This window comes from Piliocolobus tephrosceles, chromosome 9 (assembly GCF_002776525.5).
Source record: "Piliocolobus tephrosceles isolate RC106 chromosome 9, ASM277652v3, whole genome shotgun sequence".
Taxonomy (NCBI): Eukaryota; Metazoa; Chordata; class Mammalia; order Primates; family Cercopithecidae; genus Piliocolobus; species Piliocolobus tephrosceles.
The window spans coordinates 42,377,179-42,500,721 of NC_045442.1; the positions used below are offsets into that span (position 1 = coordinate 42,377,179).

At 38.1% G+C, this 123,543-nt stretch overlaps 1 protein-coding gene and 1 pseudogene across 4 annotated transcripts; one reads left to right on the top strand and one right to left on the bottom strand.

The window, feature by feature from the left end:
• Positions 1–4,949: 4,949 nt before the first annotated feature.
• Positions 4,950–67,983, bottom strand: PCGF5 (polycomb group ring finger 5). Of its 4 annotated transcripts, none has more exons than XM_023226250.2 (10): positions 67,807–67,983; positions 65,182–65,476; positions 47,627–47,723; positions 39,669–39,724; positions 39,511–39,570; positions 36,848–36,996; positions 28,080–28,178; positions 24,977–25,066; positions 17,776–17,835; positions 4,950–10,937 (listed from the first exon to the last, which is right to left on the bottom strand). In XM_023226250.2, exons 2-10 carry the CDS (start codon positions 65,291–65,293, stop codon positions 10,890–10,892), a joined length of 771 nt encoding a protein of 256 aa, XP_023082018.1. In that variant the 5' UTR covers positions 65,294–65,476; positions 67,807–67,983; the 3' UTR covers positions 4,950–10,889. The 4 variants fall into 4 exon arrangements, with proteins under 4 accessions (XP_023082018.1, XP_023082017.1, XP_023082019.1 ...); XM_023226249.3 differs by lacking the exon at positions 67,807–67,983 and adding an exon at positions 67,301–67,563 and having other exon boundaries at positions 4,952–10,937; XM_023226251.2 differs by lacking the exons at positions 17,776–17,835; positions 67,807–67,983 and adding an exon at positions 67,301–67,563 and having other exon boundaries at positions 4,952–10,937.
• Positions 67,984–122,881: 54,898 nt separating this feature from the next.
• LOC111552217 overlaps positions 122,882–123,543 on the top strand; it is an 11,570-nt pseudogene continuing 10,908 nt past the window's right edge.

Below are 123,543 nucleotides of genomic sequence, written 5' to 3' on the forward strand. Positions count from 1 at the left end.
CAAACCTATGGGATACATTATAATGATTTCTGCTTCATAAATGAGGAAACTGAAGCTCAGTGAGATTGGGTAGATATCCCAGTTACATGACAGAATGACCCTGCATTTGGAGCCAGGTCTGTAGGCCACTGCATAGCTCTGTTTTGGATTGAACTGGTGTCTTCCCCAAATTTGTATGTTGAAGCTGTAACTCCAGAGCCTTAGAATGTGACTATATTTGGACATAAGGCCTTTAAAAATGTGGTTTAGATTGAATGAGGTTATAAGGGAGGGCCTCAGTGCAATATGACTTGTGGCCTTAAAAGAAGAAGAGACATCGGGGTGCCTGTGAACACAGGAAAGGCCATGCGAGGACACAGGGAGAAAGCAGCCATCTGCAAGCCCAGGGGAGAGGCCTTAGGAAGAACCAAACCTGACAACACCTTGACTTTGGACTTCCAGTCTGTAGAACTCTGACAAAAATAATTTTCTGTTGTTTAAGCTACCTAGCCTGTGCTATTTTATTATGTCAGTCCTAACAAACTGATCTTACCTTCTGAGAAAGGCTATTATCTTGCTGGCTCTTGGGTCTTATTAGAGAGGACTGGCTGGAGGTTGGCAGCATCTACCGAAGGATCTAAGCTCAAGTTCTCCTCCAAGATGCTCTCTGCTGTTTCCATTTCCCACTGTATGTGTGTGTGAAGTGAGTGGAAATTTGGTTTGCAAAGGAGACTGACTCCTGGAGTGGGGCAGAAGACCAAAAGGAAAGAAGACTTGGATCTGGAAGAGGAGGGAGAAGAGAAAGAAAAAGGATAAAGAGAATGAAATGAAGCTATAAACAGGAGTACATGAAATGACAGAAAGGAACTGGAAACAGACAAGGAGAAGGGAGAGGCAAGGAAGAAACACGTGGGAAAAGGAAGGGAGATTGTTGGAAGTGGCTGAGGATGGAGAAGAGACCAATAGAGGAGGGAAACAGGTAAAACAAAAGTGCAAGGTAGAGAGGGAAGAAGAGGGAAAACAGAAGAAGAGAGGTAGTGAGGATGAAAAAATGCAGAAAGGAGGGGAGAGAAAAGAAGACAGAAATAACGGGCTCTACTTTCCCTGAGAGCCGGCTGGCGTGCACTGCTGTATCTCTTCTGCTCAGCCTCTCCGTCCTCCCACTGAAGTCAGTGCCATGCAGTTGTGGGCCAGTTGCCTGGAGTTAAGAACACAGAGCTGGACCTGGGGAAGGGGAGGAAGCCACAGGCTACCGGACAGCAGCCCTTGCCTGGGCCCCTGCTCTTCAGGCCTTTGTGGTCTAGCGTGAATGCCCAACTTTGGTCCCAGTAGGTCCCACGTGCTGAGAACTTCATTCAGTAAGATAATTTCAGAGAAGAGGAAAAGGAAGGGAGAGAAAAAGACAGGGAAGAGGAGAGGCTGGCTGGGGACTGGCTGACACCATGATGTGAGCAAGATCCCTGGGGACCACAGCTCCATGCCAGAGCCCAAGGGATGGGAATTTGTTTCTTCAGCCATTCATTCCAGTATTGTCTGGCATATGAATCTGGGAATATGGTGAGAAAAGGAGGACAGTTCCTGCCTTCCTAGTACTTAATAAGCCAGTGGTGAAGAGGGAAGCATGTTTGCAAGGGGAGGAGGTACACAGTATGTCTAAAAGCACCCTCTAACAGGTGACTGCTGAGATCCTGTTTTCCTTGGCAGATAACGCTTCACGGAATTGGCTTCCTTTCTAGGGCGCTATTCCTGCTCGCCCAGGGGTTCCACTAGGGCCATTGGTTTCATGCATGTCTACTGACTAATGATCACTTAAGCCAACTTTAGCTTGTCACCTCATTTGAGGCTCACCAAAGAAGGTGGGACAAATGATCTGATGCCACACAGCCTTCCTCTAGAAACTTTTATTATAAGAGGAGACACTGTCCACCCAAAGGAACAAATCTTAATACTGGGATCTTACACAAGAGGGTCAGGGTGTCTATTTTTAAAGTGAAGAGATGGCCACCTGAAACCTTGCCATCTTTCATATACTTACTAAAGTTCTGAAGTCGGAGATGGAGCCAGTGGGGGCACAGGAGACTGTCTGGCAAAGTGCTGAAATCTGTATCAGCAATGCTTGTCTTTCTGAAATTCAGTTTCTTTCCCCACTGTATACTGGTGCCAGTAACTGTGCAAATGTGCGTGTCTGTGAGGGTGGGGATATACCACAGTAACTAAGTCAGCATTCTTTCAAAGCTCACACTCTAATGGGAGGGCAAACAAACATTAATGACTATGGTTGTGGTAAGAGAGCTAAGTGTTACAGAAGGGGGAAGAAGTCTGGATAAGCTTGAGATGATGGACTATAAATTGGTCTATGTAGGACGAACAGGGTTTTGTCAAGAGAAACAGGCCTTGGTAGGAAGAACAAGCTTTTGGAAGGTGGAACAGGCTTGGTAGGAGGAGCACAATTTCTAATGAGAAGGGGTGTTATGGTGCTGAGATTTGTAAGAGGAGTTGCACTTTGTAATGAGGCATGCGGGCTTTGCAGGAGGCACAAGGACTTAGGAGGAGCACGGCTCTTCTAGAAGGAATAGGTCTTGGTAAGGGGCGGGCTTTGTAAGAGGCACAGGGATTTAGGAGGAGCACAGGTCTTCTAGAAGGAATAGGTCTTTGTAAGGGGTGGGCTTTGTAGGAGGAGCAGGGCTGTGTAAGTAGGAGCAGGTCTTTGTGAAGAGGAGCACGTATTTGTAAGGAGAAACAGTGCTTGTAACAGCATCAGGACTTTGTAAGGAGGAGCAGGGATCTGTAGGAAGGGCAAGGCTCTATAGGGAGAAGCAGGGCTCTGTAAAGGAGCAGGGTTTGTAGGGGGATTGGGGCTTTGAAGGAAGAGCAGGGCTTTGTAAAGAGGTGCTGGACTTTGAAGAAGCAGGGATTTCTAGGAGCAACAGGACATTGGAAAAAGGAGAAGCTCTCTTTAAAAAGGAGAGTTTTGTAAGTAAGAGCAGGGTTTGCATGAGGAGCGGGGCTTTGTAAGGATAACGTGGAATTTGAGGAGGAGCAGTGCTTTGTAGGAGAAACGGGGCATTGTTAGGAGGAGCAGGGCTTCCTAAGGATAAGCTGGGATTGTTGAAGAAGTAGGACTTCATAAGGATGAGCAGGGCTCTGTCAGAGGAGAAGTGATTTGTAGTAGGAGGAATGCTTTGTATGAAGAACATTGCTTTGCAGGAGAAGCAGAGCTTTGTAGGTAGAGTGAGGTTTTGTAGGGGAAGCAAAGCTTTTTAAGGAAGATCAGGGCTTTGCAGGAGGAGCAGGACTTCGCAGGAAGAGTAGGGTTTGCTGAAGGAGCAGGACTTTGTATGACAGCAAAGCTGCGAAGGAGGAAAAGGCCTCTGTAAGGAGAAAGAGGCCTTTGTGAGGAAGAAGAAGTATCTGTAGAAACAAGGTTTTGTAAGATGGAGTAGGGCTTTGTAGGAGCAGTGGGATCTGTAGAGAAGAGCAGGGCGCTGTAAGAAGGAGCAGGACTTTGCAGGAGGAGCAAGACTTCCAAAATTTCCTTGGGAGGACTAGAGATTCTTTGGAGGAGCTGGGATTCCTACAAACCCTAACAGCAGGGTTTGTAGGAGGAGCAGGATATGGATAAGCAGAGCTTTTGAGGAGGAGCAAGGCATACATGCAGAAACAGGGCTTGTAGGAGGAGCAGGGCTTCCTACGAGGACCAAAAGTTCTTTGCAGGAACAGGTCTTTTTAGGGAGGAGAGGCTTTTGTAGTGGAGGTGCTTCCTGAGGAGCAGCTGGGCTTTGAAGAGGGAGCAGGCTCTGTAGGGATGAGTGGGGCTTTGTAAGGAGGAGCAGGGCTTCCTAGAAGGACGGCTGTGTGAGAAAGGCTGGGCTTTGCTGGTTTCTACTGGTAGTGATCGCTGCATATTTGTCCTCTCCAGGCATTATTCTCTATTTGATTGCTAGGGGCAAATCCTGGCACTGCAAAGTCCACGGCAAGGGTTGGAATGCCAAGTGGGGTGGTATATGGCTTCCAGCAAAATACTACCTGCACGTTCCCCAGCCACATGAAGAGCAGAGTGACTCCCAAGCTTCTCACGCCTGGCCTGGGTGCAAGACCCCTCTTTCTCTTTCCAAACTAGTGAAACGATAAGTGCTGAGCCTGTGTGGACAACACCCTTCTAAGACCTAAGGCAACTGTGGCCTCTTTTTGCAAATGTAGGGTGTGGCAGACATTAGGAGGTCACAAAATTTTCCTCTTTCTCCTTGGGATGTGGCTTCACTAGGTCCTCCGACCTTGCTTGCAGTTAGGTGAGGCCATGCTCTGGCCAGTGACATGTGATGAAAGCAATGTGTGCTATATGTTCCAGCACTTCCCATGTGCAGTCCTCCACACTCTTTCCCATTCTGCAGCAGCCTTGAAGAGAGTGGAGCTCAAAGACAGAAGAAAGCCAAATGCTCAGAGGAAAGCTGCTTTCCCCGTCTCTCTGAAGGACGGGTGTCTAGCTACCTCCGTGGTTTCACTAACGTAAGACAAAGCTTCAGGCATCAAAATCACAATGGGGCCGAGCTAGAAACCATCGCAGTGTTCCTGACATAAATGTCTTGCTTTGGCCTAATGAATTCCTGAGGCAAGTGTACATGGAAAGTATTAATAAACAACACTTAGCTATCTAACTGGCTGAATGAAACAGTCTTTCTTTCAAGTCACTTGGGCCTGCCTTTGATTCCTTTCAAAAGGTTTTGTTTTGGATTTGATTAATCTAACAAAACAAAAAATTCTTCAAGGGTGTGTGTGTATACACTTTAAGTAGTATTTGAGGAAGAGTGTGCCATTTTAAAATAAATAGCTGAAGAATCCTTAAAAATATTTATGATCTCAAACACTCAATAAATTTCAATAAAATTTGCTACAGGACTAGTACTTAAAGGAGATATTTTTAATGAAGGCTGCAAGCTACAGCGACTAATATTAAAGATGACAAACAACAATAAATTATGCAATTTAATTTTTAATAACAAAGATACTATATTTTAACATGGTGAAATATACTTGGCTAAGTCCAGATTAAAAAAAAAAAGTATCTAGCCCAACAGTACAATCATACAGCTTTGTACAGAACATTCCATAGATCAACAGAAAATACATTTGAGCACAAAAATAAAAAATATTTAAAGAGAATCTCTAAGCAGCATTTTATTTCTGCAAAAGACATATCTTGTACTGATTAAATATCTACAAGTGCTTTTCCTTTACAAAAATACATATATTCTTAATAGACTAAGTCATTAACAATGACCTGGTAATTCTTTCACTTCAATTTGAATGATTTATAAGCTAAATCTTACAACCACAAAAAGGTTTTTATTTGTATTAAGATGTTACCACTTTTGACAAAAAGCTTAAAATATTTTATATTTCAAAGGAAAATTAGCAACATAACTTTACAATATATCCTATGATATTCTGATTGTGAGGGCTACTCTATTTAAAACTGATGATCTCTGTTGTGTTGCTCAGATGCAGGAAAGCAGCAGAACCCTGGTACTCCCCCAACAAGCTCCTGTCGCGGACCACAGCTTCATAAGGACACTTAGGCCCCCACCCCCATTCTAAAAAATACAACAAAAGAAAACCGACCCCAAACAATGCTAGGCTGATCCCATTACATTTTTAATGTGTAGAACTCCTGCTCCAGTGGACTGATGTGCAGAGGATGGATAAATAAATTTGTTGACTATCTCTCCATCACCCAGAAATATTTAATCTTCATTTGCACTAGATTAGTTTCTTATTCCATGAAGCTCCATAGATGGAAGAAAACTAGACTCAATATTTAACATATCTGTTTCACTTGATTCTAGATTTAAAATTATCAAAATTAAAAATCTCTGAAAAATCAGTCTCAGTTTGGAACTATAGAAAAAGGGGCATAATGAGTATACAGACACATTTGAATGAGCATTTAAAATAATTATTTTTAATTTTATAACTTTCTGAAAGGAATTGCTCAAGCATTTTAATTCTATTCCAAAATATAAGGAAAGCAAGTAAACATTATTTATGAAAACTGTATTACACTAGGAAGAGAATTACTTAAATTATTGGAAAAACATCACTGCAGTAAAAACTATTGAAAATTGTATTGTACATTTAAGTATATCTGAATTAACTTTCAGTCTGATGTTCTCCATCAAAATGCTACTCAACTAGGTTTGTCAAGTAAATCCAGAAACAGTTATTGTGTGCCTTGAAAGGGTTTGAGTCTCTGGTGTATTTAATATTTTTCACTTTTTCATAAACTAGATCTAGCAGACATGTTCCTTATTTTTACCCAAACTCTAGGAATATATATTACAAAATATTGATAATTGCATTTCAAGTTTTCACGTTTCTAATCCAGAAAATTAAAGTTATGGCAAACTCATTCATTTTTGAAGTTCCTACTACCAACCAATACCTTACTAGTATAAAGCTTAGCTTTCTGGAAAATTCCTTATGATAAACCAGAATATGTAATAGAGTGTGCATCCATTTTTACCCTATCCAAGGAGATTTACCTAGTGACCTATCAGAAAGACTTCATAAGATGACTTTTACCTTTAAGGTAGCCCATAGCATGAATTCCCAAGGAAAATGGTACAAGGGGGATATGGAACTTTCTCTTGATGTACATGCTTGTTCTGTGACCCATTTTGTCAAAGTTGTCTATATGGCTAAATTCTAATAATAATAAACTAAGTGCTGAGAAATAAGACAAAGAGTTGCATTTTTTTGGAGATGGAGACTCGCTCTGTCACCCAGGCTGGAGTGCAGTGGTGTAATCTCGGCTCACTGCAACCTCCACCTCCTGAGTTCAAGAGATTCTCCTGCCTCAGCCTCCCATGTAGCTGGGATTACAGGTGTGTGCCACCACACCTGGCTAATTTTTGTATTTTTAGTAGAGAGGAGGTTTCACCATGTTGACCAGGCTGGTCTCGAACTCCTGACCTCAAGTGATCCACCTGCCGCGGCCTCCCAAAGTGCTGGGATTATAGGTGTGAGCCACTGTGCCCGGTCTAGAGTTGCTTTTTAAGGGGGAAAAACCATAGGCTCTTATGAAATATTTTGAATACAGAGAAAGCCCTTACTTATATAAATTCCATAGAAGGAACTCTTTTCTATATAAGTAAGGGTGTTGGCACTTTTACCAAAGTCTGCCTTTAATAAAATTTCTCATATTATGAAGAATACAGGAGCTAAATCTAAGCTTAATTTTAGTTTACACTGCCTCCATGAAATAAAAAGCCTCTCAAATTAAAAATCTCAACTTTCTTTTCAAAGTATGTATTTCTCTCACTTTTCATGCAGAGGAAGGCTATTTGTTGTGTTTATTTCTTTCTCACCTTTGAGGATTTCCTAAGATCTGTTAGATGACGCTGAAAAACAATAAACATATTTGAAAGGAAGTGTGTCCTGATTATTGCAAGAAAAGCCTGCATTTGACTGATCTCACCAAGAAAATTCAGTTTAAAGCCTTTCTTTGGTGATATTTTAGCAATTAATCAAGGTTATTGCCTAACTATATAAAATTAAATTGCAATCTAAAAATTTCCAACCTCCAAACTGTTAAAACCGTCTCTCCAACATGGTTATTAATTTACTGTAAAATGTCTTTGGTGATATCTATATTCTTATGAAAATCTTCCAAAAAATTAACTTACAAGAGCCTATTTAGATATGAAACCATTCATAAGAGACAGGTACAGATAACTCAAACTTTATGCAGTAAATTTAAAACAGAAATGCACTTTAGCAATGAGGCACTTTCTCTTAAATATTTCAGTAAAGCTAAACAGTTCACAATATTATATAACACACTTTTTTTTTCTTAAAGAATCAGTTTAAATTTAGATTACATTTGAGTGTGTAATGTAGTTGAGCAAAATCATTACATTTATAAAATGTGGCACATTAGTATGGGATAGATGTTTAATGTATAAAGAAATAATATACTTCTCTAAGAGTAGTTAAAAGGCATTACCCAAGTTACCTGTACTCCAGACTGAGTATTACCTCATCAATGAGCATTTTAGTTTATTTTTTCAAACGTTGTAAAGGTGTTTTGCTAATCTAGAGAAAAGGCCATACATATTTTGATTTCTCTATTAACTGATGTGATTACTTCAATTAAAGTAATGTTTATAAACCACAGTCATTCTTTATATTTAAGTTCCCTTGACCCTTTTATATTTATAATTTCTAAGGCAGATAAAAGAGATAACAAAATCTTTTATGGAAGTAAAGGTCTTTCAGTTTATTGCTTAAGAAACAACAGATTAAAGAAAACTTTTAGTTTTAGTCTCTGATTTTACAGATTCAGATGATTCCTATAGGTTATTTATATAAAGAATTCATTTTATCAGCACCCTAAATTTATAAAGCTAACCACAAAAGTTGCCTGTACATTTTTTTCTATACCTAGTTTCTTGCAAATTCTACAACCTGACTTAAGGGGTAATTAACGGGGAATACAGTGTATTACTAGACATGAAAGTAGTCCTATCCTTAGAAAGCTGTAGTTGAATATACCAAACTAAGTCAGTTGAAGAAATCTGTGATTCTAGTAGTAATACTATATAACTTAGGACCATCAAAAAAATGTGTACCTTTCTCCAAACGACAATTGATGCCTTTCTTTTTGTAAGCTTTTCACATGTTTTGGCACATATTCCATTGCATTTCAATAAAAATGTTAATGCATTATCAGTAAATAAAAGAATTCTATATAAAACTATCCTGTTTCATAATTGTTTCCTATATATTTCCTTGGAAAATAGTGAAATTAATATGACAAGGCAACTGGCCAAATTTAAAGAGATTTTGTAAATAAAATTCATTTATGGCCATTAAGTTTTGGCTGGAGGGCCAAAACATCAAAGTCTCACTTGTGATTTTTAAAAATGCAGTCAATTCGTTTTGAGTTAATTAAAATTCTATTTGCAAAACACTATTTTAATCACTGACAGAGGTGTGACAAATTTATAATAATTTGTAAAAGTTCTTAGGGATGTCTGGGAACTGACTTTCACAGCACAGAAAAATAATTTCTGTAGCTAGATAGTAAATTCAGTTTTTTCAGCCATTTGTAGTTAACGAAAATCTGCCTTTTAAATTCTTTTAAGTGCTTGTGAGCCATTGCAAGAACAAAAACAATCTAACAAAACAAAGAAAGTATTGCCTTAACCTTTTTCACCAAAGTTAGAACAACAGAAAAATTTAATAGACTTTTTGACTCAAAAAAAGATACAAGGAAAAGATAATTATGAAGTTTCAGCCTTTTACATAGTGAAACATACTAAGATTTAGCTGTATTTTGTATGTTTGCTAGAGTTGTACAATATCGTATTTCTAAGAATCATTTTGAAATTCAGAAGGCATTGATTTCTGATACATTTTACTGGAAAAGGTGGCACATTTACCACATATGCAGTATAAAAACTAAATGTGTGTAACACACAGGTTGTGCTCATGTCATATTTCTCAAACAAATATTTTCCCTAACTTTAAAGATTTTTTCCTAAGTTTCAAAGGTTAGCTTGTTTGTTTCAAAGCAATTTCCAAATAAGTTTTTTGAAAATTGTAAATTTTAAAAGATTTAAAATGACAGTTTTCGTATAATTTAAGGTAACAAGACTTTCTTTGACTTGCAGACTAATCCTAAAATGAATGGAAGACTTAACAAAACTGCAAAATACAAGACATTTTGTATTTCTGATCTTAATGAACTCATGTATAAAATAATCTCATCTCCCCAATTACTACAGGATTTAAAATAAAATACCCTTAACCTATTAATTTTGGTTAGCATAGTTCTATACTGCATTTATTCTATTTTATGCACATAGTTTGGAAATGTGAAAGGTAACTAACAGTTTTAATCTACAACTGTTTCGAGACTTTTGAAATCCATAAAATAGCTAATGTTGTGTGCTCTAAACATCCTAATATTTAAAATCATCATAACCCTCTGCATGCCACAATGACATATACCTAAGGCCAACTTAAAAAGAGAAATAATGCACTCATTAAATGACAGCAACAATGTAATGATACATGAAATGGGCTATACAATGACATTTCCATGAAGCAGCACCTGCTTGTCATAAGGCATTATGAAAGAAGATTAACCTTACTTACACATTAATTTTATCAAAAGTAAATGTGATCAGCTGCCAACATTTTGAATGGTTGGGAATCTAACTTCAGTTCAAGAGGTCACATACATTTTCAGTCTGGAGGGCTAACATGCCTTCCTTGTGCAATTGGTAGACTACACGGACAGATGCTTAGAATGTCTACAATTATGTTGTGCTCTAATGTTACAGAATAACTGGAATTCTTGGCAAAAGGACTTGCACACTCAATGAACTTTTTCACACAAAAAGCTTACCAAGGACAAGACAGTGGCTCAAAAACCACTTTTCTAAATATATTTCCATACAAAATAATTTCAAGATATAATTATTAGTTTCTTGTACAGTACGCTACTTAAACAAGAATAAAATAGTAAGTATGTGAAAACTGCAACACCACAAAAATTGAGCCATTTTACTAGTGTAATTAAACATTAGAACAATCTTGGAACAGGCAAGCAAAATATTCAGAAGGTTGAATCATGGCGGCACACCTAACTGATTTTAACCATGATTTGCACACTTTGAGACAACACAAATACCTTATGCAGATGGTTCAGTAGCAGAATGGCACTTGGTTTGCTCCTAATAGAAACAACATGAATGCAACTGACAATTGAGAGATAGACAATGGCCTTATTTGCATGCTGAAAATCTGGTTGTGTTCCTCTAGTCCACACACCGTTAACTGTGCAATCTGTTGACGAGTAAACAAATAGTGCAGGATTCATCTCAGTGAGGTCTGGGCCCCTTCGTCTAACCAAAATCAATTCTTGGTCGATACTGCAATACCATAGGGTACGACTACAAAATAAAGACAGATAATGAATAAGACTGTACTTGGATAAAAACAATACAGTTTATATACAAAGATTTTAAGAATTTGGGGTTATAATTTACAATATTTCCTGGTACTAGAGATTACAACAGTTAAAATTTGAGTTATCATTAAAACTCTATTTCTTTTGATTGCCATTATTTTTCTGTAATCAGTCGAGTTTTCAATAATATGCAGCAGAGGTCAAGTTTAAAGGTCTACAGACATGATGCAGGTTGTATATATGACTAGTAGTAGCACAACACTTAGGAGAGGCAAGACCTGGGGAGGACTGAAAGTTACATACCCTGCTTATAGGCATTCAGTTAGTAACCCTATGAGGCGAACAAGACAAGTCAGCAGCCTGGATTCCACTACAGCTTAGGCTGGTGAGAGCCTACTAAATCACAAATCAATGAAGAGACCCCCTTTGCTAGGAACCTGTAAAACTGGAGTAGTGTTCACAAGTCACATTTCTTACAAGTTTGACACATTTTTCTTTAATTTAAAATTTATTTTAATGATCCTTTAAAAATATTGAAAAAGTAGCTAATTGTTACGTGAAACATTTAGGTCACTGCCTCCTTTCAACAGTTGACACTAATAAACATTTGGATTTGACTATAACATAAAATAACCGAATGGTTCATGTTGTTCTTCATGTCACTATGTAGAAAAGGTATCATACATCTGGCTATCATACAGAACTAGAGAGAAAACAGCTTCTTTGGGATAAAGGCATATGGCATATGCCACGCTACCTCTGTGTTTGTTTTTACCTTGTACCATATCTTATAGAACCAAAACATCAGTGGTTTTTCCTTTCCTTAAATCTGCAGATACTCCCTCTTAAAATGAAATTTGAGGAGCTAATTTTATGGAATCAAGAAGGGGCTGAGATGGCCACTGAATGATATTTCTCCATCTTATGAATACATGAATACAAAAATACATGAATACAAAAATACGGTATAGAGAACTTTGTATTCTTTCATATAGATAAAAGGGCTAGACTGAGACATAACAATCCTGAAAAATGACCATTTCAGTGCTTACTATAGCTATGCTACACATTGGGACGACTCAGTGTTGGAATCTGTAACCATTCAGCTCAGGATGGAACTAGAGGGTAGGAATACAAATGCCCTAGGTCTTGCTCTCCCAGCTGAAGTACAGCAGATGCTACTACAGCTGTCTAAGGGCTGAAGTAAAGGTCTTAGACAGTCTCTCAGGGTTTCCAGGATCTAAAACTTCTAAATCTGTTTTGGTTTTACTTGTTTTTCTTTTAAACTTTATTTAGTTCCCCCTGAATCAGAATACCTGGGAAGGAGTAAGACACAGATATCTCCATTTTACTAAACTCTGGATGTTTCTGAAGCCCAGAGAGATTCTGAGATGACCAACATCCTTTCCATTCTACGTCACCCAACCCACAGCTTGCCCTTCACTATAACTGCTCTAGTTTTGCGTTTGATTCCCAATTCTATTGAATCTGCACACTCTCTGCAAATACATAAGCCACTCATTTTAGAATGCATTCATCACATATAGAAGTATCCATCATCAATTCTACTAGGGATAAGGGTACAGAGGGAAGTAAAATGGCTTGACTGGTAATGCTTGGGATTTTCTCAGTTTCGGGCTGAAAATAATTTTCTTTTCTCCGCCAAGTAGCCATTTGTGTGTGTTCTATAAGAACATATGAAGTTTAATAATTTTATTGAAATGTGTCACAACACTGAAAATTGTAAAGGTATATTTTAAGTTCTATTTGTGTTTCGGTTTGTTTTCTGAAATAAAATGGCACCACACTAACAATAATGAAATGTGGCATATAATTACCTCTTAGTGTTAAGTGACTGCACTAAATAGACCTACATTTCAGTTTCTAGTCCTCAAGTCTCATTACGTAATAAAAATAAAGAACAGATACTTTCAGAGAATACATTTCAAATAATTTTAGAAAATGATAAAACTGTCTTTGATATACTTTTTTCCTTAAAGAATGAATTATTTTTGTCAAAACTTGTTTTTATTGTAGATTTGGAAAATACAGAATGGTATCAAGAAAAAAAGGAAAAATATTTAAATCCTACCATCCAAAGGTAACTACCAAAATAATTTCAGTGTATACTCCTCTACTCATTTTATCTACATTCGTTTTTTTTTTTTCCAAAACTGGAATCATGCTAAACATATTGTTTAGTATCATTTACATTTTTTATCCATTTAGCAATTCCACAAACCTATTTCCATACCATTTGATATGGTCCTACATAATTTTTAACAGCTGTATATTATGCTGTTATAGAAATGAACTGTGAGTTATTAGTGAGTCTCCCTTTGCTGTACATTTCAGTTTAGTCCTTTTCTCCTTTGCTATTATAACTTAATCTTAACCCACCAATCTATTTCTTTTGCCCCAGGATAGATTCCTAAAAGTGGAACTGCTAGTTCAAACAGCATACACATTTTAAAGAGCTTTTTGATAAATACTCTTACACTGGTCTTCAAGAAGGTAGTTCTGGATGGGCATGGTGGCTCACGCCTGTAATCCCAGCACTTTGGGAGGCCGAGGCGGGTGGATCACGAGGTCAAGAGATCAAGAACATCCTGGCCAAAATGGTGAAACCCCGTCTCTACTAAAAATATAAAAACAAAACAAAACAAAAAAACCTAGCAGGGCATGGTGGCAACATGCCTGTAATCCCAGCTACTTAGGAGGCTGAGGCAGGAGAATCACTTGAACTTGGGAGACAGAGGTTGCAGTGAGCCAAGATCGTACCACTGCATTCCAGCCTGGCGACAGAGCAAGACTCTATCTCAAAAAAAAAACCAAAAAACCAAAAAAAAGTAGTTTCATTTTTCTACATTTTTAAAAGAAATTTGAATGCCCATTCCTCTATAGCCTCATCAATAATGATCACTATTTTTTCCCACCTCTTAATTTGGCAATCTAATAAGCATAAAATAGTATTTTTTTTCATTTCTTGACTTCTAAGAAAGTTATGCATTTTTATATGTTTATTAGCCCACTATGTTTCCTTCTTATGTATCTTGCCTGATCATGTCCTTTGCTCATTTTTATGAAAAGTTGGGATTTTTCTTACATATTTGTATGAATTCTTTATGTATTAAAAACATTAAACCTTTCTCATACATTGCAAATATATTTTATGATATTTTTGCCATGTGCTTTTAATATTAATAGTCAATTCAATTTTTTTAGGTATACTGTGAAAGGCCATCCCCACTCTGAGATCAGTTCTTCAACTATATTTTCTTCTTGATCTTTTATAGTATCATTTAAAATATTTACCATCTTGAGCCATCATAAACCTATACTGATGTAAAATATGAGGTGGAATTGAATTCCCCACCCACAGTCTCAGTATAATTAATTGAAAACAAATCTTACTAGATCTGCACCCTACATTACATTCCTGAGTGCACTATTATCAATCAGCCCCTTATGCACTGTCATGTTCCAGCCCCACTGTCTTCCTTGCTACTCTCAAACAACCAGATATAATCAATTCTTAGGGCCTTTGCAGTGTGTTCCCTCAGCCTTCAGTGCTCTACCTCAGATATTCACATGGCAACATCTCTCAATTTCTTTTGATCAACAATCACCACCTCAAAGAGGTCTTCTCTTGGCTATCTTATCAAAACTATTCTATTTATCTATTTTACTTTTTCTTCTAACACTATAAATTTTAACCTGTTTATATTTTTTGTCTGTTACCATCATTAGTGTAAGTTCCATGAAAGAAAATTTCATGTTCATTTTTACTTCTGTACCCTCAAAGGCCTAGAAGAGTGCCCAATGCATAATACTCAATAGATATTTGTTAATCATTTTACTGCATTAATTTGAAATACCCTCTTTAGAGACTCATACATACTAGGGTCTGTTGCTGAGCTATTCTTTTTATTCATGTGTCTATATTTAAGGCAAGACCCTATTTTAATTACTTCAACTTTAAAATATGCTTTAGTATGTGGTAGTACACATTCCCTCTCATTACTCTTTGTAAAAACATGACTGATCAGAAGCACCTGTTGGTATTTCCTTATGAGCTTTAGAATGACTGACTTTGTCATCTTAAACAAAGATCTGGTAAAAGTGTGTTTGGAATTACATTTAACTTGATAATTTAATTGAGGGGTGAACTGGCATCTCTATAAAATGTAATGTACTATTTAAATTTCTTAGGTATAAAATGGAATTCTGGATATATATGAGAAGGTCTCTGTTCTTAAGAAATATATGCTGAAGTGTTTAGTGGTCAATTTTCCTGATACCTGCAATTTACTTTTAAATGATTAAACTATATGTATACACACACACACACACACACACACACACACACACAGATTGATTAATTAATAAGGAGATGAGACGAGAAAGAGAGGGGAAGAGGAGGCAAAAAATGTGGTAAAATGTTAACTGATGAATCTAGGTAATCGTAAAGAATATTCCTTTGTATAATCATTGCAATTTTCTGTTGTTTTGAAAAACTTTTCAATAGGAAAACATCAGGACTTCACATTGAATTTTATCAAACACCTTTTCAGTATCTACTGATGATTTTTAACCTAGAGCATATATGTATAAAATATATGTATATTATATATATATATATATATATATATTTAATCCCCTTCTCCCAATATTAAGTCATTCCTTCATTTCTGATAAAAATGATATTAGGCCTTGGTTTACTATTATCTTACTATATTAGTGTATTATTTATCATTTATTTATATTCAAAATAAGATTTGGTACCAGTTTTCTAATTGTGGATTCTCTGTCAGTTTTTGCTATTAAGAATGGCAAATTGGAAGGTTTCCACCTTTTCTAATGATTAACAATAGATACAGCATAGGAATGATTTATTCCTTGAAAATTAGAGAGAATTCTGACCATAAAACCATTTAGGTATCCTTTCAGGAAGTTAAGAGTGCATCCTATTAGCTACAAGTTCAATTTTCTTACAGGACTATAAGCCATTAATGAGGTGTTGAAGGAAGAAAAGGAAATTTGTATGGATTTAGAAATTTGGTCTCACTCCAGTTTTTCCCTAATACTTTGGATCATGGTTTAAGGACATCTTCATTTCTAAGGAAATACATAGACATCAACACCAAGAGTAAAAGCAGAAAGCCACGTATTGCACATGTTATAGCTACAGGCAGTGTTATCGTTACATTTCAGCATCCCCAAATCAGCCATGAAGCTAAAGCAGCTGAAACATCTATACACCTCGGATATACACAAATCTCAGCAGCTCAGTTAAATTATATACCCCAGACCCTTATCTTCATAAAGAGAAGAATGATCTTTCTCCCTCAATGACTTGGCCTTCAGAGATGTTAAATTTACTTACTTACATTGCTGAAAAGCTAGGACTTAAAGAGTATGTATCAAAAAGCATACATTTTAATGAAGGCATGAGAATTCCCATGTCATAGCACTGACAAAAGGCTGAAGAAAATTCTAGATAACTGCTAATTAAATATTTTCAATTAGCAATTTCAAGTGATTCTTTTAATGCTTAACATACATTCATTTGTCCCAACTCCAAAACTGTAACACTGGAGGTAAGTATGCCAGTTAAGTTTGTTATATAATTACAATTATCCTTTCTCCCTGGCTCCAAGGAAATAAAGATGAAGACTACTTTAATTACTGAAATAAAAGAATGTTGGATTTTATTATTTTATTATTTATTTGTTTGAGACAGAGTCTTGCTCTGTCACCCAGGCTGGAGTGCAGTGGCACAATCTCAGTTCACTGCAACCTCCACCTCCTGGGCTCAAGTGGCTCTCCTGCCTCAACCTCCTTAGTAGCTGGGACTACAGGGGTGTGCCACCACACCCAGCTAATTTTTGTTTTTTTTGTAGGAACAGGGTTTCACCATGTTGTCAAGGCTGGTCTCAAACTCCTGGACACAAGAGATCTGCCTGCCTCAGCCTCCCAAAGTGCTGAGATTACAGAGGTGAGCCACCATGTCTGGCCTAAAGTTTATTAAAAAATATTTTTTTATCTTGCTATATTGCCCAGACTGTTCTCGAACCCCTGGCCTCAAGCAATCCTACACATCCTCAGCCTCACAAAGTGCTGGGATTACAGGCATGAGCCACCATGCCTGGCCCAACAACGGATATTTTAAAGAAATAGTATGATTAATTCACAGGATTAAGGTTGATCTTCAATCATGTCTGTACCCAACAATAATCTTTACTATACCCTTGTCTGTTTCCCAAATTTTTAAAATGTATTTATCAGATAAACTTTCCTCAGACACATGTTCAAGTTTTCTTAATGCATTATTAAATCAGCTCACTATCATTTTTAAAGAGGTAACCCAAGTAAAGTACTAGGGAAGGGCTAATAAGCAAGCTCATAATTAGAATCAGCTGTTGCTGTTATTTAGCTTCACCTAATTTGGCATTTTATATTTCACTTGTGGTTGAATGATTCACTAAAAAATAACATTCATACAAAGAAAGTAACATCTCAAAATCCAATATGGAGCAGAGATTTCTCAAGGACTGAAAGTAGTAATTATTAAAAACTCTTGATTCATAAATGATAGCCTTAACATTTCCAATTTTTTAGTTCAGTAAAATTAAATAGACAACCCAGGAGAACTAAAATAATAGGAAATCTTGGGTTTATAAGTTGAAAAGATAACTTTTTGTAGCTCCAGTAACAATTAGTTTTACAAAGTTAAATGTCTTAGGAATTGAGTTTGGGATGAATGTGCTCACCGCCATGGTGTCATGATGGTCATATGTACAGTCGTGAGTGCCTCTTACCTGATACAAAGGGCCATCCTGAGAGCAGACTTGCGAAGCTGAGCAGTTCAGACACCGAAACTGCGGAGGAGATGAACTCATCAGATAAGAGGCATCCACAACTGGACACATATTTAAAATTGATTATTTAAAATAGTTTAACGTCAAACACAAGAGTCAACATGATTAATGGTAAATAAACACTTTCCAAAAAAATGGTGGTTGTTTTTGAAAAAAAGATTTTAATAACTTAGTAACTGGTAAAATTTAGCTTGAAATAATTTTAGCATCTAGATATGAGTTTTAATATTCTGCAAATGCAAAAATGGTGGCCTCTCCTTTCTATATCCTTTACAAATACTATTTCCTGGGAAAACCTCACTTCTTGCATACACGAGAGGGACATCCTCATTCTTCCATCCCTTCCTCTGATCAGTCTCTCCCAGATCTCTTTTTCAGCTTCCCCTGAAAGTAATACTGTTCAAGGAAATCAGAGCTCTGAGAGGGACACGGAACTCCGCTCAACCTATAAGGCATCTACTTTCTGTTATATAGTAGGTTCTTTACATTGCTTTATATTGCTGATTATATTAGCATTAGATTGTGAGCTCCTTGAATCTATATTTTAGTCACATTTGTGGTCTTAATAGCTAAGACCCAGAACTGGCATATATCAGCCATCAGATTTATGAGTAAAGCAATGAGTGAACACACTTTACTGAGTAGATTCATTTGTTAAACTACTACTTTAAAACAGTTTATTCACATTAAAAAACTCATTCCCAAATCCTAATTCTTCAATATTATGCTAAACTTATTAAATATAATTTTAATTGTAATTGGACTATAAAATAAAATGTATACTTTAAAATTATGCATATATGAATTCAACATTGCATACTTTTCAAAATGGAAAAATTAAATACATAAAAAATAAGGTACAAATTAACCAGGATATTTCTAACATAGCAAAGCAGGTTTTTAAAAGATATACTTTGAAAGATTTAAATAAGCATTGATTAAAATAAATTTATTTCTAGGCTTTTAAATAAAAATTAAGGAATTTTCTATTTTCCCAAAATGCTTTAGTAATTTTTTTCTCTAACAGTCAGTCCTTGATTTTGGGTACAGTGTGCATCACCATGCTGTAAGGCGGGCACAGCTCGGCTCTCCTTTAGCAACCTTCTCCTTTTGCTCCGAAGAGTCCCCAAGCTCTGGTCTATCAGACTTTGCGTAACATTGAAAATCCTTTGCGTAACATTGAAAATCCTAAACAGGGTTCAACAAGAGTAAGCTGGAAAGTGGCAATTTCACTAAGTGATTCTTTTTTTTTTTTTCTATTGATCTCTTTGGTATCAGTCAAGATGTATATACTTGCTTTTCTTACAATTGCCTGCTAATGCAAATAAAGCAAAGGAAGACAAGCATGGTGTAGTAACTTTAGGTGCTGGACTGGCAGAGGTTGCTGGAAGAGATAAAACTAAATCAGGATGAGCTGGGAAAAGGGGGCTGTACTGAGAACTACCCAAGAAAAGGGGAGCAGGAAGAATGTGAGTCCATGATGAAAGCTAAGGCTAGATCGAGATATTGACAATAAACTCTCAGGGATGAAACTAAGTGAAGGAAGAGGGAATTATAATCATAATAAAGGTTAATATGCATAAGCTATTAATAAAATAATATTTATCATGTCAGACACTCTGCTAACACTTTAGTATGTAATATTTCATTAATTCTTAGTTTTACCCAAATTTTAAAGAATCAAAAAATTGAGGCAAAACTAGGAAGCAGGACACAATTGGAAGAAGATAGCTGTAACACATAACAGCAAAAGATTCACATTCAGAACACATAAAGAGATCCTAGAAGTCAATAAGAAAAAGACAAACATGATGAAAAAGAACCAAGGCAATGAATATGATAGGTAAGTTCACAGAAGAAATACAAAATAGATGATATGCAGTGTTGGTGAGGATGTCAGAAAATGGATGCTCTCATACATTATTGATATGTTTGTAAATTTCAAATAATATCCACTAAAACCTTTTCAGAGGACAATTTGTATCTACCAAAATTTAAAACATGCATACTCTGTTGAAAATCCACTTCTAAGAATCTAGCCAATGGATATGCTTGCATATGTGTAGTAGGTACTGGAACACCTTGCTTGTAATGTCAAAATATTTGAAAAAAATCTACATGTCCACCAAACGAGTGTTAATCAAATTATGCTACAGCCACAAAAAAGGAACACTATTAATGTACTAAAAAATTGTTTCAAAGTTTACTGATTCTGCACAAGACATTATCAAATTTTAAAAAAGTTGTAAAACAATACATATGATTCCACTTATGTTTCAAAAAATGTGATGACCCCTGGGTAAGAATATGGTGAAGAAAGTCCAAGTATTAGATGGATGACAGATCAGATGACATAAGTCCCTTCTAAACTGAGATCTGATTCTGTAATTCTGCATTCTCAATTTATAGATGTGGAAACCACAGGGAAAGTCAGTAGTCACAGATCACATCTCTTGAAACACTATTACTCAAAGGATGGTTCAAAGATCAGATGCATTAGCATCCCCTGGGAGTTTGCTAGAAATACAGTAACCTGAGTCTCATTCCCAGACCTACTGAGTCAGAATCTGCATTTTACCAAGATCCTTAGATGATTTAAATTTGCATTAAAGATCAAGAAGCGTATTTTTTTTTCTTTTTTCTCCCACTAATAAGAAAAAGATTAATGCCAAGCTTGAGTATAGAATCGTGAGGTGGCAATACTGATATGAACTGAAAAAATTTTAAGAGCTAAGTCTGACCAGCTGTTTGTTTTGATTCCTAAAGATAAAAATCTTTCAAAAATGCATAACAACGGAGACAAGGGTCTAGAGAGGGCAGGGACTATAGAAGACAGGCTTAGCCTGAGTGGAATTGCCCCAAGATAAGGAGAGCAGTGGCACAGAATCCGTGTGGTGCAGGGAAACACCCCACTATACTTGAGAAATTGAGGCAAAACCAATTATCCTGAGATTCTTCCTAAGAGGCTAGAAGTAGAGCAAGGTAGAGGGGTAATCTGAATATGGAGTACCCTTGTCGGAGATGAAAGACTCCAGGGGTCCGAGAGTGGTATCCAATATGAGGAGGAAAGAAAATGACAGATCTATTCAAAGTGTGTAGAATAGATGAGGAGACATCCCACAGTACCAAATAGAATAAAAAACCCGCAAAGATGCCAATTCCAGCCAAATCAATCTAGAAATATAACCCAGTGCCAGTTGCAATCCTATTCTAAAGCTCATCTGGAAGAATAAATGGGTAAAGTTAGTCAACACAATTTTCAAAAGAATTGGGGATTTTGCCCTAATAGGTACTAATACACATCATAAAGCAACCTAGAAGGCCCAACTATTTGCCTTATAAAACATGTTTAAACTTCATCCAAATTTATCCCAAAGAAAGTAGACAACTGGAGGGTTTCAGAGAGGGGCGTTATGTGATCAGATCTTCATAAAAGGTAGATGATGTGTAATGCTGGTACAGAGTAAGACCTGCTCACAAGAACAAAACAATGTCTAGGAACACACACACACACACACACACATATGCGCACACACATATATACACAAATATGCACAGACATGGTGACATCTCAAAACAATAAGGTTAAATATGGATTATTCAACATTCAATATACTGTATTTCCGACGTAAAAACAATTTGAAATAAATTAGAATCTTAACCTTGTGCTTTTGTATAAATAAATTAATCTCGGGTAGCTTTAAATGTTTAATACAAAAAAGCAATAAAAACAAGTAAAAGAACCACATAGTGGTCATTAGTTTAGGAAATAAGCTGACTCCAGCCCAAGGCAGAGCTAGTTAGCCAATAGGTAGACTAATAAGAGCTCTTCAGACATCCTGGCATCCTGCTGGCAGTGGATGATGAAATAAGAAGGGATGTGATCACAACAATATGCTTCAGGAGTTTAATCAGGAAATGATTGTTTTAGTGATACGGCTGCATTCGTCCATGTCCCTCAACTGTCAGAATTCATCTATTAATATTATAATAATTTGTAATTGGAAGCTGAACAAAAATTGAAAATTTAACAGAAAGAAAGGAAGCTGAGATTCAGATAAATAAAAATTATCTTTAGGATATATTTCACATAATCATTACCTTATAAAAGATAACATTTTCATTCAATTTACTCTTTGAACAAGTATTGAGTATATATGCTGGGCACTGCCCTAGGTGCTGGAGATTTAGCAGTGAACAAACAAAAATCCCTGTCCTCAGCTTATATTTTACTTGGGGACAAACAATAAACATATAAGTAAGAGGCATAATATGTCAGAGGTGAAATATTGTGGAAAACAATAAGGCATGAAAAGGGAATAAGAATGCCATAGGGAGAGGGGGTTGTAGTTTTAGAGGAGGTCAGAGGCCTCATTGAGAAGGTGACATAGAAGCAAACTTATTTAGGTGAAGCGGGTAAAGGAAATGAGTTAGCTGGATACCGGGGGAGGTGAGGGTAAGTGGGGTGTGGTTGAGAAAACAGGCCACTGTGGCTGGAGTGCTGTGGGGCCAGGGAGACAGAATAAATGAGGAGAGAGAGCATCTGGGGAAGGCTGTATGGGGGCCATATATGTAGGTCTCTAGAAAGATTCTGGATTTTACATAAATTAAACATCATTTAATCATCTGAGGAATCAGAGAACGGGGTGGGCATGTTCTAACCTGTTTTAAGAGGATCGTGCTGGCGGCTGTGTGAGATGAAGATGGAGGTGGGGCAAGGGTGGTGGCACGGAGCCTTGCTAGGAGAATGGTGAATGGTGGGCTGGACCAGTAGTAAAGTGGACGAAGTGAGACACAGCTGGATTCTGAATGTATATTTTGATGGTGAAGGTTACAGAATTTGCTAAGAAAGGATGGATGAAAGAAAAAGGCAGCAATCAGTGCTGACATCAGGCATTTTGGTCTGAGTAACTGGAAAAACGGAGCTACCAATCTTAGAACTACTGAGGTTGTGATGACTGAGGGTGAAACAGGTTTGGAGAAGGAGAGCAACTAAAAAACAGGTTTGTCACACCAAGAAATGAAATGGGCTAATATATTATTTTACTGTTGCACTAAATGTAAAAGGTAGTAATTTTTCTGTTTATTGGTTTAGTTTCTACCTGAATGATAAACCATAGCTTCTGAAGCACTTTTTGAACTTTTATTAAAATATGCCTTAAACAACCAAAAAATTTAAACTATTCACAAATATGTAATCAGAAATGTAATTACAATAAGGACTGATTTAAATCGCAGTCTCTTACTAAAAATGTCTATAAATTAGCTCTTTCATATTTTGACATTAAAATAATGGCAGTTGGGGCAACTTTGGGAGGAGATCTTGTAAAGAACAAGTGAGCCACTTGTAGAGGTCATGCAGTGGATGACCACTTACATCTCTTTAACCTTAAGGCAAGTCTATTCATCATGGTGATTTCAATCACTAAAACACACTGCAATGCCTGCTAAACTATCAAAGAAAGCTGAAGTTACATTCAATACAATATTATGTGTAATATCATAATATCCATTCCTCAACAGTGTTGGGTAAGAAAGAATTTACTACCTGTGCAATCTGTACCTGGTACCTGGAACATTTTGATTGTAAGGATTAACTGAGGGTGACTGATATATGTACAGTCATTTAAAACATAAAATGTTACAGAAAGGCAGGTTGTAATGTACCAAATACAAAGGTAGTTAGATCTTTAAAACTATGAGCCACAAAGATGTTTGATGAGTTCTTCAAGGGCACACACTATTTGGTGGCTGGTATTAGAATGTAATTTTTTCTTCCTGCTTTCCGCTGTTAGCAAAAGTGTTCAGTCTCACAAGGAAGGCTTTAACCAGGGCTTTTACTACATCTCAAGCAGGAAAAAAACTGCTGATTTACAAATGTAGGTGCTTCATTTATTATTATATAATATCAAGACATTTCTTCTGCAAAAGAACCAAATATCTTACCCATAAGGCAATAGGCAATGAGTTTTTGAGGCTTGTTTTGTAATAATTCCACAAATGTTTACATTTAATATAAATATGTTTTGGAAATACTGTAACATGACAACCCGCATTATATCTGGATTCTATATTGCTTATTACTGTGTGAGGTCAAATTTCTTAATTTTGTGTTTTTTTTTATAATTTACATTTTCATAAGAAAGTGTAACAACCCTAGTTTACAGAATAAATTACACAGAGTATGGCATATTATATCATAAACACCACAGAATCTTAATGTCCAAAAGATAATCTTAGACATTATCTACTCCAAGCTTCTAGTCAATCTTAATTTATGTTTATTTATGCACTCAGATTATGAAGATAATTTCTGATAGCATTACTGCCATATTCCTTAGTTTCATATATTAGTCCTATAATCCCTAGTACCTCAAATTTGCCTAATACCCCATGCTTGAACCTAAGTTATAGTTACTACTATAGAACATAGTAGAACCTAAGTTACTATTGTATTCCTTAGTCTCATATCTCAGTCTCACATATCAGTCCTACAAAATTAACCAGAATCAAAGACACAGTTCAAAATACAAAGTTCGCCTTTTGGGTTTTTTGGGTTTTCTTTGGTTTTCTCCTTTGAATCATTTCTCCCATATGTTTAGGGCCTAAGGCACAATAATCTAATTCTGGCATCAGAAAGCACTGCAAACTCACTTACCCTTAAGTCCGAGTTTATATTTTCAATGAAAAGGAGGTACCTGAAAGAAGTTTATTTAGATTCCACCCTATCTGTCCCCTCTACCACAACCAAAAATATACACCCTTATCAACTATTAATCATATTAGTCAGGAGAGAACTTAGTTTCCCCCACTCCCATTCCATATACATAAATGTTCCAACAATTTTTGGGTTTAAAAAATATGTCATCTTCTCTGTCTTGGTTAGTAGAGTCCTGAACATATTTAAGACAGGGTTTTAATCTCACTTTAAATCTAATACAATCACAATCACATTTACTACAGACCTTGATTTATACATAGGACCAATTTTCAGAGTGCTAGGAGAAACAGTAGCAAGAAGAACCAGTTTCTTCTCCTTCTCAAGCTAGTTTGTCTTTTTTAGTTTCTAATATTGTTAAATTTGAGTAACATAATGGTATATAACTAAATAAACACATAGGTAAACATAAAAGCAATTTACGTTTTCGCCTCTTAGTCGCCATCTTGTCATGTAGATGAATTCCATAGTATGATCCTTCCCCATAATTTCACCATTGCACAGCACATCCAACTTTAAAAAGAATAATTGTAGATCTATTAACATAATGTTGAATTCAAAAGTATTTTGCATATTTTTTGAAATTTCAAAAAATATTCAAATAGTTGGAACAAAAGTATTATCATTATTTTCAATAGGAAGCATTTATTCTTCTCCTAAAGCATTAACAATTTGGATGTGTTACTTATATAGTGTTACTATGCTGTATACTATATACAAGATACTGTTTATCTTGTGCCATATACCTGTATCTCAAGTTCATACACATAATTTACAAATGCAATGTAACCTTTCTTAGTCCAAATCTGTCATGTCTCTTAGCGGTTTAAGGCATAGTTCTGTGACTGCCCCTTTCTGAACAAGAACCTGCAGAAACCTCACAGTTCCTCTCAGCTCCTTTGGCTTCTCAATTTCTCTCTCAGAATTCTTTTACCTTCCCAAGATTTGAAGGGGTTACTTTTTTCTTATCAGTTTGGGGTTGAAGAGGGAAATGAATGAATGTAAATACAGTGATTTATGGGGCCTTAAAGTATATGAAAATTTTCAGTAATTACCAAAAGTTATTAATTTGATACAAAGGTTAGGACTATGGCACAGGTCTGTGTCTCTTAGGGCTGTCTGGCTTCTCTGGTTTGCCTGGTTGGTAATTTGCACAATACTTACAGGATCCTCTTCCCACTTTGCACAAAGCTTCGAAAAAGCATACTTATCAGCGTTAACTTTTGCTCCAAGTTGCAGGAACCGAACAACCCCTAAATCTTTAGGAAGGCTACAGGAACTGTGGCTATAATTCACTAATTCAAGAAAGCATAATTAAGCAAATGTTTATCATCGATCCCTATAAATAAAATAATATTTTAGTTCTCTAGCTATTAAAAACAAACTGGAAAGATTTCATTTGAAGTGTGGGAGGGGAAGAAGAATGAGTTTTAAATAATTCTGCATCTGGCTAGACAGAGACTACAGTTCTGAACTTTAAGATGAGTATAGTTTCAGTTAATTGTATTAGACATGTAAAGCAAAATTATTAATTTTTTGATTTATGACTCATATGGACCTCAAAATGTTTTTCAGGCATTATTTTATTAACTTTTGAAAGAATAAAGGAGATAATTTCATTTTTTAAATCTTTTTTGTAAATTAATTCATAAGCAAAGTAAAGGGTCTTACTTAGGACACATTTTGCTTATCAGGTATACTGCATCTGTTAGTGCCATTTAACAACTAAACTATCTTGCCCCAGTTAGCAATGCTGTTACAAAAGCTTCAGCTGTCAGGTATTTCATTAAACTATCCCCCTGCATGCTAGGCAGCAAAGTAAGTGGGGAACTGAAAAAGATTCCCAAAAGTCATAGGAAAAGTCCTTTGAATTGGGATACATAAGGAGGAGTCAGTGTACTGAATCTCTCCCCCTTCCATCTTTGTTTAAAGGGAAATATATACATGCCAGAAGTAAGACTATGTAAGAGTAATAGTTCTCTTAGTAATAACAGCTTCCTAAAAATTAGAAAATGTTAACTCAATGAAACAGACTTAAAAGGAAATAAAACCACACATGGTATTTTGCGTGAAGAAAATAAAGTGCAAACCAAATCATAAAAACAATTTATTGTCTATTTTTCACTGTAGTTGTATCCATACATTGTTACTATCATTTATTTTTACCAAGTACATTGGGCTTTGATACTTAACTTCCATAATATTTTCCTAAAAGTTGATGTCTCCAGAATTTTAAAAAATATTTGTAGAACCATGCCATAATAACAATTTTCAACCCATAGACTAGTCATCTGAAAGACATTTTCAAATAAGCTCAGGATCAGAGGCTTCCTCAAAACATGGACATAATACCTGTTAATGTCTATCACATTTTATTTCTCCTCTGATGACTCTTCATGATATTCATATTACTGCAGATAAGCCAGAAAAACTATGCTGTCTTTCCTTTGATGTCTTTGTTTATACAGGAAACTAGTCCTGGTCTTTAATTTTCTTTTCTTTTCTTATTTTTCTTTTTGAGATGGAGTCTCACTCTGTTGCCCAGGTCGAAGTGCAGTGGCATGATCTCGGGTCACTGCAAACTCTGCCTCCCAGGTTCAAGTAAGTGATTATTGCCTTGTCCTCCTGAGTAGCTGAGATTACAGGCGTCCACCACCACACCTGGCTAATTTTTATATTTTTAGTAGACACGGGGTTTTACCATGTTGGCCAGGTTGGTCTCAAACTCTTGACCTGATGTGACCCACCAGCCTCAGCCTCCCCAAGTGCTGGGATTACAGGCATGAGCCACCATGCCCGGCCAGGTCTTGAGTTTTCTAGCTGCTACTATCAGAACTCAAAAGGGAAGAAGGGGAAATTAATGAGTTGTAAGATCATCATTTAGGCAGGTTAGAAATGATAGCCATATTTCCTTACTATGTTGTAGTCATAACTCTAGGATTAAAAACATTCTCTAAACATGGAACACATGACAAGCTATGCTGTGATCAATATCATAGCAGTTTACCTCTTCTGTAAATAAACTGGCAAATTACAATTATGCAGCTATAATATGTTAGTTTTATCTAGTGCTAAACAAAACCACTTCTGCATTTCATGGAACTGTGATTACTTATGAAATTCCTTGTGATAAAAAGACAATGTTTTACATTCTGAAGAAGTCTATAAAGAATTGGTAATAATGGATCTCAAAGATCTCACATAAAAAATGACATACCCTAAAGCATGAATACATTTAGCTGGTATATTTATTTTGGGAGTACTTAATGTTAAGTTCTTTAAATATCTCTTCCAATTATAAAATACTAAATGTATTAGTATCATAGTTTATTCAGGATATGTTCAATTAGAAAATACATATTATCTAAGTAGAATAATACATTCTGAAAATTAAATTTTTAACATGAAAATAACCAAAGTTTCCACAAAAATTAATTTGAATATATTCTCAGTTTTCACTTTTGTTAGAATTTTACTTCAAATCAGAATTATCACAATGATCAAGCTTAGATATTATTTAACTTACCTCATAAGAACTTGGAAGTTTTAGTTTTAAACTTAGAAATTTTTTAATAGTTCCCACAGTTACACGTGTAGAACATCGAATGAATTTCTTCATTAAACCCTAAAGGAAATAAAGATTACCAGTTAAAATGTTCTATCTTGCTTCTGGTGAAATCATAGCTACCATTTCCACTATCATTTTGAGTTTTTTTTTTTTTTTGAGACGGAGTCTCGCTCTGCCACCCAGGCTGAAGTGCAGTGGCCAGATCTCAGCTCACTGCAAGCTCCGCCTTCCGGGTTCACGCCATTCTCCTGCCTCAGCCTCCAGAGTAGCTGGGACTACAGGTGCCTGCCACCTCGCCCGGGCTAGTTTTTTGTATTTTTTTAGTAGAGACAGGGTTTCACCGTGTTAGCCAGGATGGTCTCGATCTCCTGACCTCGTGATCCGCCCGCCTCGGCCTCCCAAAGTGCTGGGATTACAGGCTTGAGCCACCGCACCCGGCCCATTTTGAGTATTTTTAAAATGTATTGCGAAAACATTTCCATTTATAGCCTTTTAGTACTTGCGAGCAAAAATATTCCTAATTATTGGATACTTACATGGCATTCTTCAAGAATGTATTATCATGTGTACTAGGAATATCCTGGCAAATAGGCAATCTGCTTACCTCTAGACATTTTAGTAAAGAAAACATAAGTTTAAACTAAAATGAAAAAAAGGTCACAAAAAGCATAAAATGTTTTATTATAAAGTATAACTTCTGAAACATGAGGGATATTTTCTAAAATATGGTATCACAGCTTTTAAATAATTTTAGAAAGAGCAGTGATTTCAAATGGTACTCTGGAGAGCCATAGGGTTCAACAGAGAGAGGCTGGTTAGGCCACAGCATGCCCCAGAAATTAGAAGTTGCATAGTGTGGACCTCATGTTGGGAAGAATCACATCTGGTCAGTGTCTGATAGGCTGTGCCAGTACTTTACTGGAAGAACAAACTTCTATGTGCCCTGATGTGTCTCATTTGTAAAATGTGCAGAGCAGTACTAATTCACTCTTAAAGCCTGAATATCACTAAAATATAAGAACCAATCCAGAAGGGACACCCAAGCTGAAAATGAAGCAAAATGAGGTTGTAGACATAATAAATACAAACCAATATGTGAAACAAAATTACATTCCACAACCTCAAAAGTTATCAGAATACTAAAACACAGAAAACAATAGAATCTTTTAAAGATATTACTCCTATTTGTATGTATAGGAAATGAGGTCAGCATCTGGAACAACATCTCAGTGTTCTTAAATTCACTAAGTCATAACTATTCAGTCAATGTTTATTTCCTAGCAGATGTTTTCCTAGCAAAACATATTCCCTGGCAAAGACCAACAGAAATAAATTAACAAATAATAACCTGGTCACAATACAGATGATAAAGTATCCATTAAAAGAAAACAGAAAAGTTATATTTAAATCAACACATATTCTACCCATTTCAAATGTGAAGACGGATATTCTAGACAGCATGAAAACAAAGGGATAAATGTACAAGTCTATCTTCCCTGTTAGCTGTTCCCTTCTCAACTATCCCAAGGTTTCCTGTCAATTTTCTTCTTGCCCCAAACAGCTTATAAAGAATCATTAGCACATTTTTACAAGCCTAAGTCAGAAAAGATTATAGGGGTGTAGGTTGATCATCCCAGTCTGAAATCTGAAATGTCCCAAAATCTGAAACTGAGGGCTGACATGACACTAACTCATTTCAGATTTGGAAGCTTCAGCTGTTAAGTATATACAATGCAAATATTCCAAAATCCAAAAAACTTTTGGTCCCAACCATTTTGGATAAGGGATACTCAACCTGTACTGGAAGACTCTTAATTTGTGTATTTTTCATCTGCCAAGAAATCAGGAAGAATCTTCAGAAATGATGTTTGTATCACTACTCATAATCTTTCAGAGATTAATAATAGTTTTTATATTATTCACAAAGTTGTACAACCATTACTATGATCTAATTCGAAAACATTTTCATCATCCTTAAAAGTAATCCAAATCCATTCACAGTCACTCCCCAACTTTCCCTCTTCCCAGTCCCTGACAACCCTAATCTACTTTCTGTCTTTATCCTTGTCTGGACATTTTGTATAAATGGAATCACATAATATGTGACCTTTTGTATCTGGCTTCTTTCACTTAGCATGAAGTTGTCAAGGTTCATCCATTTTGTAGCATGTATCAGTCTATGACTGAATAGTATCACATTTTCTTTCATTTTGCTTTTCCATTCACCAGTTCATAGACATTTTGGTTGTTTTTCACTTTCTGACTATTATGAATAATGCTATTATGAATATACATATACAAGATTTTGTGTGAACATGTTTTCAATTCTTTTATACAGTAGTCCCTCCTTATCTGCAGTTTTACTTTCCTTGATTTCAGTTACCCAATGTATCACTGTCCAAAAATACAAAACGGAAAATTCTAGAAATAAACAATTCATAAGTTTTAAGCTGCATACAATTCTGAGTAACATGTTAAAATCTTGCAGCATCGTACTCTGTCCTGCCCAGGTTGTGAATCCTCCTTTTGCCCAGCATATTCATGCTGTATAGGCTACCTGTCCATTAGTGACTTAGCTATCTCAGTTATCAAATAAAAAAACCAGTATATACAGGATTATTTGGTACTATCTGTGGTTGCAGCATCCATTGGGGGTCTTGGAACATATGCTCCACAGATAAGGGGGGACTACTGGATATGATCACATACTTAGAAGTGGAATTACCACGTCAACTCTTTGAGGAACGGCTAAACTGTTTTCTGCAGTAGCTGCACTTTCACCTTCCCACTAGCAATGTATCAGGTTTCAATTGTCCACATTCTCTAACATTTATTATTTTCCTTAAAAAAAATTTCTGGCCATCCTAGTAGGTATAAAATGATATCTCATTGTGGTTTTGATTTGCAGAGCCCCAGTGACTAGTGATGTTTAGCAACTTTTCCTGTGCTTATTGGTCATTTTTATAACTTCTTTAGAGGAATGTCTATTCAAGCCTTTAGCCTACTTTTTTCCAAATTGGGCCATCTTTTCATTGTTGATTTATAAGAGTTCTTCATATACTTGTATATTAAAGGTTTATCAGATATGATTTGTAAATATTTTTCCCATTCTATAACCTTTTTCACTTTCTTAAGTGTCCTTTGATACACAAGAGTTTTACATTTTAATGAAGTCCAATTTATCTATTACTTTTCTTTTGTTGCTTGTGCTTTTGGTGTCATTTCTAAGAATCCACTGCCAAATCCAAGGTCATGGGAATATCTTAATTTCCTTCCTTTTGGAAAGTTATAGATTTTTGATGAATATAGATTTACTAGTTGACAGTTTTCTGTCTTTGAGCACTCTGCATATATTATCCTATTGCCTTCTATCCTCCACAGCTCTCTGTGAGAAATCCACTACTAACCCTACTGGGGGTCCTTTGTGCATGAGTCACCTTTATATTGTTGCTTTCAAGATTTTCTCTTTGTCTTTCAATGGTTTGATTATGATGTGCCCAGGTATGAATTTCTTTGAATTTATCATACCTGAAGTTTGTAAGCTTCTCAGATGCTTAATGATTTTCATCAAATTTAGTTGGTTTTTGGGGGCCATTATTTCTTCAGATACACTTTCTGTCCTTTTTTCTCCATTTCCTCTCCTTCTGGAACTTCCATTATGCATATGCTGGTAAGCCTGATCATGTCTACAGGTCTCTGAGGACCTAGTCATTTTTCTTTATTCTATTTTCTGTTTCTCAGACTGAATAATTTCAATTCATTTAACTTCAATTTTATAGGGTTTTTTTTTCTTTGGCTCAAGTCTGCTGTTGAGACTCACCAGTAAAATTTTCATTTCAGTTGCTATACTTTTCAACTCCAGAATATTTAAAAATATTTAATATGCTGTATTTGGTGAGATCATTCTTGTATTTTCATATAGGTGCTCAGACCATGGTTTTGGTTCTTTGTACATATTTAAACAGATAATTTCAAATCTATGCCTAATAAGTACATGTCTAGGCTTCCTCAGGGACAGTTTCTATTGACTGCTTATTTTCCTGTGTATGGGTCATACAATCAACTCTCTGTAACTGCAGTCCTGCAATTGGAAATTAATCAATCACAGATCAAAAATATTTTTAAAAACAATAAAAATAACAATATAATAAAAATAACATAGTATTAACAACTATTTACATAGTATTTACATTATATTAGGTATTACAAGTAATCTAGAGATGACTTAAAGTATATAGCAGGTTGTGCACAGGTTATGTACAAATACTACACCATTTTATATAAGGAACATGGGATCTACAGATTTTGTTATCCATGAAGGGTCCTGGAATTAATCCCCAACATATACTGAGGGACCACCATATTTGTTAGTATCTCTCATCTTTTGTTGCTGTTGTTGAAACTAGACATTTTAAATGATATAACGTTGCAATACTAGAAATCAGATTCCTGCCTGCTCTTCAGTCCTAAACTAATTCCATAAAGTCTGTATTCTTTACCATATGTAGTCATGAAAGTTTCTGCCTAGAGGTCAGCTAATAATTGAACAGAGATTTCTTTACACATCTGGAGCTGTTAAGTTGCTCAGTCTTTGCCAACGGTCTGGGTATGTGTTTGGTGGCATACCACCAATATTCAACCAAGGTGTTGACAACTCTGCCTTAGTCTTCACTTCCTACTCGTGCAGAGCACTTCAAGGTCAGGCAGAGGTCAGAGCTTAGGGCCTTCTCAGATCTTTCCTGAACATACATACAACTCTACATATGCACGTGGCCCTCTAGATTTCAAGCAATATGTCACAGCTTTTTGAAGCTCCTGGGGACATCTCGCTCTCCAGCTTTTCCATTTAAGCTTTTTGGTTAGCCTCTTGTTTGCTCCAAATGCTATCTATACCTCAGGCAGCTGTAAAGTTGAAACATTTGTCTGTAATTGTTTTTGACAAATGCCCCTTTCCCCCACCCACAGAGAAGGCTTTTTCCATGGGGGCAAGCTCCAAGTCAAGTTGAATACTGACAATCCTGTCAGTGGGGTCTCCTAGGAAACAACCAGACAGGCCAAATAATGACCATTCTTTGGCAATGCGGCTTTGAAAGAGCTCTACCTCTGTTCTTTTCCTTTGGTCCCAGAGAGACTGCAATGGGAAAGCAGGCTGTTATTTTCAAGGCTACTGCAGAATTTGAGCAGGGGCTGGAACTAAAGCAAGTTAAAATGCCACAAAGCTCACCTTTTATACTGAGAGTTAGTCATCTTTTTGATAAAATGCTCTATAGGCATCTATAAGCCTTTGTTTAATATCAGATCTCTGAAAAAGCTGATACTGAACATTTTTGCCAGTAGTTTTATACTTTTATGGAAAAGTGAATTTTCAGAGATACTTACTCTACTCTTTTTATTGACATCCCACTGTTAACTTTGACTTCTGTATTACAAAAGCAGTAGGTATTCTGTATAAACGATACATGCAACTACTGCCCCACCACACTTGTGAATCACACCCTACTGCAGAGGAATGAGATGGCTGAAAAGGCTATAAAGCAATACAGACATTGTGTCTCTGCCACTAAGGGATTTACAGTCTAGTATCAAGGACAACACACACACACAAAAAGACAGTATCAGTGCCTAGAACTCTTAGGCACATCCTTAATAGATAACAAACTAATCCCTAATTGAGGGATAAATGTAAGTACTACAGAATTTCAGAAAAGGGATTCACTAGGTTGGGAAAAGCATCACAAAGAATAAAAATCTCTGGGTCTTGACAGAAGCATAGGATGGTGGAAGAGGAAAGAACACGCCAAACAGGAAGGGTTGTTCAAAGTTTTAGAGATCTTAAATATTCGTAACACAAACTTTTATATATTCTAGATACAGATCTTTTGTCAGATATATGGTCTCCAACACACATACACACACACATACACACACACACACACACACGAGGTGGGGGGGGAAGACAGAGAGAGAGAGAGAGAGAATGAACACATACATAAAGGAATAAAGGAATAATCACTTGTTTTGAAAGGAGGATTTACTAATGGGTTTAATGGGAGATAAACTTATTAAAAGAGGTGCTTGTTAATGAAGGGCCTTGAATGCTAATGTAAGGAGTTATGACTTAATTGTACAGGCCAAAAGGTGGCAAACTTTTGGCCTGTACAATGGCCATGTCCTCAGGCCAAATCTGGCTGGCCATCAATTTCTATAAGTAATGTTTTATTGAAACACAACCATGCCCATTCATTTACTATTGTCTGTGCTGCTTTAGTGCTATAATGAATAAGTTGAGTAAATTGCAACAGAGACCATATGGCCTACAGAGTCTAAAACATTTACCATCTGACCCTGAGATTGGTCACGGCCCTTACTCTGGGCCTTACACACACTCAGGCAAGTGGTCCTAGCCCTGGATAACAAAATAAAAATTAAGGGTACAGAAAACACTTAATAACTACTTTAAAAAATGTAGATATAAGGGTGAGCAGCACTAAACTGGGGGGAATTTTGCAGGACTTGGTGACTGGCTGAAAGAAAACAGTAACAGGTCAAAGATGACGCCAAGCTTCGGAACTTATTTGATTGGCTGAAAGACAGTAGTCATAACTGAAACTACATGTCTGGACCAAAATTAGATGAAAGTGTAATGAATTAGACAACTTAGACGAGTCAAGTTTCTGGTGTTAGTGAAACTCTCAACTGGTCTATTTAAAAATAGAGATATAATATTTGAGCTTGGGAAAAAAAGCAGGGTTGGAAATGAGGCCTTAAAAGTCCTTTGCATCAAGAAGAGAACAACAGACACGAGGCTCTACTTGAAGGTGGAATGGTAGGCAGAGAGACAGGACTGAAAAACTACCTACTGAGTATTATACTTATTACCTGGGTGACAAAATAGCCTTATACCACACCTGTGACATGCAATTTACCTATGTAAGAAACCTGCACATGTACCCCTGAACCTAAAATAAAAGTTAAAAAATCCTTTGTGTAGTTGAAGCCACATAGAAAATGGAGAAGACTTTCTAAAATAGATATACGGAAAGTATTAGGACATACTCATATATACCAAGTAGTAGGCAAGAAGTAAAGCCAGTGGAGACAAAGCAGGAATGGCCCAGGAAAAAAAGGAAGAACCAGGGTAGCTTAGTAAAAGTAATTTATAAACTAAGAATGAAGGTACAAGGATGAAGAAAAGTCCATAAAGGAAAGACTGAATGGATAAAATGTCGACTAGAACAGCAAAGTGTCAAAGATGTCAAAATGGAAAACAACAAGCAGGGGTGGTTAATTTTTCAAATAAATTTCTAAAGTTCAATATTTTGTACTTTCATATGAGAAATGATGCAGAGAAGTGGACTTTACATTTGTTTATGAGAAGATATTCAGCCTTTCCATTGATTTAACTTTCACTATGAGCTAACTCATGTATTAGAGAGCTAAAGGATGACCATGAACTCTATGAAAAAGAACTTTCCAAAAAGGGAGATGACTTTTGGGAAAGACCACAAGAAACAACTGAAAATATTATAAGGATAAACAGGTACAGTGGTCATTTCTGTAAATACAGATGCACTTTATTACATGCCCTGTCAAATAAATTCCCCTTAACAAAATGAATTACCTTATTTTAACTATTTGTATGTATAAGACCTAACCAAGTTCCTTGAGTGAAAGATGTTTTTTTCTTACTACTTACATCTTCACTGCCTACTATTCACATAGTGGATAAATATTCATTGAATTACGATGCTCAGTAATGTTGCTATAAGATGCTAGGAAAACTTAATCTGAAGTGAAAAATTGTTTTTCACTTCCTAATAGGAAAATGCCATTAAACATATTAGTAAAAAATTCAACCTACTAGCTTATAGATTTACACAGAAGAAGTAAAAGAAAATTAGAGACAATGAATATAGGCATTTGAATAAAACACAGAATACAGAGAGATAAACAATATTCTCAGTGGCTGACATTTGCTAGGATAAAGTGGCAAAAATCTAACAGCTAAAGTAGTGAAGATGTGTAATAAAAATAAAAGCTGCTTGCAATAAAAAGGTAGAAAACATTATTAAAGTAACACCATTTAAAGACCAAAGAAAATCAATAAAAGCAGAGTGTTTTAAACTTTCTATAAAGATCCTCTAAGGAAAGATTCAATTAGCAGAGGCAGAGGAGAACAGTACCAGAAATGGAGATTCTATAGGAAATAACTGAAGGCCTTCAAGGAATTTAAAAGTTCAGAGGCATTTTACAACATCTAATTTTACTTCAAAACTAATTGATTAAATTATTCACAAAATATGTTAGCTCTGACATGGAAATCTTGTTGAGTTTCAAATAAAAATAGAGAAATAAAGGATAAAATTAGAAGAGAATGAATAAAATGGCTAGAACTACTAGTGACATGAAATTCTCTAAGTTGGTCACCACTCTAAAAAACAGAAACCATGCATATGAATTCCCAACAAAGGTATAAAAGGAGGTGGAGAAAAAGAGGTGTAATTCTGGGCATTAGCCACTAGATGGTGGCATTGGCCCAGGACGGTTCAGTTATGGGACTTGTAACCATTTGTAAGCACAGGATTGTCAAAGAATGGTATTTTATTTAATTATGTTAATTAAAACTTTGAAAACAAACATTTTGAAGCGTTAGAAAATTTGTCAACAAATTATCAAGGGTTTACTATAAACTGATCATAAAAATACCACAGTACTTGTTCACTCACCTTTACTACATTGTCTCCTGATTGCCCATTATTTCGTAAACAATCTAGACAGATAGCAATTTGTGGGTCACTTCTGTGATAATCTTTATCATCTTCATTTTCATCACCTTCTTCATCTACTTTCGGTTTGTCAGCTTTTGAAGTATCATCTGTATAATTTAAACAAACCTAAGTTAGCTATAAATCAAAGTTGATTTTAAAGTTAAACAATCATACATTGATCATCGAAACAAAAACCAACTTAAAAAAATTTCCTAGCAGTTTTTGAAGAATGTAGTATCTTTAAAATGTTCCAACCAACTCAACCATGGAAATATTTAAAAAAAAAAAAAAAAAATTGGAAACTTACTAACATAGCTTAAGATTTCTAGGCTCATTGAGACATCCAAATGAAAGATTCAGGACTAGCTGAATTTAGCCAAAAGATTACAATTAGTAATTAGACTATGTTAGAAAGTGGACAGGATATATAAAAATACTTCCAAATTATTTATATGTGTATATATAAATTATACTCAAGTGTATATATAAGTATACATTCAAATTAAAACCAAATACTTTTCAAATGTTAAAAGTTCTCAAAATTTCCAGCCAGTGAAAAAAACGAGTATAATGAATTAGTTTTTTAACATGTATATAGCTATTAATATGCAATGTTACAACTCCATTGAAGAAATCTGAATGGTATACTTCATATTATATACAAATGTATTTCACCTATTACATACCTGTAACCTATAAATAATGCAGCTATATTTACTATTCATCTGTGGAGTAGCTTTAACTGTGTGTTGGATACACATCGTACAAGGCCTGAGGGAACAATACTGAAACTAGAGCTATCATCCTCTCTCTCACAGTGGTCAGGGTATGGAATGAAATAAAAGCAAGTTTAAAAAAAAAAAAAAAGGAAAAAAAACAGACAAATATACGATGGGAAAGGTAAAATGGACTATGCATGCACATATAAAAGAGACAATAAACCCAAACTTTGGGAGTGAAGCAGAGCTTCAGGGACGATTTCCAGATGAGATATCTCTAAGCTAAAACTTGAAAAAATTAGCCAGCCAAACATTACACTGTAGAAAAGCCCCCCTGCAAAGTGACAGGCCCGATCCTCTTCGATGACTGTAGTAAAAGCACTACAGGTGTATCATAGAGCGGGGAGGTGGGTTCTCTTTTTTCTACATGTTTTCTTCTCCCTATTTATAGAGAATGTATATAGATAGGAGTTTGCCTTCTATGAACCAAACTCCCAGCTCCAACAAAAAATCCAAATTCTCCACCCAAGCTAAAGACCAAATACCATAAATACTTTTAAAAGGGAGAAACAACAGAAAAAGGGAGTTAAATTCACAAAGTAGGCTACAGCCCTTCACAAGTCAAGCTGTGATACATATAATCATAGGGTAAACCTACCACATAACTTCTGATGGCCTCTTGAACAGGTAGTCAAAAACTGGAATATTTAATTAGCCTTATCTATATTTTTACTATACCACGACTATAATTGGTTGTTATTGTTTAATTGCAGTATACACGTGGGTAAAACAAGCCCTAGTTAAGTCATTTTTTTGGTCAGGCTTAGCTTCTTTGCAATTTTTTTTTTTTTTTTTTTTTTTGTTACAGGTAAAAAATAGTCTCTTGTTACCTTATTCTAGTCATCAAAACTATTCTCAAACTTCCCCGGCTCTAACAGCCTTGCACAGTTAAGTTGAACTAGTAAAACGATAATCTCCATTTTACAGATTAAAAAAGAGAGATCTCATCCACCTTAACCATGTAAAATTGACAATCCTATGATCTTATGGGAAAACCAAGATTGGGAGGCTGAACTCACAATTGACCCTATAAGAACCCACACGCATTCCTGAATAACTTTAAATTATATTTAGGACATCCTAAATTAAATCTCATATTTAAAAAACAATGGGAATGATACTTTCTTATACTTTTAGATATCCCTTTGTGTGGATTATATATATATATGTATGTATGTATACTAAAAGCCTTTTATCTGCTCAGTAATATTTGCCCCTTTGCTGAAATTATTATTAAAAATTACTAATTGCTGAGTCTCTTGGGACCCAGAGGAGAAATATGGACATGCAGCATAGGTGATGGGGAAAATTCCCATAAACACCCAGAAATACTTTCTAAATTTCCATGACATATAAGTTTGTATCACCTGAGCTCTACTTATAAAAACTTCATTCCAGAGTATCAGAGCATAGTAAAATCTCCTGATCTGGCTCTCAGCCACATCTTAGCTCCCTCTCCTATAGAGACAAACATACAAAATAAACAGAACAAAAAAGTCTTCACTGTTTAGTTGCAAGCTGTGGCTATTTCTTACTTCAGCTTCCTTTAGCTCCCTAGAAATTACTACTATAAATATCTAGTCAATTTTCTCTTTTATCTCCCTTTTCTCTTCCCAAAGTTCAATTTCCTCTATTTCCAATTACCTTCAATTAAAGTGGCTTCAGATTTACATTCATTTATATAAAATCTCATATAGAAAAACGTTCATAATGTAAATAAAAGGGTGCATGAATTTTGTGCAGGAAAAATGTGAGCCTGAAGAGAGATAATAGTTCACCTAAACTATGAAAAGCTGACCAATTTAAGAGATGCTATCAGAAACAGACATAAGAAAAAGTCACCTTGTCCATTTTCTTGAGGCTTATTTTTCTTCCAAAATTCAGATTCGCGCTCAAGTTCTTCTAATTTAAGAGAAAGAGTATAAAAGTCAAGAAATCTTTAATAGAAATGTTGATTTCATAAAACACAAACATCTGCAAGAACCTAAAGAGCCACTTACGTTCTCGTAGTCCAGGGACCAGCTTAAATATAATTTCCTCTAATGTATTGTCCAACCTTCGAAAGTAAGGAGAAAGAAAATACTAATAATGAAGACACCAAAATCTGACATGTAAATAGTCTGAGATGTGTATCTTACATATATATGTATTATGAAATACATACACAATTTTAGCACATCTACTATACCACACTCTTCCATCCACGGAACACACCTATTTACAGCCTTCCCCAGTAGTAGACTGATAACAAAAATGGTCCCAGTCCCCAGCTCTGTCTATATCCACACTCTTGAGCATGACTTTGAAATTCCTCCCTTGACTAAGGATGGAGTCTATTTCCCTGCCTTGGAAATATGGTCTGGCTTTAAAACTTGTTGAGGCCAGCAGAATGTGGTACAAGTGACTGCTTGGTTCTAAGCCTAAGCCTTAAGAGGCATCAAATGCTTTTGTTTCTACTTCTCTCTCTCACAGAATCCTGCTGCCATGAGAACAAGGCTGGAGGAAGAGAGACCACATAGAAGAGAGCGAAGCTGCCCTGATGAGGCCATTTTAGACTAGTCCACAGACAGCCTATTCCCCAAGATCAGCACAGCAGACTACCCAATGCGCAGCTAACTGCATAAGTGAGCCCAGTCAAAACCAGAAGAACCACGCAGCTAACCCAGGGAACCAGGAGGAATAATAAATGCTTGCTTTTTCAAGTGTCAGTTTAGGGGTTGTCTGTTATGCAGCAACAGCTGATACGCCCATTCTCAAAATCTCTACCACAGTTCTGGCTCTTTCCCCTAAAGGAAATAATCTCCATTCCTCTCTTCTGAGAAATTTAGACCACTTTATTGTTCTACCTTCTGAAATGAAAACTTTAAATATTTATCTTGACATTTTTCTTATTTTCTTTCCTGCCATATAACTCATCTTTTTCATGGCTTTTTGTCTTCAATCCCATTCTCTTGCCCCCACAACACCCGCTTCCCGCCTCATCTCCTTCATCCTGCTCAACATCATTACTCTTCTACAAGAGTACAAACACACAAGAGGTTTCTCACATCTTAAAAAAAAAAAAAACAAAAAAAACCTTTCTTAACTCATTAACTCTTTTCAAATTATTATTCTGTTTCTCAATCTTTTCTTCTAACTGGAAAAAAATGTGAAAATAAAACCTACATTATTTCTGTCACATACTCTGTTTTGCTTCTTTTACTCTACTGAACTCTCCAAATCATTCAAAATTTCCATACTGAATAGGTTTAAATTTTTTAGAATTAAAATTTAAACTTAAAAATTCTTTTTTAAGTTTATATTTCTTCTATATTGCTCTGCAGCAGTTTGACAGTGTTGTCCAACACTGCCTGCCTCCCTGAAAATTTCCTTTTTTTTTTTAATTTTCAAGTCTGTTCTTTATTACTGAGTATTTTTCTTTTTCCCAGCTACTTTTAAATCTGATATTCTCCCTTGCTTTATACTCTGCACTCTTTGACCTTTTCTAAGTTCTGTCTTCCTTAGGGATTTCGTCTGCTTTTGTGGCTTCAAAACTAACATATAGGCAGATTATCTATCGATCGATCTATCTATCTATCTATCTATCTATCTATCTATCTCTGCCTATATATCACATCTCTCTGCTGAGTTCAAGTTCCATATTTCTAACAGATGCTGAACATTTCAAGTACCTCCTTTTATTAATCTATGTCAAGATTGTCTCATCTATCCTCCTCCAAGAAAATACTAACTATCCCAGTCATTGTCTCGCTTTTTTTAAATTAAATTTTTAAGTGATACCATAATTCTCCCAAATCAGCTCAAAATACGACAATGATCTTAACTTCTCTCCTTCCCTTCATTTACACATTTAGAGCTCCCTCTCAGTATCTGTCCCACCTATTCCCCCATCAATTCTTCCATTCCTTCAATTAATTACCATTCTACTTTGAGCAGAGATGTGCTCATAATGAATCTTCCTAAAGTACTAATCTGATTGTGTTAGTTCCCTGCTCAAGGACTAATTTCTCCCTATTACCTGGCTTCATGTGTTTATATAACTTGAGTTCAACCTACAAACCATAACTGGTACTATTTGCTCACTGTCTCTCTTCTCTAGCCAACTGGCTTATTCAATTATCCCAAGAATTCCTTGTCTTTTCCAATTCATTTTTCTCCCTCATGTTTTACATCCTGGCTCAAATACTCTCTGTACCCTCCAATCAAACCAAATGCTACCTTATTCTCAAGACAAGGGCATTCGTAAAGTTTTCCCAGACTATTTAATAGTAGGAGTGCATAAAAAATAGCACTTCTTACTACGTACAAACAGATCAGGAACCAACTTAGTTTCATTTCATTTCCTCTGAAACATTACTTACGACTTTGATGTCCTTTCTGTCCTTCCAGCCCAATTTAGGACTAATCTGTTCTATAGTCAGTCATTAAATCACTTCCTTACATGTACCCTTGATTTGTCTCTCTTACTTGCTCAAAATTATTTAGTAAAACTCAGGTTAAATCCAACTTTCCATCAACTCTGCACTGGCACCCATGGCTGGATAAAAACACAACCACACCCCTTCAAATTCCTAACTACAACCCAAACATGCCTTTAAGTTTGCCAGGAATCATACTACACTCACAAGTGCACTGATTCTCTCACTCCCCTGGACAATATGCTTTTTTTCTCTCCCCAACTCTCCAAATCCCTTTCCTCTATCCTTAATTTTGGCCGACAAACACTTTCTTCTCAATGAAAAATATCAAAGCAATGAAAAACAAACTTCCACAGGCCCCGGCCACCATACCTACCTACAGCATCTGCACCATGTACTTGCTGTCTGCCTGCCTGTTGCTACAATTTTTTTGTCAATGCTCCCATTGAAAACCAGTGTCTCCTCTTATGCTGTGAGATTCCATTTCCTACTCTCCAACATGATTAACTCTCTGCTTTCTCCTGGATCATTCCCTTCAAATATGCCATTATTTCTCCCATATCAAAACAAAATAAAGAACCTTCCTGGCCGCACTTGACAGCAACCACCCCTCACCCCATTTCTTTTCTCCCATTTGTCGCAAAACTCCTTGAAAGAGTTGTCAATACTATACTCACTGTTGCTAATTCCTCTCCCTCCTTTCCTCTCTTAAAACAATCCAGTTAGGTTTTTGGCCGCACAGCTCTAAAGAAAGTGCTCTTTTCAAGGCTGATGACCTCCATTGTGCTAAATCCAACCATCAATTCTCAGTCTTCACCTTACTTGTAGCCATGAACAACAAATGACACAGGTGGATCACTGTCTCCTTTGACATACACACTATCTTCACTTAACTTCTAGGGCACCACACACTCCTGGATTTGACTCTACCTCACTGGTTGTGCCTTCTCAGTTTCTTGTGCTGGCTCCGCCTCTTCTCTCTGAACACTTAATGCTGGAGTTCTCCAGGGCTCAATCCTTGGTCCTTGACTCATGTCTCTCTGTACTCACTCCCTGAAGTGATCTCATCTTGCCTCACAACTTGAAAGATCTTCTATATGTTGAAGACTACTAAATGTTTTTCTCCAGCCCAGACCTCTCCCTTTGAGTTCCAGACCCCATATATCCGCTTACCAACTTTCTCTCTTCTCTGAAATAACTCAACATGTCCACAATCGAAGTCCTCATCTACCCCTTCCTTGCTCTATTATTAATCTTCCCAACTCAGTTAACGGCAACTCCATTCTTCCAATTGCTCAGGTCAGAAATCTTAAAGTCATGTTCAACTCTTCTTTATCTCATATCCTATATCCAATCCATCAGCAAACCTTGCTGGATCTACTTTTGAAATATATTCAGAACATGAGCATTTCTTGTCCCCTCTACTGCTACCTCCTCTCACCAGGGTCATTGCAATTACTTTCTAACTGTTCTCCCTGCTTCTACCCTTGCCTTGTTATCTGCAGGGTGTTCTCAATACAGTCATCAAAATGTTCACATCAGATCAATCCTCCAACCAAAATCCTGCAGAGGCTCCTCATTTCATTCAGAGTGAAAGATAAAATGTTTACAGTGGCCTAGATGGCTCTTTACAATCTGGAATCTCATGATCTCTCTGCTCTTGTTGCCCAGTATTCTGTCCCTCACTCACTGTTCCCCAGCTGCCCGGGTCTCCTTGCTGGTCGTCCAACAAGGTGTAGATACACTCCTGACTTAGGCACTCTGCACTGGCTGCTTCCTTTACCTGGAATAGGCATGCTTTCCCAGACCTACCCATGGTTAACCTCTCACAGTCTCCAAGTCTTTGATTAAATCTCACCTTCTCACAGAAGCCTATCATCACCATCTTATTTAAAATTGCCATCTGCCCTCTCCCTTCACACTCTTGACCTCCTCACCCCACAACACTTTCCCCTTTCTTGCCTTTGCAATTTTCACTTTCTAACATACCATGTAAGTTACTTATTATATGGTTTATTGAATGTCTCTCACTACAAAACTATTAAATCTACAAAGGCAAAGACCTTTATTTTGTCTGTGAATGGACCTCAAGCACCTAGAATAGTGCCCAGACATAGCAGGCATCCAGTAAATATTTGCTGATGAATGATTCCCCTCATGGAGCTCTCCATATTCCTTCTATTAGAGTCTATATCAGTGATGTCCAATAGAAATATAATGTGAGTCAAATATGTAATTTTAAATTTTTAGTAGGCACATTAACACCAGTACTTTATACTTTTTATGTAAAACTAACTTTAATGTTTTGCTATATATTAAAATATATTTAATAATACATTTGGTAATTTTTATTTATTGAACATTAAAGTTATACTTAGTGGAAAAATATTTACACTGCTTCAGGTTTTAATTGAAATTAAATTAGAAATTCCATTCCTCAGTTGCACTAGCAACATCGAAAGTGCTTAACAGCCACATGTGGCTAATTGCTACCATACTAGACAGTACAAATACAGACTGCTTGTTCCCCAGGTCTGCTGCACAACTGTCATATCCCTTCACCTCTCTACTATGTTAGAGTCATTTATTCTTTCTTGGTTTATGCTCCAGCACATCTCCCAATAACTTACTGTGAACAAGTACATAGAAGGTAAATTTTTTCCTACATGTGTCACAGGCAATTTAGGCTTCTAATGAAGGAGCCTAAATTCCCCTTATTTCTGGCTAACAAAATCCAATTATGTTCTGGCTGCAATGTGGCCACCTTCAGGGATAATTCATGATTTGTTAAAGCATTTCAAAATTCACCATATCACTTTACCTAGAAACTGTCATGTAATATAGTTTTGGCTAAAAAGAAGCAGCCGGCTGTAGGAAACTTTGGTAAAGATCTTCTGCTCCCTACGACCTCCTTACTCTCCTGGTATACTCAGGCCTCTGAGGTTTGCTCAACTATCACCACCACCGGTCTGCTTTCTAGCTTTCAGTTTCTGCTGACATCTCTTCTGCTACCATTTCTTCTTATACTTTAAAAAGTGTTTACTGAGAACCTATCATGTTTCCGGAGCTATCCTAGGTGTCAAAGATATAGGATATCTTGTTTTTATTATAGCTGAGTTTATGTCTTTTAAAAAATTCCTTTGTGGTAATTTTGGTGGAATTTTAGGAAGAAAAGATCTCTATAAAGGACATCGTTAGATAAATTAAGAAAACTGGAATATGGAAGTTAGGTTAAAGTGTTATACCAACGCAATCATACTGTGGTTACATAATATAATATCCTTATTCTTAGGAAATATACAGTGAAGCATTTAAAAGTAAGGGGCCATGATACATGTAACTTACCCTCAAATAGTTCAGAAAAAATAAAGCATGCAATGCACATATGCACATGATAAAGCAAATGAGAGAAAATGTTAATAAGAGGCTAATCTGGGTGAACAGAATGCACGTGGCTCTTGTACTACTTTTATTTGGGGGATTCTAAGTTTGAAATTATTTCCAAATAAAAAGTTTAAAAATGTATGATGTTATACTTTAGCCCAGGGAGCAGGTTTCATTAAACAGCGACTGGATTCCTTCAGGTATCTAATGGTCAGAATCAAAAGATTAAGATAAATTGCCTTATGATGTGGCCCTTTAAGAACAGAGAAGGTAATAATTATTAACTGTTTGTTTTTATTAACCTTTTTTAATTTTAATAAAAATAAGTTATTATAGTTTTTATTAACAGTTGGTAATAATTTTTCATTACAACTGGATATTAACAGTTTTTCATTTTAAAATTAAGAAAAACATTATTCGAGAGAAAATGTTTGCTTTATTCAGTTTCCTTACTCCAGTACTACTAACATTTTAGGCTGGATAAATTTTGCTGTGTGGGGCCTATCCTGTGCATTGTAGGATGCTTAGTAGCATCCCTGGCCCCTGCCTACTAGATGCCAGGAGCACTCACCCAGATCTGACAATCAAAAATGTCTCCAGATATTGCTAAATGTATCCCGGGGGCAAAATCGCCCCTGGCTGAGAGGCACTGATATAAATCCAAGCAGAACAAGCCTTGCTCAGAATTACAGACCGGAGTTGACCAGTGGTTCCCACATGTCAGCAGATATTAGCATCACCTAGAGAGCTTGCTAAACTAAGTGATCTCCAATCCCAAAGTTTCTGAGTTAGCATATCTGATGTGTGGTCTGATAACTGTCACTTCTAACATGATACTAATGGTTTGGGGACCACACTTTGAAAACTACAGGGCTAGACATTTACCTGTAGACAAATTATCCCAAACAGGCATTAAAATTGAAAAACAAAAGGCTGAAATGTAAGATTTGCAAATCCAGATTTATAGAATGATGGCAAATATCACACAGATAAGAGAGTTATGAAAGGTTCCAGAGACTATCTAGCTTTATCTTTACACGAGTAGCTTTTTTTTTTTTTTTTTAAGTTCAAAAGTACTAAAAAGCTAACTCTGGAATTGACCCCTTCTGTGCTTTTCACTGGATTTGAGACGAGTAGCTTCTTAAAGATCACACAGGTGATCCACCTTAGAGCTATGGTGGGAACAATGAAATGAAAATGGGTCTAGTGGTGAGGACACATGGACTGTAGCTGGGAAGTGACATTTCAGGTATTCTGTGAAACCTTAAGTCAAGTCATATCACTTCTCTAGATTTCAATTTCCTAATTGGGAAAAAAGGGATTTGGATTAGAATCTCATAGACTACTTCTAGTTTTAAAAATATATGATTAGGCCAGGCGTGGTGGCTCATGCCTTTATCCCAGCACTTTGGGAGGCTGAGGCAGGCAGATCACCTGAGGTCGGGAGTTCGAGACCAGCCTGACCAATATGGAGAAACCCCGTCTCTACTAAAAATACAAAATTAGCACGATGGTGCATGCCTGTAATCCCAGCTACTCAGGAGGCTGAGGCAGGAGAATCACCTGACCCTGGGAGGCGGAGGTTGTGGTGAGCTGAGATCGCACCATTGCACTCCAGCCTGGGCAACAAGCGTAAAACTCTGTCTCAAAATAAATAAATAAATACATATTTTATATATATGTATATATATATGGTTATACTGCTAAAGTTGAGGGATAAGTAAATGATAGTCTTAAAAAAATCTTTTAAGTTTTACATAAACGTTTATGTACTTTTTTGAATATACGGTAAATTAAAAAGTTAATAGTCCTAATATTAGTCTTTCTGTGAGTTCTCCCTCTTTCTACTACCATGTAGCTCAACATAATTTAGACTATTAAAATACTAAAAATACCTGTAACCTAAAGTCACTCTTACAGCCTAAGAGAAAGTTATACTTTTAGTTTGGAAATGTATTTCTTAAATATTTAAGATGTAAAACCTTATTTTTAATACTCCTTAATAAAATACTTTAAAATAAAATGCTTTAAAATAAAAATCATAAGACCTATATTAACTGAGTCAAGACAACATGAAATATTATGACATATAATAAAAATTAAGAGCCTATTCAATTTATGTAAATTAGATGAACTGTAAAATATAACATCCTTACCTCAACATTTCTAATGGATTTGTCTCATGAACTTGGTTGCCACACCTTGGGCAATCATTGCTATCTTCAAAGTGCTGAACAATACAAGTCTTACAGACTAAGAAGAAAGAAGATGTTAGGTTAAAATGCATCATATGAACACTCATTTAATGTTAAACTAAGTGTAATTAGAAACAGACCTTAAAATTACCTACTACAAGTAGAATATCATTATTTAATTAAACTTCAAAAACCTTACAACTGTTAATACTGTAATAAAACCCAACTGAAATAAAAGTCAACTGCCACAAATAAAAAGTATACACTATTTTGCTTATTGTTTTTCTTAAATACATTCACACACCAAATACTACTCTACCCATCATCATATTAAACTAAAAAAGCAAGTGTATTTACACAAAATAGGTTTTTCTCATTTAAGGAAGGACAGAAAAAGGTAAAAACTAAGTCTGCATTCATTTCCTTTGCTAAACATTTATTTAAATGCAACATAAATAACTCTTAATACAACTTGAGAGTTTTCAACCTGTTTGCATTACTTTTATTGGCAGGGTACACCAGGGACAAACCGGGAGTTACAATGGACTTTGCTGGCCTTGGCAGAGTGTAATGAGTTTCTGCTCATAGGTACTATAATTCCATGGAGCACAAAGTATGAATAATGGTATCAAGTTTGGACAAAGGCATGAGGTAAATTGGAAGAATGACTGAAAAACTGACAGGGATAAATAAAATTTCAAATAAAGATTCTAAACAAAGACAATGGAAATATGACTTGTGGATTTGGGGCCACAAGGCTATATAGCCCACATTTCCTACAAATACTACTAATCTCTCTGGCTATAAATCCTCTCATCTTTCAGCTAAGCTTCTACTACATATTATGCCAATGTTTTGCCCCAAAATTTTAGACAATTTTTACCGTACCTGAGCTATAAAATATTAATTCAATTCCTCATCCCAATACTCCTTCTCCATTCTATTACCCTGTATAACCTGAAATTTTCACATGGCATAGATTGGCTCTCCTACTCCCCATTCACAGCTGCATTTCAAGCTACTTCTTTCTCACTCCTCATGATTGACACTATCTAAAAGTTTACCAAAATGATTGGTCAAAACTAAACACTAGGATTCTTACAAGTGAGATTAGGTTTGAAAATCTGAACGTATCACATATACTGGCCAAAACAACAATGGCCATGGAAGAACTCTACCAGGTATCTAATTTTAAAATCATTTAGTACATACAGAGATTAGCAGAATTTCCTTTTGTTTATTTATTCATTGATTCAATAGGAATTTATTGAATGCTAGGCATTATATTAGGAGTTGGGGATACAGGGGCCAACAAAACAAAGCCCAAATTCTTATGGAGCCTATACTTTATTTAGGAAGGCAAACAAATAATTTTAGTTAGTGATAAGTGATATTTTTACCTGCCTGTCCCTCCACCTCCAAAAAAGATGGTAGAGATTGGGTGCTGGGAGGTGGCAGCTATTTTAAATAAAGTGATCAGGATAGGACCTTGTAGCAACCCCTAAGTTGGTGACATTTGAGCAGTGTTTTGTTGGATGAATGTACTTGAATCCCGTACTCTCTACCTCTTTTCACCATTACACACAGCTATTAGGATAACATTGCCTTCAGGACAGTTCTCACAAAATGTGGGTAAAAGACAGTATCAAAATAAATAAATACCTTAAAAACCTTAAAAAAATAAAAAGCTTAGATATAAAAAGCTTAGCCTAGACCTATTATGTACAATTGAATACTTCGCCTTCTTCCCAAATTTCTTGTCCCCAAAAGAGTTTCTAAATGTCTTCTCAAGTCAAAACAATCTTTGGGAAGAAAGGACTGCCTTATTATGCCATGTTGAAGTAGAAAACAGAGAAGCTGAATTCCTTCAGAAGATTGCTGGTATTTGCTCTTTTCCCAGGGATGCTAGAGAAGTCTCTGAAATTTGGGAAAGAGGCAAATGAAAGAAAGAAAGAAAAAAAGAAAGAGAGAGAGGGAGAGGGAGAGGGAGAGGGAAACAAGAGTGGAGGGATTTTAAAAGCCTCCATCCTGACATGGAGCTCTGATCCTTGTGGTTCAAAAGGTTTATCATACTCAATGGGTTGGCAATCCTTGGTTGTCTACCAGGCTTGACCAAATAGAGAGGTATGTGACATGCCCAGAACAAGTCCTTACCTAGATCAGCCAAAAGGCTAAGGGTAGGACCCTAGCATCCTCTCAGAAGCTATACTAAGCTAGGCTGCTCATGAAAGAGTTGTAGGGCTCAAGCATCCAAAGGTGCACACATTAAAGAGTAGTTATGCTAATTGCTTAAGGTCAAAGCAGCCCCAGTACCCAAGAACAGTGATGGGGAATACTAATCTATATTCTAGATCTGGACTGCCCAATACAAGCCACAAGCCACATGCGGCTACTAAGCATATGAAATGTGGCTAGTTTAAGTTCAGATGTAATGTAAGTATAAGATACACACTAGATTTCAGACATAACAAGAAAAGGTAATCTCAATAATTTTTATATTAATTGCATGTTGAAATGACAATATTTTAGACATTGGATTAAATATATTATTAAAATTAATTTTACTTGTTTCTTTTTTAGTGTGGCTACTAGAAAATTTTAAATTATACACATGGCTCACATTTTATCTCTACTGAAGGGTGCCATTCTAGATGGAGATAGAATCCCTCCTATCAAGAGGTGAATTTATTTTCACACCAACAACTGAGATAGGGTATCTTATTCCACTTTTGCTGGTGAAAAAGAGGTTTCAATAGGCCCAGTCACCTGCCTATTCTGGTGAATGGCAGCACAAAGACCTAAATCCAGGTTTTCTGATGTGAATTTTTGTTTGTTTGTTTTTATTTTTTAGATGGAGTCTCACTCTGTCACGTAGGCTAGAGTGCAGTGATATGATCTCAGCTCACTGCAACCTCCGTCTCCCGGGTTCAAGTGATTCTCCTGCCTCAGCCTCCCTAGTAGCTGGGATTACAGGTACCCACCACCACGCCTGGCTAATTATTTGTATTTTTAGTAGAGATGGGGTTTTGCCATGTTGGCCAGGCTGGTCTCGAACTCCTGGCCTCAAGTAATCCACCCATCTTGGCCTCCCAAAGTGCTGAAATTACAGGTGTGAGCCACTGCGCCCAGCCTTAATATGAATTCTTGAAAACTTTTTTTTCAGAGGCTAATACCAAAAACTGTTTTTCCTGACAACGTTTTTTTTTTTTTTTTTTTTTTTTTTTCAGATAGTTTTAGTAAAAGACAACTTTAAGATGCTGAACAATGTAATATTCTGACTTGCTTTCTTTTTCATTTGGATGATTTGGTGGTAGTTGTCATTATTGTTATTATCATAGTTAACACTTAATGGGTTTATGTACCAGGCATTATCTTAAATATGCACATGTATTCAACATATTATATCCATGTATATCCTAATCAACATATATTTAATTCAATACAATTTAATAATCTAATACTTACTACATTCCTATTAATTAGCATTTGGCCTCTTATAAAAAATTGAGTAGAGAATTTGAGCAAGTTGTCTAAAATTATGAAGCTAGTAAGTGGTTAAACCCAATATTTGAATCCATTTTCTTAACCAAAGTATGTGTGATACATTTTCTTCACACTTTATTTACATAGACCTACAATATATAGAAAAAGAATGTCTTATCCCTTATTTTAGGAGCCTTAAACATGTCTAGTTGTACAATTAGATCTCCTTTTAAACAGTCTATAGCCCTTTTCATAGCTTATTTGTTCCTTTAAAGAAAAAATCTCTAGAAGATACATCTCCCACATGGCTTTTCAGAACTGTTAAATAAAGCACAACCTTATGTAAATTAGGACCTGAGGAAATCCAGGCTTGAAGTTCAGTGAAACTGGGAAAAAGTAAAATGAAGATTTGGTTTCCCTTAGATGCTTAAAAAACTTCTCATTACTACAAAACTCACCTCTAATTCTTAGTTTATAATTTGAAGTCCATACTAGCAGTACAGCACATTTAAAAAATATCTTAAAGATTTAACACCAAACTCTCCAACTGCTCAACCGCTGTAGTGGTTAACCCAATTGGTCCAAGAATGATGTTAAAAAGGTCCTAGTCTAAGGTTAAGACTCTGTATGCAGACCAAGTACAGTCTTCATTCTCAACAGCTACTCCACACAGATTCTATAGCCATAAGAAACACCTGGGTCAGAAAGGGAGTTAGGCTCACCAAAGATGTCCTCAGGTGGGAAAACACTTAAGCAACAACTTAGCTAACATTTAATGAGCACTAACCAAATATCAGGCTTGGGCTCAGGACTCTGTATGGATTATAGTATGGACAGTTACTATCCTCCTTTGGCAAATGAGGAATGTAGTGCTGGACAGCCTGAGTAGGCTGCTCTCAGCTGCACAGCTGTGCAGCAGAGATAGTATCCATCCCCGGGCTGCGCAGCTCCAGGACTAAAATCCAAGCCACTATGCAATGCATCTTAGAATTAATAACATTTGGTCCCTGGCATCAAAATAAAAAATTCATATAATATATATACTTATTATTTATTATTCTTTCTTTCTTTGAGACAGGGTCTTACTCTGGTCATCCAGGCTGGAGTGCAGTGGTATGATCATGGTTCACTGCAACCTCAAACTCCTGGGCTCAAGTGATCCTCCTGCCTCAGCCTCCTGAGTAGTTGGGACTACAGGCATGGGCCACTGTATTAGTCCGTTTTCACGCTGCTGATAAAGACATACCTGAGACTGGGCAATTCACAAAAGAAAGAGGTTTATTGGACTTACAATTCCAAATGGCTGGGGAGGCCTCACAATCATGGCAGAAGGCAAGGAGGAGCAAGTTACATCTTATGTGGATGACAGCAGGCAAAAAGAAAGAGTTTGTGCAAGGGAACTCCTCTTTTTAAAACCACCAGATCTCATGAGACTTATTCATTATTCATGAAAGACCTGCCCCCATGATTCAATTACCTCCCACTGGGTTCCTCCCGCAACATATGGAAATTGTGGGAGTTACACTTCAATTTGAGATTTGGGTGGGGACACAGCCAAACCGTATCGGCCACCATACCTGGCTAATTTTTTAAATTTTTGTAGAGACAGGATCTCACCACATTGCCCAGGCTGGTCTCAAACTCCCGCAATAAAGGGTTCCTCCTGCCTCAGTCGCTCAAAGTCCTGGGATTAGCCAGCACGCCTGGCCCTTTATATTTACCTAATCATGGATGTCATTAAACTTTCACCTCATGTTTACTAAGTGAATTCCCTACTTTTACTACTTCTTAGATTTGAACTAGGTTGTTGGACAAATTAATAGAGAAATGGCCACTGCATTATCTAAAGTAGTGGTTCTAAAATTTAAATAGGCATCATGATCACTAATTAGAATTTTTAAAGAATTGACTCACAGGCTCCATCCCAGACCAACTAATTCAGAATATCTAGGAGATTAGCACCAGGACTATAACTCTACAAAACCCTCTCACGGATGCAGCCAAAAGATAACTGGGAAACACTGGCCAAGGGAGCCTAGGAGGTAGTCACAAAAATCTGACTGACTAATACCATTGTTAGGCTGCCGATTCCAGGATTTGGCTCTCTGCTAAACCATCATTAGAAGTCACTTTATTATCACCATTAAGAAATCACTATGACAGGACAAAAAATAATTAAAGAATTTGTGATCAATGTACTCTCTCCCTATAATGCAGATATACATGAAAAACCAAGGTAGTATAGCATAGTTGTTCCAGATAATCTTGAGGCAGACTGCCTAGATCTGAATCTCAGTTCTGCCATTAGGCAAACTACTTTGTGTTTCTGTGTACAAAGGAGATAACAAAGGTACCTATCTCACAGGATTCTTGTGAGGCTTAAAGGAGACAATATATATAAAGTTTACTGGTTTACAGTGTCTAGTAACTTCTAAGTATTCAATAAATGTGAGCTTTACCATAAATTAGATTACTGGATGAGCATAAAATGATAAGGAGAATCAGCATCAGAATACTGAATAATATCAGACTGTGATTAGTTTGATGCACTAATCATAAAAAACAGATATCGTGCTGATGGAACTTGAAATGCCTATCATTCACTGATATTAATTCCCTGCCTCCATTTCTACCCCAGTGATAGTCTTGCAACTCAAGTTTGAAGTTTAAGACACATTGCTTCACCTGAATAGGAAGAGCCTATCTTTTGTATGTAAGACGCTTCTTTTACTGGGATAGGGTGAGGTGTGTGTCCAAGATTGACCAATGCTTTTCTATTATGCATTCTTTCCTTCGCTTTATGTTTATGTTAAAAGTAAAAATATGTTTAAATTCAAGTACACTCCCACTGGTCTAGAAGCTATCTTGCTTTGTCTCTTCCCAATTACTTTGCATATACCTGTTCTGATGCACATGTTGATTTCATAGTTGAACTATTATAGAGTTATCCTATTTCCTATTTTCAAGTTCTTGAGGGTGTCTACACAAAAGGTACAAGGTCATTTGTTGTTGCTATCTTAGACGTATATATGGTCCCCCCAGGTCTCTTATGTATCACAGAGAGTGGGCATCCCAGCTTTGATGTCAAAATATGCAAATTTCTGCTCTTGAGTGCTAATTCTGCTATCACTGGCGATAAAACAATAATAATATTTTCTCTCATGTATTTAAGTGTCTACATTCATTAGTAATGCTCTGTTTATTAAAACTGACCAAAGGTTGACTTCCTTTGCTAAAATCTTTTGGATGTGTTGTTATCTGTCAACTTAGAATATTTTTTCTTCCTTCCTTAAGCAATTCACAATCTTCATACACATTTCTTGATAATGCTCATTTTATATACATTTTTGTCTTGAAAACTCTTATCTGTTAACAGTTTATAAGTAAACTGTGGTCATGTTCAAAGAGAAGAGGCATCAGTTTCCTGCTTTTGATACTTATTCTTACACGTGAAACTAACACTAATTTTAAAAATCCAGAATAGCTGTAATTTGCTTCCATGCATCTTCTTGTTTTATTTATATAATGAACTAATTTTTCTCTGTTATGTATATGTATGTATATATATATTTTCTCTTATGTATGTGTATGTATTATATGTATTATATAATGTGCCATATATTGGCCCATTTCTTTCAAAGGCCTACATGAGTTGCAATTTCACAGAGAACCCTAAGGACAGCATTATCTTCTACTGAGTAGAGCACTTTATTCTTTTTTTTGCTAAGACAAAGCAACAGGCAGTGAAGCACACCTTGCCTGAACAGGGTTAGGAAACAGCCTGGGGTGTTAAGCATGGTCTAGGGATCTTAGACTGAGGAAGCCAGGAGACCCTGAAAGGTCTACGAAGGTAGAAAAGGTTACCCTACTTCTGTAGGTTGACTTGTAGAGTCGAGTGGGGCCCCCAAGGTCATAGAGGCTGGTAGTTCAGTGAGTGCTGCAATGGCCTCATTCCCCTTCTTACCAATATAAATTCCATGATCAATCAAAATAATCAACTCCTCACACATACCCTTGATAGCATCACTCTTTTGTACTTCGACTCCCCTTCCCCTCTCTTCTTTGGTCATACTTGCTTAACTAAACTCTACTCCTGGCTAACTCTATCTAACTCTCTATGTACTCTGCCTCTACAAGATTACAGTGGAACTTTGTGGAAGAAAAGCATGCAACCATGCTGACTGGTCTCTCACCTTACATTCATGACCATGAACCTCAAGTGAATCCTTCATCTGCCAGGCTGTCATACTCAATGCCCCAATTCCATTACACTTCTTGCCAGTATTTCATATCTTCTCCTCTCTCTTCAAACCCCCAACATATCCTCCTCCATCCTCACTCTCCACTGAGGACCTCACTTTCTACTTTACTGAAAACAAGAGGAAATAAAATAACTGAAACAAACAGAACTTTTACCACCACACCTATTCACCTACTAGCATCTATACTTTGTGTTCTTGCCTATTTCCAGAACTTCATGTACCTATCTAAAGCCATCCTCCACCCTATATGCCAGATCCTGTCACCATGACCTAAGAACATTGATCCAGTCCCCTTTCACTTACATCTTTTGCCATCTACTGAAGATTCTTAATGACATTTAAACATATTTCCCCAGCTCAAAAAGAACCCTATAAAACCACTTCTGTTGACCCTACTTCCCTTATTAGCTATTTATTTGCTTTCTTTTACAGTAAAACTCCTTGAGATACTGGCAGTTATTCTCTTTAATTCATCTCTTCCCATTCTTTTTTCACTTTTTCTTTACTTTATTAAGATTAAATACTTATGTCTTCATAGTACAATATTCAAAACCAGAAAATAAAAAATTTTCCATTTGCTGACATTATCCAGACTTTTGCTCCTACCACTCCATTGAAACTGCACTTGAGAAGACCACCATGACCTATGCATTACTAAATTTAGGGGTCTATTCTCAACCCCACCTTACTCAACCCACTTAACACAGTTGATCCCACCTCCTCAACACTATGTGTTTACTTTGCCTTCCAGGACCCACTCTTCCTATTGTCCTCCTACCTCACTCATTTCTCCTTTTCATCCTGATAGGTAGTTGACACAGTGGTACCCCAGGGCTCAGTCCTTGGTCCTCCCTTCAAACTTTCATTGTTTAAATAATGATCCATATGCTGTTCATTCCAGGAGTCATAAGTCCAACTCTCAAATGGACATCTCCATTTTAATATGTTATAGCTTACATTCCTTTTTCTTTTCATGACCCACATACATTAGCAAATATGAATTTACCTTCAAAACCTATTAAGATTCTGATCACTTTTTACTTTGATGCAAGCCATTACCATCTCCTGCCTGGATTACTGCAGTGGCCTCCTAACAGGTCTGCTTTCAACACAGTAGTCTGAGTGATTCTTTTAAACATAAATCAGATCATATAATTCTTCTACTCAAAACCCTGCCTGGAATGGATCTTCATTTCTCTCAGAGTAAAAGCAAAATCCTTAAGATGGCTCTACAAGAACTGCATCATGTGCCTGTGGCCATGCCCATCCCCATCACCTCTAACACTCCTTCACTCACTGCTGTCCAGCCATATGGGACTCAGGTCATTTCTCAACAAGTCAGTCACACTCCTGCTTTAGAGTCTTTAATCTTGCTATTCCCTCTACCAGAAACACCTCTCCCCTCACATACCTGGCTAACTCCTTTACCTGGTCTTTGTTCAAAAGCCACTCTCTTAATGAGGCCTACCCTGAACACAAGTTTACTTGAAATTATAACACCTCACTGGCCAATTTCCTTTACTCAGCCTGACTTTCCCCTTTTCTACAGTATTTATCACCTAATATAATACACACTATGATTTGTTTATTGCCTACAAGGTTGCTTGATGAGTCTCAAGTGCCTAGAATTGTATCTGGAAGACAAAATGCTTAGTAATGATTTATAATATAAATGAGAACACAATGGTTAGGAACACTAAAGGGAACCAAAATTGTAGACCCTACACGTGTTACTATTGCAGTCAAGTCAGAAAGCAGCTTACATTTTCAACTAAAGCAAGGGAGGAGACTGAGTTTACTAGTAATTTTTTTGACAATTAAAGTAAATTAGGCCAGGCACTGGTGGCTCGTGCCTGTAATTACAACACTATGGGAGGCTGAGGTGGGAGGATTGCTTGAGTCCAGGAGTTCGAGACCAGCCTGGGCAACATGGTGAGATCCCGTCTCTAAAATAAAAAGGCTGGGCACGGTGGCTGACACCTATAATCCTAGCACTTTGGGAGGCTGAGGCAGATTGATTACTTGAGCTCAGGAGCTCAAGACCAGCCTGGGCAACATGTTCAAACCCTGTCTCTACAAAAAAAAAAAAAAAAAAAATACAAAAAAACTAGCTGGGCATGGTGGTGCACACCTGTAACACAGCTACTCAGAAAGCTGAGGTAGGAAGATCACTTGAGCCTGTGGGGGATGGAAGCAGGGTAGGGAGGTTACAGTGAGCCGAGATTTTGCCACTGCACTCCAGCCTGGGCAACAGAGTGAGACCTTGTCTCTAAATAAATAAATAAATAAGTTCAATATAAACTAAAATATAACATTGATCATTTTCTATTAATTGAATGTCAGTGGTTCTGACATTATGTATTCATATATGTATATATGAATACATATATATTCTGAGAAAATATAGCTTTGCTCACTGGCTTTAACATTTTTGATATAATACTGGTAAAAACCAGTAGATATAAAACATCAGTAGTTGTGAAGTCGTCAGAATATCCAAATGAAAATTATCTTTTGTCTTTTTTACGAAGTTAGACTAATTGTTTATAATGCTTATATTGAACCTTTGTGCTAGACTCTTAAACATACCTGTATACTGATGATTTCTAACCATGAATATTTTTGTATTTTAGGTTACATACTTTTTCTCAACCCAACACTGATATCAGTCCCAACTCATTCTGACCAAGATATATTCTCATACGTCAATATAGAAGATTTTACTTTTTTACTTCTGTTATCCTTTGGTTTTGTGCTTTAGCATCCACTGTGACGCTTTGCTCGACTACTTAAACATTCCCTGCTATCTAATTCATAGTTTCAAAAGCTAAAAGAACTATACACATAATTCTTCTTTAACATTATTACTAATAATAGATGACACCGAGATTAAGACCTATAATTATTATTTTTAAAAAGTCATCAAAATGAACACTATAATCACTTTCATGAATGAATGACTAGTTTCTGCCAAAATACTGTTTGAATACAGTACACCAATGACATCATTTCTAGTATATCTTAAAATATTATATTGGCACCTACTGAGAGTATAAATATAATTTCTATTTTGGCCTTTTTTATTCCAAAATACGTTTTTTATTCTTATTAAGAATACATTATTGGAAATTCAATTTATAGCTTTTTTTCATTAAAATGGCTATTCATTCAGAATAATAAATGCAGATCAGTATTGGGTATATAACAGTTACATAGTCAGGAAAACACAGAAGAGGTTTATTTTATAAATATTAACTAGAATTTTAAATTAACATGTTGCTTAAAAAAATTTTAGAAAATAAAGCTAAGCAGAAAGAAGAAAAATAAAATTAGGAAAATGTGATAACATATATGATGTAGATGTGCGTGAGTCACATATCCAGGATTCAGAACTCAGCTTTAGCACTTACTGGCTGTTACTTAACCTTTCTCAGTCTTACCTCCGGAATAAGAATCTGAAATACTCTTTCCTTAAACCTTTTCACAGATTGATCCTATTATTTTAGTTCTTGCTTAGATGGCTACTCCCAAGAAAGACCTTTCTGTTTTTAACTCATAGCATTTGTCATGCATAGCACCTGAAATTCCACTTTACTTGCTTATTGTCTGTCTGTCCTATTAGAACGTTAAGTTCTAGGAGAGCACAGACTATGCCTGTTCTATTTATTGCTGTGTTGCAGTGGCTAGAATAATGACTGGCACATGTAAAAGTTAATGAATATTTGTTGATGCTTAAATAATACCACCTAACTAGAGGGGTTCTTGGTTGGGTAAAATAAAACAATGAATGTAAAGCTCATGATGCCCCATATAACAAACATTCAATAAAACAATAGCTAATATTTCATTCCTTTATTAGCATTTATTTTAACAACTCTATGATTAAAAGTACAAACTGCCTACTTTAAAGGATGCTAGTATTATAAATGTCTGGTCCACAGCAGTGCTTCTTAAACTTTAGTGTACCAGAGAATCACCTGCAGGGCTCGTTACTAAAGATTTCTGGCCTTCTCTCCAGAGATTCTGATTCAGTAAGTTTACAGTGAAGCCCCAAAATTTGTGCTTCTATCTAATAAGTTCCCAGGTGATGCTGCTGATGGTGGATGCAGCTAATTCAGATATTTCACTTTGAGTAGCATGTGTATGTAGTACAAGATTTTTAAATATTGAATATCAGAGCATCATGAGTTCTCTGTACCTTAAGTACTTGTATATTTATATTTGTTCAAAAACAAGAAATGGTTGGTAGTACTTAAATTCTGCCATCTTATGGTTAAGTTATTCCTTCTTACATATTACCACATAAAATCGCTGAGTCTCTTATCACATCAACTATATTATCAATTAATCTTTCTTTGTAGAAGTTAAAAAATAAGTATAACAATGTGTTTTTGCAAAGAATTTATTCTTAGGTTAGGGATTACTGCCATAATCTCTGAAGAGCAGAAAGAGGAAAGAAAGCTTTCCTTTTCTGTACCACAGAATTCTGTCTATAAACATCCTTTTTTTTTCTGAGGAAAGAATCACTAGATTCTTATAGGGGCCTCTGACCACAAAAGGGTTAAGAACCAATACACTGTATTGGTCACATTTGAGCTGCTGGAACAAAGCTTCTTTGTCCTTAGTTTAAGTAAAAAGTCTTTCATTTTAAATCAACAACCTATACCACACCCAGCAGATACACTCTAAGCAGCTTTAAAGTTTCTCTTTTCACCAGGGTCACCTGGTGAAAGAGACAGAACATCCCTTAATCTAGGGCCATCAATTTCTAATCCCCAGTCCAGAGTCTCTCCCTCTCCCTAAGACCCCAAAGATTCCTATGCAGCTCCTAGGAGACAGTTTTTCTAAATTTGTAATTCCAAACCAACATTGCCCATATGCGTTTCAAGTTACCCATCACTGCATTTGAATCTTTGAAAGGAAAAATACACAATAAAATAACTTATTAGCCATGCATTTATTCATTTAAGATTTTATTGAGACACCTAACCCAAATCTGCACGTGGTAGGGCATGTCTTAAAGGGGATGAGTTTTAAAGGATGGGTAACTGCTAGCTGGGCACAGAGGAGGAGGCATTCATTTCAAGGAGAGCAAACAGTTGAACCAAGTATTTGTATGTGTGAGTGTTAGGTGGCAGGGGAGGAAGTGGTAGGCAGAAACCAGTCACCACTAAGTAGCTTTAATGTATCCTGAGGTCAACAGGATACATTTAGGAAATTTTAGGGTAGGTTAAGAGTGATAATGATAAAGACAGTAAGCTGTTTTTAATTATTACCACTTGGACACAGTTAAGAATGTGCTGCAGTGGCTCTGGTGAGATGTAATAAGAACATGAATGAGAACAGTAACAGAGGGATGAAACTAAAGGGACAGATTTGAGAACTATTAAACAGAGAGACCAGCAGGACTTTGCCCAGTTTTGTGAGGGTAGAGTCAAGCACGTAGCATATTTCTTGCTTGGATGACTGAGTGCTGGCATCCCATTTGATCATTCGTAGATATGCTGAGTTTCAGGTGGCTTCAGGACATCCAAGTGGACATCCAGTAGGATTCTGCAGCTGAGAAGAAAAGTGTAAGCCAAAAATAAAGATTTGAGAGTCCTCAGCATAGGTAGCTGAAGTCTCAGAACACATGAGTTCACACAGGAAAAAAAAAAAATACATCTAAATACATGTGTTAGAAATTTCTTCTTGGCGTATAAGTTTGCTCAATAGTGTACACATTTCACATTTATCTTATTTACCACTGTACCCCCAGTGGCTAGCAAAGTGCTGATATGTAATTACTTAGTTTAAATAATGAAATAATTATTTGTGCAAAAATTATGTGTTTATTTCCTTTGGTTAGGCTATTAAAATTATCTCACAGCCATGTAAACCATGGTTAATGTGGATTTAGTTCATCTAGTATTAAGTGATCATTTAAAGCTAAAACTCATTTGTGTTTGAAAATTTTAACTCATTTAAAAATTTTATCTATTTATCAAATGTTCCTGGCCTACTGAAGGGAAGAAGTATTAGTAGGTGAAAAGAGTCTAAAGATGTGGTTTTTATGATGCTGATTTGATCATGTGATCAAATGTGATCATGTGATATGATGACGTGATTTTTTGCATCTCCTGGCTGCCCCACCATCTCTACCTCCTATTTCCTTTTGACGAGCTCACTTTTCAGGCTCTTCTTTCTACATCTACCTACATCTACAGGGCAGCCCAGCAGTGCTGGCTCCAGAATTTCTCTCTGAGAGAATGAGGAAGCACCAACCTATCTGGTTTGAGATGGAGAAAAGAGTTGAAATGCACTTGCATAGTCATCTGAAAGAAGATTGAAGTAACTTCATTTACCCCTACCAAAGCAGAAGGAGCTACTAATAATCCCTGCCTCCGGCCCATATGTAGTCCTCTGCACCATTACTCAAGGGTTACTATCTGTCTGAGATGGCATATGATCTGTAGCTTTAGGAATTTCACAAAACACGAGTTTCTTCTGCATATCATTCTGCTCCAGTATCCTGATACACATCTGCTATTATATCACCCTCTGTCATTCCTCACTGCACTTAACAGCATCTTTTTTTTGTTTGTTTGTTTTCTTTGTTTTTTTTTTTTTTTTACATTTCTTAACTTGATTACTCTTTCTTCACTTGACCAGAGTCCAGAAGGGCAGGTTCTATGTCTGGTTTTGCACACCAATAATAAAGCTTCATTTATGTATTTCACACCTGAAGAGTAAGAACACCTTATATTTTCTTATGAGTCTCCATAAAAACTAGCATTTAGCATTTACTCATTCTTAACTCATTCTTTATAGCATCATAATATTGTAGACTTTGTATAAGATAAGTAAGATACTCTTTGTATATGCCTAAGTCAAGATGTAAAATATTATACGGTACTACAATGTCACTTGACATTTCTCACTTTCTGCCTTTCCCATTTGGTTATTTAATTTTATACCCATCCCAAAACACAGAACAACTGTATCTATCCTACATTATATATGAGAAAACCTTGTAGAAAAGTTGAAACCCAGGATATCACCACATATCAAAGACCCAACCAAAGGCTGAGGAATACTGCTTTGCAGTACAATTTATGTTATCAATATTTGTTTGTATTTATATTGAGGCTTATAGGCAAAAACTATTCCACTTGCAAGTGGGATATATTTGTATAAATATAGATTTGTATTTGTTTGTATATAAATATTTCTAACAAGGGATACCTTGCAAGTGGGATAGTTTTCGCCTATAAGCTTCAATATAAATACGAACAACATAGAAATCAAAGGACCTGACAGTATATAAAGATTAGTGCTACCGGAATCCTCAGATCTCCTCAGAGACGCAATGGAGTACCTGACTCCATCATTTACTCTACTTTTTGTGTTCTCTGTTGATGATAAAGGCCACATTTGGGACTTACCATTGTATTTAAATCACATTTCTACAATGTTCATTCTCTCTCAGTAAAGGGGCTTGATGGCCACCAAGGGATCTTTCAGGCCAGGACAACATGTGCAGTTAAATTGTCATTTAATTTACCCCTTTAGGCTTTAAATTGCTGTTGAGAATATATATATATATACCCTTTGCTTATAAGCTAATTGTTTATACTTCTATAATCTTTTGTTTTCCTTTTTTAAACAAAGTTATAGTTAAATTGGGATTTCACTATGACCCAAAGAAAATTTTCTTCCAAAGGACATATATAAAATTTGTAGTATATAGCTAGAAATGGGAGAGTTTTTGTGCTTTCTTCTCATCATCCAGAGTTGGCAGTTTTTGCTGGATGAATCCAAAAATTAAAAACAATGAACAAATGTTCAAAGAAGCAAAACAAAACACACTGTGGACTGGGTCCAGGTTCCACGCTTGGTGCAATGGGAAACAGGGAAGTAGAAGATAAAGTCTCCACTCTAGGGTAGCCAATTGTTTCTTCCTTCAAAGTATGTCCACAATACAACCACCATTCTCCACCTCCATTTCATATCTTATAGCCTTGGTTGAAGGCCCTATAATCTTTTAGCTTTCCTACAGTAATAGGCTTCTAACTGATTTGCTGTTCCTTGACCTGGCCAAGTGTATTTCCATCTCAAGGCCTCTGTACTTGATTTTCCTTTTACACAGACTGCTCTTCCCATATATCCACAGAGTCCTTCATTCCCTTCAGGTTTCTGTTCAAATGTCATCATATCAAAGAGACTGACCCACTATAAAATAACACCATGTCTCCTATCTACCATTGGGCTTTGTTCCTTTTCATACTACTTATCACTAACATGGCATTTTTAAAAATTAGTTTTCCTGTTAGAATTATACTTCTTGAGCAGAGGCTTTTTTACTATCTTGTGCCCTTCTGTATCCTCTGTACCCCAGCACAGTGCCTGACACACAGAAGGTACTCAATAAATGTCTGTTCAATGGTAGTTAATTATAAATTATTCAAGTTAAATAACAATACAGGGCAACAGCAAACTAGTAATACAAGATAGTTCATAGTTAACTGCTAACTGAATAAGATGTGCCAGTAATACCCCCAAAGGAGTATACATCAGCATCACTTGGGGAGCTTTTCCAAAATATACATGTCCAGACCTTACCACAAGACCCACTTTATCTCCCCAGGCAGGGTCCTGAGCATGTGTATGCTTAAATAGCTTCCCAGATGATTCTATTTTTTATTGTGGTAAAATAAATATAACATAAAAGTTGCCATTTAACCATTTCCAGATTATTCCATCTAGCATCCATTTAAAACTACTGGTATAACATTATGTCAGTTCAGCAGAGCAAGAACAGCTGAAAAAAAAAAGGCTTACAAAAAAAAAAAGGTACCATGGTATATTAAAGAACATGGGTTCTGGAGTTGAATATAAGTCCACCACTCATTAGCTATGAGACTAGACAAGTTACTTAACTGTTAGTTTCCACATCTATAAAATGAAGATAATCTCTATACCTTCTCTCTCTCCCTACATCTACTCCAAACTGCTCCCAGGTCATTGTAAAGCTAAGATGAAATCAAGTATATCTCTATTTTGGTGCACATACTAGGCATTAAACTAGAACTTACTGGAATTACTTTCACTGAAATAAAAAATGAAATCATGCTGGCAGAAACACAAAGAGTATGTGTAATCTTGGCATAAGTGGCAGTAAAAAATGTCTCTTCCTCTTCCAATGGGACAATTGAGAATGAAATCTGCTAGGAGCTCCACAGGTAAGATACTACTAGAACAGTGATTCTCAAACTTAAGCATGCTTCAGAATCACCTGGAGGGCTTGTTAAAACAGATTGCTGGGCCCACTCTCAGAGTCTCTGGTTCATTAAGTCTAGGGTAGGGCCTGATAATCTGCATTTCTAACAAGTTCCTAGAACTTGTGATGACACTGGTGCTGCTAGTCTAGGAATCACACTTTGAGAACCAGCGAATTAGAGTCTCTGAGATTAAATCCTTGAGTATAATTTTTTAAAAATAAAAAACCTGAAATAGTTCACCTAAAAAAACCGTAACTGATAATATGCTTATGATTTTTAGAATATTTTACAATGTGATAAAAGTCAACTACTGAGATTCAAATAACAAAAGCAAAATTTCATGCCACTGGCATCCCAATGACAACTATTCTGAAAATTAATTCAAAGTTAAAATAATTCTTAGAATACTCATTTCTTAAAAGTTACAACATAAAAACAAAACATGGCAATTTTAAAGGAACAAATGTACATATAAACTTTGACGCATATAATAACCTAAACGAACACTTACATGTATGGAGGCATTCCGTCACTGTTGTTGGCTTGATCAGATACCCTTTACAGATATAGCAGGTAATGTAAGGATTAAAATCTTTCACCAAGTGTTTCCTTTGGGTAGCCATTCGTGGCTAGTGAAGTCTGGCTTTATTAGTTCGGGCAAAGAGGGGTCCTAAGTAGATGAAAGTCTGATCCCAGGAGCTGGTATGTCGTTCCCAGTAGGATGTCCTGAGGCATGAGAATTAGCATCCAGATTTATCAGGAGATCGCTGATCATCACTCTTTTTGGTGGTTCTGCTTTCCCATGTCTGTTTCCAAAATCATTTCAAAAAGATGAGAGAAAAAGGCGTCAAACTCCTCATAATGTATTAATGCCATTCTATTAACAGCAAGTGTTACATGTTCCCAATTGGATGAATAGGTGAATAGAACAAAACCTTCATTGTATCATTAACTTGCAAATTTGCTATAATTTAATTCAGAATAATGACAAATTCATCCAGTTCTGGAACCTCAACTATCACCTCTATACTAATGACACCCCAAGCTATTAACTACAGTTTGGTATCTTTACCTCTTCGCTAATGCATTTTAACTATCTGCTTGACTGCTCTATTAGGAGTCCCTGCCAATACAAGTTAGAAGATTAAAAAGTGAAGTCATTATCCTCCCTTTCAAAATGGTCCCCACTTCCATTTTGAACCCTACATCCAGTTACGAGTCAAATCAAGTTGATACAAGTTGCTCCACTTGTATATCACCGCTCCACCTGCAGTCCATCTTATATTCTGTTACCAGACACATTGTATTCTGTGACACTTGGGTCTTCTTATCAACGAATGTCAGCGTCTTCTCTTTACAAACAGAAAAACGTTTCTCATTCTGTCACATACGACTTTCTACAGGTTAACCTTAATATACCCTTCAACAACTTTCTTCAACCTGAAGGGATCACTCCTCTCCCACCGTCTCCTCTGCAGGTTCTACGCACTCTATCCCACACGCCCTTTCTCTCCTCTGTCTCCATGCCTCCTACCCTTCAAGCCCTTCTCCAATGCTATCCTCAGCGCAATCTTTCCCTAGTTTTTAATGCTTCTTTCCCGTTACATTTGCCTTTTATTTTGATTTATAGTTACATTCATTCTTTACAGTCTTTATTAGATCAAAAACTCTTCAACAGAAACTGGTCACATTTAGTAGATACATAACCTGGCTAATGTTGCTTTCCTGTCTCAGTTTTTTTTTTTTTTTTTGAACTGTAAAATATGTATCCTCTCAGAAAACACAACATGAAAGGTGTTGATTTTCCTAAGTGCATTCTATAAACAGGAACTTTCCCCCATCTTAGCTGTTAACTCATTGGTAAGTATAAAGCAGCCGGAAAGGTAAAAGGCATTCCATCAACACATAGCCACTGCGAATGTGCAGGGAATGCGTGTAATCATCCTATTCTCTTGGGAAATCACATTCGTGGGTGTAACAGAAAGCAAGCATAATTAAAAGACAGGGAATCAGGGTTCTGGCCCTTAGCTCTGTATGACCTTCAGCAAAGCGTTTCATATCTGTGCCTGGGTCTCAGCTTCCTCCTCTGTAAGTTGGGATTAACTGCCTTGCCTTTCCCACAGGTTTGCCATGAAGCTCCAAAGTAAGAGAGTCCTTTGGAAGAGGAAATGCACGGTCCCGACCTGGGGTGGTGCTAAGATCCTAAGGCACAGAGCCCTGTGACCAAGACAGTTAAGGGAAGCAAGAACTTGCAATGACGGGGCGGGGGTGAAGGGGAACTTTTCTGCGTTCTCCGGCAGGACCCAGCGGCACAGCCCAGTGCTGTCCCAGCACCGCCGCGCCCGCCCGGCAGGTGCGCGGGCCCAGGCCCCAGAGGCGCGCTGCTCAGGCCGTGGAGAACGAGCAGCCTTTCCCGGGGCCGGCGTCTGCAGCCGGCCGCTCTCCCCGCCTAGCGAGGCACGGCTCCGAAGCCCCCGCCCCGGCCGGTCGCCCCCTGCACCCGAAGGGCCCTCCCGGCTCCAGGCGGGGCCGGCCAGGGCAGGTGTCTGGAGGTGTCGCTCCCGCCTGAGGCGCAAACTTGGGCGAGGAGTCTGGCGTCCTTGCCGCTCCTCAGCCTGCCCGGTACCTACCCAGCGGCCACCACCGCCGCCGCTCCTCGCCCGCCAGCGCGCCGGCCTCAGAGTGAAGGAAAGTGAAACAGAAACAGCACCCGCCGCGGCCTGGCCGGTCCCCGCGCCCCGTCCGCTCTCCCCCTGCAGGCGGGAGCGCGCCGGCTCTGTGGGGCCACTCGGCTCAGGCCCGATAGGGCGCGGCGGGCCTCGGGGCCCAGGTCCGGTGCCGCCTCCAAGGGCAACTCCACCCACTTCCAACCGGCGGCACCGCCCGCCCCGCCGCCCGGCCACGCCCCCACCGCCCGGCCACGCCCCCACCACGCCCCGAGGCCGCGCCTGCTGCCTGCGCTCCTCGCAGGTGCAGCTGCCGCCCTGGCTCCTGTGCTACACGTAGCTCTGGCCAAATATTATCTCGGTTCTTCTTATTCCACCATCCACCCCTTCGGTTGTTTTCATCATAACAATGACTGGCATATTTTTCCTGGAGGGTTTAAAAGCAACGGTCAGTGATGAGACTGACTCACCCTGAGAATTTGTCTTCTGAGCTGCGTCTTCCCCAAGTCTGTACCACCTGCGCCGAAGTGGGGACAAAGCCATCCCTTGATTTGCACCTTATTTGAAAATCACTAACAAACTTGTTACTGTAGCGTGCGTCTAGAGACCATGGTCGTTGACAACTATAAGCAAACGGGAACGCTGTGGAGGGTAAGGGTGGGGGGAGGGTGAGTGGTAAAGAAGCATTACTGTTTGCAAGGTTCAAAACAAACAAAAGCCCAGTACTCTTTCTAGTGGACTTTGAGACCTACAAGAGACCATTCACTGCAAAAACCTTCATTCAAAAACGTGTATTTTAGAAGCCAGAGCAGTGATGGCTTAAGAAAATGACAATAATAGAGGGTAGGAGAGATTGTCAATGCAAAGTATTTGCTTTTTCTCCAACTATTAGGCGTTAGCTTCTTACTATAGTGATAGATGACTCTAAGTGGCAAACCAACAAACAACCGCTAGTCCAGCAGTCATACAGGTGTTCAAAGATCCATTTCAAGTTTAAAATGCATCAAGCAGTAGATCAAGGCAGCTTTTGAAACTATCCATTTTATAATCAAACTTTGACATAAGTTTAAAAATTGTCATTTCTAATATCACAGTAGGAGCAATACATTTTCTGAAACAGCTTTAAATGATCACATTCTTATAGTCCTTTAAAGAACCATTTTGCAAAATCATATATGCCAACGTCCAAGCTGGGATCAACTTCATAAGTCACAGCAATCACAATGAGTAAGAGAAAACAAGCGAGGTCAAATGACTTCATGGCAGTAGGATTACTCTTTACCCTTCATATCTTTCATTTCAGAGACTAAATAGAACAATGTGTGAAAAATCACCCCATTTCTAGTGTGTTTAAAATATGCATTGGAGGATATTACTGTATATATACCACAATATATAAAAATGACTTGTTATTTTCCTATTTTGTGTCTGAAACTATTTTAATTATATTTTAAAAGAATAACAATGAAGTCCGGGGGCTTAAATGTGATTGGTGACCAATCACAAGTGCAGTTAATCAGTATTCCTGAAGGAAACGAGTTTGAAGGCCGGTTTTAGGATGACATATGTTAGCAATGAAGGAAGGGGTCACAAACATGTGATAGAGCAGTACCTGAGGATGAATGTGGAGGTGGGGTTGCCAGAATGGACTTGGGATGAGTGAGAACTACAACCTTTGTAAGGCAATCTGTGCTTTGTATCTGGAGAGGCAGTAATACTTTGTAGTAAAGTGTTATGTGGCTTTGCCTCTGCCCTCTTCAGCAACCATTCCATCTCTTCCACCCCAATTTAAAAAAATGCACACATACACAAAATAAAAAGTTTAAAAAGTCAAATATTTGGTTAAAGAAAAAAAAAAAAAAAAAAAAAAGGCCTGGCACGGTGGCTCATGCCTGTAATTCCAGCACTTTGAGAGGCCGAGGTGGGCGGATCATGAGGTCAGAAGTTTGAGACCAGACTGGCCAATATGGTGAAACCTCATCTCTACTAAAAATACAAAAATTAGGCGGGCATGGTGGCGGGTGCCTGTAGTCCCAGCTACTCAAGAGGCAGAGGCAGGAGAATCGCTTGAACCTAGGAGGTGGAGGTTGCAGTGAGCCGAGACAGCACCACCGCACTCCAGCCTGGGCAACAGACAAGGCTTCATCTCAAAATAATAATAATAAAATAATAATAATAACAAAAGTAATGGTAAGAGGGAATGTTGTGACATGGCAACTTTCCTGTGTGATGTGTATGCAGATTGTAAGTATTAAAACATGGGACTTTCAGCTGCTGTGCTGCCTCTCCTCTTCCCCTGGGGCTCCTTACCAGTTACTTATCCTAGTCTAGTCCCTTGGTACTGCCAGTGGGGGCAGAGGACAAATGATGGAAGCCATAACATGAGAGGGTAGCTCTGATAATAAATCTCAAGTACCAGGGGGACCCTCAAGTAAACAAAGGCCTGGAAGCAACTGGATATAGGGCCAGGGGGAAAAAAAAAGGCAGGATAAAGGAATCATAGCTGGGAGTCCCCTTATCAATAATGTACTGCAACTTTCCCATTTTACAGATGTAGAAACTAAGATCCTGAGACGTGGCAAATTCATAATTACAAAGATGATCCTGGTAGAGCCAAGACCAAAACAAAGGTGCCAGGTTCAGTTTTCTTTAACACCTCTCGAGAGTACTTCTCAAGTCCAAGAACTTAAGGTAGGTCTGGAAAGAAACAGATTAGGGCCGGGCGCAGTGGCTCATGCCTGTAACACCAGCACTTTGGGAGGCCAAGGCGGGCAGATTGACTGAGGTCAGGAGTTCAAGACCAGCCTGGCCAACATGGTGAAACCTCGTCTCTACTAAAAATATCAAAATTAGCCGGGCTTGGTGGCAGGTGGCTGTAATCCCAGCTACTAGGGAGGCTGAGGCAGGAGAATCGCTAGAACCCGGGATGTGGAGGTTGCAGTGAGCTGAGATCGTGCCATTGCACTCCAGTCTGGGGGACAAGAGCGAGAATACATCTAAAAACAAAACAAAACAAAAAAACCACAGATTAAATTATTTGTTGTGGTTAAAAAAGGAAGAAAGAAAGGGAAGAATGGATGAGGAGAGGGAGGGAAATAACTGTCTAGATGGCACTTAGGAGTGAAGTGGCCACTGGTGATTCCCTATCAAAGAAGCATAATCCCAAAGTGGTAACCGTTGCATTTGAGTATTGGCCCAGACTCTTCCAGAGAACCACAAATGGCTCTTAATAACTCCTAGAACTACTTGGAGCTATCTGTATATCTAACAAATGTTTTCATTACTTTATATTTTATGTCTAGATTTTTATTTCATTTATGGCTGGGCAATGGATGGGTAGGTAGTTCTATACTAAAAGTTCACATTCCTTTCCTGCCTAATAAATACATCATTAATTAACTGAATTTTAATGACATAATGTGGTTGAAAAATGTGGTTATATATTTACATTTCCCTGAAATATTAAATAAGGTGTATTTTTCAGCCGGGCGTGGTGGCTCATGCCTGTAATCCCAGCACTTTGGGAGGCCGAGGCAGGTGGATCACGAAGTCAGGAGATCAAGACCATCCTGGCTAACACAGTGAAACCCTGTCTCTACAAAAAATACAAAAAATTAGCCGGGCGTGGTGGCGGGTGCCTGTAGTCCCAGCTACTTAGGAGGCTGAGGCAGGAGAATGGCGTGAACCCAGGAGGCGGAACTTGCAGTGAGCCAAGATCACGCCACTGCACTCCAGCCTGGGCGACAGAGCGAGAGAGACTGTCTCAAAAAAAAAAAAAAAAAAAAAAAAAAAGTGAAATTTTCATTATTACAAATTATATATGTAAGAATACTGTTTAATATTTTAACACAGAGAGCCTTTAACATGTAAACTACTCTCCATAATATAAAGGTCTTCCTATAGAGATTAGAGAAAATATTACAATTGAACATAAATGTCCTATAAGGCCCACATATATTTATGACCATGAATATTATAACTGTAAATCTATGGTTGCCTAAAATCAACGATGGAGGAATGGCAGGGGGAATAGAGAATTGAAGAGAACTTCCAATCACCCTTGACCATGTCTTTCTCTTACTGCACCCCTCTCCCACAATCCAATAATTTTCAAGGACATCCCGTGCTAAATGTCTCTTAAATCCCTCCATTTAGCCACCCTGTTCAGATCACTATCATCTCTACTCTCTATCACTCAATGAACTCTTAAGTAGTCTTCTTATAGCTCTTTTCCGCCAAAGCATCTTCCACAGAACAGCCAGAAGACTCTTTCTAACTATATAAATTTGATCATGCTGTTCTCTGGCTTTAGAAAACCTCATTTCTAGAATAATGCCCAAACACTTAATAAGGCCATTTCAGATCCCTTTCACTTCTACAGCCTCCCCACCCCTACTTGAACTCTGTGCTCCAGCCATAATGTACCCCTTTACTCTCTAGTTAGCTAGACAGGTCTTCTTCCAAAGGAACACCCTGTCTTTATCCCCTCACCCTTCCCCACCTCTGCTAAGTCTGACCAACCCTTATATATCCTTTCAGGTATCAGCTGATTTCAAAGGTCACCTCCCCAGGCACCTCAAAGCTGCCAAAGAGCCTCCTCTACACACACAGACCATATTCATACAAAACAACTCACATTTATCCTCTCAAACCAAATACCCCACTCTTAGATTATCTGATTTACTCATCTGTATCTCCCAATAGAGTGTAAGCCCAGTGAATCCATTGCTTGGCTATGCATATCCCTAGCAGAGTGGATGGCAGAAAGCAAGTGTTCAAATAAATATTTATTGAAAAACTGAATAACTGCACACATTCTAAGAACTGATCCTATGTGTTCTTTCTTGGGTTTCTTCTTGAAGGGATCTTTACAAAGGATGTGTAAAGACATAATCCCTGCCTTCTTGGGTTATTAATTAAAATCACACCAGGGAGTAGAGACTTATCCACAAGAAACAATTATGGCGCAATATATCAAAATTTATTAATAAAGTGTTAAATGGAACATGATCAAGTGACAAAAACTCCAGTTGAAAGCAGCAGCACTATGGGTGGACAAGAAATTAGTCCTACATGCCTTCTCTGCCAGTTACAAATGAATGGTAATGGCATATGGTTGGTAAATAAGAAGGCCAGGAAAAAAAGTGTGTTAGCTGTCAACGCCAGCTTCACCATGGCCAACATCAACAGCTTGGATTGTGGTCTGAGAAGAGGCCCTGAAGGGCTGGGTGGTGAGACTTCCCCATCCCATCTCTTTTCAAAGACAGCAAACTCAGCAAAAGAGGGCACATTTGAAAATAAGAATATTGCAGCTATGGGAACTAGATCAGACCTGACAACCTCCTAAGGAGTAGGAGGTATGTCTTTATTTCTATGACGTTAAACAAGGGAATTTAAGCTGCTGACAGGTATTCTCCCTTTCTAGTTTTTTGAATGACTATTATATGCATATTAAGAAGAATCTGTGAACAGGGAGTTTCAAAGTGCTTTTCACACAAGTCATCAAGGCCGAGGTCTGTTCACTAACTATATTACTGAATTATAAAAGAGGAGGCTTTGATATCAGATCATTTCAATATCACCATTTTAATTTATTAAATTAAGAAAACTGCAGAAAAATCCAAGGAAGAGAAGTAATTACATGTATTCATTTATGCTTTTAAAAAGCAAGTTCTGTCAAGAACTGTTGTTCCTGATTTGAACAACTTACAATGATATTTCACTTCCCAAAAATGTTAGGAGGGTGATGCTTATTACAAGTACTGATGAGGAAGTTAATTAGAACTTCATGATTAGAAATTCATAGATCACCATTTCCTTTACAATATTTCCGTAACTATTGACTCTTTAATCCTTTTTACAAGAGAAGTCTGAAATTTTAAGTAGAACACTCATTTCTACTAGAAAAGGAAAGACTTTCTGTAATTAGAGCCTGAACTTATAAGCATAAATTGATTTTAAAATAACTATATTCTGGCTTATATCCCCATTTGGGGATTCTCTGCTCCTTCCTTTCAATTTAGTTTAATCAACCTTTCTCTGGATCCATTTCCGTCCTTGTCTTCCTCAGACCCAGTGCAATCATCATTAACTTTCTCCCTGTTTTGGTTATATTTTATCTGCAGTTCTTTAGCCTTTTGGTCATTCATCTGTTTGTCCTGCTCCTCTATCAGTGTGCTTGTCTGCAAATCAGTACTACGAAAAATATGCTATCCCAGGTCAACTGGGTTATTAATGCTGCATTTTGTTTTGCTTTGTTCTTATAATTACTCCTGTATATGCCTGGACAAATTCTCTCCTATTTCCCATAGCCATGATTTTGAATTTGATCAGTTCCCTTAAATTCTCTAACCCAGAGATAGCTAAGTATAGTCCCTTCTTCTGGTAGCAACCTCCTTGGAGGAAATTTCCCCTCCCCTACAACATGCAATTGTGCTGTTACTCCAGCAGTCCCATGGCCATCTTCTCTCTGTGCATCTATCTTTACATGATGTTCTCCTTGTCTGTCTCTCTCTCCTTTTTATTTTTTTAACATATATTTTTTAAGACAGAGTCTCTGTCTCCCAGGCCAGAATGCAGTGGTGCAATCACGCCTCATTGCAGCCTCGACCTCTCAGGCTCAAGTGATCCTCCCACCTCAACCTCCAGAGTAGCTGGGACCAAAGGTACATACCACCATGCTCAGATAATTTTTGTATTTTTTGTAGTGACAGGATTTCACCATGTTTCCCAGGCTGGTCTTGAACTTCTGGGCTCAAGCAATACACCCACCTTGGCCTCCCAAAGGGCTGGGATTACAGGCATGAGCCACCAGGCCTGGCCTTTTCCTCTTCTTATAAGGACACGAGTCTTATTGAATTAAGAGCCCAAATTGATTATACCTTCAAAGAATATGACTTTACCAAATAAGTTCATATTCACAGGCAGCAGAGGCTAAGACTTCACCAGTTCTTTTTGAGAGACTCAATTCAACCCATAGCAGGCATTTAGAATAAATCTGTTTAATGTTTAACATGTAGTACATAACACTTAACGTGGCACATTAAAATAATGAAGTGGCTGGGCATGGTGGCTCACACCTGTAACCCCAGCACTTTGGGAGGCCAAGGTGGGGGGTCACCCGAGGTCGGGAGTTCGAGACCAGCCTGACCAACATGGAGAAATCCCATCTCTACTAAAAATACAAAAAAAAAAAAAAAAAAAAAGGCCAAGTGTGGTGGTGCATGCCTATAATCCCAGCTACTCGGGAGGCTGAGGCAGGAGAATTGCTTGAACCTGGGAGGCATAAGTTGCGGCAAGCTGAGATTGTGCCATTACACTCCAGCCTGGGCAACAAGAGCAAAACTTCATCTCAAAAAAATCTTTTTAAATAAAATAAAATAATGAAGTTAATGAACAAAGTACAGAAACGTACTTATAATATCTGACACAGAACTAATTTGTGCTACATGTAGCCAAATAGAGATTACTTATACATTTATGCATACATGTATACAAATACATACATATATATCCACACATATGTAGAGTATATTTTAAGGACTTCACAGACTAAGAAACAGATGTGTTCCTTCAAATACTAGTCATACTTTTGATTCATCTCTCTTACATTTTCTAAAACACAAATAGCATTAATACTAATTAATAACTATTCATGCCAGTAAATGCATGGCATTATATTTGGAGTGCTACACAAGAAACTGTTAGCATTTACAAACTTTGACCCTTGAAAACACTTAAATTGCACATAAGAACACTCTCCATACCAGATATGGAAGCATCTATAATATTCAGAATTAAGATATAGATAAGCAGCACTTAGCAAGTATAACTTATTGTGATTAAAATGTGAGTGTTTGTAATATTATCCTTTGAAGATGCTATTTCTTCATATAGTATAACACACATGCCGTACAATTTTTCATAGTTTCTAACATGAAGATGAGTCTGAAGTACAACTTATTCAGATCTTTACAAAGAGAGAAGACATCAAGCTTAATAAAAATCCAAACGCCCCACTAGATGAATTAAACTTACTTCCAGCTAAGAAAAAAATCTTAAGATTAAAGAAAAACTTTAAGGAAGGGTATTAAAACAGAACTCTTGTTTTTATAGAGAGCTGCCTTCCATTTTCTTACCTACCCAAAGTGTGAACACAATAAACAGAATTAGCAGGCATGCGTTAGAGAAGTTAAGTTCTACAATTCTTCTAGGGATATTCATAGTTATTTTCCACTTTGATTTATTCAGATTCAATTCTCTATCTCATTCCTGTCAGTACAGTAACCTCTGAGTATACAATATAAAATATTAATAAAAAAAAAAAAGCAAACCAAACTTCCAGCTGCTTCTGGTCAAATAAGTTGTTTCCTCTAACTGACCAGAATAAGAGTTACCTGTGACTATTAAGGGACACTCCAAATTACTCTGATCTAATTATTTCTCAATGACTTTTAAGCATGTTCATCAAATCTGTGAAATGGGGATGTAGTGAAAACAGAATGGCCTCATGCAATACATCACTTCATGTATCTTCCCGTGCCTTCTTGAACAGTCTGGAAATTATGGTGACACCTCTAACATCCCATTTTCAACTGCCTGAAGGCAAAAAGCAACTCTATATAAAGCTTTCTCAAGCTTCAATTAACCTATTCTGAGTATCAGCTTTTTTTCTCCCCCTTGCCTAATAACTAACAATGGAATGGGCTCTTCCAAGTACAGAGTACTTTGCTAAGCATTTTATATCATTGTTTCATTTATTATTTACAGCAACCTTGTAAGTTAAATGAAATCATTGTCCTCATTTTATAAATGAGGAAACCATGGCACAGAGAGTTTGTGCAACAACCAGTATCACACTGCTCCTGACAATGGAGGCAAGAGTGGAACCTGGTGGTACAGCTCCTGAACCATTCTAGTGCTGCTCAACCACCTTCCAGACCACTTTGCTCTGCAGCACTGCAACACCTCTGGGGCCTGGTTCCAGATAAACTCTATAACCTTGTCTCCACTCTTTCCAAGATAAAACCTCTACTTCAACAACTAGACCAGGCTTCTCACTATCCCTCGAACACAGTGTGAATGCCAACCTCTAGCTTCTGCTTACACTGAGCCCTACTAACTGGAATGCTCTCCCTCCTCCTCCTCTTCCTCTTCTTCACCATTCAGTTGCAATTCTACATCTTCCTAAACTGTTCATTCTTCCAGCCTTTCTACCTCATAGGAATCGCTTCCTATGAAGATAGAAGAACCGCTAGAGACCCATGAACCTGATACCTAAGTTGGTTTTGTGTCAGTACTGACGTTTCACATTTATGCAGATCAGGTCCCATAGTAAATGACCTGAAGGCAGGGACAAGTATGGCCCCTGCAAAGGTCTGGGAACCTGGCAGGAGCTCAACAAATGCTGGCTGAATTTCCAACAACCTCTATAGCAATACAGTAAGAGTAACACAGTACACTGTCTTGGAGTAACACTCTAAGAAATCACTTCAAGACTTTCAGACATTAAAGGCACCACCTAACTTTCCAGAATATTCTTTAACTTAACAACTAATTCCCCCAGCTAAGCACATCAACTAAGTATGCATTTCTGTGTCTGGATAGAGCCAAGTCAGTATTATACATATGTGCATAAACAGCCAGGGACTGACATTTGAGCAACGTTCAAACACAGTATTGGAAATCTAATGAGGAATTTAAGTTTGCTGTAATCAAAATAATGCTTTCAAAAAGCTGATAAGATGGGAAATAAAAATAAAATGCACCCCATTACCATTCTTTTTTGCTTTGGACCACTTATTTAACAAATACCTCCTGGTACCTAATGCATGGTAAACACTGCTTTAGGCACTGTGAAGGATGCTACTACAGTCCTTCTGGGTTTTTGTGTGAAGCAGTTCACCTGTCTGAGAATTTTTTTGTGTCAGAAAACATAAGATATTCTTCTACATTTAAATGAGAGAATAGGTGAAACTTGCTCTCCTACTTACTATCTCCACAATACATACACATTTTTGAGACATTACAAACAGAGTTTTGGGTTAAAACTGGAAACATTTCTGATTTTCAGTGATTACTTTTAAATGTGGCTCACAGGAGAGAGAAAGGGAGAGACCAAACAGCAGAAAGCAGGTGTGGTCTAATTGGCACCAGGTGTCTAGCACTAGAGGCACTGAAACAGCCTTTCTGCTTTCCACCAGGTGTTGGCACCCAGCCATGACAAAGCCCCTGAATACTGTGCTAGTGGCCTCCACAGACCACAGGTTCTGCTGGCCCTGTGCTTCTATAGCAACCACTGAGCCTCTGTGGGCCAATGATCTCTTACCAAGCTAAGCCAATTATCCAGTTTGACATTAGAGATCTTCAGGTGGCATCCTCTAACAAAGATGATTTAAAAGGTACCTACTTGTGCATTTTACTAGATTTGCAGGTTAGCATTTAGAAGTAATGTTTTCGCAGTGTGGCTAGGTTAAACAATCTTCTGTAACATATACATAATTGAGAGACGGAGAATAAATTCATACTAACTCCACATCGTTCAATGAACACAAGTGTGTCCTGTGACCAGGAAGCACAAGAGCTGTAGCACTCTCTGGCAGAAAAAGGATCTCAAGCAGCAGGTGGACTGTGTGCAACAGGGGAAGGGCATCCAAGTCTCCCAGCAGACAGGTGGGGTCCCAGCCCTCTAGGAAGAAGGAAGCGTTAAGGGAGAGCAGTGGGGCATATGAAGTTGCAAATCATTTATATGTCAGAAATTGCCCAAGCTTTACAGATGTCTAATGCTCTGATCTGCTATCCATCTAAATGCCAGAAGTGGCAAAAGACACAAATGGTAGAGATTAAAATGAACAAATAAACAACAAACAAAAACACCCATTTGGAAATCTCAGTTTCCAACATGTCAATCTCATTGAGTTGACATGTGCATATTGGTTCCACAATCATTCATTCCCCAAGGCCCACTGGTAGCTACTAAACTAGAAGACTCTACTCCTATCAGCAGATATCCTCCAATTCCTTTTTCTTTTTAATCTAATTTTTCGTAAAGACAAAGCCTCACTATGCTGTCCAGGCTGGTCTTAAACTCCTGGTCTCAAATGATCCTCCTGTCTTAGCCTCCCAAAAGTTCTGGGATTACAGGTATGTGCCACTGCGCCCAGCCCCATCCTCCGACTTCTGACAGATGTCTAAAGAGGAAGTCCCTCACTTGTAAAGTTCTCTTCTTCTACAAGGAAGATCCCATCAATTAACATAATTAACAGACTAAGGGAAAATATTAGTTAGATGACAAATGAGTAAATGAAATTATGTCAGAAAAAAGGATTAATGATTAAATGTAAATAGATTAAACGAAGTTACTAAGCAACACAAAATACTATGTATATTGGTAATTCTGAATAAATGAATTGAATGTAACAGTAACAAACTACAAATGGCCAGAGTGCCAATGACTTCTAAAGGGAAAAAAAAGTATTTGACTAAAAGCCACTGAAACCTGCCAATGGCAGAAAGCTCACACTCCTGTAGAGCAAGAAAAATAAGAATTTACCTTTTGATTAGGAGAGCTCAAACTGCCTAACCTCCCGTGGTACCAACAGAGAAAACCAGTAGAGACACATCCAACACTGAAGGTGTCGCTATTTCCCATGGTCCCAGAAACCAGGAACTGAAGCCAGCTCCCTGAAAGGTCAGGATTTCAAAAGAAATGCAAAATAAACATGAGTGTCAGGCCAGCATTTCTCATTATCATGATTTCTGGGACTCAAGCAGGTGGGGTGCATGTCTTCTCTCCCCTATGCCTACCAGAGTTCATACATTTTCCAAGAGATCATTCTCTTCTATGATAATGAGGTGAATTTTTCATACTAATGTAGGGAGAGCAATGTGTTTTGGCTCTTCCTGATGAGCCCATAGATGCCTGCAGCTTTGCTACTTCAGCCAGGGTTCACAGATCAGCATTGGCATCACCAGGAAGCTTGTTAGGAATGCAGAATCTGGGCCCTCAGGTGATTCATACACAATTAAAATTGAAGCGGCACTGTGAATGGACTAAAAATGTTTCTTACTCCTAGGATTAGGTATTTATGTCCCCAGATGCCAAGGATCAGTGCAGTTAGGCCAACTCTAGGACAATCTGAGCATCAAAATGAGCAAGAGGAATGGATCACACACACTGAATTTAAAGAAAATACTCCATGAGTCCATATTTACAACAAGTAAGCAAATAACCAACTGGGAGAAAAAGAAGACTCCTTCTTTTCAAGAGAATGTCAACTTATGTAAGGAATGAAAGAATCATAAAATCACTATTTTATAACCATGTCATTAATTGATTCAGGCAAGAATCTCCAGGGATCCTAAAACTATTAAGAAAAAAGTGTTGGGGAGCAGGATATTTACATAGTTGTACAATGTCTCTCCATAGAGATAGTCTAATTTCATGTAATTAAAATTGATGCTATAAATTTATGAATTACAAAGGGGAAAAGTTACCTTTACAATGGAGAAATCCACTGGATGCTCCCTAAACAGTGACTGCATTTAACAGCACTAATAATGGGATAATCTGACATTATGTACCTGCTGAGATGATGCTCTTAGGAGGATACATTATCACCTATGTAGTATTTCTGTCCAAAATGTCTATCCTGACTATAATCATTTGGAAACATAAAATAAGTCCACACTGAGGGCCATTTTACAAAACAAATGGCCTACACTTTTCAAAAATATTAATGTCATGAAAGACAAAGAAAAATTGGGAAAGATTAAAGAAACTTGATAACTAAATATAATGTGTGATTTTAGACTGTTGCCTGAATTGGGACTTCATTATTGTTATGCTTATAAAGGATATCATTGGGACAGGTCTGCACATTAGATACTATTATCATATTTCCTGAATATGGTAACTGTATCTCCTTTCTTAGGTGATACAAACTGAAGTATTTAGAGGTAAAGGGAAATATCTGCAACTACTCTTAAATGGTTCACTGAAAATTGTAGTAACATGTATATAGAGAAATAAAGCAAATGTGGCAAAATGCTAAACAGTGAATCTAAGTGAGAGATATATGGATGTTCATTGAAATATTTTGGCAACTTTTCTGTAGATTTTGAATTTCTCAAGAAGCTGAAAGTAGAAAAAAATGTGAAAGATCAAAAGCAATGCAATGACAAATGGCTCATCTCACAACTCTCTAGTAGAAGAACACTACCACCAGCTGCACATCCCTCACCAAAGTGGTCTTAAACTTAAATACAAGCAAATGACAGGCTGAAAAGTTCCTCTTTAAAAGGTTTTTAGGAAAAGGGTCTTTCTATGCTAAAAGTTCCTTCTTAGTAAATGCACCTCCTAATTCCTTCTACAACGGGCCAGGCTCTGTTCTCAGCACAGGAAATACAGTAGTGAACCAGACAAAGCCCCTGCTCTCACAGACCTTGCATACTAGTAGAAGGAAATAGGCAATAAACAAATAAATAAGGTCATGTAGTGATCAGTGCTGTAAAAGAAAATAAAACCAAGAGGGACTCTGGAGCAGTGCTATTTAAAACAGGGAGGTGAGAGAAGGACTTAATTAGGTGACATTTAGCACAGACCTGAATGAGGTAAGGGACTAAACTGTGCAGGTAACTGGGGGAAGAGCATACCAGGCAGAGAATACAGAATGTAAGGCAAAGGCATGGAGGCAGGATCACGCTCAGGCGCAGCGGAGAGAGCACAGGAAAGGAGGTCAGAGACCATGCAGTCCCCCACAGGCTGTTACTGAGACTTCACCCTTACTCTAAGTCGATTGCTGTCTCCTACCATTTCTACCTACCCAGTGTTCTTGTTCCAGACTGGCAACGATGCAGTTGCATAATGAAGGGACCACTGTGGGGAAATGCAGCCAAGTGTACTCTCCTAAGTGCGTTGAGGCTTCATGCAGGCTTTCCTTGTCTGCTAGTTCCATCCCAGGTGATATCTTCCTTATATTCTGCCTAATTCCTTTCTCCTTCCCACTCTCTTTTATTCCTCATTCAAAGGCACAAAAATTGTCTCTTTGGTTTGAGAGATTTAAAAAAAAAGTGGTTTATCATTGCCGACATGTTGAAGAGTCTTATTTATAACACCTAGTGCTTGTTTTCACAGAAGTCACCATCCTTTTCAAATGTTACATTTGTACCTACCTTTCCATTCTCCTTTAATCAAACCTGCTTTTTCTCCGAGTTCTGCTGTTCAGCTCCTTGACGGCAGGGGCTACCCCTGTTTACTCTTTCATTCCTAGTGACAAGCACAGACTTTGGCACATAGTAGTTCTCTGATAAATATTTGTGGCACTATTTTATAGATAAAAGATTAAAAAGCCAATTTCTTGTTAGGCTGTTGCTAAAATTTGCCAAAATGTTGGCATACCATCTCTTTTAGTTTTTTTTTTTTTTTTTTTTTTTTTGAGACAGAGTCTCAGTCTGTCATCCAGGCCGAAGTACAGTGGTGTGATCTCAGCTCACTGAAACCTCTGCCTCCCGGGTTCAAGCAATTTTCCCACCTCAGCCTCCCAAGTAGCTGGGATTACAGGTGCCTGCCACCACACCTGGCTAATTTTTGTATTTTTAGTAGAGATGGGGTTTTGCCATGTTGCCCAGGCTTGTCTCGAACTCCTGACTGCAAGTGATCCACCTGCCTCAGCCTTCCAAAGTGCTGGGATTACAGGCTGAGCCACTGTGCCCGGCCTCAGTTTTATTAACTGTAAATACACCGTTGATGATTCTGATGTGGTCCAATGCAGGGCAAGGAATTTGGCATAAAGTAGAAACTCCATAGGTATTTGATGGATAGATGAATAGTTAGATGGACAAACACAGATTAGATAGGACTTGTGTGGGCTGGCCGGAGAAACTCATCATTTATAATGTTCACAACATTGTTTCTTCAGGAAAAATGTACTTTGAGCTTGGCACAAACAGTTTATGAATGAACACTGGAATATAGCTTTGTCACTTAAAATACTAATATCTAAGTCTGTGGGTGTGTTTTTATTCACAGATTATCTGTGAGATTTAGAGTGCCAGGTCTGACTTGGGGAAGGGTGGTAGATAATTTGCTCCATGTTAGCTGAGCTGTGTATGTGTGTGTGTGTGTGTGTGTGTGTGTATTTAAAATGTCTAGTCATTTAGAAACCCAGAAAAAAGAAAAATCATTCCATAGTAGCCTTTCAAAATGTTTGGGAACAATTGTGCTCAAGGCTGGACGACAGGGAAAAATCAAAGAAATGAAGATTTTGCCCAATTTAGTGACTCTAATGAGAGAGATAAATATATTTTATGCATTTAAAATAATTGTATTTACATATCTAATCTCACTGGACCATAAGAATTAGGATCCTAAACTATGTTACATATAACTTAGTTTACTCATAAAATTTTAGAAAATTATGTAGATAAAAATTCTAAGTTTACTAGATAGTTTATAGATATATTTCAATTTAAATATAGCTACGTATTCCAAACTTTAAGAAACATTATTTCTGGTATTTTATGAGAAAGAAGTTCAAACTTGAACATCAAGGAAATCTTTCACCATTGTGCCCAGATAAAGGCATTTATTACATTTCTTGATCTTGGTGACCTACACAGAATCAAAACAATACCCAAAGTACTCATTTTCACAAAAGACAGTGAAGCAGTGAATGGAGGAAGGAATCTGAAGAAGAGAGAAAAAAGGGCAGGACACGGCAATAATGAGTTGGCAGTGGGGAACTTTTGCTACGTACAACTATTTTTATCCTCGGAGCTCTTCACATTTTCTGGGTTCTCATGTTTATCATCTTCCAAGACTTGAGAACCAAACATTTGTCTGGAAAGGAATGGCTCTACCATTTCATATCCACTTATTCTGTGCTTTAGTAACTTCCAAACAGGTTGTTTGTAAAAATGTGCCTGGAACACAACAGTAAATAAAATAGACCTGGTCCGGTCATCATAGAGTCTGCATTCTAGAAGAATTAAATTAATACCCACGAAGTATTAGTTAAAAGTATACAAGACAGTTACTTGAGTGCAAACATCTAACAAAAGGAGGAAAGTCCAATGTAAGGTTTTTAAAAATGAAAACCTTAATTCAGATTAAGGTTTAATTAAAACCTAATCCAATAAATTCAATTTATTATCCAATGCTGGAATCCTATCTAAGACATCCCTAACAGCCCCCTTCCCTATCGCAAAGTTTGTCAGAATATTTTATGAGGAGTAAAGAGTAGACATAAACTTATGCAAATTAAACATTATATTCATAATTCTAAAAGTTTCATCTTTATAAAAGCAAATAACTATTCAACAACATGTTCTCTAAATTTTATCACTACCTTATCTGTAGTTCTGGTTACAGGAATTAGAACACTTTTATGATTTTGTGGTGTCATGCTTCACAAACAATAAACAGCAAATAGTTGTACACTTATGAAAACTGCATAAAAGTGTTAAATTAGCTTACACTGACATAACGCTCATTTCAGAAATGTGGGCCTGACTGAAATCATTAGGTTCACAAAAATTAAACAGCCTAAAACAATCAGGTTTAAAACTTTTAAATATATACAATTGTTTTCGTTGTTGAGAGATTTCCTATATTAAAAGAATAAAAGATCTATAAAATTTATTTCAATTTCAAAATTACAATGGAAATCAAAAATGTTAGAGAAAGGAGAAAACTACAGGAAAGAAAATTTCCATTAATATAGGTAATTGGTTTGTCAGGATGTAGCTTTCAAGAAATTAAAAACATGACTCTTGTACAAATATATATTAAGCAAATGTCAAAAATTTATTTTAACTCAGCAAAATGGTACATCTGGTTCAGTGTAACACAGGAAAGACTGAAGTGTATACAGTCAATGAAATACAGAATACTGAAATAAGATTGCTAATTTAGATATAAAACTAGTTACTATCCTATAGGGCAATAAAACTAAAATCTTTGGGGTTATCTTGTTTATCAGACAGAAATCATTTGCAGGTGATCAATCTACAAACGAACATCTAACTTCATAGAATCTGGATCCTAATAAAAAGTAAATTAAACAAGGGAACACTTTCCTAGAGAATTACGTGATCCTTGGCTGGTGTCTTAAGTGCTCCAAGAAAACACTAAAAAGACATGCAATCATCCTTGTGCCTTATTCCCAAATGTTGGATAATTTTTCTAAACATTTTAATATGCAACAAAACCTTGGCTACACAAAGCCCTCATGAATGGTTGTTAGTCTTAATAGTGGCATGCTCTAGAGACCTAAATTAGCCTTTAAAATCCTTAGTACCAAAGGGTTTGCTGGTAGATTGTGGATGAACACTTCCCCTGCCCCTACCTCCATCAAGGCTGCAAAATCACCATTTTTGTTTGTTTGCTTTCTTGCTTTTTAAAATCATGTTTGGCCTAGATTCTGCATCAGAAAATTTGCCGCTTATCCTCTATTGTTTTTAGTCATTTTCACCAACACATTTCTTTACTGTTTTTCCTCCTTTGAAAATATCCCCTCATCTGAACATTAATCATGTCAACCTTTTAAGCAAAGAATGATCTAACTCCTTCAACATAAATACATCTAAAAGTTGAGTCATAGTGACAATAAGCATTGTATTATACAGCATAAATGGCCAATCTCTTCGCCCAACTACCCCTTGCCCCAACATTAAGAAGCACATTGAAAATAACTTACTATTTAAGATCAATAATTAGTTAATAACCTCTATTTACTGAAACCAATTGGGTACAAGAAGGAAGTTTTCAAGGCTTCTAAGGAGTCAAATATAGTAAAAACTTCTGGCTGTATATTACAGTATCCCTCATTTAGACTCTTAATAATTAACAATAATGATTAATATGCAATGACTACTTACTATGTGCCAAATACTGTGCTAAGAGCTTACAAATTTATCCTATTAAATCCTCACAACAGTCCTGTTAACTACTTTCTATTATTTGCCTCATTTTTCAGAAGAATAAACTGAATCACAGGGAATTAAATTAACTCTCTCAAGGTCACAACGGTGGGTTTTACTGAAATCATTAGGTTCACAAAAATGAATCAGCTTAAAACAATCAGATCACAATGGTGGTATATTCAAATCCAGGTTATTTTGCTTCAGAGTCTGTAGGCTTAACCACCGCACTACATCAAAAAAGACAGAAGAACTATAAAAACAGATACATTGACCATCATCATCATAGCACTTATATAGCTTATTTTATATGAAGGCATGGTTCTAAGCAATAATAAAAACTTATTTATTTCTTACAATAATCCTACGGGGTGAGTACAATTATTCTTCTCAATTTGGGGAAGAAATTGAGGCAAAGAGTGGTTACCCCAGGTCACAATGCTAACAAAATGCAAGGCTTGGATATAATCCTGGACAGTGCAGCTCCCAAGTCCAGGACCCTCCCTTGATGCCATCCTGCTTCTTTTAACAATTTCAAAAGCACAGTACCAGTAAACAGTCCTAGCTCTTCAGAAACTCTGAGGTTGGAAATCACCACATTAAAGCACAGAACCTTCACTAAATGTTCATTACTATAATCAAAAGTCATCAAGAACAGATTAAAAGGTTTTCATTCAGCCTTGTTAAGAAGGCAAAAAAGTAACACACTTAAGCAAAATTTCATCCAAGATGGGTTTCTTAAAAAAAAAACAAAAAAACAAAAAAACCCCCAAGGTTTTCTGGAAAATGAACTCAAAACATAACAAATGAGGTGTTATAGTAGTGTTAAAAAATCCTTCTGCAGACATTGTTTTTGTTCTTGCTGCCTTGGGGTTTCTCAGAATTCCCTCAGGGGCTGTGGGTGGAGGGAGGAGGAGAGAAGATAGTTCTCCACTCCACCTTCAAACACATAGCTCTATTGACATATTTTTTTTACATACTGGGCTTCCCGGTAAGCTTTCACTTTGATGGGACCTAGGCTCCTGTTTATGATTTGAATGTGTTCCCCAGATTTCATGTGCTGAAAACTTAATCTTCAAATTCATATGTTGATGGCATTTAGAGATGGGGCTTTGGGAGGTAATTAAGATTAGTAATCTCACTGGGGGGAACCATGATAGGACTGGTGGCTTTATATGAAGAGAGACCTGAGCTGACACACTCAGCCCCTCACCATGTGATGCCCAGCTCAGAACGTTGCAGAGGGTCTCCACCAGCAAGAAGGCTCTCATCAGATATTTCGACCTTGGATGTCCCAGCCTCCAGATATGTAAGCAATACATTTCTTTCCTTTATAAATTACCCAGTCTCAGGTATTCTGCTGTAGCAACAGAAAACTAAGACAGCTCCCATGAATATGTGGTCTAAGTGGGCGGCTCTTTTCACTTTTATAAAACTTTCCCCATCACCTCCCTGGTGTCTCAGGAGTTCCACTTCACACCATTTTTCCATTTACTTCTTGAATCTTGTGCTTGCCCAAGCTCTGACCATTCTCCCACCTGACCCTCCCTTTCCACTTCCCTCTGTCAACAGTAATCACGAACACAGCTAATGTTATCAACCTCCTACACAGCAAGCTCTAGGTTAATATTTTTACATCAATTACTTCACTGAATGCTCTCAACACCCTCATGAATTGGGTTCTATAACTGGACCCATTGTATACAGGAAGAAACAAAAGCTTAATTTGCCACTGTCCGATGACCACTAAGTGATGAATATAGGATAAACCAGACGGCCACTAGAAAGGCCCCCACTCTTCACCAGTATACAATCCTGCCTCTCAGTCTCTGTCAATTACGTTCAAATTTCCCACTGAGACTGTGTTCAAGACTCAATAGCTTAAAAGCAAAACAACAAATCAAAAAGCACCTTCCCTTCTGGAACAGTCCCTTATAGCAGCACCTCAACAATGACAAATGCAAAGCACAGCTTTCAATGCAATCTCATCCACACCTGTTGATATTAATGCTTATAAAATCTCTTCTTTCAAACATATATGTGCACTTCCCAGAAAGGGGCAACATCCCCTGTTCTTTCTATACCCTCACTCTCTCTTAACTAGATTACTTGAACAATTTTGGGCACTGAGTAGGAAGACATTAATAATCAGCACAAAGAACCTTGGTCAGTAGTCAGGATACCAGAGTTCTGGTTCAGTTTCAGGCAATCCCCTATAGCAGACACTGTCACTGTCTCCTCCTCCCGCCTATCTCCTCCACGCTCATCACTACATGCTGAAGGCAGCATTCTTGAACACCTGTGGCTTTTATTCTGACTCTGGGAGCAGGCTGGGCCCTCTCCCAGGGTAAGGCAAAAATGCAGGGAACTTACCATCTCCAGGAAACAGCCCTCAGTCAAGGAGGATGGATAGTTGATGGGAAAGTAACCAAATTTCTCTGTCCTTCGGGTAGGATAGCCTGAAGTGTGTAGACTAGTTCCCAGAGTTACTTAAAGGGACTGAGCTCCAGTTGCCCAGAGCAGCAATTCTCTTGAAACTATACCCTTTATTGCCTTCTTTTTCCTCCCTGTCCCACTTCTCTACTTCCCTGCTGATATTTCTTGGAAGAACCTCTCATATAAACCACTTACTCTCAAATTCTTGTCTTGAGGTCTGTTTCTGGGGAAACTACACCAAAATTTATTCTCCCTTATTTATTCCACTTCCCTATCTGTCAAACAAGAGAGTTGCATAAAGGATTTTTATGGCTTCTCTGGACTCTAACATCCTAGGATTTCAATGAACTCAATCAAATTTCAGTATTAAACTAAAACTGGCCTTGGTTACTTCTTAACTAAAATACTGCATCATATCTTGGCGCCATTGCTGAATTTCACATACATAATGTGGAAGATGCTGGGAAGCAGAGATCAGATCCCCCTTCAGAGAAGCCTTTGGGCTGCACTTGATGGGAATATTGTTGGCCTCTTGCAGAGATGGCCTCAGCTGCAAAGATCCTCTTTGCCCAAGGTCACTTTCCCAAGGATGCAAGGACTGAGGGATGCTGGAGTATAAAGGCCTGGCCATCTTGGCCCAAGTCAAGACAACTCTGAGGAGTCATTCTAGTTCCAGAGCTCCCTGGCATGCTGGCTCTACAGCTCAACTCCTCTTCTGCCCCTCTTGCTTCCTTTCCACCCTTCAAAGAGCATTCCCTAATAAATATGCTGGATACAAAACTATACCTGAGAGTCAGCTTCCCAGGGAACCCAACCTGTGTCAAGTACATTTTCAATCTTGTTTATTATGTCATAAAATTCACAGACTCTGGAACTTTGCTTGTGGAAGCACAAATGATCCTTTGAATGCTGTAAGACCCAGAAAGTGGTAGAGACACAGAAGAAAAAACTAGGCTTTTAATGAAATGGGAGAGGCAGATAGAAACCAGCATGTATGTGATGCAGTTTCAGTTTCTGAAGAAAAACAACAAATACGTAAAAGGTCAGCATGGCCAGTGAAACTGAAAGCTAAGAACTCAGATGAGGCAATCACAGAGGGTGATGAAAGACAGGAACATCTGAGACAGGAGGAGAACAAGAATGGCCTGGTGAGAAAAGGAAAAAGACTAATACCAAACACACGCAGCCAAAGATCCTGGGGTAGAAATCACCCATCTGAAGGCGGGCTCTTTATCGCACAAAACTACATCCAATCCCTAAGAGGTACTGCCCCATGGTATGACAAAGCCAAAATGTCATCCTGGGAATTGCCGCTAATTAAACTCAGGATTGAATCAACGCTACTGAAGAGGCCAGGGAGATTCCCATGGTGCTGACACTAATCAGGGCCTTTACAGAAAACTCCCAACAAGATGGGAGGACAAAGACAAGCTTGAACTCTGCATCTGCCTTCTAGAGAAAAAGCCAGTGATGCTGCTTTGCTAATGGTTATGCTGAAATGGTGGTTCTGGGTGACCTCCAGGAGAGTTGGGTACTAGGGGTAGGTACGGAGGGTGACTGAAATTTAAAACAAAGTGTCAGCAAAGGCATTACTGAGAAGATGGCATCTGGGTAAAGACCACAAAACAGGTAAGGAAGTTGGTCTTATAGTTATCAAAAGGATGAGTGACTACACAGAGAGAAAGGAAAGTGTCCTAAGCAGGAATGATGCCGATGTACAAGGTTCCCCCAGCAAGGAGGCCAGTGTGATTGAGAATGAGCAGATGGGACTGAGGTCAGGGAGACAGGATGGGTCATGCAGGTTCTTCTGGGCCACTGTGAGGACTGTGGGTTCAATTGAGAGAAGATGGAAATCCAAGGAAACATAATTATGTAAAATGATGTGATCTGACACTTCTATTCCCCTTCTCTGGGTTTACTTTTCTCCATAGTATTTCTCATTGTCTGAAAAAGTTAAAATGTTATATATTTATCTCTACCCATTAGAATGTAAGCTCTTTGAGGGCAGGTACTTTTTGTCTGTTTTGTTCATTGATGTCGATTCATTTCCCCAATGTCTGGCACTTAGTAGATAATCAATATTTATTGAATGAATGAAACATCTTGAGAACCAGGAGAACTCTTTCCTAAATGGCAAAATGAATGCAGACAAAGAAAATCTTGCTTCTATTTCCTCGGCAGGTCTGTTTTTAAATAAGTGTTATGAGGCTGAAACAAAAAATATTTACTATTTCTTTTAGGTACTTGGGAGGGGCCCTAAAACTAAATATGTTTCTAATTTCTAATAATTGGATGCCACGGTTCAGGGGGAAACCACAGAAGCATGAACAGTTTGAGAGATGTTACATTTATGGGATTCATTCATTAAACACATATTAAGTAACAGAATCTAAGAGATCCTCAATACTGAGATTCAAAATGCACCAAATTCCAGAGCTACTGCCTTTCTGGGTGGGGCTGGCAGGTCATTCTCAAGGCAGGAAGAAAGATGTGGTGGTGGGGAGGGGAGCCTTTACTAAATACACTTGTTCCCTCCCTATCAGGATGAGGACTCTCCTTTGAAAACCACTGAACCAGGTGATTCTCAGAGTACCCCGACTGCAAAAAGTTTGGGATTCACTGGTAAAAGAAAATGTGTCATTTTTTTTCATATAAAAGTTTCCAACATACCCATAGTTTAGGATCCAGAAAGTTTTTTGTAACCGGTTTAGATGTCTTTTGATGATACTTATGTTTCCAGATCAATCTGGACTCAATACATGACAAAAATGATTTCTGTTCACAATGGAAAAGGATGCAGGTAAAATATAATCGAAATTTAATACAACAAAATGAAAATGTATTGAAAATAGGAAGGAATAAGGGGGATATGGTGGGAGAGGATGATGTCCAGTACCTGTTGACAGAGGAGTCAGTAAAGAAACCCATTTTCCCTCTGGAAGCAAGGCTCCCACGCACTCTCTACCACCATTAGCCCTTTCCCCAGTGAATTCAAAAGTTCTTTGTGAGCTCACACCAGTCATTTAACTTCGGTGAGTCCCTATTGCTTCACTGTACAAAAGGGCTACCTTACAAATCCCACTCATCGGGGGTTAGATAATATAATACACGGAGAACACTTAGCACAATGCCTGGACTACAGGAAGCCCTCACCCTCAATAAACGTCAGCAGTGGTGATAACACTGCCCGTGGAGATTTTATTTTCCAAAGATATATGTCTGTGCAGTCATCCTCAGAAAATAATACATCACGGAGCAGTCACACAGAGAGAGGGACGTGCCCGAGGAGCCCAGGAGTCTCAGACTAGACCCAGCACATGAGAGTCAGCTCGCGAGCCTCCAGACGATTCCCCTAGACTTCCAGCCTCCCCTGCTGATGCCAAGTAGAATGGAGACAGGCTACGCTGCTGACCAGATTCCAAATTCCTGACTCACAGAAACTGTGAGAGATAAACGATTACTGTTGTTTGAAATCATTAAGTTTTGGAGTAGTTTGTCACTCAGCTTTAGACAACCAGGATATGCCATTAACTGGCTCGCTTGTTCACATCTAATATAAAAACCACATCATGTTAATTTTTTTGTTGTTTAAAAAGAGATGTGAATGGTTCCACATCATGCACAGGATAAAAAGAACCTGGAGGCTCCTTGACAGACTGTGAGACTCAAGGCAGGGATTATATCTTGTCCACCAGTGAATTCCCAGTACCTCAGCAGTTCCTCATCTAGTAAGTGACTTCACTGGCTAGGATGAAACCAGATGACAGGGAAAGAGCAAACAAAGAAGATGAACTATGAAAACCAGGTATTCAACAAGTATAGACAAGGCTCCTTCCATGCAGTGCTGGGGATACTATTGTCCAGCTGCCCTCATAGAGTCTGTGAGGGGAACCAACTATAAATACATAAATAGCATTTGTCACCCTCTGAAATTCTGAAAAAACACATCTGTGTAATGGAAAGGAGCTGGGTGAGTGTGTGTCAGAGGTGGGGGATAGGGTGGGATATTTTGTTAAGGTAGTAAGGAAACTCTCTGAAGATACAACATTTCTGCTGAAACCTGCATGGCTCTGAAGCCATGGAAAGATCTGGGAGAATAAAGGAACAAGAATGGCTTAGCAAGTGCAAAAACCCTAGGGTGAGAAGGGACATAAAACTCTGCTTTGTGCTTCCATGATGCTGTGGGCTTGGGTGGGTCAATGTGCATGCACAGATTTCTTGCTTAGAAAGTCTAATATATAAACATTTGAACTTTGTAAACTGAAATTAGGGTCTGATTATAGTTTATTGGCCAACATTTTAACAGATACTTTTGTAATTAGTACATTTCTGCATTGGACATCTTTGCCCCACATCACTCCTCTTGGCACTGACATTCCAGCCCTTGCTGACAGAATCTCACTTCAACTGCACCGTCATCATGTGCTTTCCACTCTGGGCCTTCTCTGCCACCATGTGGAATATCTGTAGGAAACCCGTGAGCCATTCTGACAAATGTGCAGTCCCATGATAGACTTAACACCCCATGGGGCAACATTTGACCAGTAGGGCATGGGAGAAAGTGGACAAATAATGAATATCACCCACCCCAATTTATCTAGTAGCCAATTTTAAGGCACATTCTTGGAGGGTGTCCTGTGGGAACAAGTCCCAGCTGCCCACAATGGTGACCAAGTTGATGAACAAACCTTGGATTGGGTTTCCTTCGTTCCCTATTAACTCTTACCAGTCTCAAATGCTGTTCTTTGGGATTATTCCTCAAAATAAACTAATTGCCCCTAAGCCCCTGTCTAGGCTCTGCTACTTTAAAGAACCAGTCTAAGACAGCATTTAAATTTCATTTACAAAAATACGATTTAGGCTGGGCATGGTGACTCATGCCTGTAATCTCAGCACTTTGCGAGGCCAAGGCAGGAGAACTGCTTGAGCCCAGGGGTTCAAGACTAGCCTGGGTAACATAGTGAGAACCTCATCTCTACAAAAAAATTAAAAAACAAGGTGGAGGATTGCTTGAGGCTAGGAGGCCAAGGCTGCAGTGAGCTGACTGCACCAATGCACTCCTGTCTGAGTGACAGAGACCCTGCCTCTCTCTCTCTCTCTCTACATATATATATGCATGCATATATATGCATATATGTACACATATAATTTATATTCAATTATTTAAGAATATTATTAACCCTCTAAAGCAAGTGATCTTCTAGGAGTCTAGACAAGGGTTGAAAGGCTAACAGAATACTGGGCTTTTCCTGTCTAATTCCACCCTAAATTTTCTTTTAATATTTGACTTTTTTTTTTTTTGAAGGAGGTGATATCTAATGTTCAGAGGCACTTTTCTCAAAGGTGTATGGTGGCATTTATATTGCTGTGGTAACAAATTATGACAGACTTAATGGCTGAAAACAACACAAATGTATTATCTTATCGCTCTGCAGGTCAAATATCCATCTCCCTGGGTAGAAATCAAGCGGTTTGCAGGGTTGTGTTCCCTTCTTGAGGTTATAGGGGAGAAGTTGTTTCCTTGCCATTTCCACCTTCTAGTAGCCAGCCACTTTCCTTGGCCAGTGGCCCCCTTCCCCCATCTTCAAATCCAGCAATGTTGCATCTCTCTGGCCATTCTCCCATAGTCACTTTGGCCTTTGACCACCATGGGAAAGACTCTACTTCTAAGGACTTGTGTGACTAGGTTGGGCCCACCAGATAATCCAGGATCATCTCTCCATCTCAAAGTTGTTAACTTAAGCATCACAATCACAATGTCCCTCTGGCTACCAAAAGTGACATATTCACAGGTTCTGGGGATTAGGCTATGAACATCTTTATGGGTCATTATTCTGCCTACTGCACTCTGCATCTTCAACTGGATGTTTAACAGACATGGCACACACAGTATGTCCAACCTGACCTCCAATTTTCCCTCCATCACAGATCTCTCCACCCAAAGTTTTCTGCATCTCGGTTGATAACAGCTCCATTTTTGTAGCTATTCAGGCCTGAACCCAAGGAATCATCCTTAACTCCTCTCCCTCTTCCATCCCGAATCTAAATCACAAAGAAATGGACTTTGTCTTTAACACATATCTAGAATCTGATCACTTCTCACCATCTCCACTACTGCTGGTCTGAGTCATCAACGTATTAGGATTCTTGCTATCACTTCCTAACTGGTCTCCCTGCTTCTCCCTTTCCTCTTTACAGTCTACTAGAGTCTATTTTCTGAGCAGCCTTCAGCCAGTTTAAGCATGATCCTTTTAAAAATTATGTCAAATAATATTGCTTCTCTGATCAAAATGCTGCAGTGACTCCCTGGCTCACTTGGAACAAAAGCCAAAGCCTTTCACGGTCTCCACCCTCCACCCAGGGTAGAGGGCCTATCTGACCCTATCTCCTACTCATCTCCCTGCTCTCTCCCCTCTAGCTACCCCTCACCACCCCTCAAACACTCAGGTGTACCTCCCCTTAGGACTTGGCTCTCGCTATTCTCTCTGTCTAGAACACATTCTTACTCCACTATCAGCTTAATGTCCCTTTTAGTTTTCTACTGCTGCCATGACAAATTATCACTAATAAAGTAGCTTAAAGACTTAGCATACCACAGTTGTGTAGGTTAGAAGTCTAGGCACAATTTGGCTCAGCTGGGTCCTCTGCTTAGTCTCACAAGACCAGAATCGAAGTGCCAGCAGGGATGTATTCCTTTTGGAGGCTCTAGCGATGGATCTCCTTCCAAGCTCCTTTGGGTCTTTGGTCGGATTCAGTTTGTTGCAGCTGCAGGACTGACGCCCCATTTCCTTGGAGGCCGTTCTTTGCTCTTCAAGGCTACATGCCTTCCTTCTTGCGTTTGCCATGCACCCTCAGCATGGGTGGGTGGAGTCTCACATTTCGGATCACTCCAACTGCCACCACATCTCTCCAACTCTAGCCAGTATAATTTCTCTACTTTTCAAGGGCTCATTGATTAGATTGGGCCACCCAGATAATCCAGGTTAACCTCTATATTTTAATATTTGTAACCATAATTAGAGCTAGAAAGTCCCCTTTGCCATGTAGTTTAACCTAAATATTTACAGGTCCCAAGGATTAAGGTATGGACTTTTAGGGGTCACTCTGTCTACCACATCTCCTTTCCTGACCATGGTATTTATACCACAACCCAGCTCCCTACTTCCTACCCACTTTTGATTTCTCCTTTCTCTGCTCTATTTTTAAAATTTTTCCACCACTGCTCTTACCACTTTATAACAAACCATATAATAAACATTTACTATGCCTGTTTTATTGTCTGTCTTCTCCTGATAGAAAACAGACTCCATTAGGTCAAGAATCATTGTTTTGTTTATTGATATTCCAAAGACTATCTGGTAGGCACTCAATAGGTATTTCTTGAATAAATAAATGAACTTACCCTTCCACAGAGTTATTTTTACTTTCAACAGTTTGAAAATGCTAATTAGAATAAAGATTCTTAACTGATGATGAGGAAGATGGATAAATATCAAAAAATTGCTTTCTTAATATTTTCCCATGGCTGTGGTCAATAGCATCTGACTAGCTTAGTTCTTATTAATGAAGACTCACAGCAATGTATTTAATTATTGTTTTTATGAAAATAAGAACACTTAATTTTTAGACTATTATCCAGGTATACAAGCAAAACAAATTGAGTTGTTGAGTTAATCTTGTCTCAAATGTATAGAAAAATAAACTAAAATGGTCATAAATACTTTTTAAAAAAAATTCTACAAATGCCTCTGGGATGGAAAACTGAACCATTTTTGTTTAAGGAAGTAGTATCAGAAATGAGTGAGACTTGCTTAAGTTTAAGACTACTAATTGCCTTCAGCAAGTTTAAGGCTGGAAAGAGGATGACAAAACTATAAAGAAAAAAAGAATTTTGGAGCCAAAAGCACTTTAGAAATAAAATCCACACTTTATAGAGGAGGAACCTGAGGCTCAGAGAGGGTAAGTAACTTGTCTAATCTCACAGCTCACCAGTGATGTGATACTTTGGATAAAGATTATTATAGGAGAGAGAGAGTGAAAACTAAACTTCTGTTATTCCTTTAAGCATTTAAAATATTCACTTAATGAGCTGATTCTCTACTTCAAAGGGCTGGAACCAACAAGAATGCTCACAGACAGTGAGACTTTGCCTACCAGCCTTGTTCTTGTCCCAACTAGGTCAAAATGTCTCATTTTGGGTGGAGTGTTCTGGACAGGGGACAATCCCAAAGAAGTATGGCCAAAGATCTTGCAATCAGAGTGATTCTCAGAGGGCTATATAGGACATCACTGTACTGAGGACAAGCTTATGAAAACATACACCAAGAAACCAGAAAGCTTATGGGGTAAAACACAATGGTGTCTGACTAGATTATCTACATGTTAGTAGGAAAAAGTGCAGTACTCCCTTCTTATCTGGGATTTGCTTTCTGTGGTTTCAGTTACCCATGGTCAACCTCAATCCAAAAATATTAAATGGAAAGTTCCAGAAATAAACAATTCACAAGTTTTAAATTGTGTGCCATCTGAGTAGTGTGATGATATCTCATGCGGTCCCTCTCTGTCATGAATCATCCCTTTGTCCAGCGTATCAACGCTGTCTGTGCCACCATTCTTAGTCACTTAGTAGCCATCTCAGTTATCAGATTGACTGTCACAGCATCGCAGTGCTTGTGTTCAACTAACCCTTATTTTACTTAATGGCCCCAAAGCATAAGAGTAGTGATGCCGGCATATTGTTATACCAGTTCTATTTTATTAGTTGTTGTTGTTGTTAATCATTTACTGTGCCTAATTTGTAAATTAAACTTTATCATATGTATGTATACACAGGAATAAAATATAGCATACATGGGGTTCAGTACTATCCACGGTATCAGGCATCCACTAAGAGCCTTGGAATGTATTCCCTGTGGATCAGAGAGAACTACTGTAACTGTCAGCATAAGGATTTTGACAAAACCTGTAAGTACTTACAGATCTGAACTCGTTGCCAGCAGAAAGGCAAAAATGAAGTGAAGCATATTTTAAGGGAAGAATAAATAAGATATATTTTGAATAGGGTTCTCACACAAACACAAAAGACAGCAGGAACTGATGTGAAATAGTTTCTAAATTTACCACATCACAACCTTCTGATTTTTGAATACCTACAACAGGAATGAAAACCAGCACAATAATCCAGATCTATATTTAAAGCAACAGCTCGTTTGTGTGGTATTTAAGACAATATTTCATTCACTTTTGAGCACTTAGCTTTAAGGGGAAAAAATCAAGAAATTGGTTTATTTAGGCAACATCCAGAGAGTGATTCAATGGGACAGCATCAATGTTACACAGAAGGAGAAAATAAGTCTATTTCTGGAGCCACCAATCAACTTTCCTCACCATGGTTACAGGCTGTGTTTCATAACTTTCCAGAATCACAGATGATTCAAAATGACCTTGGTAATAATTTAGACCAAATCTCATGTTTTATACATGGGGGAAACTAAAGCTTAGAGAGGTGGGGCGGGCAGATTGTCTGACACCACAGACCTTTAGTGACACATCACAACCAGAACTCAAGTCTCCTCACTCCTAAGGAAAACTGTGAAATCACTTACTGCTGTAGTCTGAATGTTTGAATTCCCCCAAAATTTGTATGTCGAAATCTTAACCCCCAAGGTGATGGAATTAAGAGGTCAGACCTTTGGAAAGTGACTGGATGAGAACATGATTGGGGTTAGTGCCCTTATAAAAGAGATGTCAGAGAGCCTGCGACTCCCTTCCACCGTGTGAGGTCACAGGGATCAGGTGCCATCTGGAAACCAGGAAGTAGGTCCTCACCAGAGACCAATCTGCCCATACCTTGATGTTGGGTTTTCCAGCCTTAAAAACAGTGAGAAGCAAATTTCTATTGTATATAAACCACACAGTTTGTGGTGCTTTGTTGTAGCAGCACAAACAGACTAAGATACTAACCTCAGGAAAAAAGGTACACTTTAATTTCTGTCTGGCTTTTATTGATTTGTAAACTATTTGAAATTGTTTCAGCAGTTAAAATCTCTATATGTTTCCACATAGTTGAGGAAAACCTTTCAAAACTACATTTTTATACTGATAACTTCAGCGCAACTTGAAAATATAGATGTGTTCAATATGAAAATAGGAATGTGCTCAATACTGGCTCAGATGCTTCTTAGGATTTTAACTGTTTCCTACTAGGCAAGAAGGCCTAAGTGATAAAGAACAGATAAACTCCATGCACTGTTCAGGGCTCTATGAAGTGTGTTATCCTAGGTATTTAATATTTATGTATATTTTTTGGTCTTTTTAACTTTCTTCCATTTTCATGTACATATGTATGTATATATGGAAAGATCATATTAACTTGGATATTTGGTAAGGGTATCTCAGAATAGAAATTAAAGCAATACAGTTTTTTATGTCATATTTTACTAAGTAGAATTCATCTTGAACTTCAAACAGCAGGTGTAGATTCTCAATACTTTACAGAGAAATCTTATATTCATTTATCTAGCATATATTATTATGTGTGTCTACTGTGTGCCAGGCACCATGTTATAAACTGGGATTTCAAAACATCACCTCCCTGCTTTCGCTGAGTACACTGTCTAGCGGAGATAGGTATTAACAGATACCTTTCACGGCATGGAAAAATGGGGATAAAACGGAGGGAGATGACCAAGAATCATGAGGGTCAAGAGAGGATGTCTGGAAAAAGGAGAAAATTATCAATCAGGGTCATAAAAGAAGATTTTGCCAGGCAAAGAAGAGAAGGAATGTGTTTCAGACGGAGGCCATAGCCATTATGCAGAAGCAGAGATGAGAAGTGGAATGTCTTAGTCAGGCCCTGGCAGAATGCAAGACTGCACCTTCTCCACACCTGTATTCCTGCAGCCACATGCTAGCTAACCTCATTTTAAATCCATAATCACCTATCTCAGTAGACCTTAAATGCTGCCTAGCAATCAAACTTCATTTCCCTAGTGCAATCTACTCTCCCTTTCTCCCAAACCACTCTGTATGCCTCTTTACCTTTCTCTTCAAGCCTCCAGTATTTCTTTCCTGATCCTTCATCTCAGCTAAGAAATGAATAAACTGCTCTCTAGGGAAATGACAAGTGATAAGGGTGGAAAAAAGCTTGGGTAGGTCAGTAGGATCCAAATGACACTGTAGATTTGGACTTTTTTCTCAGACAAGGAGGAGCCAAAGACCTACTACCTCCACAAGAGAGGACTCTGGCAGAAGATTCCTAAGGGGCAAGAAGGTAGGTAGCGAGGGTCAGTGAGGAAATGAACGTGAATGAGAATCCAAATGAAGGCAGTGGCCATGAAGTAGACAACATAACGTTAAGGAAATAAAATCAAAGTCTACTTTATAATGAAATAGTGGGTACATAAGGAAGAAGATTCCAATTTCTTAGCAGGAAAATTACATTTAATTTTAATCTACTGGTTTTAAAGTTTGTTTCTAAGAAATTGCAATTAGCATAATTTTAATATAAATAAAATTGTATTTTCTGCTTCTAGGGTCTTTCTTGTAATAATAATAAAACAATTAACATTTGAACTGACCTAAAGGCCTACGATTTATAGCCAATAGAATCATTCATCTGCCCTTAGCATTGAAAGATCTTAGGAATAACAACAGTTCTTTCATCAAGATGTCAAGTCACTCAGTTTTTAGGACAAGTAACTGTATATAAAATACTCTAATTTTTTTGTCTAAATAATTGGCAAAGGAAAAATAAGTACTAGAATTCTGGCTACACAGAACTTTTTCAGGTACATATGTTTATAGGTAAACATATACATACAGAGAGTAAGAAGTAAATATATAGACTTCTCTGAAGAAAACATGAAGCATTGAAGTTGTGTATATAACATACTTTCCCCAGGATCTCTTACTGAAAGGATGTAGAAAACAGAAGGATTCCGTGAATCAAGAGATACAAACTTTGCATTCATTTATCACTTCAAACCTCCTTCCCATATCAAGTGATAGCTGCGGGGTTTTTTAATGAAAAGACGATTTTTTTCTTCTTAGGTGTGCTTCTCTGATAGCAACCTCTACTTCACCTCTGGGAATCTAGTAGTGAAGAGGAATCCCTCCTCTATGGACTGTATCCACAAAGCAGGTGCATTCACATCATAAAAGCGCAGTAAGGTGCCTGTCAGATCACTGCAAAATCTGCACATGAAGATCTTTATCTATCACAGCAAAAGTGTGCAGAACTTGTAACAGTGGTTCCCAAACCGATTTGCACATTAGTGTCAAATCTTATATATCTATCTTATATATGTATATATCATGCCTTGGCCCCATCCTAGACCAGTTAAATCAGAATCACTATAGATACCAGTATTTTTTAAAAGTCCCCAGATAATTCTAATATGAAACCAGGGTTGAGAACCACTAGCCAGGAGCTTCTCTAATGTGGTCTGCAGACCAGCTGCATCTCCTGGGAAACTTAGAAATGCAGCATCTCAGACCCCACCTGAGACTAACTGAACCAGAATCTGCAATGTAATGCCATTCCCAGTAATTCTGTGCACATTCAAGTATGAGAATCACTGGCCTAGCAATTCTCATTGGTCTTGCATTGAGTGGGCAAGTTCTAAATAATACTCATTAGATGAAGTAAACCCTCACCTTGAAGATCACACTTTGATCCAGCAGTATAAATGTATATAAATGTAAAGCAGTCCCCCAGAAACCATCTGGGACAGCTCCCTATACATGGAAAGAATGTTAGAGGCAAGTCCTATCAATATATGGAGCAGGGCATTGGCTTGATGTGAAACAGTTACTAGTACATCCCTAGTTGAATCTAGGAAGGCAGGGAATGGAACTGGTGAAAGGTACAAAAGAAACTTTGTAACTCGACATTTTAAACATTTTAATTTGCTATATATATATTTATACATACATATATATATATATATATATGAAATAAGTTTTTCCCTGAGGTCTAAAATATTTATTTCATCTACACAATAAACATTTCTTTTAGGTATACAAAATTTCTTTCACTGAAAGTTCAATGCAACAAGACTTCTAACATTGTGAAATCATGCAGTTTTTATATTCCTTCATCTGTTGCTTGCTAATCACCCTTCTAAGAATTCTCGCCATAGACAACTAGTGAGCTATGAAAACTGCTGGTGATCCCAGTTGCAACCTGGCAATGCTGCTACTGGTGAATGAATGCCTGGTGGACCACGGCTGTGAGAGTCGGAGCAAAATCCAGGTGCGATCAAATAACTTGAGGGCAACCTGAGTGTACAGCTGATCTAGCCCAAGAGGTAACGTTAAAAGTAAAGAAATAACCAAATGGTTTTAAGTTAAAATTTGCTTGAACTTGAGCTCTAAAATTACTCCACAGGCAATTCAAGATAAGGTCATCAATTTAACTACTGTCTGCCAAACATAAAGAAATAAATATTGAAGCAGGGAGTGGCCAAGAGGGCTGACTAGAAGCTGCTAGGGTGTGTGGCTCTCAAAGACAGGAATGAAAGGGGCGAGTAAATACAGTACCGTCAACTGAAACATCCAGGTGCCTGCACTGGGACTAATCAAGGAAACAACCTGACCCACAGACAACAGAGAAAAGCAAGGCAAAATGATGGCCCACCTGGGAGCCACACAGAGTCAAGGGAATCTGCCCTGCCCAGGGAAGCAGTGAGTGAATGTGTGACCCAAGGAAACCACGCTTGCCCCACCAATCTTTGCAACCCTCGGGTCAGGAGAACCCCTCATGAAACCACTCCACTAGGGCCTTCAGTCCGACACACAGAACTATCTGTGTGTCCAGAACTATCTGGAGTCTTGGCAGAGCAGCCACTCAGGCACACACAGAAATCCAGCAGCTTTACATAATCCAGCTCCGGGTTTCCTGGCAAAAGTAACTACAACTTAGGCAAAGAGGCAGGTTAGACCTCCATACATACCCCTAGGAAAGAGGCTGAATCCAGGGTGCTCAGCAGTGATGGTCAGTGGGCCCCACTTCCACAGCACCTCACAGGATGACACACTGGCTTGGAATTCCAGCCAGGCACGGACAACAGTGTTGCATAGAGCTGTGACACAGTTCCTGGGGAAAGGGGCGGCTGCCATTTTTGCTGTTCTAGCCTCGGGCTTTGCAGAGTCCAAACCCACGGGGGCAGAAGGGATCCCCCAGTGCAGCACAGCTGCTCTACCAAAACATGGCCAGACTGCTTCTTTAAGCAAATCTCCGATCTATTCCTCCTCACTGGGTGGGAGCTCCCAACCCAGGCCTCCAGCCACCCCCCACTGATGTTTTCTGGCTGACAGAAATTTGAAAACCTCCGGGAAAGAGCACCCAGAAGGAGGGGTGGGCCGCCATCTTTGCTGTCTGGGTTACTTAGCTGTTCCAGCCTCATGCTTGGAGAGCCCAAGCCAACTGGGGGCAGAGGCAGTACCCCAGAACAGTACAGCGGTTCTAAAAAATGTGGCCAAACTGCTTCTGTAAGAAGGTCCCCTATCTTGTTCCTCCTGACTGGGTGAGACCTCACAACTGGGGTTTCCAGGTACCTCCTACCTCTGTGTTCAGGCTGGCAACAGGTCCATACCTCCCTGGGATGGGGCTCCCACAGGAAGGGGTAGACTGCCATCTTTGTTGCTTTGCAGCCTTCACTGGTGATACCTCCAAGTACTGAAAAGTCCAAGGCCACTAGGGACTGGAACAGACCCCTAGCAAACCACAGCAGCACTACAGAAAAGTAGCCAGATTTAAAAAAGGAAAAAACAAAACAAAATAAAACAAAACAAAACAAAGGTCAGCAACCTCAAAAACTGAAGGTAGATAAGCCCACAAAGATGAGAAAGAATTAACACAAGAACACTGAAAACTCAAAAAGCCAGAGTGCCTTCTTTCCTCCAAATGACTGTATCACCTCCAGCAAGGGTTCAGAACTGGGCTGAGGACAACATGGCTGAAACGACAGAAGTAGAATTCAGAATACAGATAAAAGCAAACTGTCTGAGCTAAAGGAGTACATTAAAACCCAAGCAAAGAAGCTAAAAATCATGCTAAAATATTGCAGGAGCTGACAGACAAAACAGTCAGTAGAGAGTACTGTAAACAACCTGACAGAGATGAAAAACACACTGTAAGAATTTCATAATGGATTCACAAGTATTAATACCAGAATAGACCAGGTAGAGGAATCTCAGAGCTTAAAGACTGTGTTTCTGAAATAAGACAGATGGAGAAGAATAGAGAAAAAAAGAATGAAAAGGAATGAACAAAACCTCCAAGAAATATGAATTATGTAAAGAGACTGAATCTACCACTGACTGGTGTACTTGAAAGAGATGGGGAGAATGGAACCAATTTGGAAAACATGGTTTAGATATCATCCATGAGAATGTTCCCAACCTAGCTAGACAGGCCAACCTTCAAATTCAGGAAATGCAGAGAATCCCAGTAAGATACTCCATGAGAAGAACATCCCCAAGACACATAATCATCAGATTCTCCAAGGTCAAAATGAAAGAAAACATGTTAAAGGCAACGAGAAAGAAAGGCCAGGTCACTTTCAAAGGGAAGACAATCAGACTAATAACAGACCTATCAGCAGAAATCCTACAAGCCAGAAGAGATTGGGGGCCAATATTCAACATTCTTAAAGAAAAGAAATTCCAACCCAGAATTTCACATCCAGTCAAACTAAGCTTCAAGTAAAGGAGAAATAGATTCTTTCAGACAAGCGAATGCTAAGGGAATTCATTACCACCAGACCTGCCTTACAAGACTCCTGATGGACACACTAAATATGGAAAAGAAAGCCTATTACCAGCCACTACAAAAATACACTGAAGTACACAGACCAGTGACACAATAAAGCAACCACATAAACATGTCTGCAAAATAATCAGCTAACATCATGATGACAGGATCAGATCCACACATATCAATACTAACCTTAAATGTAAATGGGCTAAGTGACCCAATTAAAAGACACAGAATGGCAAGCTGGAAAAAGAGTCAAAATCCATTGATGTGCTGTATTCAAGAGACCTACTTCACCCACAAAGACACATATAGACTCAAAATAAAAGGATGGAGGAAAATCTACCAAGCAAGTGGAATGCAGAAAAAAAAAGAAAAAAAAAAAAAGGAAACGTTGCAATCCTAGTTTCTGCCAAAACAGACTTGAAACCAACAAAGATTACAAAAGACAAAGGGTATTACATAATGGTAAAGGGTTTGATTCAACAAGATCTAACTATCCTAAATATGTATGTACCCAACACAGGAGCATCCAGATTCATAAAGCAAGTTCTTAGAGACCCTCAAAGAAACTTAAGACTCCTACACAATAATTGTGGGAGATTTTAACACCCCACTGACAATGTTAGATCATTGAGACAGAAAATTAACAAAGATATTCAGGACCTGGACTCAGCACTGGATCAAATATATACACAACACTGGATCACAGAATATACACTCTTCTCATTGCCACAAAGCATGTACTCTTAAAATTGATGACATAATTGGAAGTAAAACACTCTTCAGCAAAAGCAAAAGAACCTGAAATAGTAACAAACAGTCTCTTGGACCACACAGCACAATCAAATTAGAACTCAAGACTAAGAAATTCACTCAAAATCATACAATTGTATGGAAATTGAATAACCTGTTCCTGAATGACTTTGGAGTAAATAATGAAATTAAGGCAGAAATCAAGAAGTTATTTGAAACTAATGACAGCAAAGATACAAAGTACCAGAGTCTCAAATAATGAAATTAAGGCAGAAATAAAGTTCTTTGAAACTAATGAAAGCAAAGATACAATGTAACAGAGTCTCCAGGACGCTGCTAAGGCAGTGTTAAGAGGGAAATTTATAGCACTAAATGCCCAAATCAAAAAGGTAGAAAGATCTCAAGTTAACAACTTAACACTACAACTAAAAGAACTGAAGAACCAAGAGCAAACAAATTCCAAAGCTAGCAGAACACAAGAAATAACAAAAATCAGAGCTGAACTGAAGGAGACTGTGACATGAAAAACCATTGAAAAGATCAATGAATCCAGGAGCCTGCTTTTGAAAAAAAATAATAAAATATATAGACAACTAGCTAAACTAATAAGAAAAGAGAAGATGCAAACAAACACAATCAGATATAAGGGGAGCATTACTGCTGACCTCACAGAAATACAAACAACCATCAGAGAATATTACAAACACATCTATCCTTATAAACTAGAAAATCTGGAAGAAATGGACAAATTCCTGGACACATACATCCTCTGAATACTGAACTAGGAAGAAACTGAATCCCTGAGCAAACCAATAACGAGTTCTGAAATTGTACAAAGAAGAGCTGTGACCATCCCTACGAGAACTATTCCAAAAAATTGAAAAGGTCAAACAAACACAATCAGAAATGATAAGGAGGACATTACCACTGACCTCACAGAAATATAAACAACCATCAGAGAATATTATAAACACCTCTATGCTTATAAACCAGAAAATCTTGAAGAAACTGATAAATTCCTGGACACATACACCCTCCAAAGACTGAACTAGGAAGAAACTGAATCCCTGAACAGACCAATAATGAGTTCTGAAATTGTACAAAGAATAGCTGCTACCATTCCTACTGGAAATATTCCAAAAAACTGAAAAGGAGGGACTTCTCCCTAATTCATTCTATGAGGCCAGCATCATTCTGCTACCAAAACCCAGCAGAAAAACAACAGAAAAGGAATTCAGGCCAATATCCTTCATGAACATTGACACAAAAGTCCTCAACAAAATATTGGCAAACCAAATCCAGCAGCACATTAAAAAGCTTATCTATCACCATCAAGTGGGCTTCATCCCCAGGATGCAAGGTTGGTTCAACATACACAAATCAGTAAGTGTGATTCACCACATAAACAGAACTAAACACAAACTAAAGACAAAAACCGTGATTATCTCAATAGATGCAGAAAAGGCTTTCAATAAAATTCAACATCCATTCATGTTTAAAACTCTCAATAAACTAGGTATTGAAGGAATATACCTCAAAATAATAAAAGCCATATACGACAAACCCACAGCCAACATCATACTGAATGAGCAAAAGATGAAAGCATTCCCCTTGAAAACCAGCACAAGACAAGGATGCCATCTTGCTACTCCTATTCAACATAGTATTCAAAGTTCCGGCGCGGCGGCTCACGTCTGTAATCCCAGCACTTTGGGAGGCCAAGGTGGGCGGATCATGAGGTCAGGAGATCAAGACCATCCTGGCTAACACAGAGAAACCCCATCTCTACTAAAAATACAAAAACTTGGCCAGGCGTGGTGGTGGGCGCCTGTAGTCCCAGCTACCTGGGAGGCTGAGACAGGAGAATGGCATGAACCTGGGAGGTGGAGCTTGCAGTGAGCCAAGATTGTGCCACTGCACTCCAGCCTGGGTGACAGAGTGAGACTCTGTCTCAAAAATAAAAATAAAAAAATAAAAATCAAAAAAATCTGGCCAGGGCAACTAGGCAAGAGAAAGAAATAAAGTGCCTTCAAATAGGAAAAGAGGAAGTCAAACTGTCCTTGTTTTTAGATGATAGGCACCTATATCTAGAAAACCCCACTGTGTCAGCCCCAAAGCTTCTCGAACTGACAAATAACTTCAGCAAATCTCAGAATACAAAATCAATAAGCAAAAATCACTAGCCTAAAATCAAATTCCTATATACCAACAAAGGTCAGGCCAAGAGCCAAATCACAAATGAACTCCCATGCACAACTGCCACAAAAATAATAAAATAGCTAAAAATACAGCTAACCAGGGAGGTAAAAGATCTCTACAAGGAGAACTACAAACCACTGCTCAAAAAAATCAGAGATGATACAAACTGAAAAACATTCCATGGTCATAGATAGGAAGAATCAACATTGTGAAAATGGCCATACTGCCCAAAGCAATTTATAGATTCAATGCTATTCCCATTAAACTACCATTGACATTCTTCACAGAACTAGAAGAAACTATTTTAAAATTCATACGGAACCAAAGAAGAGCCTGAATAGCCAAGGCAATCCTAAGCAAAAAGAACAAAGCAGGAGGCATCATGCTACCCAACTTCAAACTATACTACAGGGCTATGGTAACCAAAACAGCATGGTACTGGTATAAGAACAGACACATAGACCAATGGAACACAACAGAGAACACAGAAATAAGACCACACACCTACAACTATCCAAACTTTGACAAACCTGACAAAAATAAGCAATAGCGAAAGGATTCCCTATTCAATAAATGGTGCTGTGATAACTGGCTAACCATATGCAGAAGATTGAAACTGGACCCCTTCCTTACACCATATACAAAAATTTACTCAAGATGGATTGAAGACTTAAATGTAAAACAAAAAACTATAAAAACCCTGGAAGACAACCTATCATTCAGGGCATAGACATGGGCAAAGATTTCATAATGAAGACACCAAAAGTAACTGCAACAAAAGCAAAAGTTGACAAGTGAGATCTAATTAAAGAGCATCTGTACAGCAAAATAAACTACCAGCAGAATAAACAGACGACCTACAGAATGGGAAAAATATTTTGTAAACTATGCATCTGACAAAGGTCTAATATCCAGCATCTATAAGGAACCTAAACAAATTTACAGGAAACAAACCGCTCCATTAAAAAGTGGGCAAAGCACATGAACAAATTTCAAAACAAGACATACATGTTGCCAATAATGTAATGAAAAAAAGCTCAACATTACTGATCATTAGAGAAGTGCAAATCAAAACCACAATGTGATACCATCTCACACCAGTCAGAATGGCTATTAAAAAGTAAAAAAAATAATAGGTGCTAGTGAGGTTGTGTAGAAAAAGAAACGTTAGTAGGGGTGTGAATTATTTCAGCCACCATGGAAAACAGTGTGGCGATTCCTCAAAGACCTAAAGATAGAAATACCATTCAACCCAGCAATCCCATTACTGGGTATATACCCAAAGGAATATAAATAGTTCTACAAAAAAGACACAGGCATGCATATGTTATCACAGCACTATTCACAATAACAAAGACATGGACTCAAACTAAATGCCTATCAATGATAGACTGGATAAACAAAATGTGGCACATACACACTATGGAATACTATACAGTCATAAAAAAGAACAAGATCATGTCCTTTGCAGGGACATGGTTGGAGCTGGAGGCCCTTATCCTTAGCAAACTAACATGGGAACAGAATACCAAATGCCACATGTTGTCACTTATAAGTGGGAGCTAAATGATGAGAATATATGGACACACCGAGGGAAACAACACACACTGGGGCCTTTTGGAGGGTAGAGCGTAGAAGGAGAGAGAGGATCAAGAAAAACAACTAATGGCTACTAGGCTTAATTCCTGGATGGAGAAATAATCTGTACAACAAACCCCATGACACAAGTTTCCTGATGCAATAAACCTGCACTTGTACCCCTAAAGTTAAAATAAAATTTTAAAAGACTAAATTTTTATTTAAAAAAAGAAACAAATATTGGCTCTCTGACAGCCACTCTCATTATTCATGGGTAATCTAACTCACCTCTCCCATGTCTCTCCCTTGCTTTCCTCCTATTCCTCTGACTTAAGAGACCACACTAGTTCAGATCTGAGGACAGAGAGGACCTGACTTGAAACTAAAGTAGTGAGAGAGGACAGGATGGGAAGAATACAAAAGATGTTTAGGAAGCAAGCAAAGATGCTTAATCTTCCTGGGCTAGATGAATTAGCCCTAGCTCTTTATTAGAAGCAGCTAGCAAGCTTTTAAAAATTACTAATTCCCTAGGGCTTACCCAAAGCCAAGTAAGTCAGAATCTTGAGATAGGAGAGTCATTTGAATTTTCTAAAAGCTCCCCTCAAAGATGCTGAGACAGAGTGAGTGCTGAAATCACAGTTGTGGGGTACGAATCTAACTTCCAAATAATGATGCTTCATGTATTAGTTGGTGCAAAAGTAATTGCAGTTTTTGCCATTGAAAGGAATGGCTCTGGACACAAGTAAATCGTTTTCCAAACTACTTATTACCATTCCTTTTTTTTTTTCTTTAACTATTTTTAGTCAAAGTAACCCATGAAAATTATTTTTAAACTCAAAGTGTACTACTAGGTTTAAAATGAGAAACAGCAGGCCAGGTACAGGGGCTCACACCTGTAATCCCAGTACTCTGGGAGGTCGAGGTGGGAGGACTGCCTGGCCCAGAGGTTTGAGGCCAGCCTGGACAACATGCTGAAACCCTGTCTCTACAAAAATTTAAAAAACTAGCCGGGTGTGGTGGATTGCATCTGTGGTTCCAGCTACTCGGGAAGCTGAGGTGGGGGTATTGCTTGAGCCTGGGAAGTCAAGGCTGCTGTGAGCTGTAATCACATCACTGCACTCCAGCCTGGGCAACACAGCAAGACCCTGTCTCAAAAAAAAAAAAAAAAAAAAAAGGAAGAGAAACAGCAATACCCTGCCTCACCTCTCCAGTCACTCCCAAAGGCAAACTACTTAAAATTTTAGCTATTTCTTCTGATATTTAATTGCATATTCCTAAATGTTTAAACTGCTGTCTTGATTTATTAATTTTAGACATTTATCGATATAATTATGGCTGTTCCATTGTACACTAACTTAGTTTTTTTCCATCTCATGATACTGTATAGTTATGCCAATGTTTTTTTCCTAGCCTACATTGCACTCAGGTGTGGCCAGGGTCAACATTTTGTCTGTGTCTTTTGGTACAGCTACACCAATTGTTATTAAAAATACTTCTGAACTAGCTGGAAAATAGCTGCCAACCAAGCCTTTCCATTTACCAGCTTTTAAAAATCAATAATTCAACCCAAATGCTAGTTCCTGGGGAACTAGAACCCCCTTCTGAAGAATATTTTATACTTGGCCAAATGTATTAGATCATTTTTGTATTTGTTTTTGTTGAGTAATCCTTCCTCCTATTCTGATCTGGACTGGCTTCTCAATAGGCCTGCTGCACTAATATCATCTGAGGTTTCTCTTCACTGTCATCCCAGAATTTTCTTTTGTTTTTCTCCTGTGTTTGACTACCTGTTTCCGGAATTCCATATATTACTGTTTCTTGGTTTATACCCACAGTTTGATAAAACATACCATCCATTAGCTTACTGTGAAATGATGCATAGAGAATAAATTTTTGAGATCTTTCATGCCCTCAACATGTCTTTATTCTATCTCCCACTTAATAGTTTGTCTTTGAAATTCCAGACTGAAAATCATGTCCCTCAGAATTCTGAAGGAATTCATTCATAGTCCTTAGATTCTAGTGTTGCCATTAAGAAATCTAGTGCCATTCGACCTCTCAATCTTTTTGCATGTGACCTCTTCTTCTTTTGCTTTTCTTTTTTTTTTGAGACATGGTCTCCCCCTGTCACCCAGGTTGGAGTGCAGTGGTGTGGTATGACCTCGGCTCACTGTAACCTTTGCCTCCCGGGCTTAGGCAATCCTTCTACCTCAGCTCCAAGCAGCTGAGACTACAGGCATGCACACCACACCCAGTTAATTTTTTTGTATTTTTTGTAGAGATGGGGTTTTGCCATGTTGTCCACACTGGTCTTTAACTCCTAGACTCAAGAGATCCATTCACCTCAGCCTTCCAAAGTGCTAGGATTATAGGCATGATCCACCACACCCAGCTATGACCTGTTTATCTTCAGGAATTTAAGATATTCTCATTTTCCTTAGTATTTTCAAATTTTACAATGATTTGTTTTGTAACCTGCATATCTTTTGTGGTCTTTTTTTCATTTATTCTACTGGCTAATCTACAAATGCATGTCTTCCTGTTCTGGGAAATTTTTGTATTACTTTTCTGGTAATTTTTTTCTCCCTTACTTTTCCCTGTAATCTCTTTCTGGAACTCTTATTATTAGTATGATATTATACCTGCTGAACCAGTCCTCTAATTCTATTTTTCCTTTCCTATTTTCCATCTTTTTGCTTTTAATTTCTATTTTATATTCTGGTCCACCCAATGAAAGTTTTTGCCATTTAATTTTTAAAATCTAGGATTCATTATTCTCTGATTACTTTTTCACAGTCCCCATTTTTATTTTATAGAAATAATACATTCTCTCTTAACGTATTAATTATAGGTGTTACGGCCTTGATTATTTTCATTTCCTTTTCCTTGCATTTCTGCTTTCTCTGTGATTTTTTTGTTGTTATTCATTTGTTTTGGGTTTTGCCTTTTTTACTGAAGGGCTTCTTCAAATGTCTCATATTCATTTACATTTAAGAATAAAGCATCAAAAAACTGATTGCAAGTTCCATGTTCACAGGGGTAGGCGGAAGAGGGAGGAGGGTTATAGGGTGATGAGCTCACTGTAGAAAGAATGGGTGTTAAGCCATTTTTTTCACTGTTGGACCTCAAATGTCAGTTTCTGCAAGTCCTTCTAAGGCTGCTTATTTTACCCAGAGAAGAGTCCTCCAGTCCTGACTGAATTACCTATCCTAGGATTGGGTTTGGGGAAGAGTGTGGAGTTTCACTGTTTAGTGAGCCGAATTTCATTAAATTCCTTTTTCAGTTGATCATTTTACCTTTCTCCTCTTTTTTGTCTGGCATCCCTAAATCCAGAACCTCTATTTTACTTTAATTTCTTCCAAAAAAAACATGCCCAGTCTCTGTCAAAGACTTAATCTTGCTGTATGACACAGGAGAAGTGAAGTGAGGGTCTAGTTCCCTTACAGATTTTCCACCTATCCCTCATTTTCAGGCTTACGTCCCACTCCAAAGCCTCTAATTCCAGAAACTTGAATCGGAAACTTTCTGGAATTATAGGGGATATAGTGGCTGTTTCTTCCCAGCATCTCCTCTCAACATCAGTTAAAGGCATTTAGGTATCAACTTCCTCCATTATACTAAGGCAGTTGTCACAGGTCTATTTGCTTTTAATCTTCCAAAAATTTGCTGATGCCTCTTCTCTACTGTTACCTCTTCTCATATTTACCATGACTGTAATGGTGTTGCAGGAGAGACTGACAGTAAACACATGGGTTCCATCCACCAAGTTCTAATCTGAAGTCTCATTAACTAAATCTCAAAACCACAGAGACTGCCACCAAAGATGAATCCTTATCAATTTCTTTTAACAGCCATAATTTTTCTGTATTTTACAGACATGCCTGATTAGATACTTTCCCAATTATTTTAATGTTTATTACTCTTTATTTTTTAATCATTAAAAATATTCAAGAGAATCCTTCTAGATGCCACAAGACTTGTAATCTATTTTTAATCTATTAATTCATTAACTTAGTCTTAAAGCATGATGGGATTTATTACAGTAAATCATAATCAAACAAATAAAAACACATTTTTTTTTTGAGACACAGTCTCATTCTGTTGCCTATGTTGCAGTACAGTGGCGTGATCTCAGCTCACTACAATGTCTACCTCCTGGGTTCAAGTGATTCTCATGCGTCAGCCTCCTCAGTAGCTGAGATATAGGCATGCACCACCACACCTGTCTAATTTATGTATTTTTAATAAAGATGGGGTTTCACCATGTTGGCCAGGCTGGTCTCCGCCTCCTGGCCTCAAGTGATCCATCCACCTCAGCTTCCCAAAGTGATGGGATTACAGGCATGAACCACCATGCCCAGTCTAAAAATATAGATTTTTTTTAATGCTGTGAAGCTTTTTCACTGAATCCTTCATGTTACTTCATATCTAACCTACAGTGGCCTAAGTTGAAAGGTATTTACCTTGATAACTATCAAATATTTTCCAAGACCTTTGCTGCCCAAAATCATCATCAACACTGGAGTCTGAGCTGTTTTACTTCTAAAGACAGGCAAAGGAAGGAAGATCAGAACTTTTAACAAATAATCAAGCATAAGGATTTTTCTCATATATGAGTATTACAATTTCTTTTACTTCCATCCAAAGGACACAAATCTGAAGATTTAGTCTTAGTCTGAAGAATGTAATCTTTAAGGCTGAAAATCTAAACTTGTCCTAAATACTAAATTCACAGTTTTAGAAATAAGAAATGTTACAAGATTAACTACAGAATAAAACATTAATATTACACTTTTGATCTTGTTCCACTTGAAAGAAGTGCATATTTTGGACTTGCCAAAACTTATAATTGCCTCCTGCTACGACTCATGACTTCTGTGGAAAAAAAAAAAAAAGCCAACCATCTAGCAGAAGAATAAAAGATGCCCATGAGGAAAAACAAATTAAATTGGTCTATTTCTTGAGCTGGGTGGTAGTTATATGGATGTTCACTTTTTAAAATTTATTAAACTGTGTATTTACATTTCACAAATTTTCTGTATATGTGTTATATTTTACAATACAAAAACTCTTTTTAAGGTTAAAGGAAATAAATTACAAAGGCAGAAATTTCATTTGTCATGAAACACACTGCCTTAATCTCACTTGGCCAGAATTATTATACACTATGACAGGGATAACAAGAGAAAAGTTGTCATAATTTACTTTAAAGGCCTAAACCAGTCCCCCACCAAATTTCAATAGTAATCTTTGTTGTTTTATTCAAAACACTTTAAAACTTAAGCTCTTGGCCGGGCGTGGTGGCTCACGCCTGTAATATGAGCACTTTGGGAGGCCGAGGCAGGCAAATCACGAGGTCAGGAGATTGAGACCATCCTGACTAACAGGGTGAAACCCCGTCTCTACAAAAAATACAAAAGATTAGCTGGGTGTGGTGGTGGGCGCCTATAGTCCCAGTTACTCGGGAGGCTGAGGCAGGAGAATGGCGTGAACTGGGAGGCAGAGCTTGAAGTGAGCAGAGATGGTGCCACTGCACTCCAGCCTGGGCGACAGAGTGAGACTCCATCTCAATAATAATAATAATAATAATAATAATAATTTAGCTTTTAAACATCACAGTGTGTGTTGCATCCCATATGGTAATAGTGATAACTTACATTTGCATAACACTATTTACTTGCAAAGAGTTTTCACATTGAATACCTTGGAGATAGACCAGATATAATTTTTTCCTACACTACAGATGAGGAAACTTACGCACTTATTATTGATTAGCAAGATCATAAATAGTGACAGAATCAGGATTAATTCCAACTTCCATACATCTAATTAAGGGTTCCTTTAACATTTTATGAGGAGAAAGAACTTTCTACTTTTCAAAGTTCTGAGTTCAAAAATAAGATCTCAAAGCTGGTAGTATCTGTCATGGCATTTGTGAGTTTCCTGACGTTCCCAGTGAGGAAGGAGAAATCCACTAAATATGGCTGTGAAAACAATAAACTAAGGACCTATGCGCAAATCTTTTTCAGTCATTTAATTCACTTCTAGTTGACATAACAATGTGTCTGCTGCCACAAAGGCTAGTTTAACTTGGGTGCAAACATAAAAGTTATGAGTATTCAATAACCTATGTTCAAGGGTAACCAACACCTTTTTGCCATTGAGGAAGTGTATAAAGGAGAAATATGACCCATCCATTCCTGGCTTCTCATCCGAAACCATACTATTCCCCATAGATGTGGAGTAATTTGGTTGGTGTATGACAGTCATGTGTCTACTTCTCAGTATGGTGAGGAAGTGTTCTAAGATTTTGTTCAGTGGATACTTTAATTACTTCTTCTGCCCCTAGAGGGTTTTTTTTTTTTTTTTTTTCTTTCTGAAGTGGAGTTTCATTCTGTGGCCCAGGCTGGAGTGCAGTGGCACAATCCTGGTTTACTACAATCTCCGCCTCCCAGGTTTAAACGATTCTTCTGCTTCACCCTCCGGAGTAGCTGAGATTACAGGCACATGCCACCACGCCCAGCTAATTTCTGTATTTTTAATAGGGTTTCATCATGTTTGCCAGGCTGGTTTCAAACTCCTGACCTCAAGTAATCTGCCTGCCTCCACCTCCCAAAGTGCTGGGATTACAGGCGTGAGCCACCGTGCCCGGCCCCATAGGGCAATATTAACTGAGATTCAGAGATCCCAGGTTTTTTGAGAGCTAGCTCTGCCACACATGTCTGTAATCCTGAGCAAATCACATATATGTAAGAATGTTTAAAGAATTTTAAAGCTTCTTTATCTTTAAAATAAAGGAACAACTTCCTTATCTTTAAGGTATTTTCCATCTCTATGGACTAAATGATCAGAAAGGCTTTAGGAGGTATACTCCATAGTTTTAAAGACAGACACTGACACTAATATAAAATCATGTTGATACTTTGGCATCATAGTTCCCGAAGACCAATGATCTTCTACCTCCATTGGCCTGTGTCACTTAACATCCTCAAGCTCAGCCACACTTTGAATTTTTGTCATTACTCAGAACTGATCCCTCCACAATAACCGTGAATGTTCCTCATGCCCTTCACCACTACCTTCAGATCCTCCCTCCACATTCCAATTTTTCCCTTTCCTTCACTCTTGCTGAATCAGCCATTACACACTCATATCCCTCACTATTCTCCCAACCCATCGACACTCTAGTGTCACTTGCCTTCCTACTCAACCAAGGGCCCATATGGAGTTGGCAGTTTCAGTGATACTCACAGCATCTCTACTTCCAATTTTCTGAGCATTGCTGGAGAAAGTCATGAAATACAGGAATGATTCATCCTATCACCAGGCTAAGGCCTTCCAGCAACTCGTCAAGCCCTCATCACCTTTGGCTCCCCACTGCGCAGACCCAAAGTTTTCCAAACCTTTTCAACTCCTCCACTTCAACTTTATGCTTCACTCCCCACTTACTTTTGGCAAATCAATAAAAAAGAATCAACCCATTTCAAACGCAGCCACCTCCCAGCCATCAACTTTCCTCCTCAGAACTCAAAATTTCCTTTTGCTGTCATCTAACTTCTTTCTTTCTCCATGCCACATCCGCATTTTGTATTCTTCTACATTCTACAGATTTGGACAAATGTATAATACCATGTATACACCGTTGTATCACAGAGTAGTTTCACTACCCTAAAAATCATCTGTGGTCTGCCTGTTCATCCCTCCTCCAACCTAACCCCTGGCAACCACTGATCTTTTTACTCTCTCTATGGTTTTGCTCGTCCAGCGTGTTGTGTACTTGGATTCATACAGTATGAAGCTTTTTCAGATTGGCTTCTTTGACTTAGGAATATGCATTTAAGCTTCCTCCATGTCTTTTCATGGCTTGATAGCTATTTATTTTTAGCACTAATATTCCATTACCTGTATGTACCACAGTTTATCGTGAATGACATCTTGGTTGCTTCCAAGTTTTGGCAATTATGAAGAAAGCTACTATAAACATCAGTGTGCAGGTTTTTGTGTGGCCACAAGTTTTCAACTCCTTTGGGTAAATACCAAAGAACACAACTGCTGGATTGTGCAGTAAGAGTATGTTTTGTTTTGTAAGAAACTACCAAGCTGTCTTCCAAAGTAGCTGTACTGTTTGACATTCTCACTAGTAATAAATGAGAGTTCCTGTTGCTCCACATCCTTGTCAGCATTTGCTGTTGTCAGAGTTCTGAATTTTGGCCATTTCAACTGTGTACAGTGGTATATACCCTTGTTGTTTTGATTTGCATTTTCCTGATGACATATGATGTGCAGTATCTTTTCATATGCTTATTTGCCAACTCTGTATCTTCTGGTGAGGTGTCTGTTAAGGTCTTTGGCCCATTTTTTAAATGGGTTGCATATTGCTCAGTTTTAAGAGTTCTTTGTATATTTTAGGTAACAGACTTTTGATATGTCTTTTGCAAATATTTTCTCCCAGTCTGTGGCTCATCTTTTTATTCTCTTGATAATGTCTTCTGCAGAGCAGAAATTTTTAAATTTTTATGAAGTCCAGCTTATCAATTCTTTCATGGCTGTGCCTATGATGTCATATCTAAAAAGTCATCACCAAACCCAAGGTCATCCAGATTTTCTCCCATGTTATCTTCTAGGAGATTTACAGTTTTACATTCAGGTCTGTGATCCTTTTGAATTAATTTTTGTGACAAGGGTGAAGTCCGTGTCTAGATTAACTTTTTTTGTTTTGTTTTGCATATGGATGTCCAGTTGTTTCAGCCCCATTTGCTGAAAAGACTATCTTTTCTCCACTGTATTACCTTTGCACCTTTGTCAAAGATCACTTGACTGTATTTATTTGGGTCTATTTATGGGCTCTCTATTCTGTTCCATGATGCATTTGTTTAATTTTTTGCCAATACTACTGTCTTGATTACTATAGGTTTATAGTAAGCCTTGAAGCTAGGTAGTGTCAGTCCTTCAACTTTATTCTTCTCCTTCAATATTGTGCGATTTTAGGTCTTTCGCCTCTGCATATAAACTTTAGAGTCAGTTTGTCAATATCTACAAAGTAACTTGCTGGGATTTTGATTGAGATTACATTCAATATATGAATACAGTTGCAAAGTCCTGACAATATTGAGTCTTTCCACATGGAATATATTTCCATTTGCTTAATTCTTCCTTATAAAAATTTGATAGTTTTCCTCACATAGATTTTATACATATATTTTTAGATGTGTATCTAAGTATTCCATTTTGTCTGAGGTGCTAAGGTAAATGGGATTGTTTTTAATTTCAAATTCCACTTGTTAATTCCTGGTATATAGAAAAGTGATGAACTTTCATATATTAGCCTTGTCTCTTACAACCTTGCTGTAATTGCTTATTAGTTCCAGGAGGTTTTTTATGTTGTTGCTGAGTCTTTCAGTTTTCTACATAAACAATCATGTCATCTTCAAACAAAGGTTTATTTCTTCCTTTCCAATCAGCCTATCGTTTATTTCTTTATTTTTTTGCCATATTTTCCCACAAGCGACTTCTTTATGTGCATCATGATTAGGGTAATCAATTCAATTATTCAAAAATAGGCTCTCTATTAAGATTAAAAGCGGGCATTATTATCCACTTTTATCCTGTATCCTGTATCCAGTATATTACAATGTAATTAAACTGGTGTGAACTGGCACTGTCCTGGGCAATTGCATGTATGGTTACCCTATCCTATCTCTACTACTTGAGGAGAGCCTAGTGTATTAATTGCCCTCCTATGTCCTCCCCCGATCTGCATTCCTTTCCTCTCCACTTGCAACCACTCTACGCAAAACGCACAAATGTTCTCAAACCTTCCTTATGGTGTTTTGTTTGTTTGTTTTTTGTTTTTTGAGATGGAGTCTCTCACTGTCACCCAGGCTGGAGTCTAATGGTGCAATCTTGGCTCACTGCAACCTCAGCCTCCTGGGTTCACGTGATTCTCCTGCCTCAGCGTCCCTAGTAGCTGGGATTACAGGCGCACACCACCACATTTGGCTAAGTTTTCGTATTTTTAGTACAGACGGGGTTTCACTCTGTTGGCCAGACTGGTCTGGAACTCCTGACCTCATGATCTGCCCGCCTCGGCATCCCAAAGTGCTGGGATTACAGGTGTGAGCCACCGTGCCCGGTGGTTATTAAGAAAGTTTCATTGACACTTTGCATGCCTCAAATCATTGCCTCCTCCCTACCCCCAGCCTCTGATTTTCACAGCCCAGTCACGATTTATATTTGCTTTCCCCATTTCCTTCCCAAGTCAGCATCCTTCAGGTAACTAGCTGACTTGTCCCCAGTAACTGCCATTGCCCAACTGACTCTGTTCCTTGAAGGCTATTGACAATGGTCTCACTGACAAATCTAATGCCCTTTTCCCAGTCTTCACTCAGCCCATCCTCTACCCTATCAGGCTCCTCCAAAATCTCCTTCCTCATCTTTCTTTGCCCTATCTTGTCCTCATCCTCCTCCTGCTTCTTTCTTCTCAGCATCCTGTCTACCTCTTCCTGTCTACCTCAAGCCTATGAATACTGTGGTTTACAAGGCTCTATCCTAGCCTTTTATTCTGCTCACCACACTCTGAACTGTTCTGACAGGTTCACCATCCCCCTCCATAAGGATGCCCCAAATCTTTCTCTATTTTTAATGGCTCTCATCCATCTGGATGCTCCATAGGCACATACAGGTTAACACATCCAGATCCAAACCAATAATCACCTCCATTAATTAGACAAATATTTATTGATTGCACACTACTTGCAGGTGCTTAACTAGTGTCCCTTCCTATTTCAATCCTTGCCAACATCAACTTAAGTGACTCAGCTTCTGTCTTTGATTTCTTCCTCAATTCCTACATCCAACTACCAACAAGTTCTGTTTCACTTACTTCTACAGTATCTTGCCCAACACATCTGCCTCTAACTTAGGTTCTAACTTAGGTTCTCATCACTTCTCTTCTGGAGAATATTTCAATAGCTACTTAAATGGACTACCTGTGGCTCCTGCAATGAAGATTAATCTCTTAAAGCATAGTCTTGATCACATCATTCCCCCATTTAAAATATTTCTGATACTTATCTACTGCCTACTAAACAGTCTCCTTAGCCTGGCATTCAAGATGCTTCCCAATATAGTCCTAATTTCCCCTCCCCATGCAGCATTCTCTCCCATTATACTGCCTCCAGGCTCCTCAACCTCCAGTTTAACCACATTCTTCTCCAACCCTGGATATGCTCATATATTCTTACCTTCAAGTCTTAGCACAGACTGGTCTCTACATCTCTGCCGGTTGAAGTCATCTCAATTATTTTAAGGCCTTGTTCAAAATTCCCTAATTAAGTCTTACCCATTTTTTTTTCCTGGCTAGAAGGTCTTTTCCTCCTCTGAATTCACAAAGTATTTTCTTTACGCCTGTCTAACAGTTCTCCCATGTAAAACAGCCTTTAGTTATCTGTCTTATGTGCGCTACATGACTCTTAAGCCTCTTAAAGAAAGAATATCTATGTCTAATTAACCAATATACTCCTTATATTGCTTTATATGTAAAGTAAGCTGGATGAGAGGTTGAAATATTCAAATTAACTTCATATCCATCATATAGCATATAAAATAATGAAAATGTACTTATAAAAGTTAATTTAGACAAATTTTTAAGAAGGTCTAGAAACTAATCATTTTTGTAGTTCTTGTTGGATCAAGGATATATGAATTACCTTAAACTAAAATTGCAGAACTATATATTTCTTTATTGGTTCCTGAAACCATAGAGCTGGACAAGATCTTAGAGATCAGTAATTCCCCTCCCCTATCCTGACCACCAATTCTCCGATTGAAAAAACTGAAACTTCTGAGGGATTAAGCTGCCCCCTTGGTCACACAAGTCTGTAGTCATAACTATAGCAGTTACTATTTATTAAGAGCCTTTTATACACCACACACATTACAAATATACATTATCTCAGTCTCACATAATCCTTCAAGGTAGATGGCATTATCCCCACTTTAGAGATAACAGAATGCTCCAAAAAGTTAAGTAACCTGCTGTGGAAAGCTCTGCTTATTAGGGGCAGAGCTGTGTTTTAGCCCCAAATCTGACTGGCTGCAAAGTCTAGGCTTTTCTATTGGATGCTGTGACAGAGGCAAGACCTATCAGATGTCCTGAGTCTTGTCTCCTACTGTTCCTCCAGTAATTATACCAAGTAAGCAAACATGCACACTTACAAGTTTTAAGCTTTAAAAAAAACTGGAGGCATAAAAATTAAAGTTTCATTATTATAAAAGTTCTAAGGTTAATTCTAAGGTTATTTACTGAAAACATCTAATTCTCTTGTCAGAAAACTTCTTCAGTGTGGAAAGGAGATATGTTTTCCTGCTTTTTCACTTCCTAAATATATTTTCAACTTAAAACCCATTTATCTAACTGCTTTCAATAAGCATTTGTTGAGCCCCTAGATGTTCCAGGCACATGGGAGGATACAAAGGTGAATAAGACGTTATTTTTTCCTGAGAGTTCAGAAGCAAAAGGCAGACAATCAACTAATGATAGAAACCATTCTTCTCCACCTACAGCAGCTCTGGCTAATTCAGGAACTTCCAACCACTTAAGCTCTTTATGGTACCCTGTACCTTAGGCAAGTCATCTCACTATGCCTTAGCTTCTTTAGTAAAGGGATTGATTAAAAAGGAATGAACTGCGTCAAGTAATTTCAAGGTCTCCTTTGGCTTTAAAATTCTATCATCTCTGAGCTTACCCTTGAGATTATGCTTCTGCAAGTGATCACAGCTACTATTATGGAAAGTGAACTGCTAGAAGCCCATTCTTCTTCAGCAGTAACTTCAGAAGTATCAAGTTCTGAAAACATTGCTACAAGACTGGGACTAATTAACATGCCTCCAAAGTTTATTTATAATATAAATTTTATCAAAGTTTATCCTCTAAAGGGATATTAAACATGACATTCAAATCCTTCTTACATTATATCACTGACTTATTATAGCTGTAATTCTTTAGAATCCATTTAAGATGTTTAAAATATAATTTTAAATAACTCCTTTTATCTACTCTTCTGTGGCATTACCAACATGAACAACAACAAATCAGAGTTAAGGCCTCTGCAGCATAAATCCTGTTTTCATTTGATTAAATTAATACTTCATATTGGATCACTTGAGCCTGGGAGGTTGAGGCTATGATTGTGCCACTGCACTCCAGCTTGGGCAACAGAGTGAGATTCTGTCTCAAACAAAAAACCTTCATATTAAGTGGTACCTATTATGAACCGTCTCAAACTGCAGCTAAACTTCAGGCTGTTTTCCAGGCAATGGGGAGGGAAGATATGGAAATATTAGTATTCCATATGAGTGGAGACACAGGACTGTGGGATTTGACTTTGCTGATTCCATTTCAATATCCTGCACTTTTCTTCAAGTAGCACAGATAATATTTTTAATCATCCAGAAGTTACATAGTAACATACTTTCTCTTGACAGGGCTCCACATGCTTTATCTTTCTTCTTACTAAGTGTCTTAGGATATGATGCTTAAACCCTCCTTGCGCTGTAGGTTAACATCACAGAGGAGAAAATCAATCAAAAGAAAACCAGGAGGTAAAAAGAAGAAAATTAGAACTGCACCAATTTGGTGACCTCCCCCCGCAAAAAAAAAAAGAAAAAAAAAAGCACTGAATGTCAACTGTCAAAAACAGTCCTACCAAGAAATCTGGAAAAGAGTTTATTCATTCACGAGTCAACAAATATTAAGTGTTTCATGTATGCCAGGCACTGTTCTAGGTACTAGGGTTATAGCAGTGAACAAAACAGCCCAAATCCCTGCCGCAGTGGAGCTTACATTCCAATAAGAAGAGATCAGACTTAAAGAACTCCTAAACAAAGTAAGATCAGATAGCGATTTAGCGCTGTGAAGAAAATAAAACAGTACTATGGGTGGCTCCTTGGGGGGAGGGGACAGGAGATAATGAAGGCGATTAAGAGGCCCTCGCTGAGTAGATGCCGTTTGAGGTGATAAAATGATGAGAAAACTTTATTCAGTCTTACTAATGTGAGGTGGGAATGAGTCAAGTTAATCTTCGAGAGTGATCACAGTGGGAAAAATTCTGTATCCATGAATGGCAAACGAGGTTCCTTTTAGGATCTGGCTTTTAAAAACCCTCAAAAAACTAGTCTTAAGGAGTCACATTTTTCTTTTAAGATCCACTTTTTAAATTTTTCTAATTACTTTAGAGCTATTTAGGTAGACGCAATTACTAGGAGGATTCCTTCAGAGTCTGATACCTCCCTCACTTGACACTAAATACTGAATGAGACAGGACCCAGCACTGCAGCGAACAAGAGCTCCTCCACCGATTAATGTAGCCAGGTGGAATTTTGTAACTCTTTCAAGAACACGAAACAAGCCTTGGGGATTGTGCGGAGCCTGACCCCCCAAGTTAGTGTGGAAGGGGGACCCCGCTGCCCTTTTGCACTAAGTCTCCCCCACCCCTCCGGGCGTCCCTGAACCCCCCCCCGAAGTTATTGTGGAAGGGGGGGACCCCGCTGTCCTTTTGCACTAAGTCTCCCCCACCCCTCCGGGCGTCATCACTGCAGAGGGGCCGCTCTCCCTGGGTCAGAGGCACACAGCGAGTACGCGCGCGTGTGTACCCCGCATGAATCATCCGGGCCCGGTCCGCGGGGCGATGATTCATTCACCGCCCTGGAGCTCACGGCCCCACGTTCCGGGTGTACTATGACGGCCGCACACGCAGCTTCCTTAATATTAAACAAATGTTTCAAAGTACAAACGCCTGGAGTCAGAAACGTGTAGACCCAGGAGAGGTGGCGGCGAAAAAATAGCACGTTTCGGCCGCTGCTCGAGTGTTGGCGGGGAGGGGAGGGGAGCGCCGGGCATGACCGTCAGTGCCCCCCAACCCCACCACCCTGGCACGCGCGCGGACAGCGCCCGCAGGGGGCGCGGAGGGCGTACAGGTGGGTGCCGCCGGGTCCTGCCTCCTGTCCCTCCCTGCCACTCGCGGAAGGCCACCGCGCCCTCCCCAACGCGCCTCTCGATCGCCCCTTTCCTCTCCGTGACATCTTATATAATAACCTGAGCTAATCAAAACGGAAGCGACGCGCGCAGCCGGGAGCAGATGCTCGCGCCCCGAGCCAGCGGCCCCCAAACTAGGCGCCCGGGCGCGCGGCTGCCAGCGGGGGAAGGGCCCGAGCGCCGACTCAGGTCGTCCCTCCTCGGCGGAGGCGCCGCTGCAACCGGTCCCCGTCAGGAAGCCGCGAGCGTCACAAACTGCGTCAGCTTCTTCAAACACATTTCATGGTCTCCCTCCAGCCAGGGAGCCGCTGCTCCCGCGGCGGGGCCGCGGCCAGGACTGGAAGGCGCCCCTCTGGGGAAGAGAAAGTTCCTCGGGGCCCTCCCCTTGCCCGCCCGGCGCCCGGCCCCGCCGCGCCTCCAGCCCCTCTCCGCGCGCCGCCAGCCCGGCCGCGCCGCCCACCGGCCCGCACCGAGGTCAGGTTAGGCAACTTGTGACCTCTGGGCGCCAGGCGGCCCCCTCCCGCC

Excerpts from the sequence above, each read along its gene's own strand:
- PCGF5 (XM_023226250.2), bottom strand. The coding sequence starts at position 65,293 with ATGGCTACCCAAAGGAAACACTTGGTGAAAGATTTTAATCCTTACATT. Across the intron at positions 28,179-36,847 it reads CAGGAGACAATGTAGTAAAG|GGTTTAATGAAGAAATTCAT; the intron begins GTGAGTGAACAA and ends TATTTCCTTTAG. Across the intron at positions 17,836-24,976 it reads GGCGACTAAGAGGCGAAAAC|TTTCGGTGTCTGAACTGCTC; the intron begins GTAAATTGCTTT and ends TCTCCTCCGCAG.